This window comes from Cyprinus carpio, chromosome B18, assembly GCF_018340385.1.
Source record: "Cyprinus carpio isolate SPL01 chromosome B18, ASM1834038v1, whole genome shotgun sequence".
Taxonomy (NCBI): Eukaryota; Metazoa; Chordata; class Actinopteri; order Cypriniformes; family Cyprinidae; genus Cyprinus; species Cyprinus carpio.
The window spans coordinates 10,452,890-10,581,614 of NC_056614.1; the positions used below are offsets into that span (position 1 = coordinate 10,452,890).

Below are 128,725 nucleotides of genomic sequence, written 5' to 3' on the forward strand. Positions count from 1 at the left end.
ATATAGTATGTCGGAGGTGCCAACGGTCTGGCCATTTTGCCCGAGAGTGTGATGGAGAACGTGTTCTCCCTCACGCTCCAGCAGTGGGTACATCTTCGACTGGGTCTAGGCAGTTTCGATCTTCACAGCCGTCGGAAACCTAATCCCCACCGGGCTGCGGAGTCACAGCGCGGATGGGGAGTCATTTGACTCAATGTTGTAAACCGTCTAAATTCTGTCTCTCGTTTGGTGTCCTCCTGTCCTTATCTTAATGTGCTCATCGGTGGTGTTCAAGTGCCATGTTTAGTGGATACCGGTTCCATGGTGTCCACGATCACCGAGAGTTGCTTTTTCACCAGTATTTTGAACCATGGGGGCAGGAGCGTCTTAGGTCGTGTCAATGGTTGCAACTTACCGCTGCGAATGGTCTTGCGATTCCTTATATCGGGTATATGGAGCTCGATGTCGAACTTTGTGGTAAAGTAGTACCGGAGTGTGGAGTGCTGGTTGTCCGAGATCCTCCTGGTGGCGCCGGTGGACATGTCCCGGGTGTTTTGGGGATGAATGTCCTTGGCCGGTGCTACCAGGAACTTTTTGGACAACATGGTACATCCCTTTTTGACTTACCGGTGGTGTCACAGGCCCCTAGCTCCGTCACAAAGGCATTACAACATTGTAGTAAGGTTAGTGTCCAGACCTCTGTTGATCGTGTTGGGGGGGTTAGGGTGCGGGGGCGGGGGCGTGTGTCACATTCCAGGTGGTACCATGAAGCTGGTAGCGGCAACCTGCTCAGAACATTATGCTTCCGGTCCCGTGCTGTTTGAGCCTCCAGATTCAGGCTTACCTGCTGGTTTTTGGCCTCCCCCGCACTGGTTCAAGTGACCCGGGGCACGGTGTATATCCCGGTTGTGAATGTGGGTACCACTGAGGTGATTCTTTACCCCAGGACGTCTTTAGGCACATTGAGTGGTGTCTTTGTCATTAGTTTGCCAGAAGGGATTACTGAAGTAAGGTCCTTAACTGCTACTGTAGGCTCCCATAGTTCCTTGGTCCCCTCTACTGTGGAGGACCAGATTGATGCCATAGATTTGTCAGTTTTGGCTGGGGAAGAGCAAAGCCGGGTCCGGGCTTTGCTTCACAAGTACAAATTTGTGTTTTCAGCCCATGAGGGTGATCTGGGGTGCACTAACCTCTTGTCCCATGATATTCCGCTTCTGGACGATACCCCTGTCAGGCAACGGTACAGGCGTATACCACCTTCGGAATATGAGGTAGTAAAGTCCCACATTAATCAACTTCTTGAGGCACAGGTTATCAGGGAAAGCTGCAGCCCCTATGCGTCTCCCATTGTTTTAGTTAAGAAAAAAGACGGTAGTCTACGAATGTGCGTAGACTATCGTCAACTTAATTCTAAAACTAGGAAGGATGCCTTCCCTTTGCCCCGTATTGAGGAGTCCCTTGATGCCCTGACTGTGTGCCCGCTGTTTCTCCACTATGGATTTAGCCAGCGGGTACAATCAGGTACCTGTCACTGAAGTTGACCGGCCTAAGACTGCTTTCTGTACCCCATTTGGCCTATTCGAGTGGAACAGGATGCCATTTGGTCTCTGTAACGCTCCCAGTACCTTCCAACGTCTGATGGAGAGGTTGTTTGGTGACCAACAATGCCAATCTTTGCTCTTGTATCTAGATGACATTGTGGTGTTCTCTTCCTCGGTGGCTCAACATCTGGAGCGTCTGGAAGTGGTCTTGGGTCGGTTAGGGGCTGAAGGACTAAAATCCAAGTTAGGAAAGTGTGCCTTCTTTCAACGTGAGGTAAAGTATTTAGGGCATGTGGTGTCGTCTCAAGGTGTGTCCACAGACCCAAGTAAAATTGAAGTGGTAGCTCAGTGGCGCACTCCTACAAGTCTGTCCGAGTTGCGTTCGTTCCTGGGTTTTGCCAGTTATTACCGCCGTTTTGTGGAGGGGTTTGCCAGGTTGGCGGCCCCTCTGCATAAATTGGTGGCCGAACTGGCAGGGGGCAAGACAAAAAGAAACGTAGAGAGGTGAGTTCTAACGGTGCCTGGGGTGAGAATTGTCAGGATAGTTTTGAAGCCTTAAAGAGGAAACTCACCTCTGCCCCTGTGCTTGCCTACGCAGATTTTACTTTGCCATTTATTCTGGAGGTTGACGCTAGTTTCAGTGGTCTTGGGGCAGTTCTTTCCCAAGAACAGGGAGGAACCGTGCGGCCAATTGCATATGCCAGCCGCAGTCTTAGGCCCACTGAGCGCAATATGAACAACTATAGCTCTATGAAATTAGAGTTTTTGGCGCTCAAGTGGGCCATGGCTGAAAAGTTCCGTGAATATTTGTTGGGGCACAAATGTGTTGTTTTCACCGACAACAATCCCCTTAGCCATCTATCATCGGCAAAGCCTTGGGGCGACTGAACAGCGTTGGGCAGCACAACTTGCAGCTTTTGATTTTGAGGTGAGGTATCGATCAGGCAGATGTAATAGAAACGCAGATGCTCTGTCGAGGCAGCACCCACTCGACTCTAGCATGTTAGGGGACTTGCTTCCAAGCACTGCAGTTCCTCGTGCTGTACAGCAGGGGGCTGGTACGCAGGTAGCTGTTCAAGCCACTCAAGCGGTGATCACAGCCCTGCCCAGTTATACCACTGCAGAATTGAGCTCTTTGCAACAGGCAGACCCTGTGATTAATGAAATTTTGCCCTTTTGGAAACGAAAGGTGTTCCCTAGAGCGGAAGAACGCAAACGGTTGTCTAGGCTGGGATTGATCCTGCTTCGTCAGTGGGATCGGTTCATTGAGAGAGAGGGTGTATTGTATCGACGAGTGTTCCGCTCTGATGGGGGTGAGGAGTGTTTTCAATTGATTTTACCCACTACCTTAAAATCTGAGGTTTTGAGGCAGCTTCATCAGGAGCATGGGCACCAGGGGAATGAGCGTACCACTGAGTTGGTACAGCAGCGGTGCTACTGGCCTGGAATGTCCTCAGAAGTGGCACGATGGTGCCAGGAGTGTGAAAGGTGCCAAGTTGCTAAGCATGGGGGTCCCACTGCCCGTAGTTTTTATGGGCCATTTGTTGGCATCAAGACCTAACGAGATCGTAGCCATTGACTTTACTGTGCTTGAACCCTCTCGTTCAGGAGTTGAAAATGTCATCGTGATGACTGATGTCTTCACGAAGTACACCATGGCTATTCCCACACGGGACCAACGGGCGGAGACTGTGGCCCGGGTTCTTGTGGCCGAGTGGTTTTACAAGTTTGGGGTCCCTGGTCGGATTCATTCCGATCAGGGCCGTAACTTTGAATCCTCTCTCATCCAGCAGCTCTGTCAGTTGTACAAGGTCGAGAAGTCTCGCACTACTCCTTACCATCCGGCTGGTAATGGCCAATGCGAGCGCTTCAATAGGACGTTGCATAATCTCCTCCGTACATTGCCTGTTTCTCGGAAGAGGGACTGGGTGTCTTGCCTTCCACAAGTACTTTTCTGTTATAACACCACCCCGCATCAGACCACTGGTGAGTCTCCATACTTCCTAATGTTTGGGCAAGAACCACGGCTCCCAGTTGACTTTTTGTTGGGCAGAGTCCAGGAGGTGGGGGTAGGTAATGTTCATGAGTGGGTTGTGGAACATCAAACTAGGCTCCATGTGGCCTTTGAAGGGGTACGTGATCGGCTAAGGGTGGCCGCGGAGAGACGTAAAACACATCATGATCAGAATGTGCGGTGTGTGTCACTTGAGGAGGGCCAGTTGGTTTACCTCCGTGAGTGTGGCATGAGAGGTCGCCATAAGATCCAAGACTTGTGGAGCCCAGTTGTGTATAAAGTAGTGAAGGCACCTGTTGAAGGGGGTTCAGTATATACAATTGCACCGGTTGATGAGTTGGGTAAGGTAAGGCATGTTCATCGCTCTTTGTTGAAGGCTAAGATTTTAGGGGACCGTCCAGTTTCGAGCCCTCAGGATAGGCCTTTGGTGGAGGGGGCGCTGCCTTTAGAGGATGAGCCAGACGAGGGCGATTTGCTACTGTTTGTCCCTGAAACCCCCCAGGCTCAGAGTCCGGCTGTTAGTAATTTAGTCCCTGCAGCTGTCCAAGCTCCCTTGGATATCTTGGACCCTTGCCCCCCTGTGACGGTACCTGGGATACCAGTAGCCCAAGGACAACACCGTTCTGGAGAAATGGGTCTCGCTCCGGGATCTGTTACTGTGTCTGTAGGCCCACCAGGCACTGAGGTAATGGCTTTGCGGAGATCAACGAGACCCAGAGCAGGCCAGCACTCCAATGTCCATCACCTGCCACGGTCAGTGGAGGTGCCTGGTGAGGCTGTGCCCCTAGGTGGGTCTGTCTCTAGTGGGATCTCTGTCATTTACAGGCCTTGGAATTGATAAGTAGGGTTGCCGTATTCTATCGTCGGGGCGACGATACAAAAAAGTAGGGGTAGATTGTGGCAGATTAGTCAGATCCTCCCTGTAGTGATGTCATGTTATTGGTAGCCTATCTTCCCGCAGGGAGGTGTGTATAAATGGCTGTTTGGTGCGGGCCGGATGTGCGTCATCTGTTCTGTGCCTGCGCTCTTCCTGTTTACCGGCATTCAACAGAGGTCTGTGGTTAAAACACAGCCGTTTGGGCATTTTAACACCGCTTGTGTCATTTTGTGGGGCTTTGCGTACACTGGAGAGTCTATTGTAAACAACCGTTACGTGCGGTCTGGCTCGTTACACTGCCTAGTCCCAGGTACGTAAGATTTAGTATATTGCCAGAGGTTTTAGGTGATGTGGTGTGGGGGTCAGCTATGTTTATCTTTACCGCAGCATTCCCGTGTGTTTACCGTTTGAGTGGGGACATCCAATATATGCTGTTTGGCATCTACTTCATTTCTATCCCGTGGATACTGACGTCAGCTCTGCTTTCTGGTGTGGCAAACGGCTGCGTTATTTGGTATGTGTGTTTATATTTCCGATTGCTGTTCATAAACTATAACTAGTTTACTAATCGTCTTCTTATCTGTTAGGGGCTAAGACTGTGCGTGCTGCATTTCCCTACTACATATAGAAGCACTCTGCTGTTTTGTTCCTGCTGGATTTGCTTTCGTTTCTTTTCTGTATATTTTTGTTGTGTGTGTTTTCATCATTTTGTCCTGGGTGATTTAGCGCGGCCCGATTTTGGAGTTGTTGGTTAAAACCTGCTCCTACTGTGACTGTATTTTAAAGATCTTTTCCTCGTACGTTGGGAAATAACGAGTTCAAGGGCCGCGCTCATTCAGATATTTATTTCTTCATTTTCCCTTTGTGGTGTTTCTCATTTTGGACCGGTTCAGAATGCTGAGATTTTCTCTTGGACATTGTTGTCTTTAAATTTATTTTCCTTTTCCTTTTGTGGTATTATCTAGCTGTTTAAGCTAGAATTTATTTCTTTTCTTTATGTTGGAAGGGTTTCTTTTGCTCCCCTGCATTTAATAAGAAGGGTTTCTTTTGCTCCCCTGCATTTAATAAGTTTTTATTGATTAATTTCTATTGATTTGATTTATTCTGTTTTGTATTACAATTGCAGGAGCTGTGTGTCCGACGGCAGTGAGGCTTTCCTTCACCGTGTGCTGTGTTATGCTGTGTGAGCACCACTGATAAAATCACGGGTATTGGAGTGAGTGTGTGTGTGTGTGTGTGTGCACTTAGTGTGATTCTCCTCTTTTGCTCCCTCTCTTAGCCCATTTGATGCCAATAGGCTACAGCTCCGAAGTAAATGTGAATCCTTATTGTGGATTGTGATTTCCAGCTTAGTAATTGGCTGGGTGACTATTATTCCTGCATTTTAAACTTTTGTACTAATAAACAAACTCTATTTTGCCTACCCACGTCTCTTTCTCATTTTATTCAGTGGAATGAACCTGGGTTCCTTATAACATTTTAAGTGAACTGTGATTCCCTGGTATAGTCCCAGGGTGGCGTAGTCTATTGTATATCTCTTGAGTGTTGAATATTGCTGCAAAAAGACCACTTTGCCACACTATCTTTAAAACATTAGGTATCCAGACATGGGCATTTCTGTCCCATTTGCAGATGTGGATAATTTATAAAGAGACCATGGGAGTTGGTTCAGTGAAGAGCTGTTGCATACAAATGGGAATAAACCCATCTACACTCTTGAATGAGGCAATTTTCTGTAAATAAATCTTTAATGAGAACACTGGATAGATGAAAATATTTTGTAGCATTATGCCTCAGCTATTTTGCTGCTTGAAAACACAAGGCTAAAACAAATAATCTGCTATTCTGAATACATAACACATATATAAACACACACATACACACAGACAATTGACATTTAAAAATAACAATAAATCATATCTACAGTGAATTATTAGATATTAGAGTTATTAGAGCTACATGAGCCTCCACGAATGGCCTTTGCATTTAATTTTCACATTTTTAAATAGTAGATTCACATATTGATACAGCAGAGCTCAAATGAAACACAGCGTAATCATGCCTTCATTTTACTGGGATCCACTGAATCGTCCATGAATGGTCCATTTGAGAGCTGAATATATGCTAGTATTAAATGCAAGCGAGTGGCCAGGGTCATGTTTCTGATTGCAGAAGCAGTGCGCTGAAAATTCCTAAGTGGCTCAAAAATGAGCACATTTGCACACAAATTAACACCTAAAATAGGCTCATGCATCACGCTCACATCTACATTTGTGGACAGAATCTCTTTCGCTTTTTCTCAGCAGTCATGTCGGGAATGCATATTAAGCAGAACGTAAGTTCAGGGCTTTAGTACAATGAAAAAGATGTAGAAATAACCACATACAGAATACAGCTATCAGCATTTACATATTCATACAAACTAAGATTGCAACTAAAGGAATATTCTGGGCCTAATTCAAGTAATCAACAGCATTTGTGGCATGGTGAATAATACTTTTTCACTTTTTTCTAGTTTTCTTTAAAGGGGATGTCTAATGCTATCTCACACGTTCTGACTTAGTTACAGTGCTAAAGAGTTGTATTCTCATGCTAAACATGACCAAAGTCTCAGAAAACAAGTTGGACTGTGCCAAAGACACTCCATTAGGGTTTGTATAAGTTTCAGAAAGGTTTTTTTTTTTTTTTTTTTTTTTTTTCTCGAGTATGGCCCTGTATGACATCATAAAGGTCAGGATGCGATTCTGGATCAGATATATATGGCTGGATCTGATTTTTAGCCATATTTAAGTCCATTAAGTTTTTATTACTGTTTTGTTTATGTTGATGTCACAGCTTACAGATGACTGCTACAAATGCTTTGCGTGCCTGTGACTCTTTAACTCCGCCCATGGCACGCCCCCAGGATCTCAACTGCTTGACTGAGAAGCGGTACATCTATATCTGTCTTTTGTAAATCTGACAAAAATAAAGACTCTTCAGAGATATGAAGGATACAATAATACTCTATAGGTACACAAGATCAACATGAGATTGGCAGAAACTGTCCGCTTTGAAAAAACAAAAATGTAAACTAAAAGGTTTTAGGTATTGTTTTCTTTACAGTGAAATTTACACAAAATAGGTTTGTCTGTGTTTTTAATGACACTGTTTAATTTTTGGTTGATTATTTTAACATTTACATTTTGACATTCACATCTTTTTTTAAAAAAAAAATTTAAGTCTCTCTATAATCCAAATGTCTGCTTAAAAAAAAAAGAAAAGAAAAAAAGAATAGGAGGGACAAAATCAACATTTTGCCACAGGTGCAAGTTAACTTGCGCTGAACACAGAACATTCCTTTAAACAGTCACACACATTAGACAACACAGTGAGGGAATACACCTTGACTGTTTTATGCAGAGCAACATAATAAAAAAAATTGTGATGTACACATTTGGAATGTTTTATTTTAGTATGGTATATGGTTTCTGCCTGAGCTAGAATACTTTAATGGATTTATTTTCGTTTTTTTCCTCGCACACACGCCCTCGCAATCCTGTTTGTTGTCTATCTCACCACAAACGCACATACCCGTGACAGTATTTATCCTTCTCTATTCAACTCTCCTTTCAAGCTTTTCTGTCTATGCACTTACCATTGCATTCAATAAATGACAGAATATCTGAGAAGCGAGTTAAGTCCATTCTCCTTCTTTGTACCCAGTAACCTTCATTTCAGCATATACATAACTTTCATCCACTCAAGGGCTTCAGTTCTATTCTCCAGAGCTTCATTCAAACTAAGACATTCTCCACTTCTAACCATCTGAGAGTAACCATTACTGTCGTAACCCCCTGATCTATAATTCCTGAGGCTTGAAATCAAGGGAACAAACCAACTCTTTGTCTCATCTTGAGATTTGCTGCATCTCTGATCACATTTTATTTGCATGTTAGCATATAAATCACTTCCCTTTTCTAAACCTCCAGCTCTTCCTTATGGCATGCTAACCTTGAATTTTAATTCTAAAGTCATTTACTACATCTCATCCTGCATCCAGCCTATTTTTATCCCACAATGGCTTACTAAAGCAAACAGTTTAGCAGACAAATGCCTCTCGTGATTTCTTAGATTTTCACATTGCGACATCTTATCTCGCTGCTAACTCTAAATGTGCTTGGATGATAATATTTTTAAGTCTGGGTGCTTTAATCTACCATGACCTTGCAACTCTATGAGCCTTCATCACAATATTTCATCCTATACTTCTTCCTAGGGATTTCTCAGCCCATTGGCCTATCCTGGTGTTTCTGGTTTTCAGTTTTCAGTTGCCCTGATCACCTGCCTGCCTCCTATAGGCTTCATTAAGCAGCTGTATCTCTTCCTGGTAACCTCCAGCCTCCTGGTGCTGTCTTCGGCTGTTCTGTCTGTGTGCTTCCACTGTATCTGGAATGTGGATGTTAATGTTGTCTGCATCCGGGTTACTTGTGGGGATCAGCAGCGAGTATGAGGCCGTTTCACCTAGGTCACACGAGACAAAGCGGTTCTCACGACGAGAGTAGCGTAGTGAAGGTGAGCGTGCGTGTGTGGATGACTGGCTGATATTGGAGACAATAGACACGCTGTCCATGGCCTCCTCATTGTCGCAGATCTCCAGAACCTCCAGATGTATTTTTACGTTGGTGTCTGCAACTCCACACCCTACTCCAACTCCACCACCCCCAGTGCTAGAGTTATGCTCTTCAGCGCTAGGTTCGTGACCCACCGATTTGGAGCGGTACACCTCAACTTTCTTGGCATTGTTGGGGGAGATCTTGAGGCCATCGCTGCTGACTTCATAGGTGGAGAGGGACAGTGTTTTGCCGGTGGGGGCATGGAGGGAAACGGTGCCCTGGAAGGCACATAATGGAATCGCCAACCCAGCCGTTGATCTCTGTTTGGAAATGAAAAGACAAGAGAGACATGCTGTCAAGTCAAGTGTCACACAGTATGATACACAAACAAACAAAATGGAAACTTAAAGGGGTGGTTGATTGCGATTTCACTTTTTCATGGTAGTTAGTGTGTAATGTTGCTGTTGGTGCATGAGCAGTATCTGCAAAGTTGCGGCGTTGAAAGTTCAGTGCAAACAGAGATTCTATTAAAATTCTGGCAGTTTCATGCCTACAAAAACGACTCGTATGGGACTACAACGAGTTGCTTCCCAGGTCCATTACGTCACAAACCCATAAATTTACATCAACCCCGCCCCCAGGAAAATGCAAAAAAGGGGGCGAGGCCATGTTCTGTGGCTTTGTAGAAATGGAAGAGTTATAGTGGAGAGTTGTAGCCATGCCATCGAAACGGTATTATTTTCACCCAGCTATCAGGTATTCTGTTTTGGCCTTCCTACGGATGCTGTAGTTAGTGAAAAATGGTTAAAATTTATGTTAAATTATGTTCCTGACATTTACAATACTAATTTAGCTGTCTGTGCTGCACACTTTACGGAAGACAGCTTCCAAAATCTACACAAGTTCAATGCTGGATTCACAGAGGCTATTACTGAATTATGGAGCAGTTCCCACTTTAAAACAGAGGCAGCTGTTGTTGGGCCCCAACCTGTAAGTATGTTTTAATATTTGCAAATGTATTTTCTATGTATACCTTATAACGTAATTTTTTGGTTTTTATCAAGAACGTAAACAAATGGCAACACTGTTTGGCTTTAGTAACCAGTTAGTTAAATGCTATTTTGTGTGTCTAAAACAAACGTGTACAAACATCAACAAAATTATATGTAAATCACACCAGCAAACTTCCGCTAGTGTTATCAGTGTACAGTATGGTTTGCTTACAGGTTGTATGTAGTGTTTACCCACATACTTTTTACTGTTATACATATAAAATGTATATTTAGCTATAAATTATCAGTAATTACACATTGTCATTTGTTACAGTCAACATTTCAGCAAGGTCCAAGTACCCAAGAGTTCCCCAGTAAATCTGTAGGTGTTGAAGTTGGATGTCAGTCAGACCCTATGAAGTCAGAAAGTGTTGCCATGGAGATATCGCCAAATATGCAATCAGTGGCCACAGACATTTCTACAGGCACACTGAGGGATTTCCACGTAAGGAGCAGAGGTATGAAGTACACACTCTAAGTGTTTATGTATTACTTTGTAAAATTCATTTTTAGAACATGATATTTAATTGTAAGCGACTGTGCTAGATGCTGTGTATTGAAAATTGCAAACATGAAAATTGTCTCCATGTACACTTCATTTGTAATAGCATGTCAGGTGGTTTACCATATTTTTGGTTTTGGAACTTATAGGCATTCAGGCAACAGTTTCTAGTCAAGATGTTTGTACTAAAACAACTGTCATGTTGCAAGATGTGCATCTGTCTTCGACACCAATAAAGGGCTCAATGTTCAGACCCAGCAAGAGTCCTCGCCTGGTATTGGAGGAGGAGGAGGAAAAGGATGACACTGAATCAGAAGTACAAGTGGAACCACATGACTCAACATATAACCCCGAGTCTACTGCCACTGAGGAATCTGAATTGTCGTAAGTTATAAATACAACAGTTTTATATAAGTTATAAATTTCACTTTTTTTAAATTAATTACTGTTCAATGAACATATGAAAATCAGACAATTTTATATTTGTTTATATTTAGGAAAGATCCCCAGACTAACTCAGGTGAAGAAAAAAAAATACAGAGAGTTATAAGAGAGTTATTGAAAGTAACTGGGGGTCCTGTCCGATTTGTAATACAATCAAGCAGGCAAATGCGGACTTTTGTGGCATTCACTTAGCTCTGTGAGAAGTGTCAAGTACCACAGACGGTGGCAGAGCCAGCCCATAGTAGGGAGTACAGCAGTTGGTAACCTGTTACTGTCTGCTGCAACATATTTTATCGGCGAATCCTTTGTTCAACTGCAGAATGTGTTAACCATATTATAAGTAAATTTATAGGAAAATAACTGTGTTCTTTCAGTTTGTATGTAAATTTATGTTTCTGTATTTATTCGTTCATAAATTTTCAAGGCCACGAACCTCCAGATGATGAAATATAGCACTTTCAGGAAACATGCCAGGAATTTCATTGAGCCTAGCATCATACACAAGTGGAACAGAGATCAACTACATATTATTTCACAGCTGCAACAGCAGGGAAATGTTCCATTAGCTGGAGATATGCGCACTGACACACCAGGTATGCTTACAACAATAATAATATTTAGGCTGTTTTTGACAGTATTGTAGTTTTCATAAAATATTGTATTACTGGTATCATTTACGGTCTACTTTCGATTGTGTGCCAAAGGACACTCAGCCAAATTTGGTAGCTGCACTTTGATGCATGTGGAAACCAACAAAATTCTGGATCTTTAACTAATTCAGGTGAGTAACTCCTAGATATCCACAAAAATTGTTACTCTTTCTGCAATCTGTTACTGTTAGCGCTTCCATATTTTAAATCTGCTATTCCCAAAATAGAGCAACGATGTGGGAGGCAGTTACCACATGGAAAAGAAGGGATGTGTTGCCTGGATAAACTGGAGTCAAATGGTTTAGCTGTTGACTACATAATCACCGATAGACATCCACAGATTCAAAAGTATTTGAGGGAACGCAGTATCACTCAGTTCTATGACGTGTGGAACTTTGAGAAAGGTACATATTCTTATTTGTATTGAATTAATTATAAACATGATTACAGGCTTGTAAATGTACATTTCGCTAGTGATTTGGTTATGTAAAAGTAATGCTTATACAACTGACGTATGTGTTTGTATAGGGTTGTCAAAGAAACTAGACAAACTTTCACAGAGAAAACACTGCAAAGTGCTGAAGACATGGTTGTGCAGCATCACATATACTAGAGTGCGACTTCCTATGTGTCTGGGCCAGAAAAGGTGGCAAAGGTGGCAAAGTAGACCTCACTGCTGAACCACATTCAAAATGTGCATTGTCATGAAAAACCCCTGTTCCCTAAGTTGTGAACACCCCGTCAGAGTTTCCAGGGAACAAAAGAAATGGTACCAACCAAGTATGACATATAGAGGTACATATCTTCATAGTTTCATGTCTGTGCCACTACAGGATCAGTGTAACTCCACAAGTTAAGAAAGGTGCTATACAACAAGAGAGTACTGAAGGACGAAAAAAAACCTCAGACCTTTAAGAGCCGTGCTTGCATAGGTTCTGCTTGATTCTCTTCATTGCTGCTATCTGGATCTGATTCTGGCTTAAACTGATACGGCAATATTGACACCATTATATACTTTCCACCGGAGCACATGCAACTATTGCCCGTAATGGTAATGGGCGTGAAATTTCCGAAAAACATGCAGTACCCGGTTTAGCAAATCACAACACACCTGGCCAACTAACCAATCTGAGCCTACTGCCTATTTCTGAGGGAGTGGCTTCATAGAATCAGAAAGTCAGCCGTTCTCTCAAATAACAATGGAGAAAGCGGCTTACAATATAGGTGAAATATATGAAAAATAAGGCATTTTTTTAACAAATGAAACACAAAGACATGTTATACTGCACCCCATAAACACAATTAAGCAAAGAAAAAAGGCAGTCTACCACCCCTTTAAGTTTAAAGGGTTAGTTCACCCAAAAATGAAAAGTAGCCCATGTTTTACTCACCCTCAAGGCATCCTAGGTGTATATGACTTTCTTCTTTCAGACGAATCCAATCGTTGTTATATAATAAATTGTCCTTGCTCTTCCAAGCTTTATAATGGCATAGGCGGGTGTTTTTGTTCAACCATCCAAAATAAGTCAAATAAAGTGCATTCCATCCATATTAGATGTGCCTCACATGGCTCCGGGGGAATAAAGGCTTCCTGTAGCAAATCGATGCATTTTTGTAAAAAATAAAATAAAATCCATATTTAAAAGGATTTTAAAGAGTTTTGTGTAACTTCTGTTAACTGTCGTACATGCATTCATGAAAGACTGCCTTTCCGGCGTATGCACAGGATGTAAGCGTAGCGCTTGTGGAGTGAGTGTTGTGAAAACCAACATTTCTTTACAGGAGCAAAGGAAGCAAAGTTTTACTCCTCTTGGCTTATGTCAAAATCCTCCAACATTTTTCTTTACAAATCCTCGTTTTGTACATCTAATTCATGACCGGCTTTTTGTTTTGCTGTCTCTCCACTGCACTTCCACATTTGTCACTAATCACGGGCGCTTGCCCTATGCCTACGTCCTACATCATCTGCCGGAATAGCTTCTATGTATGACAGTTCGCAGAAGTCACAGTTAGGAGCTGTGTCAGGTCATATGGTATTTTAAAGTGTCCTGATATTGTGATGGAGTCCCCTACAATCAGAATCAGAATCAGCTTTATTCGCCAGGTGTGCGCAAACACACAAGGAATTTGTTGTGTTTTTTTTTAAAGGTGCTTCTGGTACATACATACATACATACATACATACATACACATCTGACATGAAAACAAAAAATAAAAATAAATTTAACAAGACTTAGCAATAAATAATGTGAAAGAATCTGGAACAGTAGATTGATTTATGTACAGATTTGTAAATTTTTACTCTATATAGAATTGTATAAATAATAGAGATTTGCATATGTATTTACATAATACTTGAGAAGGCAATAATTAAAGATGTAGAATGATTTACGGAAATTAATTACAGAACACAGGTAATGAATCATATGTTAGCTGTTTAAGCTGGAGATGGCATGTCTAGATCAGGGGTTCCCAAACTTTTAAGCCCGCGACCCCCATGATAAATGCGCTGCTGCCCCGCGAAACCCCCCCCCCCCCACCTCAAACAACCCCTTTTTTTGGAGCCTCCAAACACCTTTAACTTTAGCAATCAGCGGGATACGTTGTGTTGCTGCGCGTGATGTACGTACGTAACTTGATTGTGATTGACGCTGACGTAATCTCGTAATGTCTGGGACAAAATTACAAATTGAATTAAAAAAAAATATATATATATACATATTATATTTTTTTATTTGTATCAGACTTTCTGCAAACACCATTTAACAAGTATTGAATTAACCCTTTCACACGTAAATTTAAAATATTCTGGCTGACCCCCCAGCGTGAGTTTTTCAAGGCGATCGTTATTTAGATGTGTCACTTTATGGTTTCCATGGTGACGCGTCATTGCTTGTCACGTGACACACCGCAGAAACAACTGAGCTGAATGAATGATGATCTGCTTTTATGTAATTTTTCCTTTTTTATTCAAAATATTCACAAATTTGTTAGATATGGCATGAAATAGCTGATATTCCGATTGTCAAATATATGCAAGTGGAAGTGTTTTGTTGTTTAAACACCTTTATAACGATCGCTTTAGTTGAGCTGTATGCGCGATGGGCGCCGCCATCTTAGTTTGTGCCGCAGACGCAGTTCAGAGAATCGGATCTGTTGGATTTACAACACGTGAATTCATCCACTTCTCCCGAAATACATAAAAGTAAGTGGATGGTGAACTGGGAGAATAATAGAGTAAACTTTAAAGTTACTTACACAATGTGTATCTGATATGCATAAAAACGTGTCTAATTATAATGGAAAGGATTATTATTGCCTCGTCCTTTGACATCAGTGTGTATTTTACAAACTCATAAATGTATTGTTTTTTTTTAGTACTTATATGTCTGAAACCTAAAATAAACATTATGTGGTTGAAAACACTGAAAAGTTCTGATGACAGCTCTGAGCGCGCCTGTCTCTGGCTCAGCGCCAGCCAACGTGTGAGAGCACATTTGAATTTCACGTCATGCACTGACCGGTGTGATCGTACACTCCAGAGACCAGCCTAGACTGATCACACCGGTGTGATCGTACGTGCGAAAGGGTTAAATTAATTGCAACAAAAATATATAGGGCCTATATATTTTTTCCACTTTTTTTATAGAAATCATCTCGTGACCCCTGCGCCGGGGTCCCGCGACCCCCACTTTGGGAACCACTGGTCTAGATGTTCTAGTGCACAGCGATCTGTAGCATCTGCCTGAGGGGAGAAGTGCAAACAGGTTGTGTCCGGGGTGAGAGGGGTCTTTGATGATGTTACCTGCCTGTTTCTTCACTCTGGAGTTGTACAAGTCCTGAAGACTGGGCAGGTGCACACCAATGATCCTTTCTGCTGTCCTAACAGTCCGTTGCAGTCTTCTTAAATCTGATTTGTTGGCTGACCCAAACCAGACAGTTATAGAAGAGCAGAGAACATACTTAGTAATAGCAGAGTAAAACTGTGTCATCTGTGCCTGTGGCAGGTTGAACTTTTTCAGCTGACGAAGGAAGAACAACCTCTGCTGGGCCTTTTTCACAATGGAGTCAATCTGAATGTCCCATTTCAGGTCCTGAGAGATGGTGGTGCCCAGGAACCTGAATGACTCCACTGCAGACACAGTGCTGTCCATGATGGTGAGTGGGGGGAGTGCAGGGGGGTTTCTCCTGAAGTCCACAATCATCTCCACAGTTTTGAGCGTGTTGAGCTCCAGGTTGTTGTGACTGCACCAGACAGCCAGCTGCTCAACCTCTTGTCTGTAAGCAGACTCTTCCTGAATGAGGCCGATGACTGTGGTGTCGTCTGCAAACTTCAAGAGCTTGACAGGGGGGTCTTTAAAGGTGCAGTCATTTGTGTAGAGGGAGAAGAGCAGTGGGGAGAGAATGCAGCCCTGAGGAGCTCCGGTGCTGATGGTGCGGGTGTTGGATGATTTTTCCCAGCCTCACTAGCTGCTGCCTGTCTGTCAGAAGGCTGGTGATCCACTGACAGATGGAGGTGGGTACAGAGAGCTGTGTGAGTTATTCTTAAGGGTGTCTGGGATGATGGTGTTGAAAGCGGAGCTGAAGTCCACAAACAAGATCCTTGCATAAGTCCCTGGTTTGTCCAGATGTTGAAGGATGTAGTGCAATCCCATATTGACTGCATCAACCACAGACCTGTTTGCTCTGTAAGCCTACTCTGCTAACCTGTTTGCTCTACCTTTCATAAGCCTACTCTGCTCTGATTGGTCAGCTGGCCAAGCCTGTTGTGATTGGCACAGAGAGGAGTCCTTGAGCCATTTAGCCAGCGCTACCATTGAAAAAGCACCTTTACATAAAACAGTAATATAGTGCTCCAATCCATTCTTATAATAATGACATAAAATACAAAAACACGTATGCAAGCAAATCGTGCCAACAGCTTAAGTTTAGCTGTTAAATTGTGAACACTTGGTGGATACGTTAGCCGAGTGCTAACGTGACTAACTGATGAAACAATACAGTTTGTAAACCAAAATATATCTACTGTAATGTTGGAAGAACGACAGACAAAAGACGCTGTCTGAACTTTTAATCAGATTGCAGAACAGTTGTATCATGGGAGCACCAGCATAACTTGCTCGTCTCTCCCGCATTAACCCTATAACTGCCAGTGCAGCACAATAAAAAGCAATTTCACAATGATTATAATGTATGTGTGCTACACTACATTCTTTAATTAATAAACAAAGTAATTAGAACAACATCAGTATACAATAATCAACACATTCTTAGGAAATAGTGGGTTCACAGCGAATTATCGGAACTACTTCAGTAAGACGGTAATATTGTGCTTTACCTGGAAACCTAAAGCTGCACTAGGTATACTTTACATATTAGCACAAAAACTTTTTTTGAGCACTCAATTGAAAATGTACACACCGTATCAATTGTACTTATAGTTTGTGGTTTGGAGAGCTTGTTAATCCAAATTAAGAAGATTAGACGCCAACGAAGATAAAAGCCAAGTTTAGAGAATCAGTCCTTGGTAAAATGACATACACAACAAAAGGTTTGAATTGTATTTCTGTGGTATCCTTGAACACAGCGTCTTCTTAAACATGATGCAAACACACTAACTAGCGGAAGTGTTTGTAGGCAGGCCGGTATTATGCAAATGTGTTCCCCTGTGACGTTTACCGGCAAAAGATTCGAAAATATGACGATTCATAACCGACTCTCTCTTTTGAGATGACAATATCTTTATTTATCATGCACTTTTTTGATTAACAACTTTGCAGATTGTTTTCATTTAAGGATAGCTACATTATAAACTGCAAAAGAGATATTTTTCAAAAACCCATATGACCTGCTCTTTAATATGGATGGATGTTCTTTATTTGACTGTTTTTGGACTGTTGAACAAAATCACCCGCCAATGCCATTATAAAGCTTGGAAGAGCAATTAAACTTTTTAACTCCAATTGGAAGTCATATATACCTAGGATGCCTTAAGGGTGAGTAAAACATGGACTAATTTTCATTTTTGGATGAACTAAGTCTTTAAATGCTGCTTTCAAATGTAAAATAATGAAAATACTGAAGAAAAATAAAAATCAAAGAAATGTCAAAGTTAGGCCTACAGCTTACAGAAAGAGTCATCAATTTAATGATAAAAATCATGATTGCATGATTGTCACAGATACATTTGGTTGGTCCAATTGAGTAGCACCTTTAAAAAATAATTTTCATCTACCCACCCACCAAACTTGTGACTTTTCCAATGGAAGACATGTCAAAACTGCTTATTTTTCTATACAATGGAAATGGTGATCACTGGTTCATGTACTGTTAGAATTATGGTTGATTTATTAAAATGATATCAACCCAGATATCCTTTTTCAGGCTTCCTTCGAAAAATCAGTGCATTACACCCTGCTTATAATATTACTAAAACATTTCTAGTGCAGATACAGTATGTGCAAACAAATATCTGAACTGTGCCAGCTATGTAACTACCAACTATATTATTATTATAAACTCTTTCATCATTAAATGAGCTTGTAGTTTATCTGAGTAAATGGCAACATTTTATTAATGTCATCTAGTGCAATGATGTTTAATGATTATGAAATTTAGCCTAACAGGATGATACTATGCTGGACATGGAGACTTATTTTTAAAAAAAATCATAATACAATACAATAAATTTTGAAAGTCCAAAACTCTAAATTACACACAAAGTCAATGACATTTAAACAGCAGTCCAATAAATGTGATTCTTTTCGCCAGGCGTTTTCTGTGATTTAATGAGCCCTGTGTATATATCAGGCATGTTGAGAACAAAAGCTCTGGTCAAATTATGACAAACACCCATGGCTCCATTGTGCCATCTTTCTCCCGTCAGCATCTTAATTCATATACAGTAATGCCACACTACAGAGAAATTCAGTTTAGTGGCATTGTTATTATCAATATCATTGATATGCTCCTTTCATGATAAAGAGACACAGTCGGCATGGAGCATGCACGCAATAGATTTAAATGCCACGCTTGATTGAGGACTGTGAATAATTGAAGCATTTTGATCTGATGTCATCTGACCATTCAGCACAGCAGTCATAGAAAAGGATCTTTTCCTACCTTCTTTCATTCCTTCTCACTAAATTATAGAAAGGGTGAGGAATGAGATGTCAGCATGATGTGTGCCTCCAGCAAGCTTTGCCCAAAACACGGCATATCATTCAAATGCTCATCAGAGGTTGTAGAGACCATGTGACTGTGGAAAGGGTATAAGCTGCATGTGAGTTCACCCACCGGATGAGTTAGAGGCACTGGGGCGATGAAGGATAAAAACCGTCTCAGAGTCAAAGCAGGAAAGCAGACAGAGAAAATGGCAAATGCAAACAAGACCCAGGCTTTTTAAGATGTTTATGTGTGCGAGTGGCCTAGTTTCCCTTAATGCTTGGAAAAATGCTGGAAAAACCAAAGAATTTGTGGGACCTGAAGGATTTTTCTGAAGAACTGCAGACTGTTCAGGACAAACAAGGGACTCATGAACAACTATCACTGAAAAAAAAAAAAAAAAAACACAGATGTGTGTATTTTTGGTGTAAAAAACAGTGTTTTAGAAAATGTGTACTATTATTTTCTTTTGTGGACTATACGTAAACATCTTTTATTTGAAATCTTATTCAGGGCTGCGTTTCCCAAAACCTTCATAACCCTAAGTGATAGTGACAGTGACATGACATGCAGCCAAGTATGGTGACCCATACTTGGAATTCGTGCTCTGCTTTTAACCCATCCAAAGTTCACACACACAGCAGTGAACACACACACACCATGAACACACACCCAGAGCAGTGGGTAGCCATTTATGCTGCGGCGCCCGGGGAGCAGTTGGGGGTTCGGTGCCTTGCTCAAGGGCACCTCAGTCGTGGTTTTGATGGTGGAGAGAGCGCTGTACATTCACTCCCCCCACCTACAATTCCTGCCGGGCCGAGACTCGAACTTGCAACCCTTGGATTGCAAGTCCAACACTCTAACCATTAGGCCACGACTTCCCCAGCCTAGTTTTAGAAACTAAGAAGTTTCTAAAAACGATCGTACAACTGATCTTAATATTATGGTCTGTTTCCCAAAAGCATTGTAACTTAAGTAGCACTTGAAAATCATTGTAGATCTACAAGTGCTCTGGAGTAATCGTAAAGCCATAAGTGCACTGTAAGACGACATATTTAACTTTATTCAAGTGCTTTATTCATGTGATTATAGTTAAATTTGAATTATAAATGAAATAACTAAAAAGGGCAGAAAAAAAAATACAAATACACATCTAAATTAAATGACTGAACAAAAAACGAATAAAAGAAGTAATGTAGGAAACATGCTTCAAAGACTGGGAAAAATAGGTAAAACTAAAAAAAAAACAACAACAACAAAAAACTGTCAATGACTTACTGACGTGCAGCCATCTTGGGCCTGGAAATAAAGTCTCTACAAATAATCTTATATTATATTATATTATATTATATTATATTATATTATATTATATTATATTATATTATATTAAAGTGAAAGAGAAGTGAATGTCGTGACATTTTGCCAAGTATGCTAACCCATACTCGGAATTGGTGCTCTGCATTTAACCCATCCAAGTGCACACACACAGCAGTGACAAGTGAACACACTGTGAACACACATCCGGAGCAGTGGGCAGCTATATCCAGCACCCGGGGAGCAACTGGGGGTTCAGTGCCTTGCTCAAGGGCACTTCAGCTATGGGTATTGAGGGTGGAAGAGAGCGCTGTTCACTCACTCCCCACCCACCTACAACTCCTGCCATCACCGAGACTCGGGTTACAAGTCCAAATCTCTAACCATTAGGCCACAGCCTATAATATTATATTATATTATATTATATTATTCGAGCTGTCTGGAATGCAGCATTAAGTTAACATTTCAATAAACGAGCGTGTAGCCTACTACAATTACGAGCCATTCTGTAAGGTGACATTTTAGCACAAACGGATAGCGACTCCTAAGTAGCACTTAAAGCACGGCTACGTGCAACTGTGTTAAGTGCATTTTTGGGAAATGCACGTGAAACATTCGTAAAATTACTCGTAGAAAATGCTCTTAAACGCTAAGATCAATCGTTATCGGTACTAAATAAACAGTAATAAACAAAAAAACTTAAGACTGCTGCAGAAAGATCAGCTTTATGCATTTAAATGGGTCATATAATTAAACTAATTTATCAGATCTTTTAAAATAAATGAGTTCTGTACTATGAAAATTAGTAATTTCCCCATTACAAAAATACCATCTACAGAAAGACCATCTAAGCCGACCACATTTGCCCATCAACAATAATTGTGTACTGTTTACTGAATGAAAGGACAGTCCAAACTATACTCAAACCTGCTCTTATAATTTGTTTACAGTATATTAAATCAAGATCACAAAAAAGATGGATGGATATAGATAGACAGATGCACTATATGGACAACAATATTGGGACACATTTTAAATACACTGACATAAATACAGGGTTGGTCCTAATATAACAACCTCCCTCCTCCTGGGAAAGAATTTCTCTAGATTTTGTAGTGGTTCTGTGGAAATGTTTTACTATTCAACCAGTAGAGCATTTGTGAGGTCAGGCACTGATGTTGGACAAGAAGGCCTAGCTCGCTATTATAATTTACTATTGTGCTAATAAAGTTGATTATCTGAACATGCTCCTCCCGAACTTTGCTAATAAAACATAATTTGATGGCGTTGAGGTCAGGGCTCAAGTTCTTCCACACCAAACCCATCCAACCATGTCTTTATGGACCTGGATTTGTGTGCTGGGACACAGTCATGCTGAAATAGGAAAGGGCCATCTCCACAGAACACGTTCCCACTGCTCCAGTGTCGGCATGCTTTACACCAGGGTTCTCCAACAGGTCACTTGCAATCTACCAGTATCTCATGGCCAAGACGTACTCATGCCCAACCCCCACCAATGCAAAACAATTATTTGTTTTGACATATCGGCCGTGAAGTTATTTTAATGATCTTGTTTAGTATTTTATTTATCATTATACTTGTATTCGATCTCAATTTGTAAACCCATGTTTGCTCAGCATTAAGCAAAGTTAGTAAGAGTCCCATGGAGGCACAACACATTTTTAATGTTTTTATTTCAATGTTTATGCAAACAAAACGTGCATAGTGCTGCTACTTTTGTTGGTTTTTGACATAAAACTGATTTTAGTGTGTTTATCAGTACTTTTTGAACATTTCTAGTGTATTATACCATGTTATACCATGTATAACAGTTTGGACTGATACATTATTTAAGAGATTTAAGTATTCTATAACATAGGTAGCCCTTGTCCACTTTCATTCTGAAAAAGTAGCTCCTGAATGAAAAAAAGATTGGAGTACCCTGCTTTACACCAATCCATCCAATGCTTGGCATTGTACTTGATGTGAGACTTTAAAAGAAGTTTAAAATAAAGAGGAAGTTTATAATACAACACAACCAAGAAACAGATGAAATCATGTTTCAGCTTATTGCATAGCTAAATTTATAGCTGATGTAATACAAGTTATATGGATTATTATTAGCCTACAATTGTGAATCATGATGAAAAATGCATTTAGGTGAAAGAAAAAAAAATTAAATAAGAGTGTGCCTGCAAGCTGCCTTCAAGGCTAATACATATCAAAATGATGTTAGTGGAGGAAGAAAGTCAGATCAACGCCAGTCCTCATATTCCACTATTCACAATCTATAAACCTTTAATACATAGGCATACAACAAAGTAGCATCAGTTATTAATTAATTGAATGCATGAGGTAATTTATTGTCAATTAAACTCTTCATCCTCCATTAACACGCAACATGAATAATCCTATGACTTACAGCACAGTCCAGCTCCTGCTGAGCAGTGTGTATCTAAGCTTTATGATTTACCCATGTAAACATTAAAGGGGTCATAGGATGTCCATTTTCCACAAGTTGATATGATTCTTTAGGGTCTTTTCAGAGCATGTACTTTTGTGGCATTTTCCTTTAAATGTTAATGAGCTCTGCTGACCCCGCCCCTCTCTTTCGAGCTGCTCTCTGAGAGACTGTTTACTTTAGCCGTATTCATTGTGAAATTTGCTAAATTGCACATTATTAGGAAAGGCGATTTGGAAAGATTCGTTAAAAAAAACCTTCCACTCACATCTTCTGTAGGTGAAGCTGGATCACGAATGAGTTGCGTAAACATAGATGCATTTATGTAGATCGGGGATGCATTCCCTTCAAAAACAAACAATCCACTGCGTCTTCAGCAGCTCAGATGTCGGGAGTAAGTGACGACTGCCATGTTCATTATTACATCCATTATGACAGAACACCTCAATCGTTTAGGAGTCATTCTTGTCTACATCTGCGGGGGTGAAACAATGGCCAACTGATGACAGCTCATTCAGGGCGGGTCTAAGGTAAGACGCCAGTCCAGTCTGTGCTGAAAACGCTACTGTCGATCAAACTATCGTGGGAGGGGTCTGTTTTTGTAATGTCACACAGACAGGCATCTGAGATCGTCTCGATTCGAGAAAGGGGCAAAGATTTGAGCAAATAAACCACTGGGTGGATTTTTATCATTTTATTATTTGGTTGTGTACACACACTGCCAACACACATTTCAGTTCAAACTACTTGTAAAAGTACAAAACACACTGTGAATGTGCTTCTAATTCATTAGCCGCTATAGGTAAATAACTACTGTAGAATAATAGTGGTTGTGTCCAGTATTAGGTTAAAAATAAGGTGGATAAAATGCATTGACAAAATAGATTAAGGGCAAATAAATCATTTCATGCAAACCTTCCTGTAACACATATGACTCACATATTTAACGGTAAGCACATAATATAGTAAGCAATAAAATTGAATTGTATTTAGAGCAAAGCTGAGAAAACTGGATATTATTATATCTTAAAAGTATTATGCAATATTATTTAGAAAAGTATTCATAGTTTTTAAAAAACTTAAATAGCATCTTTATAAAAAGCTCAAATTATCTGATATTTTCAAGAGACTTTTTATGGGGGTCTGCAGTGATATACAAAATATGATATAATTTCCTGTTACTGTAGCTTACTTTTTACCACAACAACAAAATGAAGTAACTCCCCTTTAAATCCCTTATGTCTGTTAAATGGGTGTGATCTTACCTGTCTGGGTGTCCTTTCTGATTTACTCCTGCACCACTCCCAGTCAGTCAGCTCGATTTTATGACACTCCTCGTGGGACAGCCTCCTCTCAGGACCATCGAATACAGATGAGTTGTCGAGGTGAAGATCCTCACGATCGCAGGTAGAAACATGAGGTGAGGCACTACACGGTCCGTCCCTTTCTGTGGAGCTCTGAGGCTGGCTGTCTGCTCTCTCTTCAAGCAGCAGCTCGCTGTGGAGGGAGCTGTCCTCCGCTGCTGTGGTGCTGAACTTACCGATCTGACCACTGTCCAGCACTGCCACTCTGCTCTCAGAGAAATCGCAGCTGTATAAACTGTTAAAAGTGGGTTTCTCGATGGAAGGTGACTTGATGTGGGAGATCTTGTAAATGCCATAGTCTTGCTGGAATGAGAGGTTGAATTCAAATCTCCTTTTCTTTGCTGCAAAGAACACATAAATGATAATGTGGAAAGCTATTTTAATTTTATTTCTAACACACACATAAATAAGATATATTTATGAAAGACATATACCAAAATATACAATTTATACAACATTTTAAATGGATTAAAATAAACCACCAGGTTCTTTCTATAAACCTATATAAAAATCCATAAAAACAAAATTGCCTTCATCAGGCTGATGGTGTTCTTTATCAGTGTACCAACCGTTGGAAACCTCGGATCCTAAGCCTTGATGGCAGTTGATGAAGCAGCCGCACGGCAGATGGATCCAGCGCTCCGAAAGCACAAACACAGGGGTGACCGCCGCAGAGAGCAAGGTCAGGAAAAAACAGAGAGTCTCCAAGGACGAGCTGTGCATATGAACAGCATGACTCACCAGGATTTGGGTCTGCAAGGGCAACAGTGAAAAAAATAGGTGAATCACCAATCATTTCAGGATGTTTAAACACACCAAATAATTATAAAAAAAGAAAAATTGAATTAAAAGAAACATTTACAATGACAGGTTATATTGAAAGGTCAGTCTATATCATTGCCTTCAGGCATTCCCTGACGTTGAACAGAAAATATATCTATGAATACAGTTAAAGACAACATTTTAGACAGGTGCAAAGCAAATAGGGCACTTTATGTGGTTTCTCAGATTCCCAAACTAGTACACCTTATGAAAACCACAAGGTTCTCTTTCAAAAAGGCCAGTTCTCTGAGGAACTTATATCATGGAGCTCCTGCTTGAAGTCTAAAAGCTGTCAACAGTTTCCCCAGTCACCCACTGTAAGGGGACAGCAAAGGCTTTAAGGCACTTGAAATATTAAGTTGCTTGACTACACAATAGGATGAATTATGGTGTGATAGTTTTTGGAGCAGTAACTGATATGGGATTGGACCAATTTTTAAATACATTCTCCACTTTTTCAAACAATAATCAACAATCATTAGACTACAACATTAATCCATAACATGCATTATGAATATAGTGAAAAACAAAATATTGCAAACTTAACAATATTGGATCAGCAATGGTTATTGATCTTTCTATAGTCTGAGGAACCTCAAAATGAGGCCTCAAGTAGCCTACCTTTTCATTTTGACAGTGTAACAATAATTAATAGTTCAGTGTAACAAATAAATGATTTTTCAAATGAAAAGTAATCGCTTTTATAGATCTCACCATCATTGGCATCCACAGAACCATTCGCGCCATTGCCAGAATCATCGAGAAGCGCTTCTGAGAGAAAAACACAGTGGAATATCGTGCACTATGAGCTTCATCTTTCTGGAAGTGACCGGTTGCTGGAGAGTATGAGAAAGAATACTTCTCCGTTTTGTTCCTTAAACTGTCAGTGTTTGAGTTGAATTCATTGTAGGTTCCCAAACTTTTATCCAAGCTATCCCGTGACAGAGAGGGGATCTCACACAGCGGAACCGACCCGGCAATTTCAAAATAGCTCGGGTAAAATGTTCTCAGGGCCTCCGTGGAGCACATAAGCTGGTAGATGAGAGGAATCGAGCAAACTACCATCCCGCAGAAACACAGTGAGTAAACGGCGAACAGCAGTAGCACGTACAGGCTGTCGTTCTCTGGGAGACAGCCGAGAGATGCGGGGGCGAAGCGACCCCAGCCACACACGGGCAGGACGCTGAACGCGAGACTCACCGTCCACACCACCACCACAGCCACAAACACCCCGAGAGGTCGGTTAGCTGTCTGATACACTCCAAAGCGTTTTGTCACGTAAAAAGTGTAGGCAACTATGAGACAGGCTTTCATATTGCTTGACAACCCTTGAAAAACGTAAAGGAGACCGGACAGAGTGCACATTGCGCCCGACCGGTTCGCATCTCCGCTCCTCCATTGCAAGATCATGAAGAGCGTGAGCGGCACGACGCTGATCAGGTCGTCTATGGATAAAGAAGCCACTATCAGACAGAGGGAAGACTTGCTTCTCATCCTGAGCAGCGACATAAGCGAGTACAAACCTCCCAAGCAAGTGACAGTGGCGATGGCGAAGGATAAACCAAAGAGAAGCTGCCAGTTGCCCTCGACCGCGTCCTCGTCCTCATATTGGTTGGTTTTGTTGGACAAAGGTGAGGCATGTGTCGCCGACATTTTCCTTCGGTCTAACTTTCACGACTTCACTTGTCTCATTTCCTCTCAGAGGATCTGGTGATCAGACCGAGTGCATGGAAGTTTCCTCCAGCTACAGCATTCCACGAAGTGCTTGTAGTTCCCCATCCGTTTTTCTTTACGCACTTGTGTTCAACAAACGTAGTGCATAATATAACCATTTTAAATTCAACCTGCTAATTGCACGACGGTGGCACTGTGGTTTCTTCTGCGTGCATGTGTGGATAGATGTGTCGCGCGCGCGCTTAGGTTGAGCGTGACTCGTGCAGCACATTTCTTCAGTATGAATGAGCTCTCAGATGGGAGACGTTAGTAGAGGGGTGGAGCCACCTTCCTTCATCTGTCACTGCTGGACGAGGAACGTGCGCTCTGTGTAAAATACTAACACTGTAGCTTAGGCTACATTAGGTACCAATATAAATTATCATATGATCTCTGGGCAAGTCCTTTTATTGTTTTGCATGGCCTTGCTTTTTGCATCCAAATTTATTTGCATCTAAAATTAGATCTATTTGTTTTGAATGTCAAAATGTATAAAATGTAATTTAGACTTAATGTGGTTAAATATAATAGAATGTTTTACCATAGTAAGGTATATGAACAGCATTTAAATAGTTTTTTTTTTCTGTTAAATCAACTATTTTTCAGTGTAAATTGTGATTTAAATTACTGTTATTTCCAAATTAGCTATCACAACATTTCTAACTTGCTAACAGAATTCAATTTCTGTGATTCTGAGAGTATTCAAGCCAAATAAATCAAATAGGATACAGTTTGGTGTGTCTAATAAGTTGCACTCTTAGAATGTTCTTTAAAGAAAAAATGCTGACATTGATCCACAATGTCTCTATGCACTCTATATATGCACTGTGGGTCAAACATCACTCTTTTGCTGTATTTTGTTTACATAAAGGTAGCTATGCATTAGCTGTGTGATTTAGGGTTCAGTAGTTCAGAACAATTATGACATATTTCATTAGTATAATAATAAATATGCAGCTACTTGAACACAGCATTAAATACAAATATATATAAAAAACATGGGATCTAAAAAAAGAAAACAGTGATGTAATGTCTGTCAAGCTCACAGAATTCAAGATAAACAGTGTACAATATTAGTTAATTAGTGAGACAACTCTCAAAACATGCACTTGCCCATATGTTCTTCAAAAACACTCATATTTGTTCAAAATGTTTTTATATAAAACTTTGTCTGAGTCAAACAGATATCATAAACTTAACTTTGATCATCCTTCACCTTCAATATACAAGTTCAGACGTCCACTTGTATTTGACCTTGAAGCAAATAATCATCATATTTTCAAAACAAACTCTTCTATCCACCCTTAATCAATTTAAGGGGGCAGTGAGAGAACTATGCATAATACATTCCTTCCTCAAGCTGAATTTAGCCACTGAATGTTTTATTTCATCTGCAATTAATGTAATATAATAACTGAAGCAAATGCCAGTTTGCATATGTGCAACTATATGTACTGTAACATGGTTAAAGTCAGTCTCATGACCTCTTCAGGCAGACTGCAGACACAGCCGGAGTAAAGGGCAGAATTGATCAGCGGCTTCACTTAGAAAGCTTGCACACATTGATTGGATTGATTTTTTTTTATTATTCTGCATGAGATGGTATACCAGGGTGTGATCGTCATTTAACCTTAGCCAACACAATGAGGAAAAATAATGTTTCTCTAAATGGCCAATATTGTTTATTATTATACAGAACAAGGAAGAGAGAGAGAGAGAGATTTAATCAATTAGATGTTGTCATGAAATATCTACAGTAGTTCATTATTATTGAATATTCCTTACAATTCAATCAAAACAGACATCAGATTGACATGTAATGTGTTTGGTCAGGTTATGTATTCAAGGGTGAACAGCGTTGTGTGTGTAAGCATGGCCTTGTCCTCTGTTACTGACATGCTCAAGGCTTAAGCTTGAGTAATGTGTTTTTTCACCATTCAAGTAAGAAATAACTTTGATAATTTCATATTATTTGGAAGTTTACTTTTATTCATTTAATATGATTTGAAACATTGATATGTTGTTTTGATTGTTTTATGATATTTTTCACCGTTCCTGCTAGAATTTTAAAAAGCTGTTGCTTTTATTTTGTTGTATGCCTGCCTGGAGATGTTTTATTCCAGTAAACATTTGACTGCACCAATTCTTCTCCCGGAGGAGGGCCGGGTGGAGAATCTTTTGTTTTGTTTTGTTATTGTTCCACCGCTGGCTGCAGCAGTACCCAAAACCTCAATAAAAGAGCAGTTTCCTCAGTCTCTGGATCTCAATAGGAAGACAGTTGTGAACTGTGCATCACAGGGTCACTTCCCTCCTCCTCTTTTGCCAGTGGGCAGCAGTGGGTCGCCCAAGAGCACCCCTACTGCCCATTCGTGGAACCATGTAAGGGTTGTAGCACTCAAGTCACCGCTCCATGTTGTCACATGCTGGGCTGTCACAAGCTTCAAGCCGGGTTCCTGCATTTATCCCGCACAAGGAGGAATCAGGTGAATGTTACACTTCACACCCAGACTCCACCCACTGCTGTCACAGGCCAGGCCGTCACTGTGTTCCACCACGCTGCCCCACCGAAGGTACATCGGTGGCCCCATTGGTTCCTCTGGCACAGTCCCTCGGAGCTTGGTTAGCGCTGCCCAGTCCATCTTGGTGGCTCCTGCTGACCATCAGACTCGGCTATGTGATTCAGTTCGCCTGGCGTACCCCCAAGTTCAGGGGTACCCAGTTCACTTCACTCAAGACTATCGATGCCCCTGTCTTGCATGCAGAAATTGCAGTCCTGCTGGCGAAGGACGCGATAGAGCCGGTCCCTTCAGCCGATATGAGGTCTGGGTTTTACAGACCTTACTTCATTGTGCCCAAGAAAGGCAGTGGGTTTTGACCGATCTTGGATCTTCGAGTTTTGAACCGTGCACTTCATAAACTTCCGTTCAAGATGTTGATGCAGAAATGCATTTTTGAGTGCATCCGTCCCCAAGAATGTTTTGCAGCATTCGACCTGAAGGACACATACTTTCATGTCTCAATCCTCCCGCAGCACAGCCCATTTCTGCGCTTCACATGGCTCCATGGCCAAGTCCCGAAGTGGGCGTGGAGACAAGGTACTCAACTGGTTCAGATTACACCAGCCTGCCGCAGAACCTTCAGCCCATGGTCAGAGCCCTCATTCCTTTGGGCAGGAGTGCCCCTGAAACAGGTATCCAGGCATGCTGTGGTATTCACGGATGCCTCGGCCACCAGCTGGGGGGCATGTACAGTCGTGGCCAAAAGTTTTGAGAATTACATAAATATTGGAAATTGGAAAAGTTGCTGCTTAAGTTTTTATAATAGCAATTTGCATATACTCCAGAATGTTATGAAGAGTGATCAGATGAATTGCATAGTCCTTCTTTGCCATGAAAATGAACTTAATCCCAAAAAAACCTTTCCACTGCATTTCATTGCTGTCATTAAAAGGACTTGCTGAGATCATTTCAGTAATCATCTTGTTAACTCAGGTGAGAATGTTGACGAGCACAAGGCTGGATATCATTATGTCAGGCTGATTGGGTTAGAATGGCAGACTTGACATGTTAAAAGGAGGGTGATGCTTGAAATCATTGTTCTTCCATTGTTAACCATGGTGACCTGCAAAGAAACGCATGCAGCCATTATTGCGTTGCATAAAAATGGCTTCACAGGCAAGGATATTGTGGCTACTAAGATTGCACCTAAATCAACAATTTATAGGTTCATCAAGAACTTCAAGGAAAGAGGTTCAATTCTTGTAAAGAAGGCTTCAGGGCGTCCAAGAAAGTCCAGCAAGCGCCAGGATCGTCTCCTAAAGAGGATTCAGCTGCGGGATCGGGGTGCCACCAGTGCAGAGCTTGCTCAGGAATGGCAGCAGGCAGGTGTGAGCGCATCTGCACGCACAGTGAGGCGAAGACTTTTGGAAGATGGCCTGGTGTCAAGAAGGGCAGCAAAGAAGCCACTTCTCTCCAAAAAAAAAACATCAGGGACAGATTGATCTTCTGCAGAAAGTATAGTGAATGGACTGCTGAGGACTGGGGCAAAGTCATATTCTCAGATGAAGCCCCTTTCCAATTGTTTTGGGCATCTGGAAAAAGGCTTGTCCGGAGAAGAAAAGGTGAGTGCTACCATCAGTCCTGTGTCATGCCAACAGTAAAGCATCCTGACACATTCATGTGTGGGGTTGCTTCTCATCCAAGGGAGTGGGCTCACTCACAATTCTGCCCAAAAACACAGCAATGAATAAAGAATGGTACCAAAACACCCTCCAACAGCAACTTCTTCCAACAATCCAACAACAGTTTGGTGAAGAACAATGCATTTTCCAGCACGATGGAGCATCGTGCCATAAGGCAAAAGTGATAACTAAGTGGCTCGGCGACCAGAATGTTGAAATTTTGGGTCCATGGCCTGGAAACTCCCCAGATCTTAATCCTATTGAGAACTTGTGGTCAATTGTAAAGAGGCGGGTGGACAAACAAAAACCCACTAATTCTGACAAACTCCAAGAAGTTATTATGAAAGAATGGGTTGCTATCAGTGAGGATTTGGCCCAGAAGTTGATTGAGAGCATGCCCAGTCGAATTGCAGACGTCCTGAAAAAGAAGGGCCAACACTGCAAATACTGACTCTTTGCATAAATGTCATGTAATTGTCGATAAAAGCCTTTGAAACGTATGAAGTGCTTGTAATTATATTTCAGTACATCACAGAAACAACTGAAACAAAGATCTAAAAGCAGTTTAGCAGCAAACTTTTTGAAAACTAATATTTATGTAATTCTCAAAACTTTTGGCCACGACAATAGACACGCAATGTTAGGGGTCTGGAAGGGTCCCCAACTGCATTGCCATATCAATTGCCTCAAGTTACTGGGAGTACACCTTGCCCTGAGCCACCTCAGAGGGTGTCTTCGGGGCAGGGACATTCTGGTCCACACAGACAACATTGATACTGTTGCGTATATCATCATCAACAACAACAACAACAACAAAAAATGTTTAACATCACCACAGCGTCAGCTTCATTTTTTCTGCTTCGCTTTGTGCTTTTATAAAATCCTGTTGGCTGGAATCTAAGGAGACTATAGTTCTTATACTTGTCCATTTGGAAAATTAATTTGTCTGAGAATATATTCGATTCATTTACATGTAATTGAATTTGAATTTTTATAATTTCCTTTAGAGTGATTTTCTGGTAAGGTTAAGTCTGTGGGGGGAGGTAAACAGGGCACAGCTCTTTCCCTGCCATAGAAACACCACCTAACACACAGACATGATTCACACCTACTGTCCCTGTGGCTGGGATACATTCTGAAGGTTCCATGCAGTGTGTATGAATCAAGAGATCCTGAAGATTGTAAATATTGAGTGATAGATCTATTCATATAAAAATTTGCATTAAAGTTAACTAAAGAAGTAGATTTTTTTTATGTAAAATGAAGGATTGTGTTTGTAAGCCTCTTTTTCAGCAAATCAATCCCAACATGCAGGAACATTCCCTGCCATGTTAACCATAACAAATCTGGTAATGATTATGTCAGATAAAAACTAGGCCAACATGAAACATCAGTGTGTATGTGGGTATTTAAAAGTGATAAGTTTTACTCCTTTCAGGTTGCTGTAAAACAATTCTCTCTTCTTTTGAACATCATTGTGAACAAAGAAGTCTAAATTAGACATAAGGCACATCAGCGTCTCTCTTTGCAGACTGTGTGTGAGGGTGCCAGTGTGCATCTGCTTAAAGAACATCTCTACTTACTTCTACAGCTTAAATGACAGCGTAATAAAGGTCCTGCAATTTTCTGCTCACAGACGAGCACTTCTTTCTCTGATGGAGAAATCATACCTCTGACTCTATCTAGCTATCACTCTCTCATGGTTTCATGTTTCTTTTATATATTCAGCAACCGTACTTACAGCTGACACTGCTCCACTGAATATGTGAAGGTGTCTGAAACACTTAAGAATCATATAATTTCATCTTTCTCTCTGCCTATGTTGTCATGGACAAGGCTCTGAAAAAAAAGAGACTTGGGAGATACAGCATCAGAAAAATAGTACCTTTATACACTCATCATCTTTATGCCATTTCTCTACTTTCTCTCTACTTGCACCTGACACACACAGACTCAACATAACTCAAGAAGCAGATTTGAGTGTGCTGCCTGGCTGTATCTGGAGTCACTTAATCAAATTCTGGATCACAGTTGGTGGGTCAGCCAAAGGAACGTGAGTGAGAGGAAGCCGGTTGATGAGCACCATGCCCTCGGTCTTCTTAATCCCTCTGGTGCTCAAATTCAATTTGAGATGCCGGGTCAAAAAGCATATTGTGGTCTCCTGTTGCTCTGCCCGACCCCCCCCCCAATGGTCAGGCACAGCAGTGCATATGAGTTGGGGCCTAGAGGGATAGCTAAGTTTAAAAAGCAGTCCGCTAGGTTGCTTGGCATGCTAGCAACAACATATGACGTTCCACACGATGCAGAGAGTGGGAGAGGTAGTCCGTTTGGCTCATAAAGGCTTGTAGAGGGCAGTCCTCTGCATGAAATATTCACCATCCCAGCAGTCTTTCGCACGCAGATGTCTTGCAGACCACATACACATATATTTCTGCCAAAACAGATGGTTTTGGATCACAAAGAGCCTCTGCCGTGTGCAACTGTGACACTGTAGTGAACAACAGCAGAATTATGTGATGCTTGATAAGCAACATCCAGTAAGATGAACCTGCAGATCATTTATTGAAGTATATAGGCAAAGAAAAAATAAACAGATATTAATTTTTTAGTGGGCAATGTCAAGTTTTACAGAAAGTAGTGACTGTGGAAAATGTGAACGGAAGAAGGAAGAAAATGAAAGGAAGCACCTAGAGATGGTACTAAACAATACTGACCGTAGAAGCCAAACCACACTAAAGGTTCAAGTGACCACATGTTCATGGACACAGACTTGCATTTGCTGTTACAGTTTAAGGCCTGCCAGTGTGATAACAGTGCGTCACTGCTAGCACAGCATGATGAACTGGGACTTTAACATCAGCCTACGTGTGAATTTGTGTGAATGTGTGCTATAAAAAGACCAGTCAGCTATAAATAAGATGGGTTGCGTCTAATATATGCATGTAGTAAGTAATTTCCAGTGTATGCAGCATATGAGATTATGACAATTTTAGAATACTTTTGTTGTTTTGTTTTCATGCTCAGTTTTATGTATTTGTACAATACAATATGAAACTATAATTTATGTGCAAAACATACATTTATCTAGCTATAGATCACAGAACAGCATCCATATATGTGTTGTGTTAATGTTCACATGTAAGGACCTGTATGTTCAAATGACATGATGAATTTTAATTAAAAAAAAATCTCACTTTTAGGAGCCATCCATAAGAGACCTTGAATAGATTAAGGATCTACTATACCAAATAAATATTTGTGAGTTTTATGTTTCTTACAAAGAAGATACAATTTTGGGTTTACTAAGATTATGTATCTATTTATTCAGCAAGAAGGCATTACATTGATAAAAAAAAAAAAAAAAAAAGACAGTAAAGATTTATAATGTTACAAAATATTTTTAATTTCATTTTTAAATGCTGTTCTTTTGAATTTTCTATTCATCAACAAATTCTGAATAGAATGTATTATGGTTTCCACAAATTATTATGCAGCACAACTGTTTTCAACAGTGATAACAATAAATGCTTCTTGAGCACCAAATCAGCATAAAAGCATAAAACACTTCTAAAATCTAGTCTTTAGCTAAAATTGGCTGCAAAAATTTCAGCTTTGCCTTGAAAGGAATGAATTTCATTTTAAAATAAGTTAAAATGGAAAACTGTTTTTGATATTACTGTTTTTTAACTTTTTGATCAAATGATTGCAGCCTTGTTGAGCATATAATACTTATTTCAAAAACATTAAAAAACACTGACTCCAAACTTTTGAATGATATTGTAGACATCTCTCTTCCTTTCTCTTGTTTTTTTAAGGGTGTGAGTATCATAAGAATCTTACCTCATGTAAGGTCAGTCACACTCATGATCACTGTATGATTATCGTCCCAAGGCACCTCTGTCTTAATCTATCCTTTTACCTTCCATAATGCCATCTTCTCTTTCTTTTCTTGCACGTCATGTTTTCATTTTTCACAATATGTAACTAAAATATCGGTGTAGTTTAACATGCTGTATATTAGAGTATGTTCAAACAAATCCTTTACTATCTCTCTGACCATGTCTCTCTGAAGCACTGTGTTTTGAACAGGCGCACACATAAAAGACTAAGGGGCACATTCTAACTGGCCTTTAGAGGTAAATGACATGATGGTTAAAACATTATTTTGTTAACAGCAGTGACAGTTTTCAGTGATTAGAAACCCTCACCACATGCTCACCTTGTCTTATCTGTATAATTTTTGTGTGTATGTGTACTCTGAAACTCTAAATTATATGTGATATAAGATATAACACCCTGCCTAACACCAATGACTTGTTTCTATGGATACAGTGAAGTCACTGAACGCAAACATGGGAGTGTTTGATTGTGGGAAATGGGTGATATCTCATTCATTTAATAAGAAAAGTGAATGAATATGCCATCTGGCACAGCCTTATCTAGCTTATCCATATCATACTTTTGAAGTCAAAGCATCGACATAAAACCATACTGAAGCATGGATGTCTGCGATGGCGTAACCTTTCACAGCCTACATTTAAAAACAAGAGTGGTCCACTTGCAACCTGTCCTACTCTTGTTGTTTTTGGAACACTGTCAGTTACCATGGAAACTATCAATTTTATCTAACACTTCAAGGCCGGCGATAGAAACTGCTAATGAATTTGACCGATTTGTCAGCGGTCAGGGCTTAAAAACCCAAGCCTTGTGAAATGTTGTCTTGAGGCACTAAACTTTCCATGTTCTTCACCCTAATTATAAAATCAGACAGACTGCATGTTATTCACTAGCCAAATTCTGCTTTGCAATGACCAGAAATAATTGCATTTCAAAATCTATTAAAATAATAAACAGCAATAATATTAATAATATACTGCAATAATATTTCCCAATATTGATCAAACAAATGCACGCTTGTTGAGTATAAGAGACGTTTTTCAAAATCATATAATTTATACATACAGGTGCATCTCAATAAATTAGAATGTCAAGGAAAAGTTCATTTATTTCAGTAATTCAACTCGAATTGTGAAAATTGTGTATTAAATAAATTCAATGCACACAGACTGAAGTGGTTGAAGTCTTTGGTTCTTTTAATTGTGATGATTTTGGCTCACATTTAACAAAAACTCACCAATTCAAATTAGAATATGTTGACATGTCAGCTAGACACGTCTGCAAAGGTTTCCTGAGCCTTCAAAATGGTCTCTCAGTTTGGTTCACTAGGCTACACAATCATGGGGAAAAGACTGCTGATCTGACAGTTGTCCAGAAGACAATCATTGCCACCCTTCACAAGGAGGGTAAGACACAAACATTCATTGCCAAAGAAGCTGGCTGTTCACAGAGTGCTGTATCCAAGTATGTTAACAGAAAGTTGAGTGGAAGGAAAAAGTGTGGAAGAAAAAGATGCACAACCAACCGAGAGAACCCCAGCATTATGAGGATTGTCAAGCAAAATCAGTTCAAGAATTTGAGTGAACTTCACAAGGAATGGACTGAGGCTGGGGTCAAGGCATCAAGAGCCACCACACACAGACGTTTCAAGGAATTAGGCTACAGTTGTTGTATACCTCTTGTTAAGCCACTCCTGAACCACAGACAACATCAGAGGCGTCTTACCTGGGCTAAGGAGAAGAAGAACTGGACTGTTGCCCAGTGGTCCAAAGTCCTCTTTTCAGATGAGAGCAAGTTTTGTATTTCATTTGGAAACCAAGGTCCTAGAGTCTGGAGGAAGGGTGGAGAAGCTCATAGCCCAAGTTGCTTGAAGTCCAGTGTTAACTTTCCACAGTCTGTGATGATTTGGGCTGCAATGTGATCAGCTGGTGTTGGTCCATTATGTTTTTTGAAAACCAAAGTCATTGCACCTGTTTACCAAGACATTTTGGAGCACTTCATGCTTCCTTCTGCTAACCAGCTTTTTGTAGATGCTGAATTCATTTTCTAGTAGGATTTGGCACCTGCCCACACTGCCAAAAGCACCAAAAGTTGGTTAAATGACCATGGTGTTGGTGTGCTTGACTGGCCAGCAAACTCACCAGACCTGAACCCCATAGAGAAGTCAGAAGGGGAATGAGAAACAAGAGACCAAGAAATGCAGATGAGCTGAAGGCCACTGTCAAAGAAACCTAGGCTTCCATACCACTTCAGCAGTGCCACAAACTGATCACCTCCATGCCATGCCGAATTGAGGCAGTAATTAAAGCAAAAGGAGCCCCTACCAAGTATTGAGTACATGTACAGTAAATGAACATTTTCCAGTAGGCCAACAATTCACTAAAAATGTTTTTTTTATTATTATTTTATTTTATTTTTTATTGGTCTTATGAAGTATTCTAATTTGTTGAACGGGTTGTCAACACATCTCACCACTGTATGGCCAAATGAGATAACCAGACTTGGCATCTCCATGTGGTCCTGTCGTTATTGCAACTTGGCTTCTCTAAAATGTAAAAAAAAAAAGAAAAAAGAAGCTCTTTGCTGTTGCACTGTACACATACTTCAAAATTCTGTTTTTTTTTTTTTTCTTTCATATGTGCTCCTTATTATCATTTGGTTCTTTGCTGTCCTTTTGGAGTTTCCAAGTGTTCTTTTTTTGGAAAGACATCTAAATTTATCTTGAAAAAAGCTTGCAGAAAATATAGATTTTTGAGAATCGCCCTTCAATCTTTTGGTTTACTTTGCTGGATGTAGCAAATGATGACAAAATAAACACTAGAAACTGTCACAATACACTGGAGCACGAGAATGAGGAAACGTGGAGATTTCACAAAACGAGGCTTTAATGATCCAATAGGGAGACACAGCAGACAAGGACGTTCACAGCAAGTAAACCTGACAGAGGAGAAATGTACAGACAAGAACTTATAAACACAGGACAATTACCAAACACAGGTGCACAGAATGACTAATTAACTAAACGTGGACAGGAACATGAACAAATAAGGGAACACAGCAACAGAAACAAGGGCAAAACATAACAAGACAGGTCCGTGATCCTGACAGAAACAAGATAAATGGTCTATGCTTAATTTTATGAAGTGTGCGATTAATTGCGATTAATCACAGAAAAAGGATGTGATTAATTAGATTAAAAATTTTAATAGATCGACAGCCCTTATATATATATATATACACACATACATTTTTTTTATGTTCTGATTTTTTTTTTTTTTTTTTTTTTTGATAGTTCTGTTGAAATAGCTATGCCCCTGTTCAGTACTTTCCTTGACAGTCAGTCTCATTCACACTGACACCCTTGTGGTTGCTCTGTTATTAGACAGAAAAACACACATCTTCCGGTCCAGATCCAGATATTGACACTTCTCTCAATCATTCACTGATGTCAAAGATGCCAGCAGGATCAGACCCCACATCTCTTATTGCGGGGCAATAATTTCACGTAATTTTATAATAAAAGTAACCCAATAATAATAATAATAGGCCTACTAATAAGAGGAATGTAACAGGCCTACATTAATTGGAAATGCTAAATTCTCTTAATATTGCCAGTTTTTGCCAATGTGTCTGGCTATCGTCGACACATGATACGACGCATCTTAGCATGGGGAGGTTATCGCTATGCCACTGTGTGGAAATAGTTGTATAAATTGTCGGCACTTTATCTATTGTAAAAATTGGTTAGAACTTACCATGTTTTCCAGCCAGTTGGCATTGAGAGTGACTGACACTTGATGGTCAGAAAAAATTACTAAATAGATATGTGTAAATAAAATAAAAATAAATAAAATAAAACAATGAAAAAAAACCTACTTTCTTTTCTATATGCATTCATATTGTATTAATTTGTAAATGTCATATTTGGCAGTTGGCATAAGAAGTTATATTACTAATAACAGTGGCATATGAGTTTAATACCACAGAAAAAAAAAGGTGATTTTTTTTTTTTTTTTTTTTTTGCCTTTTCGAAGCTGCTGTAGCCTATATAAAACACAAGGTGGCTGAATTTGCTTGCTATTTAGATAGCTGAAGCTTATAGACGTTCATTACTTTCACCCAATTTAATTCGTTTTTTTAGCACGTCGTCTGAACTGTTAAGTACCTCCTTAGCACCTCCAACAAAAAAATCCTGGAGCTGCCACTGTGCAGAGATGCTGAGGCTGGTACCCAGTTGGTCATGTAAGCCCATATTTGATATTACATGTTATTATGCCCTATATTTGTCACCGCTTTAATAGGCCATGTCTTATCCTCTCGCTGCGCTGCAACAACTGTAACTGCAACCGGAGAACTGATTTTCGGCTGTCCCAGACAATAGATTGGCATTGTGAAACAATTGTGGCGCTTTCTGTGATCGTGGCTCCTAATCAATGGTCCTGTATCGTACAGTGAGAGAGGTTCGTGACCAAAGATAGCCTACAATACAGCATGATCATCGCACATTGTGTTTGCTGGTACAATCCACGTTTACTGACCAATGCGACATGAAATCAACGCGACATGGCACTAAAACATAAAACTGCTTACCTCAAGCTCTTATCCCTTGCTCTTTCGTCGTTTCCACTTTTTTCAGCGCACAAAAAAAAATACATGCTCTTTTTGTTTACCACTAGCACATGCTGATGACTTTTTATTCTTTTATAGCAAGGTGTGTCGTAGTGTACGAGTTAACTGGTATCCTCATCGGACAGGCTACACACATGTCGTAGCCAAGTTTATTAGATCCATATCGCACAGTGTGACATGCAATGCTCTTATAGGATTGCTAAAATCACGCAGTGTATTCTGTGCTTTACAGGAGTGCAAAATGAATCTGCTCCCGCCTGATTGTAAAGTGAAACATGATTGGTTATAGCGAAAACGTACTATGATTGGACAGTGAAGTGAGGCTGTTATCTGATTGGTTTTAATAGACGGTGGGTGGAGTCCATGCATTTGTGGATTGTCAGCGTCTTGATGCTACAAATGCTTCAAAATACACAAATACACAAAAAGTGATCTTCAAATGCGAATGATCTACAAAGGACGCGATTCACAAATGAATGCCAGGTAAAGTTTTGTTTGTGACATTTGTTTTTGTGAATTTAAATAATGTTTGTGAAGCTCTAAGATTTATTTGTGGATCTCATTCTATTTATTTGTCAATATGTTTTTCTTAATCTCTTTACATTTATTTGTGGATCATAATCTATTCATTTGGAATTATGCAACAATTCTACCCCCATAAGCACATGCCATGGCTAAATTTAGTGCTAATTAGAGAGCAATTCCAAACACACACACACACACACACACACACGTACTAAGTAAACATCTGTGATATATGAAACTGATGGGGACATTTTCATAATGACACATGGACCCCAGTCGATTACAGCAGCAACAAACCCACATAATAATTCTATTTCAATTGTCTATCCACTCAAATCAGGATAATGTATTCCTGTAGCCATATCACTAAATGGAATCAATTAGCATGATAAAAATGAATAATTTGAGTAATTATCAAGAAAGAACCTACAACAACAAACATAAAGGAATAGTTCAGAATGTCAGACACCTCCAAGAGAATCTGTATTTCAAGTACCAAAAGAACGGACCGATTAAGTACAAATTGTACGTGGCCTGGATCATGCGTGCACATGCTCACTCCCACATCTTTCACACCCATCCATCTGGACACTTCAAAGCTCAGATCACTGTAAAAACAACCCAGATCTGAGGGATTAAACATCAGCCATTACAAGAAGGTGAAAAGGTGGAGAAGAGAGTGGCAGACGGATGATTTGATGCAGGTAAAGGGATCTCATTCAGAGTTAATAAAAAGACCATCTGTTGGAGAGGTCTGGTGAGGTGTGTGTGTGTGTGTGTGTGTTTGAGATAGTACATGTGTGCTAGTCTTTAATAAGCAGTCTGGAAAGAATTAATTAGTCGACACCTGCACATTTGGGAGTTGTGCTTTGATCTCCTGACAACCACAATCATCTGAGCATATGAGGAAGTGTACACATACATATCCTGGGAGTATTGTGTTACATAAACACTTTGCACCTAAGGCCATTGCTGTAGGGCTAGCAGTAATAAGTCGCATTTTTAAGATGCTAACATTCTAAACAACTTATAGTGCATTAAATGTGTATATTTATTTATGTAATATATTTTATGGGAACTGAACTCACAACACCTGTGTCACTACAGTCTTGTGCTACTGACTGAGCTACAGGAAAGCAATAATAGATACTAGATACAATATATTTATTCAATAGTACTTCTTGAGAGAACTGCTGATTTGGAACATTTTTTAAATTATTTCAATGGCATGTAAAAATTCTTCAGTCTATTTTTTAAGTTAATTTCATGTGTTGAAATGTATATATTGCAAAATAGTAAATTCCATTCCATTTTGTTCACTAGAGGGCAGTAGTTTTGCATGGTTTATATAATGGCTAATCAATTACGCTTCATTTATACTGAGAAATATGGAGTTCAGGTTCAAACTCAATTAAAATAATTGCTTAATGCAGCAATAAAAACAACAATGACTGAAATGATGAAGTTGTTTAAAAGTGATTGTGCTCTTAGAAACAAATAAATAAATAAATCCACACACCCACAGTCACTTTCTGGCAGTAAGTCAGAGGAATGGTCAGCTCCATGTGGGCCTGTGGTTTCCTTGCTTGTGGGAAATCCTGCCTGTCTGGAAAACAGTGCTAGTGCCAGAAATGAACAGTTTCTAAATAAATCAGTAATATAATCAGTTTAAACAGAAATAAATAATTTGAATCTGACTTGTAGTCCTCTGATAATTCAGACCATGTGCACTCTTATAAATGCTTCTTTTATGAAGAGGCCTGATGAGGTTTTAATGCAAAAATTACATGAGAGTTAGTTCCCAGAAAAGTATTTCTAAGCAGCATATCTTTCACATGTACTATCCATAGATAGCTAAAGTGAAAATATAATCTAAAGAAAAATATGATTTGCCGGATAAGCTTCACATTTTTCTGTTATTATGAAAGCTATATAAAAAATGTACAACTGGAGAGTGAGAGAGAGAGAGAGAGAGAGAGAGAGCTCAAACCAGCAGGCTTACATTTTTGTCACTGTGTGCAGGTAAAGTGTTAACATACTACTACCACCACTACTACTACTACTATGATTACTTTTACTAACGATAAAGAATTGTACCGTGTATACAAGACTGAATGAATTGATATATACAAATATAATTTATTTGGTTAGTTATATACAGTCAAACCAAAATTTATTCAGACACCTTCAAAATTTCTCACATTATATCACAGTTTATTCGCTATAGCCTCCTGAGACCTGGGAATTATTATTATTATTATTATTATTATTATTATTCATGTCATTACATTGCTTAGAGCATAATTTTTATTTTTTTGTGAAAAATTATATTTCATTCATAAGTTGACACAGAGACTCTGTTAAAAAATAAATAAATAAAATGAAACATAAAAAGACATTAATGAACATGCATAAGCAAAAACAATTTATTTATTTTTTAATCACAAATTCACATTTTTAGGTTTCAGGATTTTTTTTTTTCTTTTAAGGTGATTCTCAAGTATAACAGAATGATTTGATATACCATTTTTCTTTATGCAAAATGTGTGTAAAATAGCCATAAATGGGGTTTCTCATTACATATATACAATATATCCAAAAATTGTATCTAATTTGCATATAAATGTGTTTTTAGGGCAACATCTAATGAAAAAAGAAATGTAATAACGGGAATAATAATTGACAAGATTTTCATAATAATATCTAATATTTTATAGGAATACTGAAATATAATTTCTTTCCCTATTCATATGTTGTGTCTTCCAAATGCATAATAAACATGCTTTTAGTCCCGGTGTCCTCATATGAGGACATGTATGAAATCAACATCCTGTTTTGGTTCACTTTAACTCTCCATAAAGAACAAAAGTAACAGACATGACGATGTGCTTGTGCAGGCGTACGAATGTGTGTTTTGCTGCACGAGTATATCTGTGTAATCAATCCTTTCATGCCATCTCTGATATCTATCCGTGGATTGTCGGCCAAATCAGCACTTCATTATAAGTGCAGATATCTGTGAGTGGCAGTGTCAGAGCAGGAATGCAGAGAGATAGCTTTCATCAGCTACTGCCTACTTAACATGCCTGCCGTGAAGACAGATCACCCACTAATGTGGCTTGGGTCCCTGGGACACACCAACACTGATAAAAACACACCAAAATATTCCATCAAAACAAACTGCAGACTCACCTCCTGTCACATTAGCAGCGAAATGCATATGTAAGGGAAGTGAATTACAGGTGTCATTGATGGGTGGGTGGAAAACAAAGTCTTATTATGCTGGAGAACTTTATAATAGATTATGTAAAATGTTGGGGATGTGTGGGATGTTTGTTTTCTGTGTTGTCCATATTGCTCTGAGGAAAACAGCAATACTGAAACAGATGGAACACATATGTTATCATGGACACAGCAAGCTTCAATTCTATTCTGTTCTATTCTATTCTATTCTATTCTATTCTAAATAAATAAATAAATAAATAAATAAATAAAAGTGCCTTTTTAATAGGTTGTACATCTTTGTATTTATATGGGGAGTAGGCAACTCTTTGAATTGCATCTATACCATCTGTTGAGCTAGAGCTCCTTGCTTGGTTCCTTGCTGCTTGTGGCAGCATAAAATATTGAGACATATAGATATTAAGAATTACATTTTTAATTCTCAATGTCCATACAGTGATAGATCAATAAAATTCTTAAACTCCGACAAAGCAAAAAACAAAAACAAAACAACAACAACAAAAAAACATCCACAGCATGTGTAAAGGTGAGAGAAACAACAACAAAACACTACACTAAAGTTTCGCTTTAGGGACAAAGTATCTGAGACACTTTGAGACAAAGAGAAAGACTGCAAGATTGCGTTTGGCTAAACTGAGCCGAGCTCTATCACTATCATGTTTTATATGCATAGTTTTCTTAACATATGCCAACCCTTTAATCCACTGGATTCGTGTGACCCTAAGCTCACTCCGCCTCATACAGTACATATCATAAAACCCTGCTGTGTTTGTATGCTAAAAATAACTTGTCTCTTCATCACAGAGTAGTGTGGCTAGGGGGTAGTAGACCAAGACAAAGGTAAATTCTAACAGTCTAATTATAGTCTCCTGCTGGAATGGATGTGTATTTGTCTCTATGTGTGTAAAAGCAACAATGCAGATGTAAATACTGAGGAAATTGCAAATAAAATGTTTACCCGGTCCCCTAGGCCTCTAGACTACAGACTAGCCAGACAGGGTTAGTTTAGTTTAGATGGATGATGGCCTGGATAATGCCTACATAGTCACTGGTATATCTACCAACAAAGCAATAAGAAACGCTTACACATAATTACATTTATTTTTTTACATAGAGTCTATAGCTTCCATTTTTTAAGAATCAACATATAAAAACAGAAATATACAGTAGGTAGAGTCAGCCAAGCAATTTTTATCTAACTGTTTTTTTTTTTTTTGAAGCAGTGTTAAATAGGACTGTTATGCTTAATAGTTGCCATTGCGTTGACATAAATCTGGCAACACACCATAAGAAGAGGTCAGTTCTATAAACAGAATATATGCCATGAAGTTCACATTCATTAAAGCTTAACAACTTTCTGTGAATGCTCTGACAGTTGCATGTTCTGCTTATAAATGATTAGAATAATATTTTATTGCTCATTAGCGTAATAGTTTTTGGGAGTGGTTCACTCTCATCCGACTTTTATTGTGTTATGAAGCACTTAATACTAATTCAGCCCTGCAATAAAAACATAGAATGTGTTTCTAAATGTAAAAAATAAATAAATAAAAAAACAAAATTATATATATATATATATATATATATATATATATATATATATATATATATATATATATATATATATATATATATTTTTTTTTTTTTTTTTTTTTAATCAGCATCCAGAACAACATCGCACACCACTATTACTGTACATACAGTACATTTACACACACACACACACACACACACACACACACACACACACACACACACACACACACACTGCTTTGAATCAGACATATGGTAACATCAGTTATTCATTAAACACTTTAGAGAGGAAATTTACTGAGAGCGTTTGTAAAATGTGGCGTTCACAAATATATCTTTATCTATATACTGTTTGAGCTATTATATAGAGGATAAGATATGACTGCCACACTCCATTATCATTTTTCTTTTTTTTATCTGTTCCATAGATGGCAAAACAAATCTCAATGAATAAATGACTATGCACTTCTTCGTTTTGTCATTTTATCTGAAAATCAACAATTTTAAGATTTGGCCAGTAGAAAGAGTTTTGAGAGTAAGGTGACCAGATTTCTGAAATTCAGTGATCAAAATATCACTAAAAAAAAAAAAAAAAACTGGGACAATATATATATATATATATTCATTTTTAATTGTTGTGGATTCCATATATTAATATAATAATTAATAATTACAGTGATGTTTGAGGATCAAACTTACCCTAGTTTTTTTTATAGCATACAATTCACGAAATTTAACACAATAGAAAAAATGGTAAAAACTGCAAATAGCAAACATATCAAAACAGTATTAGACTATATGGCTTTACAAAAGCACATTAAAAATAAAACAAATATGAGAACACAGGCTATGATAAATAAAACTGTATTTAACAAATGTGTTTAATATTTTCTAACTTTATTTATAATTTTCACAAACTGAGTACTGCTATTACAACTTTTCAAATTTTTTGTTTATGCTTTTGAAAATAGATCTTTTATATCTCTAATCAGGCTTATTATTTTGAATTTTAGGCGCATTTTGACCACAAATGTTGTGCAAGTATAATTGATTAGGTATTTATTTGTATTATTCACTATATAGTGATAATTGAAGATAATAGCGCTTTACACTCAAAAAAAAAAAAAAAAAAAAAAATATATATATATATATATAGATATATATATATATATATATATATATATATATATATTAAGATGTGTTTTAGATAATTTATTTTAGCTACATTTAAATAAATAAAATGTTGAAAGTTAGTCAAATAAATTTGATTATTTAAATGTAGCTAAAATAAATTGATTGTAACCACTTACCTCATTTTTTTTTTTTTTTTTTTTGTACATTCAGTGAATAATTTTTTTAGTGTACTTGTCCAAGATCTTTATGGCTAAAGTAGTGGTACGCAACCAAGTAATCAGTAGCTTGACACCAAAAAACAGGACTGTCCCCAGAAAACATGGACGTCTGATCACTCTATTTAAGAGTAATTTTGCCTCTCTGGAATATAGTGATCTGTGACATTATGTTAAGTATGCTGTAGTTTTTTGTGTCTATTTGCACATTGTGGTTTTATTTTATTTACCTATTTTATTTATTTATTTTGCCCTTTTTTGGAGTGTCTATTTACACTTGACAGAGGCTATTTACACTAACTCTGCCCACCAACGTGTGATTGGGCTATTCAATATTACAAAAGATAGCGTGAGCTCCAGTGGCATTGACGGTAAAACGCATAGCGCAGTCTTTTTGACGTGATTGACCCGGGTTCGAACGCACCTTTTGCCAAACTTTTTCCCCCTCTCTTTTCAAATCATTAAATCACATCAGAAAGGCAAAAATAGAGAGGGCTTTGTAAGGTGGCATCCATTTTATAATTTGAATTATAATTCAGGTTCTCAACAGAACACCAAAACGTTTGAAGTAGCAGTTGCCTTTTACTAAAATGGTTATATCTCTTGATTGCAATTTGATATTTTCACCAAACATTGTACACGTGTAGAAGCTCAGTCCGAGGTCACAGTAAAAAAATAAATAAATAAAAAGTAGCTTTTGGCCACTTGGTGGAACTGTAATAAGAAAAAATACATAAAAACTATTACATCTACACACCAGTTAGTCTGATTGACTTGAAAATTGGCATGCACTGTCCTTGTCCAAGTTTCCATGATTGTAAAGCGATTGTCCATTTGGTGGCGATATAACAGGGAAAAAAAACAAAACATGAAAATGGCTATAATTACACAATCGTTAGTCCGACTGACTTGAACATTGGCATGCAGTTTCTTGGTCGAAGGCGCCATGAATGTCTATGAGGACCTTCGCGTCTCTCAAAAACATGGCTGCCATTGGCCTATGAAATTTGAGAACCTGTTAGACCAGATTAACAGAGGCCAAACAAAACGAAACTTGGTGGGCCTATTTGACTCTTGCCTCTAGCGGTCTGTGTGAAGTATGAAGGAAATCAGTCACCGGGTGGCACTACGTATCACACATAAACAATATTCACAGCATATGTTGAATCTCCTCATTCTCTGCAACTTTGCCTTAAGGTCCTAGGTATTTCACTAAACCTCAAAACCACTGCAGTACAATTCTCTAGATTTTTTATTCTAACATTTACAATAGAGTTTCTGGACTTTATAATTTTTATAGTAGTAACAGGATCATCAAGAAAATGGCCATCTGCAAAAGTACTTAAAAGCCTATACATTTTCAATGCTTTCATGTCGGCCTAGACCCTAACACCATAGATGGCATAAAGGTCTTAATACGCTTGAACCCTGATAAACACTTTAATTTGAATTATATTTATAATATACCCTCAAAAGGTTATGATTGCATACTGTTTCATAATGTAGGCTACTACAATACAGAGGTGCAGATAATTGACACTATTTGCATTAAGTAGTAGGCTATTAATAGCAGAAAATCCTGCTGTTTTAACATAGTGTAAACAGCATATCGCTAAAAATACTGCTATTTTTACTTAATGCAAATAGCTGCTGCCTTTTATAAATTGTAATATGATAATTATTCAGTAATTCCATGACATCTTGATGACATTTCAGACATAGATTTATTCAAAGCTGCACGCTAATTGAGTGAAATCATTTGATCTGAATTGTTGCTATTATGAAATATCTTCATTTAAAATAAAGGCAATTCAATTTAAATATATTCATACACTGTAAGATGGCCTCTTTGAATCACTGTATTAGGGCCTTTCGCACCGCTTTAGTTCTAGAACTAAATGTATAGTACTTAAGTACTGGGGCAATTTTGCGCGAACTGTTTCCCAGTACCATTTAAAGGGTTGCATTCACAGCCAGACTGTGTAATAGGACGTGATGTTAGCTGGTCGACAGCGATGTCATTTGTGCATGGCTTTCAACAACGTTAACAAAGAAGAACAACGTTAACAACAGGAGGATGGAGGACGCTGTGATCGGAGCTGTGCTTTTGTTGTGTCTCGAGGGTTTCACAATAATGAACGCAGAATGTCGACGTATACGTAAAGTGATTGAAAGAACGGAAAGGAAGACCACATCTCCAACGTCAACTGGCAGTGCTACATTTGCTACAAGTGGCTGCACTTCAGCGTCCGTATATTTATCGCTGTTCGTCATACTTGTGAAATAAGATGACACAATGTTTACAGTATGTTACACAGCATTTTAAATAATGGTGGGTGAGGGCGTTTTCGAACACGTGTGGGTAGTCATGGGTAGTACCAGTAGTGCTGGTTAGACCCTGCTCCAGGGTAGGAGCTAATTTGGTTCTCGAACAAGGCAGTCCGTTACCCAAAAGTGGGTAGTTCCACAATTAGTTCTGGTACTTTGGAAAGGTTCCTGGGGTGCGAAAGGCCCTATTTTGTGCTATGAGAACTAAATTAGTGAATATTTTATTTTCCCCAGAGCAAAAAATTCTTCACTGAAACTATTTTAAAGGAAATAAAGTCATGTCTATTCCTGTAAATCAGTGGTCAAATCCATGTAATTGTGGTTTTCAGTTGAAAGATTGAGATGCTGTAAGGGACACAACATTTATTTGGTGCTTGCATGAATCTTAGTAAATGCCAATAGTAATTTCAGGGGAATGGAAAAATGCTGAGAAATTATGGGCTTATGCCATCACACTAATACCAAACAGACCATCTATTGTAGATAAAGACACATGAAGCAAGGGGATGACCTGATCACAGAACTCCCTAGCAAGGCCTGCAATCTCAGAGAAACTGAAAGTTTTATTGTGTACAAAACAGATGGATATATATCAGAAAAGAAAACAAGGAGCAGATAAAGTTAATGCAAAATGTGGATGTGGTGAAAGAGAAAAGGAAATAAAGTACAGAAAAATAAATAAATCTGATGATGGCGTAAGGGAAATTATTGGCTGAGTCTTAACAGAGGGGGGTCTTCTCACTGAACTACCAACTGGTATGCAGTCTTTTGTACTCCCTTTGGACAGTCAGCTAACAAACCACATAAGAGTGGTCCTCATTACTCCCAATAAATGCATTACACCACTACAATATTTTAGATCTCAAGTAACCTCTTGAGTCACCAAAGACATCCTATCCTGGTGTGCGTCATTATATTAAGTGCACCGGGCTCTCAGTGATAGTGGAAGAAAAGCTGGTTCACGATACAACTGATTGCACAATACAACAGAGTGACTGCATATGGTAATATGAACTGTACTGCAGATTGTTTTCCAAAATCCCTTTGTCAATATAAAAATGTGGACACAGCAATTCTATCTGGTCTAACTGATTTAGAGTGAAACATAAAAAAAAACAATTAGAATACAAAGGACTTGGAAAATAACTTAAATGAAAACTCGTAACCATTTCAGAATTCATGTTTTAGGGGATCGCTCCTGTAACAAATGATGTTGAAACATATTTAATTTTACATAGACCTAAAACATGTTTAAAATGACTGTGACATAGTCTGCTGCATAGAGAGTAGTGCTTGGTGTCAAATTGCCCTAAAGTTTCACTACCGTGTTAAACTTGTGGCATGTCACTGACCTCACAGGTTTGTGTTCTATTGACCTTCTGCTGTTAAATAAGGAAACAGCAGGGTCTGGAATAACGCAAGCAGTCTTTTCCGACACGCGGAAACACAAAGAAATCCAAAGCACTTATTAATTAGCTATTTTACAATACTTATAGCCTGATCAAGCATGTTATATGTTTTATATGTCACACAGCTGTAATTATAAAACTTTTCCACATTTTCTATATTAAAATAAACAATAATCTGATCATTTACCTACTTTATGCAATGCTATTTATCTCCCATCTGGCTATGGGAGAAGCTGGTCTGAAATTCAAATTATTAATTGCAAATATAAATCAAATTACAAAAGAAATCACGTTTTTCAGATAGTTATAGGTGTAATGGATATTACTCTAAGTTCAGCCAGAAGTGAGACATTAAGGGTAAAACAAGAAAAACAAGGGTTTTTCGCCGGAACCCCTTAATGTCTTAGTATAACTCTCACAGTAAGGAAAACCCTACAGATTCAAGAAAAAGTGCAGAAGTGCCTGCAATTTACGTGCCTAAATGGAGCGCAGAGTTACGCGCTGATCCTTTTCTGGTGCAAGATCAGCGCACAGTTGCGCGCTCCACTCCGCGCTGGCATTGCTGCCAGCCTCAGTCACTCCTAAACACCGCCTTTCGTGGGAGGCAACATTAGACACCGGCTGAACTTAAGTACTTCGCCGTTGTCTCACATCGTTCGTTTCGCTGAATTATTCCTAAGGCGTTTTCCAGGTGTTTTCATATGCGCACCAATAATAACTGTGAGACACAAGGACACCCCGTTATCGCGACGTTAACAGGTAGCCAAGGGAACTGACAGCATTGAATGATTTGTTATTGATACCCTGGGAACCCAGAATACTCTTAAAAGTCATCGATTTGGAAGGAGGATATCTTTCTCGCGGATTTGATGGATCTTTGATCGGTTGGTAATGCCCATTTATATCATCGATCGCAAATTTCCAGAGACACCTGGTGAGTCTGTTACGCATGCTGCACATGGCTTAGAAACATGGTGTGCTGACCAAGATTTCATTTAGGCACTGGTTGGGAAATGCTAAAAGTTTTTTATTTAATAACATTTGTATGTCCTTATTAGTGTATATTAAGATACACACTGCAAAGTATGGGCTTCCTACTTAATGCGTTTCAGTATTTATCTGCCTTTAAATAGCATCTCGGATAAAATAAAACAAAAAAAAAAAGATATCTAAAATTAGATGCGTAATTAACTCAGAACTGCTGATGTCCATGTTCCTTGGGAATTTAACGACATTTTTAAAAAAGGCTAAGTGTTTTATTTTCTTGCAAATATTCACATCTTTGTTTGTTACAAATAAAAGTAGTAAAAAAAAGTAGTAAAACGGTGCTGTTTATACAGTACAAACTACCTTCTACTGTAACACAGCCTACAGGAAACTACTGACAATCAAAACAGCAAATTAAATTGAAAAAATATATATTTGTCTTCATTTTGTGCAGTCTTTAGAAGAATATTGAAAGTGTTAAAAATCTTCATCTGATCGCCCATATTTCTAGTTTTATATAAATATTAAATACACATAGAAATAAGATTATATTAAGTTATGGTCATGTATGATGGTGATTTCGTACATGTAACTAATTTCTAATTCAATACAATGAAGGCTTTACAACTCGCCACATGCTCCAACACTCTCTGGTCTTGAACGGTTCCCTACAGCTGAATTATCATGGACTGAAATATAAATTAAAATGCATCAGTCATGTATTGCATATTTGGAAGCCTTTTAAGACACAAATGTGTTATCTGCTCAGGTTGTCCTATAAATGTTCTATAGTGACACTCTGTGTGTGAGGACATAGAGATGAAGAAAAGTACATAACAGGACCTGGAAGCTACAACAGTGGTGACACCTTCTCACTGAACACATGATAAACCATGTGGTCATGAGTGTTTTATCTCAGATCCGCACAACATACTCAACCAATCTACTGTTGCTGATAGACTTTTATGAACAGTTTTTCCAAAACATCAAAGAAACGTCTAATCTCCATGACTGGAACATCTGCACTAATATCAGTTGTTTTGACACAAGATTGTTCTTTATCTTAAGTTTTGAGATATGTGAAATGAACTCTGAATGCAATGTTCCTGTTGCTAAGTGACATTGCTCTCTGTGATGTTCCTCTTAAAATGAAACATGAAGTCCTCATCATTTCATTATAGTTTATAAAGCCCTAGAAAACAAGATATTATAGTTCTGCTAAGGTGTTTAAGAGATGTTTCCGGGTACAGCAGACAAACTGACAGGTGTTAAAAGAGGCCTGGCAAACTCAGTCCAGCTTTGGGCATCTTGCTGCTTACAACTAAACATAAAAAAATATGTGGTTGTAATATATATATTTAAGATATTATAAATATTTAATAAATAGCTTTTGTGTTTAAAGTAAATGTGTTTCTAAGCATTTTAACTGTCTATGGACGTTATGCAAAGTATCAGATATTTTTAAAAAGAAGTATACATTAATATTGTACCTATTATGCATTGTTTTCCATACAATTTAAATTTAACTTTAACAAACAACTCAAAAGTTTTTTATATATATATATATATATATATATATATATATATATATATATATTTTACATTAAATTACCAAATAAATATTCAGAGAGAACTAAGTGGAAACAATGTGACTGTGTGTCACTTTCTTCTTTAACCAATAATTTCTATAAAATTTACACAAATTATGATATAGGGCAGATTATTCTATCGAGACTTATTTTGACATGGTTCCTTGAACTGTTACTATGTTATAACCTCACTTTTTTTTTCATATAACTAGCTCCATATGTATGGTTTTCTGACATTTTCCTGGGTAGTTCATGTTACAGCAATAAAAGAGCACAAACACTTGTAAAGACGAGCTAAAATGGCATGTTTGTTTCAGCAAATGCATTTTCATCTCATATATGCTTTTGTTAACATGATCGGTTAGGTTTAGGGTATGGGTTTAGTGTATGTGGTACACAATTTTCAAACACAAGAGAGCATCAGCCTTTTATTGTCAAATAAAAGACAAAAAAGTCTGTGGATACTGCTATTGTTTCTATAAAGTATTTAAAGCCTAGCAGAAACATTGGGGCTGAGTTTAACACCATCAAAAGTTTAGATGCCTGATCAGAGTCATTAAAGATGGAGGTGTAAACAGTGTGGTTTAGTTACAGAACAGATGTATTCTCTATGAGCTGAACAAACACAACATTTCCAAGAGCTGTTATGGATAGATTTAGATGGAGAAGTCATCTGGAGGGTATGAGGATGTGTCTGTCTTAACAGACATGCTTAGAGGATTCACCATTGCCAGAAGTCAAGCAGACAGCAGATATTATAACCAAGTCTGTGATTCACTGTGGCAGTCCCAACAAGAAATCAAACAGAAGCTCTTATAGTAAAATCCGCACTGAAGCACTAAATTTGCATTATGGGTGACCCTCACAGTTACGCTCCGACCTAGAATCTTTGAAGCAAGTGCGAGGCAACTTTCTCTTAAGCATTAGATTGCTAATTAGATTCTAAAGTCTCTGCCACCCTTAGGGTACTTGTCACTGTGAAATATCTATGGAATTTGAACTAATTTACTAATTACTAAGATGCTGCAATCTTTATTTCTGAAAAACATGGAAAAAGCACACTTTAGCTGAAGATGGTTGATAATTACTAGTGGCTTATTAAAATTAGAAGAAACCCTTAAATCGTCTGTGTTTCCTGCCAAAACAGAAGCTTGGTTTGTAATTGTTTTGAACAGTGATGAAGATCTTATTGTTCCACAACTGTCAACGTACGTATGCCTACTTTTAAAGTTGGGGTAAACAACAATAATCAAAGACCTCATGACTTATCCTGTTGTTTCTGATTTACTGGATAAAGATTAAGATTATGCCTGGGAAAATATTTTAGAACTTGGCATAACTAGAAAAACGTATAGTGTAAGATGTCTCCCAGGGCAAGTTGACACCCTCCTAAATATTTTGTAATTTGTAATATTTTTTTTTTTTATTTTTTTTTTTTTTTTTTTTTATGTTTGTTTATGTATTTATTTATTTAATCTGCATATCAACATTTGTGAGATTTAGTCAGTTGAAACAGGTTTGAGGTTAAGTGTTATTATTATTAGTAGTAGTATTATATTTGTTTTGTGCATGTGTTTGTGTGTCTCTGGTCCATTTTGTGTGTTTTCATTTTGAAGTAAAAAGATAAACTTAGACCTATGAGGAAAGAAGGTGGAATAACATGCAACAGTGAAATTAAACCAAGTCAAGGAACTGAACAAACTGAAGGCCAGATATGAATAATAATGATAGTTAAAACAAGGCACCACTGGGACTAATCAGTTAACTCTGGAAACAAACTCTGTGTAAATATGGAAGCAAACTAGAAATGAGAACAAAGGAAACCAAGAGGAAACTGGAAACTTTCCTACATTGCTACAGGTTATTATTCAATATTCCATGAATTAGCTGTACATTTTAAACATCTTCGCTCTTCATTAAAACCTATAGGCTGATTGAGTGTAATCATTCACTTTGCATTCATAGTGATCCAAAATATTATCAGTTAAATATGTAAATATTCATGTGCCTATATGTAAGTCATAGTCAACATTTACCTTTATCTGTTTTACTGTGATTCTGAGCTCTTTAAATATTTTAAATTTTGTGCTATATAATTATTTCCATCAACAACACACAGGCTTATGCATCATCATCATCCTGCACATGCTTACATCTAAAAATTTTACAATTTAAGGAGGGCATCATCCACATTTTACCCTATTCATTATAATAAAAACCTATTGATTTATGAGATTTTATTAATTCACATGATTTTTACAGATCGAGAACTTTTAAAATGAGGCCCCCTCATATTCTGCATGTCATCATTTACTCACTATCATGTTGTTGCAATACTTTCCTCTGTGTAACACAAATTATATATTGAAGAAAGTTTTTATTCATTGTGCATTTTGTTTTGGACTCCACAGTGACGTTCAGTGTATGAAAAACAAAAAAACAAAACAATAAAATTAATTTTTTTTTTTTTCAAAATATTTTCAAATAAATAAGTACGTAAGTAAGAAGGTAAGTAAGTAAATACAAAAATACAATACATACATAAATAGTCTGTCCCTGAAACTCATGCCATTGGCTGAGTCAGTTTTGCTGTAATGGGCTGGTTTGCTTCAGGGATTTATTAAAGTCACTGCATATTCAGAACATACTGTATTTTAACACATCCTTTCTCCAAACCCCTTATCTTTTAGTGTAGTGTGTATCCTGAGGCCTGTCCCAATATCTCAGTCCACAGGGAGGGTACAGGATGGTATTTTAACATTAAAATTACAAATATATCCTTTACACAGGGTGGTTAACTGCCATAACTTTCTAGAGTAAAAACATGATTATTTTTCTTAAGTTTGGTTTGTGAACACACCAGCACACTGTGCTGGAAGAGATTAGGTTGAAAGGTCTTCCTGTTCCCTACTCCTTCAGGGAGATGCAGTACCCCCGCTAAGGCTGGTTGGTTCCCTGCTGATCCACATACGTCAGACGACATCCGATCCGGGGGTCCTGGGACTCTCCATGCATGTCAGGATTATGCCTGGTGCGGCAAGTGACGCATCTGTCACTATCTCTTGCACACTCCCTCCCCTTTTACAATAATCTAAATCAAATCCCTGTCTGAGTGTCCTAGATGGATTTGGAAAGTCAAAGCTGATGAAGACGCCCTTGGTTCTGATTTGCTCCAGACCTGTCGTAGTCACGAGCAGATAAACAAGGAGAAACTGTTCTGCCCTGAGCTCTGATCATGGCCACAGTGGGGAGTCAAAGGACATGCATACGCTGTTACATAGCCACTTAGGGTAATATCACAGACCAGGGCTGGGAGAGATACACAGCTTTGTTCATTGCTGTAGATGTACCTTATCTAAACAGAATTTAGTAAAGATATTGCCCACAAGATAAAAGTACAAAATGTTTTGCTGCTGGCAACATACTACTGAGCTTCACTGATTATTATATTCCACCATATGCAATGTATAGTATATTATACACTGCCAGTTCAAGGTTTGGGGTCTTTTTTTTTAAAGATATAAATGCCTTTAATCAGCATGAATGCATTAAATTGATGTGTGACAGTGACAGTAAGTATGTTTATAATGTTAGGGATCATAGAACCCTGAAAATTTGTATCAAATTTGTATTTGTATCAAAAATATTAAGCAATAAAACTGCTTTCAGAATTGTTTATAAAAAGAAAAGTTCTTGAGCAGCAAAACATCAACAAAAGGAAAAATATCCATTCTGCTATTTTTAGCTACACTGAATATCATTTTAAAGTTAAAAAATGACCACAGTTTATTTTAACTACAGATCTCTGACACAATCTCATAAACTCCCTGCAGTTTTTAAGAGAACCCCCTGTTGAAAAACCCTACTCTATGCAAAATAAATAAATAAATAAATAAAAAAATAAAAAAAGATGAAGCTAGTATTTTTTTTTTTTTTTTTTAAAAAAAAGAACAACAACAACAGCAGCAAAGAAAACGATGTTGGGTATTATATCAGGAGATATATGTTTTTCTTTTTTAGAATTTTGAGGAAACAGTTATAAAGGCTGGATATCTACATGAAGACACATAAAACTACAATTTAGTGGAAAGCCCTGGAGCAGTTCTGTGGCCAGTAAAGCCTCTCAATTATCCAGCTCAGAGTACAACACTGTCTATTTCTTTAATGGCCTATTATCAGCACATATGGAGGAATCTACAGTCTGACAGCATAAACTAATCATTCTAAGCCATGGTCATGTTCTATACAATGATGTGCAAAATTTAGCTTTACAGAAATACTAAATACTTTACCTCTATATTTTACAGTGATTTATAAGCGTTCTATTGTTACTAGGTTGTGTCTAGTATTTAGTCTCTTAAAGGGGATATAGTTCACCAAAAAATGTAGTAAGTATCCTCGCCCTCATGTCACCCCACACCTCTATGACTTTCTTTCTTCAAGATATTTTGAATAATGTTTGAACTATTATTGACCATACAATAACAATCAGTGAGGTTCAGCACTGAAGAAAAAAAAAAAAATCCGCTCAAACAAAATCTATTAAGTTTATGAATGTTTTATGGTGCCTGTGGTAATTTTGTGTTTTTTAATTTTTTATTGTTATTTTTTTCACAGCAAACTGCTGTGTTCCATGGCAAACAAAATAAATATTACATAAATAATGTTATTCATTTTAAGATTTTAAAGTGTTGTGTTCTTTAAAATTATGTAATTCTTTGAAACAAGCTAGCTCCAGAAGTCACACAAATCCGAATTAAATGTTAGTATTTCAAATTGAGTAAATGAGCTAACTGCTTTTAATTAAATGCAACTTTAAAAATAATCTTACTGATTATAAATACAATAGAATCAATTCCAATTAAGTACATGAAATGAATAGTCACTGAATAAATAGGATTTGTTGTACATCTGTAAACAAAATAGATTTAGATGCTGTCAATAGTATTGTATGTTTTAGTGTCTATACAAATGTAAGTAAATGTATGTGTGGTAGAACCACATTTAATGTAAAATACATATGAATACACTCAAGGTCACATTGGCTGCAGGTATTTTAGGAGAAGATTTAGAGTTGTCAAGCAGTGTTATATTCATGATAGGGTTGTCTGCACCTGCAAATGCTTACACATGAAAGAAGAACCATTTTATCAGAGTATGTGTTACGAGTGTGATCAAGTGTGTGATTAAAAGTGTGCCTGACTCCAGCTTACAGTTTTACCAGTTGTTTATTATTCATGTTTAAGTATAATTAACTGCAGTGCAGTTATAAAACCAGCCTCTGTCTAAAATAGTTACACCAGTCACACGTTTTCCTCTAAAAGTCCACAAGATTAACCGGCCGGATCTAACCCATGCAGATGTTGTGATGTGACTGAGATAAGAGCCACTGCCCCCTAGAAATACAATTTAGCCAGACTATTTTGCCAAATTATCCCTGACATTTTCCTTCCTGTATCCCCCCACCCCACACACACACAAAAAAGGCACCCTGTTGCTAAAGAGACTTTACTTAAATACAACAGAAATTAAAAGAGACAAGATTGTGTGAATGTGCCGCAGTGTAAATGAGAGTCTGGGTTTGTGTGTATTTGGCCTGAAATGCTGTGTTGTGTATTTGTGTATGTGTGTGAGAGAGTGTCAGCCTCCTTCAAAGGATGACTTTAAGACTTTTCCCCAGGTCGGGGTCCTGTCATATCAGCCAGAACACAGCAGGAGCTGCCCATCTGCAGAGTCAGGTCTCTGCCTCAGCTTGTAACCCAGTGTGTAACAGTGTGAGCACTTCAAAATGTGTGACTAGAGCAGAGGTGGAAAGTAACTAATTACAAATACTTTTGTTTCAGTACTTGAGTACATTTTTTAATTTTTTCTACTTTCTTGAGTATAATTAAATTCTGGTGCTTTTACTTTTAGTTGAGTAGAATATATATATGTATGTATATGTTTATATATATATATATATATATATATATATATATACATATATATATATACATACATATATATATACACACATACATATATATACACATACATACATATATATATATATATATATATAATAGAATAAGTGTTTGTTGTGCATCAAAATAGATCATGCATTTGTATCAATGATCATCATTGAGGTACAGTGCAACACATGGTCAAAGAAGAGATGACAGAACAACATCAGTGTAGGCTGCAAAATGTTTATTAGGCCAACGATATGGTGGTGGATGTTATTTCATTCATTGCCAGAGGATGACAGTTTTAAAACTTAAAGGGGTCATGACATGGTTTTTTTTATTTTATTATTATGGTCCCCTAGGTGCAATTATAGTATTACTATAGTTTTTTTTTAAAAAAAACTTTTAAAATGTAGTGAATTATGACATTTTCCCACCCTGTTTCTCATCCTTTGATTCAAACAGTCTGTTTTTGGGTTGTTTCCCCTTTAAGAGTTCAGTGTTAACGCCCACTGTTATGATTGGCTAACGACAGTGCCTATGGATCAATTATTAACACCCCCAGCCAGAACATTTGCGATTGAGCGTAACTGTTTATTAGCGGGTGATGCATTCGAAGCGATGGCTCTTGCAATGATAAAACCTTATATGTTTGAGCACATCTGCGTGGCATTGTAATTTTCCTGTACACAGACCCACTCGCTGTCCGTCGACTGAACACTTGTGAGGCGCGCGGCGCGACAACGATACGAAATGAGCGTAGTTGTCTTGTGCTGGAGGCAGTCATATGCAAATGGTTGGAACGTCACTTCGCACCGTGACGTCACTTCTTACCATGGATCCAGAATGAGCTGTATTTAGAGCTTGATTAAATAAATGGCTCGTTTATAATGGGGAGGACGTCTTAAGATATGAAACTTGCTGGATGTTTTAATGGTACAAAGACCTCTTATATTCCAAAAGATCAAGGCAAATTTGGTTTCTCATTTCATGACCCCTTTAAAAGGTGATAGAAGAGCATAGCAATAAAGAATTTAAATGGTAGTTGGTGCCCATGTATCTACGCTATTGCAAATAAGTGTATATGTATTCATCTAGGTGTTCTGGGATTTTTGGTTTCACATTGTTGACTTGATTGCAAATGATTGCACAGATACTATTTAAACTGAACTAAGCTGCATGATGACATTGCTGAATTCAATGATGAACTGCCTTTAACTGTCATTTTGCATTATTGACACACTGTTTTCCTAATTAATGTTGTTCTGTTGCTTTGACACAATCTGTTTTGTTTAAAGTGCTATATAAAAAAAGGTGACTTGACTTGACTGTGCAAGTAGAATTTTAAACCTTGTGATAATCTTCATTTTGTAGTTTACACATCGAACTAAAAACAATGTATTCAGCTAGCTGAGGTTTTCTGTACTTTATCCCAGTATTATATAAAGAATGCAACCATTCAGTCAGTGACGGCTGCACAAAAATTTGTTTGAACAAAAATGTGCACTGCAAACTAATAAAACCATTATAAACTATATGAAATGATGAACAAGTGTAGTTTAGGCTTAAGTTTGTGCAATGCTGAAAATATATTTACCTTTTTTGAAATCTTCCATTAAATCTGCTGAGATACAAGGAGCGTGAACTAAAATAATCTGTTATATACGCATGTCCGGGAAACTCATGAATATTCATGTACTCTGCCCTTTGAAACTGAAAATCTCAGAAACTGAAAATCTCATAACACCAGATGATTTATTCACATCCAAAACGAGATGTGAACATTACGGAGTGCTCAACATTCTCATGCAGTACATGTTTCATTCATACACGAAGCTGGAGGGCGCTTTCGCCCAGAAAATCCAAAACGGCTTCGTAAAAGTAATATCTAATAACTTATGACATGCAGGAAATCCCTAATGGATTGGAATGGATGAAGGTATCCTGCTATCACTGTAGCTAAAAAAATAATTTCCAGATAATAATCATCACAATTTCACCATCCAGTTAGGAACATCAACCATAACTCCTTCAAAAACAGATTGATTGATGATTGATGATCAGCTGACTTTCTTAGACCACATTGGTAAAACTGTCCTGCAGATTTGCTTTATTCAACATCAAGAAGATCAGGCCCTTTCTTTCGGAACATGCTTCACAACTCCTTGATCAAGCTCTTGTTCTGAACCTTTATGATTAATCCAGAACGTGGCAGCAAGATTAATTTTTAACGAGCCGAAAAGAATGCACGTCACACCTCTGTTTATCAATTTGCACTGGCTACCTATAGCTGCCGAATATTCAAGGCATTGGTGTTTGCCTACAAAACCACCACTGGCTCTGCTCCCCTTTACCTAAATTCATTACTGCCCTCTAGAAGTTTGCATTCTGCAAGTGAATGCCACTTTATTGTGCCATCCCAGAGGCACAAAATCACTTTCACAGACTTTTAAATGAACTGTTCCCTCCTCGTGGAATGACCTGCCCAATTCAATCTGAGCAGCTGAGTCCTTAGTAGGGTGGCCATATGCGCCGTTCATACGGGACACATCCTGACCAGGAATTAATATTGCCAAAAACATCCAAAGCAGTTTGACCAATAACATGCAGGTATTGTACAGTACATAATCGACCAATTGTGGGGCTGCGCGTGAGAAGGTGAGATCTACAGGGAGCGATCAAAGCGATGCAAATATGCACACGTGTTTGTTCATTCGTTTGACTTGAAGCGTTGCTGCGTACCGATAAAGAAAAAGACACCAAAGTAGATTAGGTGCAAGAGGGATTCGAAAGCATAAGGAGCCGTGTGCTCTGCTCTCTATAGCTCTCATGAATGCCACACAATGATCGACCTGCACAGTGCCAACAGCCTAAACCTAGATATTTAGGCAATATTAAAATACTGGCCAGGATGTGTGCCGTATGAACAACGCATACGGCCATCCTAGTGCTTAGCCATCTTCAAGAATTGGAATTGACCCTTTAACTCTAGCACTCCCAATTCTAATTCTATTATTTATAATAAATGAATAAATAAATAAATAAATAGACTTGCACTCTATTTACTTTATTTACTTGTTTTCTTTAAAAAAAAATCACTAGCTTCTCTAATCTTTTTTGTATTCTATCTGTTTTCTTTTTATTTATTATACAATTAACAAAATTAAAAAAAGGCCTCTAACACTAGCTTGTTCTATTCTTTTTCTATTCTATCTGTTTTCTTTTTATTATACAGTATGATTTTAAAAAAAAAAACTTGCTACGTGTACTGCATTAGGCTAACTGAGACTTATTATAGCACTTGTATATCATTGCTCTTTTTTTGATTTTGTTTGCTTCTTTTTTCCTCATTTGTAAGTCACTTTGGATAAAAGCGTCTGCTAAATGTCTAAATGTAAATGTAATAAATATAGTATATGAATAATGCAGTGCTAATTGACATAACATTTATTACAGTATAGAAACTATTCTGCCTTATTATGTGTTTGTATAAAAGCAATCCTAAAATTGTTATTTGGGAAATACAGAAAATAAAAATAAATAAAATAAAATTATATATATATATATATATATATATATATATATATATATATATATATATATATATATATATATATATATATATATATATATATATATATATATATATATATATATATATATAATAGAATACAAATTATTGGTTATCGTCCAGCAGTGTATTTGATTTCTTAGCCAATTAAAAGACATAAGAAAAAATAAAAGCCTGTCAATTAGACAAAAGTCAAAAGTTTTTTTTTTTTTTTTTTTCTGTCCCCCTCATTTCTAAAATGATGGCTACGCCCCTATGTGTGCAGGACAGAAACAGAGCACTAGTCTGCTTGTGCTTGAATGGTTTAAAGTCATATTAAAATGTACACATAGGGATTGATAAGAGGAATCAAAATTTTAATTTTATAACAAGTACACAATTCCTGACCTTTGGATTCCCAAGCCTAGTATGGGTTGACATGTTAAATAAAATGCTCTTTTTTTGTGTTTCCTACTGAAAATATGCCTGGAGTCCACCTTTGTTTTTAACAAACTACACTTTCAATGTGATTTCTATAGGCTGTTTCTTCTGCTTCACACACATCCTTGTGTAAGTGTTCTTTAGCCTGTTGATTTTCATTCATAGTATTCAGCTAACAATGAAATAGTTTTCAATATGATGATATCTAAGATTTTTTATTTATTTATTTATTTATTTATTCATTATTTTTACCTTACTGGACTCGAAATTAGGAATTGACAAGAATCGGTATAATTAAAATTCAAATGATGCCCAACCTTACTCACACCCCACATTATTTTTTTACTGGCACCTTTCTATTCACACTGTTTTAAACCCTTTCTTTTCTTTTAAACCTTCACTTCTTTGCTATCGCCGTTCTTAGAAACAACCACATAATCTTATATGTGAATGCACTTTTCAAAATAAGTTATAAAACAGTTGCTCCTGGCAACAGGAATAGGTAGTATGTTTGCTTAACATAGCGTCAAACAACGATTTATGATACTAATATCATTTTTTGCTTAAAAATCACTATATATGCATTTGTATCACTGATGCATTTGTCCATATAAGGAATTTCCTGGGTCTCCCTTGTGAAACAGACATTACAATACATGAGTGTTAGATGTAACCCTGCTCCATAATGCTCACATTGTCTAATTTTGGGTAAAAATAGAAAAAAAAAACCAAAATTAAAATAAATAAATAAATAATAATAATAATAATAATAATAAAGTACTTTGTAACGCAGTAACTTGAGTAGTTTTTTTTTTTTTTTAGCAAACTACTTTTTACTCTTACTTAAGTCATATTATTTTTCAGTACTTGTACTCAAGTAAATTATTCCTTAAGTAGCAATGATTTTACTTAAGTACAATTTCTTAGTACTCTTTCCACCACTGGACTAGGGTCAGTGAGTATCTGTGAATCAAGAGTGTGTGTTTGGGTGGCGTAGAGGGATCAATAATTAATTGCCTGTTGAAAAAAAATAAAAAAAAATAAAAAATACCGCTCGAAGTGTGGACTGTGCATGTCTGAAATCTGTAAAAACAGGTAAGTTCTGTGACCAAGGACAAACGGTATTTGTTTAGAGAGACCATGCTCAAAGAAACTCACAGTAAAATCACCTTTGCTTGAATTCCACTAAATCTGAATCTCTTCAACTCTTTTTAGGTGAGTTTCTACAGGCTGCCCCAGTGGGACAGCAGACCATGGCTGACAACAACACTCAGAAAAAAAAGCCCCACTGGACGTCACTAGAGATCGGTCTTCTGACAATTGTTTCTCTGCTGTTTGTAATTATTGTGGCCCTCATCGTCCTCTTCATCACACAGAGTGGCAAAGGTGAGTGCATGAGATTCTTTTCATCATTGTCTGACTGGCAGTGCTGCTTTTCAGCTGCCTTTTCCATTGTGGTCAGTTCAAAAATTATTGGAAAAGCTTTTGTTTTAATTTTTTTTTTTTTTTTTTTACCTTTTTGTCCATGCAAACACAAGGAAGAATGATATTTATATATACCAAAACAACAATACAGATAAATAATCAGCAATATTTACCTACACACAAAGCATATTACACAGGGAGTTATAACACAAATTATTAATTATAGCACTAATTATTAATGACAGATATTCTTTTCCCAAAGGAAACATTCATACAACAAAACTGTATCACAAAGATGATACACAGAAAAAAAAAAGTGTGTTGGATTTACATTAATAAAATTAGTGTAAAGCACATTATAAAAATTTTCACAAATTTTGCTAATTTTATATTGCCAACAAAATCACAGTGAGTAGGTATGTATTGTAAATATTTAATACATTGCCATACCTCACTAAGAATGTTTTGTTTTAACCAGACGACTGTTGGTAAGTGAAAACATATTTAGATTCTCTGGTTATTTTCCCAGGGCAGTATTGAATCAAGCTGGTACATACTGGTGTTCCCTAAAATAATATCTACTCCGTAATATGGTTGGTTACCCATGTAAGCCCCTTTCCCTCATTAGGCCTCTGAGCAGCAGATGGTGCTTAAAGGGACTCACTGCAGCTTGCCTTTCACACCCTGATCATCTGCCATTAATGTGTTGGATAAATGTTTAAACAGCAAAGGCAGATAGAATGCTGAAATACAGAGATGATCTCCACATGCTCTTCCTCTTAGCCACGGGGGTCTGGATAGGAGGGCAGGGCGGTAGGGACTAAGGTCAGAGAGTGGATCCCTTTTGAATCTTAGTTCAGTGAGAGATTCTTATAAATAATACTGTATGTCAATGGATACAGTAGATCTAAAATGTATAGAGAGCATTTTCTGTGGAGATGTAACTCAACCCACCACAGAGAAATAATTTTTAAATAACAGTTTGATTTATTATTTAATAAATTATTAATAGTGTTCATTTGCTCCTGACCTCTGATGCCTTGTGATTCTTTTTCCTTTGTAGATGGAGTCTGCATAACAGCTGACTGCACACAGTCAGGTAAAGATATTTCACAACATAGTGCAAATAATTAATCATGTAATGTCTGAAAGTCAACTGATAGCCTTCCTTGCACACATATTAAAGATTTTTTACATTACATTTTTTTTTGCATTGTCATAAAGCTCATACATTAAAAAATATTCTCTGGCATTGTAGCATCCCGTCTCATTGAGAACATGGATCCCACAGTGAATCCCTGTGACAACTTCTACCAGTATGCCTGTGGTGGCTGGCTAAAGAAGAACATCATACCTGAGACCAGTTCACGTTACAGTACCTTTGACATTCTCAGAGATGAACTGGAGGTGGTACTCAAAGGTAGAATGACACTACTATGGGCTGTAGGGCTAGTTATCAGCAACTAAAAAGATGCATGCATTTAATCCAAAGGCAATAAGACTAATAAAAAAAAAGAAAAAAAGCCATACACGCCAGGCCACGTCTCCCACTAAGTTCATGACACAATATTGTAATGTGGCTTTGTTGTTAGACCTGCTTCCTGTATCCTACCTACATAGACAGTTGTTTACTAAGGTAGCAGACTAACCAATTTAGAATGCTCTACATAGGCAGCAACTCATGGGGTGAAGTGAAATTGATTTCTGTAGAGTTTGACATTAACATGTACTTTAATGATCACAAAAATACGGAGCTCCAGACATGACATACTGGGAAATACTGGGATATTTTGTTTTCCTCCTGTGTGCCATGTGTGGGGCTCCGCACGCACACACACACGTTTGTTTTTGTTAATTGTGGGGACATTCCATAGGCATAATGGTTTTTATACTTTACAAACTGTATGTGCTATTGCCCTACACCAACCCTACACCTAACCCTACCCCTTACAGGAAACTTTGTGCATTTTTACTTTTTCAAAAAACTCATTTTGTATGGTTTAGAAGCGTTTTGAAAAATGGGGACATGGGTTATGTCCTCATAAGTCACCCTCTCCTTGTAATACCTGTGTCATACCCATGTCATTATACAAAGTTGTGTCCTGATATGTCACAAAAACATGCACACACACACAAAACAGCACACACACATATTTTAATATTGATTCCAGTCTATTTATTTATACAGTATCTTATAGAATAAATTAATATATAAAATATATGTTTTCAATTTAATTACACACTATATTTCAGTATGAGTTTAGATAGAGCCGCTTGGCAAAAAAAAAAAGAAAAAAAAAGCTGCAACTAAAAACAGGTAGAATCCACTGAATCTACAATGTAGTTGTGTCTGATGTGAGCTATTTTAAGCTCAGTGAGACTCTGCCTTAGGCTCTGACGTTGAAATTTATAGCTGTAAAGCTAAAATGCCTCTTGTTTCTTTTAACACAGTAGTGCAACCTGTCTGACAAATACAATTTCATCTGTAAATGCTGACAGCACTGTAGTGTGTCTTGAGGGATGGAGAGAGCACTGATGTTATACTGCAGGGTTGTACAGGATGTAGACTGATGATGTGGGAATGGCTCTGGGGTGATCGGAGGATTCAGTTTGAGGGCCCTCAGCTCCGGGAGCCATGAGACCTCAGCTGTCTGACCAAGAACAAAGAGCTTATTAACCCCAGCATGGGCACTGATTTACAGGGACAATTTCAGATCAGCCCCTTGAGGTCAAGAGATGTTTTGGGGGGGTGTAGATGAGGAAGCATGTGTGCTAATTATCATGCTCCAGGAGGTGGAAGGAGGAAGGTTTAACATGATAAACGCAGGAGGTTTGACTGGAGAGGTTAGGGGCTGTAGGGAGCTGTGCACAGACAGAGGATTGTGGATGTTTTGTGGAGTTCAATTTAAGAGGTATTTGTGTACAGATTGGGGGCTGTAGGGAGCTGTGCACAGACAGAGGATTGTGGATGTTTTGTAGTGCTTGTCAAAACATGTTCGCTCAGTGCTTTTTTTTTTTTTTTTACAACCCCTCTCTCTGTGCCACCTTTTAAAAATTAATGATCTATTACAATCAGCCTTTTCTTCATGAGCTTTTAATTCAGAGTGGTAATGAGTTTTTTGATTTACAGCAAAATCAACAAGGACGTGCTTCATTTTTCATTTATTATCGCCTTGATGAGAATTTCTATGACTTTTCTCAGCTTATTTTACGTTTAATTAATTGAAAATCGTTGCTAATCAATGAACAAACACTGAGGGTGAAATAAAAATAACCATCAATGAGTAGTGAGGATTGTGTCTTCCACAGAGAAATCTAAATCCCCTCATTAGCATTTTTCAGTGTGCTGAGCTTTTGAGGGATGAAAGGAAATGCTGATTGGAAAATAAGAGTCTATTTAGAGATTTGATTAGACTTTTATGCAAATGCAGTGTTGATGAAATTAGTGTTCAGGGCCTATTCTTCAGTTTCCCAACCTCACTTTTGTATTTCAGCTGTTGGGACTTTGAGAGATGGGTTTAATTTGTGGAATAAATGCTTATGGGACCATGGTCACTACGGGACACAGTCCATTCTTATATTTACATTAGCATTCAGCCATAATGGTTTTTAGTAGTTCAGAGTCAAATGATTACATTTAGTCTTCGCCAATTGTAAATATGTTGTCACATACATGATTATACAACTTCTATTTGCATAAAAGCATAAGGAGCAACACACACTTTCACTTGCTGCATAGCTATTGTGTGTATAGTAAGTTGTGCCATAAAAGCCTCTACAAACTTATGTTGAAAACACTTTAAAGGGTACCTATTATGCAAAATTCACTTTTACATGTTGTTTGAACATAAATGTGTGCTGGCAGTGTGTGTACACAACCACCTTATAATGATAAAATCTTTTAATCTCTATAAATCACGAGCAGTGTCTCAGAGCTTACTGATCTCAGATTCAGTAAAGTGTGACATCACACTTTACCTGCCCCACCCACAATAGCTGATCGACACAGCCGTATTAGATTAGATTAGATTAGATTAGATTAGATTAGATTCAACTTTATTGTCATTATGCACAGTACAAGTACAGAGCTAATGAAATGCAGTTAGCATCTAACCAGAAGTGCAAGAATATAGTGTTTTATATACATAAAAGTGCAGAGTAAGTGAAGCTATGATTTACACAATGTACAGTGGGGTTGCTATATACAGTATTGAGCAGAGTATATACAGAATATAAATAGGAATGCAGTGTAGGATTGTATGTACATTATGAACAGAGCAATGTAGGATTATATATACACATTATGAACAGCAGCAATGTGAGAACAGTGGTAATAAATACAGTTGGATGAATGTGCAAAAGTATTGTTAAAATGAATTCTATTTAAAATAACAGTAGTGCAATTAATAATTTATAGAATAGTTTACAGTGCGATAACTAGAACAGTGTGCAATCTGTGCAAAATATGAGTAGTGCAAATACATATATGTAAAGTACTTTGACCAGTGCAGTAATAAAGTAGGTGCAGGTTAGATTGGTGGTGTGGCGTTCAGAAGGGTCACGGCCTCGGGGAAGAAGCTCTTCCTGAGCCTGTTAGTTCGAGAGCGTAGGCTCCTGTAACGTCTGCCGGATGGAAGGAGAGTGAAAAGTCCATGGTTAGGGTGAGAGGCATCCTTGATGATGTTTCTTGCCCTGCTCAGACAGCGCTTTTGATAGATGTTCTCAATGGAAGTTAACTGGGTGCCGGTGATCCGTTGAGCAGTTTTCACCACTCGCTGGAGTGCTTTGTGGTCAGATGCGGAGCAATTGCTGTACCATACTGAGATGCAGTTTGTGAGTATACTCTCAATGGTACAGCGGTAGAATTCCACAAGGATCCTGGGACTCAGGTGAACTTTCTTAAGGCTCCGTAAGAAGTAAAGGTGCTGCTGTGCCTTTTTGACCAGGGTGGAGGTGTTTAGGGACCAGGTGAGGTCATCAGAGATGTGGATGCCAGTGGAATTGAAACTTGACACACGATTGTGTAATTTTTCGTTGATGTAGATGGGTGTGTGTGCATGACTCCTAGTCCGCTTGAAGTCCACAATGATCTCCTTTGTCTTCTGGGTGTTTAGTTCTAGATTGTTGGTGGCACACCACACAGCCAGGTGCTGCACCTCATCCCTGTAGGCTGACTCATCATCATCTTTGATCAGACCTACCACCGTGGTGTCATCTGCAAATTTGATTATGGTGTTGGAGCCATAAACAGGAACGCAGTCATGGGTGAAAAGGGAGTACAGGAGAGGGCTCAGTACGCAGCCCTGTGGCACGCCGGTGTTCAGGGTGATGATGGAGGAGGAGAGGTTATCTAATTTAACAGACTGAGGTCTGTTAGTCAAAAATCAGCCTTTCAAAGCACTTGGCAATGATGGGGGTGAGTGCAACAGGACGGAAGTCGTTAGGGACCGAGGCAGAGGAGTGCTTCGGTACTGGTACGATGGTGGAGGTTTTGAAGATAGTGGGGACAGTTGTTTGGGCCAGGGACAGATTGAAAATGTCTGTGAAGACCTCAGCCAGTTGCTCCGCACAAGCTTTAAGCACACGACCAGGTATTCCGTCAGGTCCAGCTGCCTTCCATGCATTCACCTTACGCAGAGTGGAGTAAACAGCTGAGGTGGAGAGTGTGAGGGGCAGTTCACTGGGTTGATGCTCAGCTTTGAGTGAGATTGCCTTATTATTTTTATCAAAACGAGCATAAAAGTGATTGAGCTCGTCAGGGAGGGAGGCAGAGCTGGAGGGGGGCACAGTGTTAGGTGGTTTGTAATCTGTGATGGATTGTATGCCTTGCCACATACGCCGGGGGTCTGAAGAATTGAAGTGTTCTTCAATCATCTGTTTATGTGCGAGTTTGGCCTGGCAGATACCCTTCCTCAGGATGGCTCTGGCTGAGCTTTAAGCCTCCCGGTCTCCAGACCTGAAGGCTGCATCTCTTGCTTTGAGCAGAAGGCGAACCTCTCTGTTCATCCAGGGCTTCTGATTGGGGAAAATTTTAATTTTTTTTGTGTGTGGTCACTCTGCCCACACATCTGTTGATGTGCTCCAAGACAGAGTTGGTGTAAGTGTCAATGTTAATCTGAGAGTCTGTGGTGGCCTGGGCAGCAAACTCACTCCAGTCTGTGTGCTGGAATTGATGTTGAAGAGTGGAGTCAGCACCTTCCAGCCAGATTTTAACAGTTCTTATTGTAGGTTTCACACATTTGATGACTGGGGTGTACTTGGGGAGCAGGAACAAAGAGAGGTGGTCAGACTGACCCAGGTGGGGGAGGGGTGTGACTTTGTAGGCATCAGTCACATTAGTATAAACGTGGTCCAATGTTTTATGTCCCCTTGTAGTGCAGGAGACATTCTGATGAAATTTAAGGAGAACAGATCTTAAAGTGCAGTGATTGAAGTCCCCAGGAACAATAAAGGCTCCATCCGTGTGCAGGGTTTGTAATTTGCTAATAGCAGCACAAAGTTCTTTCATAGCCACGTTAGCATTAGCGTCCGGAGGTACATAAACTGCAGCACCAACAATGCAAGTAAACTCACGTGGTAGATATGGCCTGCACTTGATAATCAGGAACTCCAGATCAGCAGAGCAGTAGGTATCAACAATGACAGAGTCTATGCACCATGATTTGTTTACATAAATGCATACTCCACCACCCTTGTTTTTACCAGAGGTTGCTGCTACTCTGTCAGCCCTGAAGAAAGAGCGTCCATCCATATGCACCACGCTGTTTGGGACATCGTTGCAGAGCCATGTTTCAGTGAAAAACATAACATTACAGTCCATAAGCCATTTCTGTGTGAGGGTCCAGATCTTTAGTTCATCCATCTTGTTCATCAGAGACCGTACATTGGCAAGGAAGATGCTGGGCAGAGCTGGTCGATGTGGATTTAGCCTTAGCTTAGCACGCAGCCCACCACGCTTTCCCTGTCTTTGTTTACGGTCTCGACGCCTACGCTGAGCACTGCCGGTCGGTGCGAATGATCCGCTTGTCCGCGGTGATCTCAGTAGCTCCGGCGGGAGTTCGCTGAAGTCGAAAGGATGGTCTAAAACTACCTTGGAACACCGTTTGTTGATGTCCAAAAGTGACTGTTTACTATAGCTGTAGTTCGCATAACTGAATTGCGCGAACACAAATGAAATAACCAGGTAAAGTAACACTATTATCCGAAATCTGGTAAGACGCTGAGCCTCGCGATGTGTTCGCGCCGCCATCTTGGTCTCAAGTAAGACCACCCGTAATTAGCCGTTTATCTTCACGCCAGAGCATTTAAAAGCAGCATTAATGTAAGAAATGTCTTCTTATTAGAGCTATAGAAGTTGTTCAGTCCAGAGTAGTGAGTGATTTTCTGCTTTTATTTTATTGCTTGGGTCATATTAACATTGTAGACCCAAACAGCAGTAAGTATAGGTACTATATTATGCTGCTGTCACTTAATACACCGATCTAATATAGACATTTTATTTATTTCCCAGCTGTTTAACTTTAGAGACATAACCGACTGTGTTTTTGTAACTAAAGCGTGTTTTTAACATAAACTTGTGCGTAAAAAAAAAAACCTTTTTGTACTCAAATGTGTGTGACAGCTGCTCTCTGTTTTTGTGCTTCAGATGTATGCGTCCAGAAAAACGTATATCAGAAATTTAAACTGATTTGGCTTTAAAACGTTTGATTTCAGCACGATATACATGATAATCAAAACCAAACAGATGTTTTTTGGCAGAGATCTGAGATACGAGCTAAAATTGCACAGCCCTGTTCTGGGAAAGAGGGTGGGGCGCAGCAGCTCATTTGCATTTAAAGAGAAATGGACTAAAATGGCCTGTTTCTGCTTCCACTCAAAATAGGCATTTTCAAAATTATATAATAAATGATCTGTGGGGTATAATAGGTGCCCTTTTTTATTGTATTTATTTATGTTATGAGTGTTTTTATTGAATAATATTAAGATGCTTTTTTTTTATTTATTCGTGATGTAAGGTAGGGGTCTTGATCAGCCTGAAGGGGTTTATTCTGTGAGAAAAACCAGCTGGATGTACATTATCCCGCTTATTACACAGCTACTTGTTTTAAAACCTTACCAGTTTGATAGTTCTCTTATAATCCATTACAGCGTGCAAAACAATCGTAGCAAAATGGCAGCAGCTGGGTTTGTATGAAACGAGAGCGAGTCCACGATACCAGGATGACATAATTGAACAATTGTACACCATTTTGAATCCAGTTTTAATATTTTATTAGCTAAACAAATGCAAAGCTTCCACCAAGAAAAAAAAAATAGTTCAAGCAAGAGTACCGCGCCGACTGCTGTTACCCGGATGAGCCTGTGTGATTAGCTTTTACAGGTGGTTATCCAGGTATAAAATACCTCAGAATGTCACAACTGACCAATCAGAATCAAGTATTCCACAGAGCCGAGTCTGTTGTCTCAATAATGAAAGCACTGAACCTTCACATTAGTTAAATCTGATGGGGCCACAGAGAAACATGTTCCATTTCACTCTTGGTGCAGACTTTGATCACTTCTATTTAATATGACTTTAATTTAATGATCCTCATGCTTGGCACCAAAAAGTAAGCTTATATTAAACCTTCCACTAAGAACATACACAAAAGAATATGTTGAATTTAATTCGACTCCATTTTATTCTACACAACCTATTAGCTGTTTATCTAAGCAGCTTTTGGCATAAATAACCACTGTCTTCCATCTTCAGCACCAAGCTTCACATACTTGTGGCATTAATTCAGTACCTTATTACAGTAAATGTGGCTATTTACCCTGGATGATGTTCAAATGATTTATCTGGCCAGGGGGTATTTTCTGTCCCTGGTTGAGAAGCATGTTTTTTGCTCAGGTGTGAGGAGTTGCAAAACACCATATAAACTTCAGTATGTGAGTCAGCAGAACCGCCAGAAATAGACAGAGTTACAGTTTAATCCAAAACTTATAGAGAGCATTTTTAACTGGCTTATAGGAAGATAAAGAAAGAGGAAATGGAAAGAAAAAGATGAATCATGCATGAAAAGAAAACAGAGGATCCTGTAATCAGGGATATTTTGCCATCACAGAAAATGGAAGATAAATTTACTACATTATGAATCTTAATGTCTAAATCTTAACATGTCTCTAGCAGACTTAGCCCTCTGTGATAGGCTGAGAGAGGCATAATCCAGATCAAGCTGACAGAAAATGGGTTATAAATACGAGAAGCTTTCTGAACAGGGCCAGCAGAATACTCATGAATATACATGCAGGAGATGCTCGAGGGAAGGGCTGTTTCCTGCCGGGACAGAGTGGGCTTTGTCAAGAGATGTGGGTCAGATAAGTCTACTAATCTCAATATCAAAAAGTAACTTTCAGTGGAGCTGTATACAAGCTTTTGTGGTCATTCCATTAAGAGAGAGAGAGGGAGAGAGAGAGAGAGAAAAAACACCCAACAGTAGGTTGGCTTTGATATAGATACATCTGTTTTCATTTATTTCCACTTCAATGGGTGTGTTTGGAAATTCAGTGCTGTTTTAGGATTTTTTTTTACATTTATAATTTGTGTTCCACAAATTATGGCTTGCAAAAACAAAGAATATAAAAACATTTTATTGCTGGTTAAAGTACTGTTTGGTCTAACTAATGACTAAATCTGTGGTGTATTTAGTCAGTAGTCTGGAAAATTTACTAAATAGTTGTGAGAGAATTCCACAAGATAGGGAGTTGACTCTAAATATTAAAATATAAAATATAAAATATCCCTATAACTGAATCAGATGCTGAAAAAAGTAGTTGGCACAATATAGACACTATAGCTCTATAGGCTGGTCAATGATACAACTCTTTCAAGGCTTTCTGAAACAAGCATTTCGTCTGTAAATTAGCTCTACATATGAAGAGTTTGCTTCCAAAATGCTATAAATCCATTAATGAATGAAGCAAGCATTGACAGGGATGCTGGAAGTACATACGTAACCTGGAGACGTTCCCCTTCAGGAACTCGAGCTGCATCGGAAAACGCTATGGGAACGAGAATGCCCACGCTGCCAGACTTGCAAATCCCTGCCTAGTGTGGAAGAGGACAACTAAGGTGAGAGAAAAGGGAGCCAGGAGTGGCTAAATTAGGCGGGGCCCACCGTCCCGAAGGCCAGCTTCTGGAGGAGTGAGCCTTGACCCCCAAAGGAGAGGGGAGATCAGAGGACTCAAGGCTATGGAATAGCATCCTGATCCACCACTTAGCATAAGCTTCTCTGGCCGGAGGCCTCGGCCTTAGCGCACCGTGGAGGAAATGTGTAACTAGGGGTTGTCTTCCCACTGAATGGCCACAGAGAGGGGCGTGGTAGGCCGCAATGGCCACCAGGTAGACCTTCAGGGTGGAGTGGGTTAACCATATGGATAATTGGGCCTGCAGGAACTCCAGGACTGTACCAACCAGGCAGTCAACTGGGTCGAGCTGGCGGTCTCTGCACCAAGAAATGAAAAGTTTGAATGAAAAGAACCGGAACCATGAGCAATTTCTAAGTTTCGGTTCCGAAAATGGTTCTGGTGCAACACGTGACCAAGCGCTGTGAGCAGCCTTGCGCTGGTGTTCTGATGATTCGGCATTTCCCTTTGATAACTGTGCACGTCGTTTTGTCTGACTGTACATGTACCGGCAGCGCGCAGCACCTGCTGACACTAAATTACATTATATTTGTCCCATATTGTCATTAATATACATATTGACTTCAACTTGGACCACTAAATAAATAGACAATAGACTGCTATTGTTATGTAAGTATGAGGGTTAAATTATTTAGTGTACAGGTCATTTCAAGAGTGATAAACAAAGTGATAGAAAATATTTTTTTTCATGCAATTTAAATGTTAAAAAATGTGGAAACCACTCATTGCATTACACCATCTCCTGACTGCATTATTATTTGTAAAATAGGGGCTTTATGGAGTGTGTGTATACATGGTTATACTGTAATGATAACAGTTTATATTTCATTAATTTAGGGAAATGAACAAGTGTCTTAGCCCTCAAGGTACTATTTGGCCGACCAGCTTATTCCTGCTTGAAAAGCAAAATGTTATTGATAGTGTAAAAAACATCAACTTTGAAGCACATGCTGATTGATGGACTAGCATTACTCAACATTACTTACTGCCTTCCAGCAACACTACATTCACTGAAGGTAAAATAGTAAAAAACATAATAATAGTTAATTTAAACCGGAACCGGAAAATTTCTAACGATTCCCAACCCTAGTCCCCACCCAACATATAGCATGGGCAGGGAGGAACACAGTCTGAACACTGCCTGCTCGCCCAAATAATTCTTTTGACTGAAGCTTGACTTAATGGACCTTATAAGTGGACAAACAACACTAAATAAGACTCACAAACAGATAGCGACTGACACACACACAGAGCGCTTGCTGAATGACAAAAAGCTGATGCCATTTCCACCTCACATGCTTTTATAGCTTCCTGGTCGCTACATCAGCCACTTATGACGTCTCGCCCTTCCATTGGACTGATTATACATGTGATTCAGAGCGTGGTCTCTCTGAAGGCGTTCCCATAGCGTTTCCCGACGCAGCTCGAGTTCCTTTTTTTTTTTTTTTTTTCAAAAATGCAATAAATCCATTGAATCATTGAAACTATTGAAAATACACAACATGGTTAATCCACATATGACAGCCTCTGAAATTCGACAATACTAATCTTATATACAAGCACTGGACTAAAAATACATTCAGTCATTCATTGCTCCCAAAATGAATTCAAAGGGTCATCTTGTTAATGCTATAAATTAATTACAGCAATAATAAAAAATAAAAAAAATAATCATGAACAACAATGTCACATTAGACCACAGAAATTTCCCTTACATTCAATTTCCAAAAGTGCATTCATCTTTGCCATGTTACATTCATTTAGTTCACTAGTGCTATACGCTGTATTAACAAAAACATAAATGGCATTAATAAAAACACTTACACTGACAAGCTACACAATATCGCGTTCATAATCTAATGCGACTCATCTGCGATTATGAATGGATATTGCACAGCTTGTCAGTGATCTACAGCTCTGTGTATCCATCTGAACACACGTGATGGAGATTTACTATTAATCACAGAACCAGCTTTACTAACGAGATGCGCATGAAAATCACATGCGATTTATTGTGCAGTCTTAAGTTTGTTTGTTGATCACAAAGTACAAAGTAAATGAGGAAAACAAAGATGCCGGGTGTATTCAAAGTGCCGCAATTAGAGTGCGTGGAATGGTGAACTGTGATTGGTTGAGCGGATATTTCGCATTCTGCAGAGAAAGGACAGTGGCAGTTGGAAAGAAAGGGAGAAACATGACAGAAAAACTCTTTAAAAATTAAAAATTTACTTTACAGTACCGACCAGATATAATACTGATTTTGGCGGAAACTCAGTTTTAAAAAAAAATGCCATTTAAAATGGGGTTCATGTTTTGGAACCAAACTCTTCATATAATGTAAAAGAAAAAAAGTAAGTCATCTGCACATGTCAGATGGATGGAGAAAAAGAGTGACTAAGATGAAGTGACAGAGTTTTGAAGCTGTAGGGGTTCGTGCCACATGGCCCCCAGGCGGTCTCTAATCCAATCACTCACACATGATCTGTGCCCTTTCACAGGAAACACTGGGACACAAGCACTAATTAAAACAAAATCTAAACACAAGTACTGCAAACAGGATATACGAGATTCAAAGCAACAGCTGGGCCATTTACTGAAGGAGAGGTAGACAGGAGCAAAGTAGTCACAAAAGCATGATGTATGAGGATTTCGTTTGGGAGTATGTTTAGCTACTCTCTATGATGGTGATTCACAACTGACATTTGAGATCCATTTCCAACACATTCTGTTATACTGTCCAACAAATGCAATGAAACTTTATATTATTGTACTATAGGAGTGCTGGAGAGAGAAGAGAGTAGAAGCAGTAGCTCACTGACCAAAGCCAAAGTTCTCTACAGGTCCTGCACTAATGAGAGTGAGTATTGATTGAATGAAGAAGGTTTAAAGGGATAATTCACCCAAAAATGAAAATTCTGTCATTAATTACTAGGGGTGGGAGAAAAAAATAAATTCTCTGATGCATCGTGATTCTCTCTTCAACGATTCTGAAATATTCTGTAAACTTTCGGGCACTTAAAAAACACTTATTTTAAATAAGTAATTGTTTTAAAAAATGGCCTGCTGTGCTTATACTGTATAATAAAAAAAGGTTAATTTTGCACAAAATAAATTTGATATAAAATTTATATAAAAATGTAGCCATGTGCAGTAATATTGAAAACTGAGAATGCGACGCATCATGATATTGAGTTGTAATTGAATTGAATAGTGAAACCAGTGAAGATTCATACCCCTATTTTTAGGCAATAATGACATACAGAGATTCCAGCTATAAACAAAAAGCATATAACTACAATTTTGTATTTGCACAGCAGAATATTTAATTGAGGAAAAAATGTAGATCAAGAATCGTTTTGGAATTGGATCGTGACTCCCAGAATCGGAATCGGATCGGATCGGATCGTGAAGTGCCTGAAGATTCCCACCCCTAATAGATGTACAGGATGTATGACAAGATTGTGATGCATCGATGCAAGTCCTTATTTTTGTTTTCTTTGCTTATACAAAAAGTACTTTCGCAGCTTTGTAAAGTTACGGTTGAACCCCTGATGTCACATGAATAGATCTCCCTGCTACATTTCTTGACTTTGACGTCCAAAAACCTGGATGATTTTTGGGTGAACTATCCCTTTAATAGTATATCTTCATAAATTGTCAGAAAGATTCTGTTATGACTCTGTCCATGGAAGATGTCTTTATCAAATCAATATGCAGTTCTTCAAATGAGCTGCCAGATATGAGATTCATAAGAGATTCTCAATAAAAAAATTCAAATTTCAACAACTTCAGTATTCAATGAATGCTTAAATAATGTTGCATTACTTCAATATTTTCCTGATAGGTGTCATTGAACAGAGAGGTGGGACGCCTCTGTTTACAGTGCTGCAAGATGTCTTTGAGTGGCCTATAGCAACAGATGATTGGGACACCAACTACGGTAGGAGAAGATTTCTCAGTAGGTTTTTATACATGTGCCCAGTTACCTCATAGGTACTTTATATCCCAATTTCTCATCTCCTGTACAGGAATGAATTGGAGAGCAGAAGATGCCATAGCCAAACTGAATGAGAAATATGGAAAGCAAGTCCTAATTAGCTTTTTTATTGGTACAGATGACAGAGACTCCAATGCGCACATCATTCATGTAGGTGTGCGCAACAACAGACTACATCTTTTCTCTTTTGCATACAAAGACAAATGCATATTTGCTTTAGTTGAAAACACTTTTAAGTTGCAAAATCACATAATTGCTTTAAACAGACAGTATCCTTGTTTATTGCTTTGTGAGGTTTTTAATTGGAGTAAATGATACAGTTTTATTGGGGTGGCACTACATGTGCATGCGTTGAGTTTTCTATTAAGAATTAAAGGCTGACTGTCTCTTGGTTTTATTCTCTGTGCCAGTTTGACCAGCCAAGTCTTGGCCTCTCCTCAAGAGACTACTATGTGTGCACGGGACCATATGAGGAGGTAAGAATAGCCTGTTAAAAAGGAACAGGTGGATTTTGTCAAACTTATCCGTGTGCTTTTATCTCCTTTTTTCCCCTTCACCTCTCTTCTCCCTGCTAAAAAGATGAGCTTAGACTATAATGAATTTTCATGTTGGTTCAGGCTAGTCTAACCAATCGACAAGAAGGGTTTCTAGTTGTCTGTCTTTTTTTACAACATTTTCTTTCTCACATTATTTATCCAGTAAAAAGTTCTTATTCATGAAATTGACAAAATTTAGGAGTTACAGATAAAACAACCCACCTTGGATTTGCCAAGACCACACAAGCTAGAAGTGAAAGATAAGCGCAGTCCATCTCCTAAAAGATCCAACAGACTACTCAATAAAAATAAGCTAATCAATTTGCATATACTTTCTTTTGAAACATCACACTTGGACTGGAGTGTTCAGACTCAGTGGACACAAACTGTTAGTTATCATCAACTGATCATTATTCAGGTGAGCAGTGTTGGGGGTAACGAGTTAAAAAGTAACGGATTACAGTAACTATATTATTTTTTTGGGTAACGAAGTAAAGTAACGCATTACACTAATAATATTAGTAACTACACTACTAGACTATCCTGCATTACACAAGCTGTGTTTGCCTGTGTGTAAAGTTCTGGGCCGGGTTTCCCGATAACGATTGATCTTTGCGCTTAAGAACGTTTTCTACGAGTAATTTTACGATCGTTCGTTATTGTTTCACGTGCGTTTCTCAACAATGCCCGTAAAGCAATCGCACGTAGCTGTGCTTTAAGTACTACTTAGGAGTCGCTATCCATTGGTCAAGTGCTGAAATGTCACCTAAGAATGGCACTTAATTGTAGTAAACTATAGTTTATTGACGTTAACCTAATGCTGCGTTCCAGACAGACAACTTGGATATAATAACTATAATACAATACAATATTATGGGCCCTATCATACACCCGGCGCGATGCAAGGCACAGGGCAAGTGTTTGCTAGTTTCAGTCCGGCGCCGTTCACATTTTCCCGTCCAGCGCTACGTCGTTTAATTAGCAAATGCATTTGCGCCCATTTGTGCGCCCATGGGCATGCTGGTCTAAAAAAGAGGTGTGTTTGCTATTGCTATTTTAAGGAGCTGAAAATAGACTGCACCATAGAACAACTCAAACCTGGTCTAAGTCTGGCGCAATGTCTTTTCTTTATATTTAAAGAGTGTGTTAGTATAGGCGGGTCCACAACGCGCGTACACGCTGCTTATTAAAAACAGGGATTCACAGCAGCACACAAACATGGCAAATATTAAAAATTAAAGAATTGCAATGCATAATTTTGTATAATTAAATATAAAAATGCCAACATGTCATAATGGATAGTCATCGCATGTATCAGAATTAGGCTATCTATTTGCTCGAGCACGAGCAGCTCCGTTTCATCTCGGAGACGCGTTCCGTCTTTGCGCTTGCCAAATTTCGCCGTGTAAATAGCAAATCCGTTATGGCAAGAGCGCAACTGGCTCTTAAAGGGAATTGAAGATGAGACTCTGATTGGTTTATTGCACGTTACGCCCCAAAAACACCCATTACTAATTAAGAGAATTATGGCACGAGCGAAACTGGCTCTTAAAGGGAATGGAACCAAACGTTTTTTTTTTCGTTGTTAAAATAGCAAAAGTGGATTTGGACACGCCCTGAGTGCACCTGCGCCGTGTGCTTTACACTTTGCGTTTAGATCGTTAAAATAGGGCCCTATATTATATTATATTATATTATATTATATTATATTATATTATATTATATTATATTATATTATATTATATTATTTTATACTTTACATAATAATATATAATGTACTTTTTATACAGTAGAGAGAGATAAATTATTTCCAGGTCTAATACATACATAGCTGGTTTTCGTGCACTTCAGCAAGTCATTGACATACTTGCATGCATCAAAATAAGGCTATTTTAAGAAAAACAATTAATAGACATGCTAAAACACAGACTTTGGTAACAATAAAACATATGGTGAAGAAAAAATAAAACATTTCATAGGGCCCTAAACTTAATTTTTGTTAAACTTTTAATAAATTGTTGTGAAAATGTATAAGTGTTATGATTTAAATTAATTAGACATGCTTTTTGATTAATACAATTAAACCATTGAACCATTAAAAAGGAGTTGAGAAAAAATAAAACAGAAAAAATGGAATCCAGAAAAATTAAAACGGAAAAACGGAATTTGGAAAAAAATAAAACGGATTTCATAGGGCCCTAAAAAAGTAAAGTAATAAGTAGTGAAGTTACTTTTCAAATGCAGTAACTAGTAAAGTAATATTATTACAATTTACAGAAGTAACTAGTAACTAGTAACTAATTACATTTTTTAAGTAACTACCCCAACACTGCAGGTGAGACATACAGTATAAGTCCTATCTGCCTTTATTATGTTACAGGCCTGGCTAATTTAATACAAAAATGCAATAAAGAAAGCTAGAAAGGGACAAACAGATAAAAAAAAAAATAATTATTTGGACAAAAACTTTTTTTTGGGGGAGAGGAGAGTGTGAGGGGAGAGGGGATTAGCTTGAATAATTTCTGACAGAGTGCCCAAATACTTAAACGACAGGGAAGCCAGAATCTGGCTGCTATGAATGAAGAAAATATGCATGCCAACAGGTACTGAATTTAGCACTTATGTGTTTTCAATTTGTGTTTTTCTCAGGCCTGTGTGACATATGAGAACTTCATGACTGACTTGGCAAAGCTTATCCGAACAGACCGGGGTCTGAAGGTCAATGACACTAATATCAGGCAAGAAGTTGCCCGGGTGATGATGATGGAAAAGGAAATTGCTAATGTAAGCATGGAAAACTTCTATCATTAAAACAATAACCACTCTGATGAAATCTACTGGTTTCTTATAAGACCTGAGACACATTAGCAATCAACTCCTTTCAACCTATTGGAAAGGTTAATAGTAACTGCAGCATTTCAATGTCACCAGATGTTCAGTAATGCATGTTGGAACTCTTTTTCTGTTTTAGTGAATATTAAGGTATGTTGTGCAATTTACGGTAACACTTTATAATAAGTAATAAAGTACTTACAAATCATTACTGTAGTCAATACATCCATAGACTCTATACAAATATATAATCATTATGCGCTTTTACCTTTACTTTTACAAACACAAACACACACACACACACACACACACACACACACACACACACACACACACACACACACACACACACACATACATATATACGTAAACCAAATACAGGTGCTGGTCATATAATTAGAATATCATCAAAAAGTTGGATTTAATTCACTAATTCCATTCAAAAAGTGAAACTTGTATATTATATTCCTTCATTACACACAGACTGATATATTTAAAATGTTTATTTCTTTTAATTTTAAAGATTATAACTGACAACTAAGGAAAATCCCAAATTCAGTATCTCAGAAAAATTAGGAATATTACTTAAGACCAATACAAAGAAAGGATTTTTAGAAATCTTGACCAACTGAAAAGTATGAACATGAAAAGTATGAGCATGTACAGCCCTCAGTACTTAGTTGGGGCTCCTTTTGCCTGAATTACTGCAGCAATGCGGGGTGGCATGGAGTCGATCAGTCTGTGGCACTGCTCAGGTGAGAGCCCAGGTTGCTCTGATAGTGGCCTTCAGCTCTTCTGCATTCTTGGGTCTGGCATATCGCATCTTCCTCTTCACAATACCCCATAGATTTTCCATGGGGTTAAGGTCAGGCGAGTTTGCTGGACAATTAAGAACAGGGATACCATGGTCCTTAAACCAGGTACTGGTAGCTTTGGCACTGTGTGCAGGTGCCAAGTCCTGTTGGAAAATGAAATCTGCATCTCCATAAAGTTGGTCAGCAGCAGGAAGCATGAAGTGCTCTAAAACTTCCTGGTATACGGCTGCATTGACGTTGGACCTCAGAAAACACAGTGGACCAACACCAGCAGATGACATGGCACCCCAAACCATCACTGACTGTGTAAACTTTACACTGGACCTCAAGCAATGTGGATTATGTGCCTCTCCTCTCTTCCTCCAGACTCTGGGACCCTGATTTCCAAAGGAAATGGAAAATTTACTTTCATCAGAGACCATAACTTTGGACCACTCAGCAGCTGTCCAGTCCTTTTTGTCTGTTGTTCAAGAGTGGCTTGACACAAGGAATGCGACAGCTGAAACCCATCTCTTGCATATGTCTGTGCGTAGTGGTTCTTGAAGCACTGACTCCAGCTGCAGTCCACTCTTTGTGAATCTCCCCCACATTTTTGAATGGGTTTTGTTTCACAATCCTCTCCAGGGTGCGGTTATCCCTATTGCTTGTACACTTATTTTCTACCACATCTTTTCCTTCCCTTCGCCTTTCTATTAATGTACTTGGACACAGAGATCTGTGAACAGCCAGCCTCTTTTGCAATGACCTTTTGTGTCTTGCCCTCCTTGTGCAAGGTGTCAATGGTCATCTTTTGGACAACTGTCAAGTCAGCAGACTTCCCCGTGATTGTGCCTACAGAACTAGACTGAGAGACCATTTGAAGGCCTTTGCAGGTGTTTTGAGTTAATTAGCTGATTAGAGTGTGGCACCAGGTGTCTTCAATATTGAACCTTTTCACAATATTCCAATTTTCTGAGACACTGAATTTGGGATTTTCCTTAGTTGTCAGTTATAATCATCAAAATTAAAAGAAATAAACATTTGAAATAAATCAGTCTGTGTGTAATGAATGAATATAATATATAAGTTTCACTTTTTGAATGGAATTAGTGAAATAAATCAACTTTTTGATGATATTCTAATTATATGACCAGCACCTGTACAGTTAATGCTATGTCAGTTAGCACTGCATTATTCAGATCCTTTATTTGTTACGTAGAGAGCACTTGAAAAACAGATAAACCACATATTTTCACAATTGTGCATGTATTGTCTTTGCATTTTTTTTTATTCAGCTTTATAGGGGATTGCTGGATGCCTTTGTCCATGTTAGGATTTCCTGGTACATCATAAGTTATTACTTCCATTTTGGACTTTCTGTGCAAGAGCGCCCTCCAGCTTTCAGTATGAATAAAACATACACTGCATGAGAGTGTTTAGCGCTCTGTAATGTTGATGTCCATTTCAAGGAAAGTCTGATTACTCAGCAGCCATATTAATTTTTTTTTTTATCGTGTGTCTTAACACGTTGCTTTTGTCTGCCATGTTTTCCTGTTGTCCCACCTCTTTGTTTCCCTTGGTCATACCCTCTTGTTTAGCCCTTGTCTTGTCCTCATTTCCTTAATTGTGCTCAACTACCCCTCGTGTACTTTCTTCCCTTATATTGTGCTGTTCTCCCTATTGTGCTTGTGGGTTCCTCTTGTGCCATAGAGTTTCTGACTCACTGCTCTATATTCCAGTCTTGTCCTGTTATTTGCTGATTGTGTATCCTTGCTTCAGTTTTTGCTCTTGTTTTCCCTTTTGTTTTTGATCCTTCAGTAATCTTGCTTATTTATTTGTAATATTTTTAGTTGTTCTTGTTTCTAGTCTTGTATTGCTTGGATTTATACTTTAGTTATTTAATAGACACCTTTACTTTTGGTTTTGATTGTTTAGTTTTTTTCTCTATTTTCTAATGTTATTTTTTCCCTTTTATTACATGTTGTTTCTCCTTGTTTTGTGCTGAGTAGTGTTGTTGAGTGGTCTTGAGTGGTGTTCATTTTGAAGGTGGGACTTATCCACCATATTGCGAGTTGAAGTTTCTCTCATTCATAAGTATCAGAGTGAACTGTCTTCATATTGCTATAGTCTTTGGTAATGTTCACATCTCCCCATTATAGACTAAGTTAACCAGATGTGCCACTTCCCAGGGACACGTTCTGCACAGGATGCGCTAAGCTGATAGATCGTTATGACATCAAAGTACCACGAGAGCTATAGAAAGCAGAACAAATGGCTCCATACTTTTCGAATCGTTCTCGCGGTACTTTAATATCATACAACGATCAATCAGCGCAAGATCAAGTGGCACGTTTGGTCACCTTAGCATCTTTTCTCTTTGAATTTAAATATAGATTCATTCACACTGGCCCCTGAAAACCTCTATGCGAACACACTTGCCTGAGAAAGTGCTCTACATTTACAGTTAATTTAGGTTTGATTTACATTTTTTTTTAAATATTTATTGCTACCTTAATATTTAATTGTATGCACATGTATTATTTTTAACATTTATATTTGCATTGTTCACTATATGGCCTAAGGTATGTGGGTATCCTTTTCTGATTAAGGGGATTTCATGCTTAATTTATTTTTTAGTTAATCTGGAAAATTCTTGGAAGTTACTTTAAACTTTATAGTATATTCATTGGCCAAGAAACAGTATGTTTCTTTGTTTAAACCATATAAGTTTGTGCTCCACACTGAAACTGTTTGCTAGAGTGGCTGCACAGCTAAACTTTGATAAATATCTCTGCCATGTTTTCCCCAATGTTCTTGGTGATGTTTTTACCTTTTATGATAGTGAGGTCATTCTTGTTTAGTTTACACAGTATGGATTACAGGCCTGAGTATTGGAGCTCGAGTCAGACCCACACTGCTTTCGAGACCTTTCTCTTGAAAATAAATGCTCATAAATCTGCATTTGTGCATTTGGGGTTTGGTTAAGAGGAATGTGCACAGCAAAGTTATGTTCTAAATATTCTAGAGGCAATGGCATTTTAAACAGTTAAAAAATAATATTACAGTATTGGGGACTGGGCTGCTGTACGTATAAAGTGAAAAGACTGAAATAACTGGACAAAAAGCTGTTAAATCTCCTTCTCACATCCTATGAAATGTTGTCACCCTTTTTGCAGTTTCATGCTCTCCTTGTCTTCACAGGCAACAGACACACCTGAGGACAGAAACAACCCGGTTCTACTTTACAACAAGATGCCTCTGGAGATCCTGAATAACAACTTCACTCTGGAGTTTGATTCCAGGGTAATAATACTAAAAATAAATAAATAAAAAAGCTTTAACTCCCATGCAGTGAACAGTATTATTATTTTATCCTAATAAAAACTACAATTAAACAATTCTTCATTCATTTCAGGTGTTCAACTGGACACTCTTCACTAATAAGATCATGGACACAGTTGGCATTCCCATTACAGACAGTGAGGAGGTTATTGTGTATGCCCCAAACTATTTTAAGAGGCTGAACCCTGTCCTTGCCAAGTACACAAAGAGGTAATTTCACATGCAATCTTCTGTCTAGTGCTTTAGAATGTGTTATCAATGTTGCTATAGAACACTACTTCTCATATTATTTTTCTAGTGTACAATTGCATATGGTGCTCACATTTTCTGTATACATACTGTATATGGCCTACTACCTTTAGAAAATGTGTAGAATACACTGCGTGAGATGCTGTATCCAATAATGAACTGTCCTTGGATAGGTTAAATGTACTATGTAATAATAAATGTAACTCAATTCCGAGTATGGGTTACTATACTTGGCAAATGTCACAACTTTCACTTTTCACTTTCACTACATTTTTTTTTTTTATGTGGGACCAAATCTTTTTCATTACTTTACTGAAGTTTAATTAATTTTCTTATGTGTAAACAAGCAGTTGTTTATCATTATACAAAATGTATATAATGCACAAATAGGAAAAAAAGACTGTTGTCATTACTGACATTAAAGAATAGCTTTTACTAACAGAGTATCCATAGCCCTATACTGAAAAATATAAAATAACACCCAATCCCTATATTTACAAAGCTTTCGGCATCCCCTAATCTAAAGTGTAAACTATCCATCACTTGTAAATGTGTTACATATCGCTTGTAGACCTTTCTTACCTGTTACAAATTATTTGTATATGTACACACGTCATTTATAACACTTTCTGCATCCCCTAATCTAAAGTGTAAACAATTCATCACTTGTAAATGTGTTACATATCATTTGTAAACCTTTCTTACCTGTTACAAATTATTTGTATATGTACACAAGTCATTTATAACACTTTCTGCATCCCCTAATCTAAAGTGTAAACTGTCCATCACTTGTAAATGTGTTACATATCATTTGCAGATCTTTATAAATTATGTACAAACTGCAGTTGGTAAATTTACTATGTATTTGTCATATGCAAAGGTTCTGGTATACCTTTCAGTTACAGGATATACAAATCTATATAAATCCCTTATATGATATTTAAATTATAATTTTTTTATGCAAATATATTTTACTATTATATAGATATATTTGAGCCTCTAACTCACTCCTTACACACAACTTTTTAGCCACTTCACAAAAATAAAAAAAGCAATATAGATATATTGACAGTGACTATCTTAGTTATTATACTGTTGTATAAAAAAGATCATTTTAAGCTACCTACTCCACCCTATAATCTTAAACATAACCATTTTGACAATAAACAAAGTGTAACAGGCAGATAAATGTACGTTAGTCACAATAATTTATTTAAAACATTACAAAAAGCAGTATAAATAACAGATAAAACTACGCGTGTGCTACATTACCAGTGTTCTGACAGCAAAACAATTTTGTGTGAGTTACAGAATGAAATTAAAGTGTTTAATCGCTGCGAACATTTTCCTGATCTGCATCTCCATCCTTCAAAGCCTCGCGCTGCATCACACTCAACAGAAATTGGCATGTCGCAAACAATCTATGGTGGTCGCAAATCACAAGTGACAGCCAATAAGGAGCGAGGTTTGACGTCACTGCCGCAAACCAGTGTCGTTGTGTAGAAGCGCCAATTCTGAAAGTTTTAACAGATGAGACGGCAGCTATGTACTGTTATTAATATATAATGATTATATTACGGAAAACAAATCTTTTTCTCTCACAGTGGTATCGTACGACTTCTGAAGGCTTAGAATAAAATGCACAAAATAATGGACTACGTTTATGGTGTGTTTTCATGTTATGGTGAGCAGCTGTCCCATGGGAAACAAAATAAAAAATAAACAATTAAGTGCTGATTAAATGGTGGCGGAGTGTTAATTGATTTATTTAAAAAAATAAGTTCAAGCTTGGGTAAAGTGATGGAATGAGATGGATCATGTAACAGGAAGATCTGCAAATGATATGTAAAACATTTACAAGTGATGGATAGTTTACACTTTAGATTAGGGGATGCAGAAAGTGTTATAAATGACTTGTATACATATACAAATAATTTGTAACAGGTAAGAAAGGTCTACAGGTGATATGTAACACATTTACAAGTGATGAATAGTTTACACTTTAGATTAGGGGATGCAGAAAGCTTTGTAAATGATTTATTCATGCGTTTACACATCATCTGTCACAGTTGTTGAACACTTTGTAGTGTGTACTAAGTACTGACTGGTGAGGATATAGACAGCTGTCTTCTGTGACACACATGGAGTCTTTAACTCTGTGCACCTGATGTGAGCTTCAGTGGAAGGTAAAAGCGGTTGAGAGGGTTCACTTTATCACTAGATCCACACACTCCACACAGAGCACAAGTCTGTGCTGATGAGTGAAAGCATTTAACACAACCCACTGGAATCATCTGACTAAGGCATTTATAAATGTTTATCCACTTCAAAACAAATGCATTACTCTTCTTAAAAATAGTGCTTTGGCATACCTGCATGTTTGTGCTTTTGAACACAGACCAGCTAACAAATTCGCCAATAAATCATATACTGATCATTTACTAATGGTTTATTCATCATTTGTTCATGATTAACAATTGTTTTTTGAGATAATTATACAAAACAATTTTGACATAAATACTTCAATGATTTATAAGTGATAAATAATGTATCAACTAATAACTTATAAACCGTCTACTAATGATCAGTTTGATTTATTTCATGATTTGAACTTTTTTTAAGATAACTTACAACACATTTGTAAATCTCATTAATCATTTATGAACATACTGTATAGTCATGTTTTGTAAATGATTCATTCATCATTAACTAATAACTTATAAGTAACTTATAACTGAATTAATAAAACATTACTAAAATGTTAAGTTATTAATTATTAATCATTTATGAATGTATAGTCATGTTTTGTAAATGATTAGTTCATCATTAACTAATAATTTATAAATAACTTATAACAGAACGTTATTATAAAGTGTTACCCACCACACAACTCAATAGCAAAGGGAACACCACAGTAGGGCTGTCAAAAAAAAAAAAATTTGAATTTCAAATATTCGTCGAATTTAAAATAAAAATCCACATTTTGCATTAAGGTGGCAGTCTTTATCAGTGGCGGCACGAGATGCGATGATGATGTAAGTGTCATTGCATTTTAATGTTTTGTTAATCTATCCAGTTGAAGCCACTAGATTGTAGCATTGTTAATTACAAATACTGCGTGAAAAGAGAACATCAATGTGGAGAATATCCTGTTTACGTCAAAACTAAAACCAAGCTGTTCACACAGAATGCATATTTTGCACATTATCTAGAGGGACATCTATCACCGTTGCACTCGTGTCTCACATAAAAGAGCCACATGTTTAGAAAGCCATGTAAAATTAATGTAGGTTCAACTTTGAAAAAACATACCTCAAGACTTTATGGCGGGTTTTTTCCCCATCCCACTGCAACTCGTTTTTCTAAATGAAAAATGTACAAACCTGATTCCAAAAAAGTTTGGACACTGTACAAATTGTGAGTAAAAAAGGAATGGAATAATTTACAAATCTCATAAACTTATATTTTATTCACAATGGAATATAGATAACATATCAAATGTTGAAAGTGAGACATTTTGAAATGTCATGCCAAATATTGGCTCATTTTGGATTTCATGAGAGCTACACATTCCAAAAAAGTTGGGACAGGTAGCAATAAAAGGCCGGAAAAGTCAAATGTACATATAAGGAACAGCTGGAGGACCATTTTGCAACTTATTAGGTCAATTGGCAACATGATTGGGTATAAAAAGAGCCTCTCAGAGTGGCAATGTCTCTTAGAAGTCAAGATGGGCAGAGGATCACCAATTCCCCCAATGCTGCGGCGAAAAATAGTGGAGCAATATCAGAAAGGAGTTTCTCAGAGAAAGATTGCAAAGAGTTTGAAGTTATCATCATCTACAGTGCATAAAATCATCCAAAGATTCAGAGAATCTGGAACAATCTCTGTGCGTAAGGGTCAAGGCCGGAAAACCATACTGGATTCCCGTGATCTTCGGCCCTTAAACGGCCCTGCATCACATACAGGAATGCTACTGTAATGGAAATCACAACATGGGCTCAGGAATACTTCCAGAAAACATTGTCGGTGAACACAATCCACCGTGCCATTCTCCGTTGCCAGCTAAAACTCTGTAGGTCAAAAAAGAAGCCATATCTAAACATGATCCAGAAGCGAAGGCGTTTTCTCTGGGGCCAAGGCTCATTTAAAATGGACTGTGGCAAAGTGGAAAACTGTTCTGTGGTCAGACGAATCAAAATTTGAAGTTCTTTTTGGAAAACTGGGACACCATGTCATCCGGACTAAAGAGGACAAGGACAACCCAAGTTGTTTTCAGCGCTCAGTTCAGAAGCCTGCATCTCTGATGGTATGGGGTTGCATGAGTGTGTGTGGCATGGGCAGCTTACACATCTGGAAAGGCACCATCAATGTTGAAAGGTATATCCAAGTTCTAGAACAACATATGCTCCCATCCAGACGTCGTCTCTTTCAGGGAAGGCCTTGCATTTTCCAACATGACAATGCCAGACCACATACTGCATCAATTACAACATCATGGCTGCGTAGAAGAAGGATCCGGGTACTGAAATGGCCAGCCTGCAGTCCAGATCTTTCACCCATAGAAAACATTTGGCGCATCATAAAGAGGAAGATGCGACAAAGAAGACCTAAGACAGTCGAGCAACTAGAAGACTGTATTAGACAAGAATGGGACAACATTCCTATTCGTAAACTTGAGCAACTTGTCTCCTCAGTCCCCAGACGTTTGCAGACTGTTATAAAAAGCAGAGGGGATGCCACACTGTGGTAAACATGGCCTTGTCCCAACTTTTTTGAGATGTGTTGATGCCATGAAATTTTAAATCAACTTATTTTTCCCTTAAAATAATAAATTTTCTCAGTTTAAACATTTGATATGTCATCTATGTTGTATTCTGGATAAAATATTGAAATTTGTAACTTGCACATCATTGCATTCTGTTTTTATTCACAATTTGCACAGTGTCCCAACGTTTTTGGAATCGGGTTTGTACTCTGTGTGATTGGCTTTCGGCCCTTTGTATTAAACTATGCATACATGCTGTTTTGTTCATAGTTGTTTAAGCAACTTAATTATAAACTTTATTTTAAACATTATGCACTTTTTTCACAGATAGTCATTTTATCTTATGCTTTGAATAAACGTGCATTAGTAATATTTTGCTCGATGCGCCCTCTTGTGGCCTCAGGAGAAAAGCCAAAAGCTCTTCTTCACCCTAACTGAAATTATGCATTTAAAATTTGAATATAATTAAGTATAAAATTCGAATTTAGTTTTTCAGCCATTTTGACAGGTATATGAAAGGTTTAAATAAGACTGGTTCCACCTGCACTAAGCAGGTTTTAATCACCGACACCCAGTCTTGATTGGCACCTGAGTCTAATTTACCTTTTCCTTTTTTTTTTTTTTTTTTTTTTTATCTACTGAGTCTACTTACTTTTTCAGTGTGACTGATATGTTTTTAAGCTGAATTTCAATTTAAATTGTGAAAAATTCTACAAAATATAAATTTAATGTGCAATTTGTTAGGGTGTATCAATTTAATTAATATGCAATGTTTCAAAAAGGGTCAAATGTTTGCTTGTCAAAGTATGCCAGAAAAGCTATTTCCATAGGATGTACTTATTTTTTCCACATGACTGTACATACAGTATAACTCTTGATTGATTGTATGTGCAGGGACGTTCAGAACTACATGGTGTGGCGTTTCATTATGAATCTGGTGGTTGGTTTGAGCAAGACATACAGGGAGACCAGGAAAGCATTCAGGAAGGTAAAAAGCAAAAAAAAATAATAATAATAAAATAAAAAAATAAAATGAAAAATTCAAACTGTGAATTAACAGGCATAATTTTATACACATTTATAATCTTGCTACCACCCCTCTCAGGCTATCTATGGGACCACCTCTGAACCAGCAGTTTGGAGACAGTGTGCCATCTATGTGAACAACAACATGGAGAATGCTGTGGGGAGACTGTATGTGGAGGAAGCCTTTCCAGGAGATAGCAAAGACATGGTGAGCTGTATGTGTGCAGTATATGCCTGTATGGGTCCTATAATGGCTCTTGAAAATGTGCTTGTGTATGTTTGTACATACTCTTGAGTCCTGTGTGGGATGATTTGAAGTGTATCCATTTTCTCATATGCATGAAAGAACAGCTAAGCATTGCACCAGTACCACCTGTCATAAAACACACTGACATCTGACACTCCATTAATCACTGGACTCACCTGGCCTCAAGCCCACCACATGCACATGGCAGCACCCTGCACAGTTTCTTCAAATACAGCCTATGGGAATAAGAAAAAAAGAAAAAGAAAATCACACTCACTAACTTGATTTAAGTCTTTCTATAATTTTTGTTTTTCTGCAGAAATTGTTGAATATAATTTTTACATGAATATTATTTTGAAAATTCCTTAGATTCTAAAATTATGTGTGTTTTATGTCTGTTTAACAGTTTTTGTGGAAATTACATTTTAAACACTAGAATAAAATGGCTTACTGCTTTGTTACAATATTTGTAACCGAAACACGCATTTGTAACCTAAATAACAGTAAATATTTACAACTTGACTAGAAATGATAATCAGTATAAATATTCTGCTCACAATTGATATTTTTGCCTCATCTTTTGCACATTTAATCTTAATGGCTCTTAAGTGACTTCTCCTTGGTAAAAAAGTACACTAAATGTAATTTGATAAAAATTACAACTATGGGACAGTGTAGTTTTTGAAAAATTTATAGAAATGTTCGACAAAAAGAAAAAAATCTGAAAAATTAAGCTTTGGTGACCCATAATATAATAATCTTCAAGTCATCCATACAAGGCCCACCCATAAATCTTTCCTCACATCAATGTCGTGCCAGTGGGTTTGAGGTCACCAGGATAATGTTACAGATATTCACACAGAGTCATATGTCAATAATTAGCCTTATCCAGCACTGTCTATCTGTCAGAGAACAACATGCAGTGGACTATCAGTGGTCTCTCAGTCTGCCAGTTTTATAAATGAGAGAACAAGATATCTTGTAAGTTCCAGTTAAAACAAATCCATCATGCAGAGTGTGAACATGCTTTACAGACAGTTGATTATTTTTCCAATTTTCCATAACTTTATCATTGTCAAACATAAACAGAATAGATACAGTTTTGGTATTTATGTACAGGTCATTGGTTTTAGATGGATGATAAAGAACACAAAACCATTTAGATTTTTTTTTTTTTTTTTTTTTTTTTGAGAACATTTGTTAGGACATTTTTGGTTTTCCCCCCTGATAGACAAGACTTTCTACTAATGTTTGTGGTGGATCTTGGCCTGCATACTAGCCATGTCTAAACCACACTCAAACTTGGTCTTGTACAAAATTCCTTGAAAGCCTACATGTTTAAAGTAAACATGGAAAAGTAATTTAATCCATTTGCAAATTTTCATTGTATCACAAACATCTTGTAGTAGCTAATTTATATTAGACTTGCATCCAAAGGATGAACAGTATGAGCAGAACCTACTAAACAATTCCCAACCAGAATGTGTATGGAATTTCTGTGGAGAAATGGTGTCTGATGATGTCCTTCTCTGCGATTTTCTCAGATGGATGAGATGATCACTAACATCACAGATGTATTTGTGAGTAATCTGGACGATCTAGCTTGGATGGATGCTGAAACTAAGAAGGCTGCAGGGGAGAAGGTGAGGCTTATTTTTTAATTCTATATTTCAAATTAAAGGTTAATGATACTGCACAATCACTGCTGATCAAAAATGCCAGATATGACTAAAAGCATCTTTGAAAGCTCATTCCATACAAATCTTTTCTTGACTAAAGAAATAAAGAGTTTGCTTATAACTGACTTTTTGCTGTACCAAAAGACACATTAATAATACTATTTCTTTACTTTTCTTCATTACAGGCACGAGCAATCAGAGAAAGAATTGGTTTTTCAGAAAATATCATGAACAACACATACCTAGACCAGGAATACCAAGATGTGAGTGCTTACAAGATGAAGGGTGAATTTAAAAGATCATGTTAATTGAAATAATTGAAAATTAATCTTCCATTTTCCTATTAGTTAAGCTATAGAGCAGAAGAATACTTTGAGAACATTCTAAAGAACTTGGAGTTTGGTCAGAAGAAACGCCTAAAGAAACTGAAAATCAAAGTGAACAAAGAAGAGTAAGAACTTACAAGATATATGATTGTATAACTGTGCTCTAAATAGTCTTTCCATTTTTCCAGTTTAGTAACTGTCATAAAACCCTAATGAATAAAGAGCTCTAATTAAATGTTAAAGCGATATGCATCTTTAATTCAGTGGATCACAGGAGCTGCTGTTGTCAATGCATTCTACTCATCTAGCAGAAACCAAATAGGTATTTGAATCACATTTACACAATGTAGCAGTGACTAAAAATAAATAAATAAATAATCTGCTTTGTCTAACCATGAAGAATTCATTTGAGTTATCTGCTTTCTTTTAGTATTTCCTGCAGGTATTCTTCAGCCACCATTCTTTGGTAAAGGTCAGCCCTGGTCTCTGAACTATGGCGGTATTGGGATGGTCATTGGGCATGAGATCACTCACGGCTTTGATGACAATGGTATCAGACTCCAAACAGATCTCCCTTACATATTTTGTCATGTAACAGTGTTGCAAGGTTACATTTTCCACATTTCTTTCCTTGTTCAGGACGTAATTTTGATAAAGATGGTGACCTCAAAGACTGGTGGACTCCATCTTCAACTCAGAAATTCCATGAGCTTTCCAAATGTATTGTGGACCAGTATGGAAGCTACTCTTGGGATTTGGCGAATGGACAAAATGTATTCAATGACTGTCTAATATTTTTAAAATTAAAATTATTTTACATTATCTATAATTTTTTATTACAAATATGATAGTTATGTAGTACATGATGTCTAGTCAAATAAAGCTTACCATCTTAAACCGTTTAGAAGTTATTGTTTAACAGAAAATAATAGTTCTATCTACCCTACTGTGCTAGGTTTTTTACCATTTGTGACTTTTATGTCATTGGTTACTTGTAGCTATCTGTGAGTTTTTGACAGCAGTAATTTGGACATTATTAGTTACACAAATAGTTTTCCTGGAGCTAGAATAAACTGTGATGTGTTTTTTTTTTTTTTTTTTTTTTTTTTTGAGATGTAGAAAGACATCTAAATTACTGTCTCATTTTCCATCCCCTTTCTTCTTTTTTCTCTCTTCTGTCCTTTGTGTGAACAGTTAAATGGGAATAATACCCTTGGGGAGAACATTGCTGACAACGGGGGCATTCGCCAGTCTTATCAAGTAAAGAGAGAGCAACTTAGCCTTCACTGCAGCTCTTTTGACATCCCTTTTTACTGCTATAAGAATTGGTTTAGTTTAAAATGCTTTCTCACATCCAAAAGGGGACAAAATTTCAATTATTTTGAAACGTGATCATAATTCAAGACTTTGCAGTCTAAAGGAATTAGTTTGAAGGTAAAAAAACAACAACAACAACAACAACATGAGGATAGATGCTGAGCAGAGAGGGCAGCTCAGTTTGTTCCACTGTGGATGGATTTCTGTCAGATGTGATGACAGAGGGAATCAGCTTAATAGTTTGGATTCTTAGAAAAGCCAAAAGGGGGAGAAAATTGCTCATGGACTACAGTTCAATGTGCTTAATACTAGGCCTCACTGAACCATCAAATACAGTCAACAGTATATAATATATAATCCTAAATCTGTCACTTAGGAAAGCCTTCAGAAGGCATTTGACTGTGAGATAAAACTTCATGTCTGATGTTAATTATTATTTAGAAATTTGAGAGACAAGAGTTTGTTTTCAGTAACTGCTTCCCAAGATTCATCAGAACCCCTGTGCTTACTTTTTTAGGCCTACCAGAACTATGTGAAAAAACATGGGAAAGAGGCTCCACTTCCTGGAATTGACCTCAATCACGAGCAACTCTTTTTCCTTAACTTTGCACAGGTGAAACACTTAATTAGAGAACTTGCAGGAATATTCAAGGTTCAGTACCTCTGAAGTTAAGATCAACTGACAGCACTTGTGGCATAATGTTGATGACCACAAAAAATATTTTAATGTTGAATGCAAGTTATATTAAATTTTACAACTTCATTGTCATGACAACACATTGTCAAGGCCAGATTTACTAACAGCTTGCACCACCTCAAAAACCCTCTTTGGACTTGAATCACTCATACTATGTTGTCCTGTTTGTTAAATCTGGCCCATAATGCCAATAAACCCTTAGACTTAAATATATAAACATTTAGACAAATGCGTTATAATTAAGCTTACCTTCTACTGAACTCCTGCATATGACCAGTCTGATGAATATAAATAGGAATGTTTTAATTAAGCTTTTTGTAACTGCTGTATTTTTTTTATTTATTTATTTTTTTACAAGTTTGGTGTGGAACACATAGACCAGAGCATGCTGTCAACTCCATCAAAACTGATGTCCACAGTCCAGGGAAATTTAGGTATGTTAACCTTCTTTCACTGACTGTCATGCACTTCTGTTTTATGCCTTTCAGACTCATGTCAGAATGTGTTGGTTATCACTACTTTGCCATTTTTCTTTGTACAGAGTTCTTGGGTCATTACAAAACTTTCCAGAGTTCGCCAAAGCCTTCCAGTGCCAGAAAAACACCAACATGGTGCCTGAGAAGATTTGCAGAGTGTGGTGATTACTTGAGGAACAGAAGATGAGAGTTATATTGAGGGCCTGTGGTCCGTATACCCTCTCACCTCTCTGCTGACTCTTAGACCAATGTGGCAGATGCTGATAAATGTCCTCATCTGTGTAAGCTATGGCCACTATGCTCAACTCCACCAGTGCACTTGAGCCATATATAGAGAGGGGGAGCTGTCTCAAAACACTTCTACAAGCATCAGCCATTTTATTTGAATACAGTTTGTGAGATGATTACTCAGTTCATGGCTCTTACTGTTTTATACACAAGTCTGAAGAATAAAGCAAAAAACAAAAATAATTCTAAAGTAAAGTTTATGTAGAGATACTGTCAAAAATTATCACAATGTTAATCAAATAAAACTGTGAATTGGAGATATTAGTAGCATTATGTATATATATATTTAATGCATTACTAGTATACATTGCTTTTACTGGTCAACTTGATTAGATTCAGTAAGTAACTACCCAAACATGCCCAAGAATATTATGTATAGTACCATGGGAGTTAATAGATATTTAAGTGAATTCCAAGAAAATTGTTAAACTATGTATTCATTTATCTCATTAGCAAATAATCTCATTTGTACACAGCACATTGTAATAAAAAAAAAAAAAATGTAGATTCATTTGTAATTTGTGTCATTGGATTTATTTTCCTTAGAATATTTGCTTATAATCATAAAAGTTTAACTGGGACAGTATATATTTACTGTAAATCAGACACTGAATGTTTGATTTGAAAATCCCAAACATGACAAGACAGACAGATGTATTAAAATGCATCTTTTTTATTTCTTCTTTCATTGTGCTGTCCTTGATATTTGTATAAATGGGTGTGCATGTGACAAATAATGTCATTCTGTCAAGCGTCACTGAATTAAAGCCTTAAAATGTTTTTAATTCGGTTTTCAACATCTGTCAATGTTTTCATATGATGTGGAGGACTAAATTAATCATACTGAGACTAATTCATGCAGACAGTGTTTATGCCAAAGATTTTTTACACATATCCTTACGCTTTGCTTTAAAAAATAACAACAACAATAATAATAATAATAATCTATATACTTTATAATTGTTTCTGAAATGCTGGTCCCAACATGTCTATTACATCTTAACTAGCAATGAAACAAACTGCCAAATTAATGTTTTTTTTTTTTTTTGCATTTTTGAAAATGTAGAAGCTTCAATTTGTGATATTGTTAGTTATCAGGCATAGTAATTTTAAATGTATTTTACATTAGCATTACAAATTATATTCATTTTCGTGGGCATTGGGATGCTGTGCTTAAAAACAAGAAGCTTAAAGGAATTTTGCCTAACAGCTCCTCTGTGCTGTGTTAACAAAAACATCAAAATGCAAAAAGTTTTTTTTCTTTACATTTTTGTTCTGTTCTGTCCATTTGATGCCAGGGGTCTATCTTCTCAGCATTGTTTGCTATTTTACATCTTTTCACACTGTTTTCCCATCTTTGATAAAACACTGTTCACCAAAATCCATCTCAACCACTTCACAGACAAATATACCTCAGATGCCTGTATTTAGATACTTTGTAATAAGCATATTCAGAAGAGAATTTTGTTTTATGAATAAATTGTTAATGTAAAAAATTCTTTGTTGTGCATTTTGTTTTCTCAAGGTCTCTTGCTTCTTTGATGAGAAGTGTTGAACAAGGAACAAAAACAGGCCTCAAAAACCTCTGTGGCATTTTCTTTGGCAGGCAAACAAGCCCTGGGAGAGTGTAATCCAGAATATCAGCAGCCCAGTGAAAAGAAACACTGTTATTTTTTCATTTGTAATGCCTTGATACAGCACTGAGACAGATTTGGTTTGGGTTCTTGCTCCCCTTATGGGGCCTTGCAAAAGTAGGAGTGTACAGCCTTTTGCAGTGCATGCTCACAAATCTTCTGACCCTTGTAAAGCTTGACAATATGGAGTTGCTGCTCTTCACATATTAGTCCTGTAGGTCCTGTCCACCATCTTTACTGCCTCTTTGCAGATGAGTTAAATATACCTCACGCTGCCACCCACCTGATTAAAAACTGATTTGTTGGCTGACTGGTGACTGGTTATAGTGAGGGCTGAAACTTGAACTGCAGGTCTACCATACCCTCTTCACTCCCTGCTGCATATCACTCTTCAACTTGTAGTGTGTTTAATGTTTGATATTAACATACAATGTATTCATCTATTAATTTATTTTTATTATAAGGACATTCCATTGACTTTCAATGTTTTTATAGCCAGTGGCATTTTAAAACTTGACAACATACATACTGTATACAATCACAAACACTAAAAAATTTATTTGGCTATTTATTATTATTGTTTTATTTATTTATTTAATTTATTTATATATTTTTTTGTATTTCAGTTTAAAATGAAAATTCAAACTTACTTTGAGTTGAGTGAATTTGTTCAGTTTCCAGTCTTGAAACAGAATAAGTTTGCTGTCTTGTTTTGATCTGTTTTTCAATTTGGTATGGTTAAATAGTTTACTCCACTATTTGTAATTTTACCATCTTGTGATTGCAAGGGCATCAACATAACCACCTAATATTCTAATACATGTCCAAAAAGTTTCATAACATCATTTAGAATTAAACAAATGCTTATGCACTGCCTTTTTTTTTGCCCGTACCATGAAGGTTTGCATGTAAATGTGCAGGCCTAATATTGATTCCTCACTAACTCCACCACAGAAGATCATTTAGTGACCGTAACACTAAGCTCCTCTTGTTGAGAAAACTATATACTTATTTTAACTATGATTTTAACCTTAATACCTGCCAGTTTTTTTTCTTTTTTTCTTTTCTTTTATGAGATTAATCTAAAGAAATAATCTAATCTAAAATAGAGTCTTATAGTTTAATGCCAAGCAAAGCTGAGTACAACACTTTTTTTGCATGCACAGACATTACAGGTTTCTCTTGCTTTTTAACCCCTGCACTGTGGTTACAAGTCATTATAGGTTCAAGCTCATTTAAATTTGATGTACAGTGTAATTTCATTACTATTTAGAGAGGCAAAGGGAAGTTGCTTTGTCATGTCACCAGATATGTGTTGTCTGAAGTTCCCACTCTGAAGTTGAACAAAGCAGGGTGAGATTTAAAATAATAATGTTCACTTTTTTGTTTTCATTGTATCTGAATTCATGTGAAACAATATTGTGAAAACATACTACTTGTGCCCCCAACTGAGACTTTGAGGCCATGGGAGAGAATTTGTGAATGGCAATGAAGAAACACAACTGACAGGTAACATAATGACAACATGAACAACATGGATTTATATAATATCAGGGCTTGACATGAACTTTTTTGCTCATCAGCCACTGTGGCTTGTGGTTTTCCAAAATTACTAGCCACTCAGCATTTTCACTGACCATAATTTTGTTGCTGGGTATTTTTGATGTATGTGTTTTTATTTATTTAATTGTTTATAAAATTTACTTAAACTGATTTCCAGGTTATTTTTGCTTATATGAAATGCAGTCTTTTTGCTAACATTTTACTAATAATTACAGTTAATATAATGAGACACTATAGGAATGTTACCAATCAAATGAAATAAGAATCAACAAAACAGATCTCTCCACTTCAGAATAAATTACAACTGCATTAATAATGTTATGCTTTAAATTACAATTTTAAATTAAAAGTTTTTTTTTTTAAATTGTAATATACAAATATGAACTACTTTTAAATATGAAAGTAGGCCTAAACCACCAACAGGCGTATTGAGTAAGTCACAGAATGAATGACTGTCTTTATGAATGGGTTATTGAATCATTGATTTGTTTGATACACTGAATCATTTGGTAATGAAACACCACGTGTGTTGCTCAGACATGCGCGACTAATTCTGTGATCTTTGTTTGGAACTATTTTTGTTAAATCAAGCACAGTCAGCATTGACTGTGTCTAAAATTTAAAGGTAACATATTATGAAAATCTGACTATTCCAGTTTTTAAGCACTATAATCAGGTCCCCAGTGCATCTACCAACCGAGGAAACGTGCAAAAGATTAACCCAGTAACTTTGTTTTGGTAAGCCTTTTTCTGCAAGCATCTGAGAAAATGAATACGTCAGATTTCGCTCCCTTGGTGACGTGGCAAAGGGATCTCATTATAATGTTTGTATTATACCTTAATCCCCTTAATCTGTAAATTTACACCCAGGGCGCCGTCATTGTGTTTTCGCAAGTGACAACAGTGTACCAGTTCTAATGCCATGGCAAAACATGCTAACTGCTCTGTCTTTGGCTGCACAGAACACTATTTACAGTCCCAGCCTCAGAGGAGACAAGAGAGCAGTGTATTTAGTGACTTATATAAACTTATAATAAACATGCGATTTATTTTCTCAGCGGTTTACCTTCACAGACATAACCGACTGTTTTTGTAACTCGTGTGTTTTTAACGTAACCTTGTGTGAATGAGAATTTAGTCTAGTACTGACATGCTGTGACAGCCGCTTTCTGTCCATGTGCTTCGGATGTGTGCTCTCAGAAAACCGCATATCAGAAGTTTAAACTAATATGGTTTAAAACGCATGATTTTAGTGCAATAAACATGATAATCAGAACCAGAATAAAAATAGATGTTTTTAGCAGGTCTGAGCAGTAATGACAGCTCTAGTCTGTAAAAGGGGGTGGGGAGCAGCAGCTCATTTGCTCATTTTGATTTCTTCACGAAATTCTTTCACTCACAGACAGGCTACATGACACCGTGTCTACACTGTACATGACACGACAAGATACAATAAAACTTATTATGCTGTCAACACTGGATGTGGTGTGACAAATTTTCGACAGTAAACTGGTGCCGCATTTATTTATATTTTAGCTAATGCGTCCGGTGTAGACAACGTTGTGAGCCTCAACTGCACAACCTCGTCACTGTCAGTGTCTACTATAAATAGCCGTTTGCACCAAATGTAATGAAATCAGTATCATTCTCGCTGAAATTTTGGTGATTCCCTAATTAGATGTTTTAATCACTTGTGTTATCTGGTCAGGCAAGTAAAATTCTCTTTGACTTGCTCCTTCATTAATGCCTACAAGCATTAATCGAAATCTGTTACTGTATGTAAAATGCAACCCGCAGAGTGGCTAGTGGGAGTGGCCGTGTTCCCCGGCATAGCTGAAATCCACCCGCATTTGGTGGGTTGGTGGGTGTTAATGTCAAGCCCTGTATACTATATTATATTAGGGTGACCAGACAGGGGCAGGACGGTTTTTGGTGTCCTGTCCCCAAAAGGAGCTGTCCCCGGAAATGTCCCCATTTTACAGTAACCGCAATACATACACAGTTTAATTGTTTAAGGAACCAATATTTAATCTGAATGTGAAACCATTTGGCCCATGTATTTAAAGGAGTGACCAACAAATTCAAATCATTAAGCTTTTTTTAAATTAACAAAATGTATTGAAGTTGCATATGCTACAATAGCCATTGTCAGTCCTGTTCAGTAAAAAAAAAAAAAAAAAAATTGTGGCCAAACATTTTGAAATGTCTCTGTGTCTGGAGATAAACATTCTGGTCTGTGAAAAGGAGCCAGTATTTTAGCAACAAACAAACCACAAGATTGTGTGCCATAAATTACAAAGAAGACAAATGACTCTACTACATGGATTGCCATTTATAAGCAACAACATATACAACAGCCACTCTATTATCTTAAAGTCATTAATAATATAATATAATATAATATAATACAATATAATATAATATAATATAATATAATATAATATAATATAATATAATATAATATATCGCTCCACTGTTTAATTTCTAATTTCTGTTTTATGTTTACTACTCTGGTTTACTCAGTAGTACTTAATTTAGTAATGCTAATATTATTGACTGTTTTGTGTGATAAATTTTGCTTTGTGCTTTTTGCTTGTGTTTTATTTATAAACCTTATTTATGTATTAAATGTAAATGCTGGATACACAACACAGGATGATGCAACGACATCTTGTGGCGGTATAAGGTGTTGCAGATAATTATAGAATTCTATAAATGTGCACTTGACTAAATTAATGCATGGCAAACTTTTAATCTAACATCAAATGTGCAATGTTGTCGGCAACGAGATATACCGTGGATCAAAACTCTCCAATTTTAATAGTCTCCACATTTTTATGACTTTTTTGTGTCTTTAAATTATGTAATATGAGGAAAGTGCAATTCAAACGTCAGGGTCAACAACTTATGTTTTAAATAAAAAAATACAGGATCAGATTTACATTAATTTCATCAACTGGCAAATGTAAAATATGTGCTTGCACAACACAACTAGACAATTGAGACACTAACTTGGCAGCTGGGCACCAAATCAGAGCCAGCTAGGATATTCAAATATCAGTCTGTGTTAAGTTCATTGTAAAATATTCATGTCTCATAAATAGTAATGGATGTAGGTTTCTCTTATGCAGAAACGTGGCTGTTTCACTCATAAACATTACAAAAAGGAAAAAGAAAAGAAAAGATGATTGCAACTTCGGTTCCATGCTGTTCTTTCTGCAAGGATTGTAAAATGACAACATATTATTACCAAGTAAACAAATTTTAACTTATGCTGGACTGCAGAATAGGAGAAATCATTCACATTGTTGGAAGCCCTTACTTTCAGATGCAACTACTTTAAAAAAAAAAAAAAAAAAAAACTTGTTTCATATACATAACCATGCATTAATATTAATAGAGTCCTTGATGTAACATTTGTAACCAGGCTTTCAGAACGGAACTCAAAACTCAGATGTTTACAGAACAAAATGTTCAAATAACCCACTGGTCCCACGTGTCACCATAGCAACAGCATCCCTCTCAACACCCGATGTTCAGTATGTGTCTCTGGACCTCTGCACTCCCCCAAGCACTTTCATGATCACTTAAGTTCAACAGCACTCAATAAGACAGCCAGACAGAAGAAGAAGAGAGAGAACATTGTTTTTTCAGAGTGACGGGTTGCTTTTGCGTTTGTGTGTTAATCTTGCTTACCATTAACTGTTACAAAACAGCCATATTTATGTCATCATATTGTTATAGAGGCACTTTGTTCTTTAACAGCTGAAGGATGTTATGCAACCCCATCATCTTTTTAAATGTCAATTGGAAATAAATTGTCATGTGTTGTGAAGTCTTTTAAACATATTTATAATAGAAAACATTTAAATGGAACATCTATTTTTTATTGCAGACCTAATATTTTAATTATTTAATTAACATTAATTTTAGGAATTTTATTAGATAGTTGCTTCATTTTGAAGTGCCTGTATAATCGCCAATGCTAAAGTGCCCTTTTGGTCCTATGGAGGTGCCCCAGACCCATTTCTACCAAGAGGGGATGAGCAGCCCCTCCCCTAACCCCCCAGTTGCTGCCAGAACAATGAGAAAATACATTTTAAATGTACTGAATTGCAACTTTGTTATAAATGTGCACTTACATATATATTTACCTTTTTTTCAATAACACTGGTGGGGAAAGAGTTAAAAATATGATAGACACATTTCAATTACAATGATGTTAAAGTCTATTTTAGTTATTATAAATGTGTTTTGCAAGACACTAAACCCAGTTCTCTACATTAGACACAGAATTCTAACATGATGTCACTTCTTTGCCATTGTGCGCTCCTCATATGGGAGTCACATTCATGGTCTTCACGTTCAAAAGTGACCGGACTTTTTTTCTTCAGTAAAATCAATCTAATATATATATTTTTTCTTTTTTATTTTGAGATAATTTTTTGGTACTAATTAATATTTATGCAATAATTATGATATGTTTTTCCCATTAAAAATAGTGCAACATTTTTTATTTTTCTAATTTTTAAAAATTATTTTTCAATTAATGCAGTATTTCAGATAAAAATAGAGACTAGGCCTTTAAAATCCAATTTTTGAAGGCAGAATAGCACCTCCTGGTGAGAGAGAGAGAAAAAAAAAATATTACTACATTCAAACCTGAACACAGAAAACATAAAACATAAAAATTCTATAAAAATGCAACAAAAATTAACAGGAATGCTTTATCAGAGCTTAATCCTTCTGGGTCTAATCTGATTTAACCTCTTATTTCAGTCTTCTGACTCATTTTGGCTATATTATAAGCCACACCAATTCATTTGAGTATGTATTATTCTGTATGTGTGTGTAAGTGAGTGTGTGTGAGTGGATGTATCCGTTTTACACTCTTGATGTTTTAGAGTGTAACCCTTTCCTTACTGTCCACTTTTTTACTGCATTGTAGTTGAATTATTGATTTTATTTTACATAGTTGCAGTGTTAAAGTCACACCAGTTCAAAACAACTCTGGTCCGCACCACAGGGAGTTCTGTTTAGTCTACAAAGTAAACATAAAGGCAAAATGCAATTTTTTTTTAAACTAGTTCTTTATTAACGAACAAGCCACTTTATATCATAGAAGGTTCACTTTTGAAATAAATGATGAAGGCAAAACATAGGCATTTCTATCATAAGAAGACAGAAGATAAGCTGCTTATCAAATGGTCTGTATTACTTCAAGTCCAGTACATGTCAGTGAATGTAAGTCATTAAATGTCAGTGAAGTTGAGTCAGTATACCTTCAACTTTGCAGCACAGTACAGCAGTGCTTGAATCTACAGAACATTCAGCACATGAAAAATTCCAGGATATGTGGATCAGTTGTATCCAGTTGCAAACAGTAAACGTTCCAAGAATGAATACTTTCTTTCTTTTTTGGTCTGATACAGGGAATGGTGGATTGTGTGTATGATGACCACCAGAATGTGTACTTTATCACTGTAACGGTTAAACAAATCAAGTGCAAAATATATGCAAATATGTATACTATATGATACAAATGTTGTATTATTTGACCAGCCTTAAAGTTTTACTACATTTTGTTCCTGAAATCCACACTTTTTTTTTTTTGGAATTAGGATAATCAAAGGTATCTCAATTCAGCTAAAAAGGTTTAAATAAAGGATACCTAAGGGTTTCTCCAGATCAAAACCAAGACTGAATTACATGATTTAATCCAATTTCAGCAATTTATAGTAAATTCTATCAGATTTGCAATTTTTATATATATATATATTTTATATATAATGTAGCTGATATTAAAACAACATTACAGACATTTTTCATTGATGTCAATTTTATTCTAACATCATTTTAATCAGTTTGATGATCGATCAGTACTAAAATTATGTTAATTATTGTCAGAAATTATTTTGCTTAATATATGGGTGTAGGAGAGCACGATGGTCACAAGAGGGCGCACTTCCAACAACAACAACAAAAAAACTTTCCTGCCCTGCTCCCAAGCCACTTTGCGCCCTAGGCAACTGCCTATGTGAGCTATGCTATGGGCCGGCCCTGGCTAAACAATTAGGCTACTTATTATGTAAAGAAGGCTTTGTTCTTCTCTGTTGTCTGAATATCTGCTAACACCATCCCTCACATATGCTAATTTTTTTGGGGGAAAACACCACGGCACACTCACGCTGAACGGCAAAACCTACATATTTTTCAACAGACAAGTTAAATTGAGTCACCAAATACATTTTGTAGGTTTAGTTGTCTCATTTAGTTTGCTGATGAGAAGGCTGTGATGTCAAGTTGCAATGCTAGAACTGATATGTTGTGTGCGCGCAGGAGGCGCAAGTGCGAACACTTTGGATTCCTTATATCAGCGGAAAAATGTGATATCCATCAGATAAGAGCAAGATGTCATTCAAAACTGTCTATTTTTTACTGGGGTACCTTCAAAATGACAAAATAAAGAAAATTACAAAATAAAGAAAACAAACAAAATGCGCTTGCCGTCTTGGTCTATGTGAAGCACTTCCTAAAATGAAGAAAAACTCTGTGATACTGTCTACAATTGTCAGACATGATAAATATATTTAGCTATATAAACCTTGAAGTGCCCGCTTTTAAGTGTTTACACTTTGCTTATTTGACATTTAATGCATTGTGTAAGTCACTTTGAAATAAAAATCATAGTACATTTCAGAAGATAAAAAACGTGAGTTGCAGTCCAAAAAATACGGTAGCCTATAGCAAATTATTTTGCGAACCCCCTGGCTTTGCTTCACGGACCACCAAAGGTCCGCAGACCTCAGTTTGAAAACCCCTGGGTGCAGATTTATGTTTCTGCTGGTCAGTGCCCACTGTCCACACTGCATAACGTGCAATTGTAATATCTAAAGAGAGAGAGAGCATCCAATTTTTTGACATAAAACTGGACACACCGGCGCCGCTCTCTCTCACTCATATAGTGAGGGAAATCCACCTGTGATCCGAGCGGAGAGGTTAGGCTACTCACTGACTCAATAGCTGTTGTAACAAATTAGCTCAAAGTGAGATGTACATAATTAATCATAATGGGTTATTATTAACTACATTTATCTTCAGGAATTACTTGTAGCATTATATCATTAATAGTACAATAAAATGATTTGTTCGTCCGCAGGGTGGACAGTGTTTATCGTTTATTGACTCTAAGTAAAATTATTTCTCTGACCACGAAAAATAATTTTACTACTAATACATTGCTCCCAGAGCATGTAACGAAACCGGTACGTTAAAGTGACCTCGTCCTGTGAGCAGCAAACACAGACAACCAAGTGTGAATACATATGGATGTTTATTAAACTACACTACAGGGGAACATGCAACATCTGACTAGACATACACACATTAAACATACATGCCAACGCAAGGAAGGCATGGATAGAGAGAGAGCAAGAAAGAGAGCGCACTGCAGAGAGAGAGAGAGAGCGAGCGAGCGCTCATGCGCAAGAGAGTGGAGAGTCATGGCAGTATTTACTCATAAACTAAATCACAACCTGTTAAGAACCATCAAAAAATCTCATCAACTTAATGAAAAGGGGTCAAAGCCTAGAAGCGCATCTAAATAGTTAACAAGCGGTTACTTGCATTGGTTCTGTAGTTGCTGAGTAAAGTGTCCCGGTGCATGTATAATGCGTAGATTCCTGTTGAATCCTGTTAGGATTCAAACCTTCATCATTTCATCCATGGGTCAACTGCTCCGAAGTGAATCAACAAAGTTGCTGAAAACTGCCAGAAGATCGGACTCCCCGGAAGGGGAGTCGCGAGGTGTCCAAGGTGATGGGTGTCTCCAGAGAACCGCAAGTTAGGAGAAAAGAGTTACGCCTTTTGGGTGTGGAAGAGGTTTTATCTGCTTTCTCAGTAACACCCCTTTTGGTTGGATTGACCAATAACAAGGCATATAGTTTCAGCGGGAAAGTGTTTCTTTGTCTCAATGACACCTGATTTGCATATTTTATGAATGGAGTGATGAACTGGTTATCTGGCAACCCAAACTATGGTACAAATAGTATGATTCATTTTAGGCTCACATAGTGTACGTAATTGTTAGGGGAATAAAAAGCAGATCATTTTGATACCAAGGACAACATATGTCGAAGATCTTAAAGAAGAGATCCACTCATATATGTGAGTATAAGCATTGAGAGTCTAACTAATACAAATCAAGAATGGTAACTAGGCTACTACCATAGTGAAACATACAAACAATACATGCATATACCAGATACATTTGTAACTGATTAATTATAGTCTAAATGAATAAAATGTGTGTGTGTGTGTGTGTGTGTGTGAGAGTTGGCTGCTCAGCCGGGCCCATTAGGTGTCTGGCATCGAGGGCTATCTAGTTATCTCGGAATGTGTTTGAAGTTGGATGGGGAGATCTTAAAGAAGGTCTGCTCAGTATCTTCCAGATAATGGGGGCAAACCTTGCCATTAAGCACTCATATAAATGTATACTATGGGGCTAGATTCTGTAATTTATATCCAAATGTCAAAAGGCTAAAGGAATCCCTACAACATAAAGCCCAAACGATCGTACATGATCTTAAGCAGATGCTACACTGTGTACCAAACTGAAGACCGTATTCCAAGGCCGATTGCAACACTGCGGCACAACAAAGGCTGACGTAATTCAAAAGTGACGTCAAATGCGCCTTCGGTTTCCCAGGAAAATTAAGTGTACATCTGATGGACACTTTGCACCCTACCATATCTCAGAATCACTTGCGCACAGATGACGACACTGTTTATATTCAAAGAACATTGCGGTTAGAGTTCTGAGGGGGAATTCACATTGAAATGAAAGTATTGTGTTAATTTACTCAATTACCTAGTGAAAGTGTTAAAAGCCAGGGTTTTTTATTTTATTTTTTACACAAAGCCCACAAACAATTAGGCAACCAATATATAAGGCAATGGTCTTTACCTATTTTTGTAGTGCTGTCATGCAAGATATGTCTACAAATGTTTTAACCAAACTTTAGTACTTCAGTATTTTGTATGCATGTCTTGCGGTGTCATATTTTCTAATGTTAAGATTGCAATGCAAACCTGTCTTTATAAATGTTTCCATTTTCTCTTGTTTTATTACTATTCTGGAGAAAATGGGCCTGCTGGGGAAAGACTTATACAATACAAAGCTGAAATTCATTGTGCTGTTGTTGTTAACAGGCATGGTTTATTTGCTCTGCCTTAGGATTGCAAGTGTCCTGGGACAGGTGAGGGAGTAAGTGGAAGCTGGTGGAGCTGCTCAGGGAGGACATCAAATTCCAGAGAGAGACAGAGGAGAAAAGAGCACAGGAGAACAAGGAGAGAATGAAGGGACTGTTTTCTCTTTTTGAGAGAATGCTTAACAAATACATTATTTATTAGCCATTCTCTATTAGGCAAGAGAAAGCAGTGGAAAAAATGGGTACATGTAACGCCATGCCAGCAAAGGGAGCCCTCGCCTGAGTTCTGACTGGTACCACTCCCTCTGCTGCTTCTGTGATCATTTCCTGTTTGGCAGCCATTTAAGCATGGTCAGGCCAAAGAGGCCTTTGGGAAGTATTGCCAGTATCACTGCCTTACTGAGTGTTTCCACTGGCTTGTTTTGATTGGTACGTGTATGATTTATCGCCAGTTTCTCTGGATTTTGTCTTTTGGATTTCCCTCGTACTTGTTTGCTGGTTGGACTGATTACTGTGATTTTGACTTCTTGGCCTATGACCACGACTCAGATTTCTGCCCCACATTTTGGATTGTTGAACTGTTTGCTCATTAAACTTCTGCAAATGGGTTTTAACACAGCCTCTGCCTCAACCTCATTACAGAATACTTGCCTCCATTGAATCCAGAGGAAGTTTCCCAGCTTCACGTATCTTTCGCTTATCAAAGCAAAATGCTCAAGGGTTACCAAGAACAGCTCAACAAGCTTCAGTTTGCAAACAAGCATCTGACCCAATACATTCGACTGCTTCCTTCTCCTAGACCACAGACAAATTTGAAAAATTTGATGGTTCAGCTGAGCAATGCTTTATTCCTCAAGTGGAGATTTTTATTTATTTTTTGCTAGCCAGGAACAACAGTTTTACTCAGATGAAAAGAAATGTGCTTTTCTGATGTCACTGCTTTCTGGTAAAGCAATCGATTGAGCTGCAGCAGTCTGGGAGACAGACCCTTTGTTGCGTACCTCCTATGATTACTTTGTCAAACAGTTACGAGAGGTGTTTGAGAATCCTGCTGCGGGAAATGATATATCTACACAATTGCTTCATTTGTCTCAAGGCAACTGCACCACTGCAGATTATGCTATCGAGTTTAGAATGCTTGCTGCTCAAAGTGGCTGGAATGACATCTCTAAAGGCTGTGTTCCAACAAAGCTTGAACATCAATCTACAGACTGAACTGGCTTGCAAGGGTGAGAACTGTTCATTTACTGAATATATAACTCTTGCTATTAAGATCGATATCCTCATGATGAATGCTCCCAAAAGGAAAACTGTCCAATCATCACAGGTTCCTACCACACACCAGCTCTGCCATGTTCCTCTACCCATGTCAATGCCTAGCCAGGACCCCATGCAACTGGATTTCTCAAGACTTACTGAAGAGGAGAGAACTCGATGACGTCAACTCAATCTGTGCTACTGCTGTGGTGAAACAGGCCACCACAGCATAGGATGCCCATACAAAGCCCTGAGGAACACCAAAATTACTACCCGGATGAGTGTTGAACAATTTTCTCTTCTTCCAACCAAATCAATGACTTTTCCTATTCGGCTAGCTACTGAAAGTACTTTCATCGATTTAACAGCACTGATCGACTCTGGAGCTGCCCTATATCTCATCCACAAGGACATCATTAACAAATTTAACATTTACACTCAACCCTGTGTGCCACCCATCAAGATCAGTGCTGTTAACAATACACCCATAGGAGATGGCATCAACCAGCAAACACAAACACTTCAACTCCATATTGGACTATTCCATCAAAAGCCCATTGACTCTCCCAGATATGAAATTATCCTTGGCTACCCCTGGTTATCTGTTCACGACCCAATCTTTTCCTGGAATTATGGTGAGGTAACCCATTGGTCTAAATTCTACCAAACGCACTGCACACAATCCGTTATAATCAAGCCCTGTTTGACAACAAGCATAGAAAGCCCAAACACTAATCAAACTACTAAGATTCCCTCCTGTTATGAGGAGTTCAGTTAAATTTTTAGTAAAATCAAGGCCACCCAGTTACCACCTCATCGACCATGGGAATGTGATATTGACTTGTTACCCAATGCCATGCCTCCTAAGAGTAAAGTCTACCCTCTGTCTGGCAACGAGACTCAAGCCATGGAAGAGTACATAGAAGAAGCTATGAACTATGGATTTATCCGTCCCTCCACTTCATCAGCTGCCACAGAATTTTTCTTTGTGGAAAAGAAAGAAGGAGGCTTATGGCCATGCATTGACTAAAGAGGTTTAAATAATGTGACCGTCAAGTTCTGCTACCCCCTTCCACTGGTTCCTTCAGCACTAGAATAACTACGTGAGGCCAAAATCTATACAAAGCTCGACCTCAGAAGTGCATACAACCTGATCAGGATTCGTGATAGTGATGAATGGAAGACTGCCTTACTCACCACTAGGGGGCACTATGAGTACTAAGTCATGCCGTATGGACTTGCTAATGCTCCAGCAGTCTTCCAATCTTTTATCAATGAAATTTTTAGAGATCTGCTGAAACACTTTGTAGTGGCATACATTGATGACATCTTAATTTACTTTTATTTTAAGTCTGAAACTGAACACTTCCAGCATGTCAAGACAGTACTCTCCCGCCTGCTGGATAATCAGCTATATGTCAAGGCAAAAAAATGTGAGTTTCATATCAAGTAAATTTCCTTCCTTGGGTAGAACATCAGTCATCAAGGTGTTGAGATGGATGACTCCAAGGTCAGAGCAGTCACAGACTGGCCTCAACTCACTACAGTAAAAGAACTTCAGAGATTTCTCAGCTTTGCAAACTTCTACAGACGCTTCATTCGTAACTACAGTCGGATTGCATCCCCCCTAACGTCACTGCTAAAAGGCAGCTAGATTTCTGAAGGGGTGCAAAAAATTTGATCATGTTACACCATTCTGAGATCCCTGCAATGGCTGACTGTTCAGCATAGAATTGAGTTTTAAATTATTCTATTTGTCTACAAATCATTGAAAAATTTAGCTCCACCTTATCTAACAAACCTACTTCATCCCTACTTCTCCAAAAGACGATTACGATTCGAGGAAAAACTTCTTCTCCAGATTCCTCACACTCGTCTAAAGATGAGAGGAAATGGAGCGTTCGAAGTGGCTGGTCCTACTCTCTGGAATAACTTACTATCTCATATAAGAATGGCCACCACTCTACCTGTGTTTAAATCTTGTCTAAAAACTCATCTTTTTACTTTGGCATTTAATAATTGATTTCGTTATATGATGTTTTATTAACAAGGTTTGGGAGGAGCACGATTAGATAATCAGTCAGTCTGGCCCAGCTGGAGCTCGTCAGCTAATCACCTTAACAAGCACAATATGGGTGTATATATTCAACATTCAAGATTTTTAATCATCACATACACGATTATATAGAACCACCTTCCTCAAATCTTGCCCTGGAGGTCCAATGCGCTGCAGAGTTTAGCTCCAACCCTGATCAAAGTCACCTGCCTATGATTTTCTAATGATCCCAAATACATTGATTGGCATTGATTAGCATGCTCATGTTTGATTAGGGTTAGAGCTAAACTCTGCAGGAAAGTGGATCTCGAGGTCCAGATTTGAGGATCCCTGATATAGAGCATATATAACCAGCAGTGAAATGTGAGTCAGGTCCACTCCTTGGACAGTGCAATTATTAAAGAATACAACACAGATGAAAATATAAATAAATATAGGTATGAAAGAATGAAATAAAAGTAAACAATGAAAATATAAGAATAAAATATAAAAAAGATGTATACTGTAGAATTAAATATAGAATAGAAAATAATGTGCATGAAAGTATACTGTAGTCTTAAATATTTAGATCCACAGGAATGTGCAAGAGGCAAATGTGCAAACAGGTTGACTCTGTCAGTATGTAAATATGATGTAGAGAATGATGAATATCTTACTGATTAAGTGGATATTAAGTGGAGACATGTAGATGTTTAGAGGCTGATTTTGAGTTTAGGAGCCTGATGGCCTGGGGGAAGAAACTCCTCCTAAGTCTCTCGGTTTTTGCCATCAGGCTACGGAAGCGCTTACCAGATGGCAGCAAAGTGAAAAGATGGTTACTGGGGTTACTGGTACTGAGGTAGATGTCCCGCAGAGAGGGGAGAGCAGACCCTGAGATGCGCTCTGCTAAGCGCACAACTCTCTGCAGGGCTTTGCAGTCTTGACTGGAGCTGTTCCCCTACCACACTGAGATACACTGAGTCAATACATTTCTATGGCCCCTGAATAGAAAGTTTTCAGGATTGCTGGCAAAACCCTGAATTTCCTCAGCTGTCGCAGATGGTACAGTCTTTGTCTGGCTTTATTAACCTGTGTTTGGATGTGTGTAGTCCAAGTCAGGTCCTCCGAGATGTTTACACCAAGGTACTTGAAGCTGCTCACCCTCTCCACAGGGGTCCCGCTGACCATAAGAGGAGTATAGGGCCGCTGCTGTCTCTTCCTGAAGTCAACAATCAGCTCTTTAGTTTTGCTCACATTCAGAGAGAGACAATTGTCCTGGCACCATGATGTTAGTTTCTCTACCTCATCCAAGTATGCAGTCTCATTATTGTTGTGAATGAGGCCAAGAACCACAGTATCATCAGCAAATTTGATAATAGATGTGGAGCTGTGGGAAGACACGCAGTCATGTGTGTAGAGAGCGTAGAGCAGGGGACTCAGGACACAGCCCTGTGGGGCTCCTACGTTCAGGGTGATGGAGCTGGAGATGAACTGGCCTACTTTCACCACTTGAGGTCTGCTGGTGAGGAAGTCTTGAATCCAGTTGCAGAGTGAAGAATTCAGGCCGAGGTCTATGAGTTTAGAAGCTAGCTTTATGGGGACTATAGTATTGAAAGCTGAGCTATAGTCAATAAATAGCAGCCTTATATAGTTCCCGTTATTGCTGTCAATGTGTGTGAAAGAAGAGTGCAGGATGTGAGAGATGGCATCATCAGTGGATCTGTTGGGGCGATAAGCAAACTGAAGAGGGTCCAAAGTATGCAGGATGGAGGAGCAAATGTACTTTTTAACCAGTCCCTCAAAGACCTTCATGACTATTGATGTGAGGGCAACTGGACGATAGTCATTCAGACAAAAGGGTTTATTGTTCTTAGGCACAGGGATGATGACAGATTTTTTAAAGGAGATGGGAACCACAGAGACTATGCAAGAGACTCATTAAAGATGGATGTAAACAAACCAGCGAGTTGATCAGACAGGACCTCAGAACACGGCCAGAAATCCCATCAGGTCCGGCTGCTTTCCTGATGTTCACTCACTTTAGAGCCCTCCGAATCTCGTCCTCAGACACGGTGATTACATGATTATCACTGCTCTGACTGCTGCTTCCTGACGCGCTGATCGGCAGACTCGCGCTGCTTAGATTGTTTTCAAAGCGGCCGTAGAAAGAGTTTAGCTTGTCAGCCAGGGACGGATCTGCTCTCACCTCTGCAGCTATGCTCTAATCATTCCCTGTATCTGTGTTTGGCGGCTCTTACTGCGCGTCGGAGAGCATAGCACGATGCTCAGAGGTGGGTAGAGTACCCAAAAACTGTACTCAAGTAAAAGTAAAAGTACTAGTCTGAATAGTTACTTGAGTAAGAGTAAAAAAGTATTGGATAAAAAAATTACTCAAGCAGTTAGATACTAGTTACTTTGGCTCATATACTGAATATCTATAGTGTATTTTTATTTGGATATATAGATAAAATGTATCTAATGTGTGTGTGTGTGTGTGTGTGTGTGTGTGTATATATATATATATATTTTTATATATATATATATATATCAGCCTTTTATATATTTTTATGTGTATATTTATATTTCAGAATTATTTTGGGTATGATGATCTACTATCAGTGATGTTCTCTTTAGCTTTCAATGCATCAAATAATCCTAGACAAAATGTCACAGGTTCCCAAAAATATTAAGCAGCAAAACTGTTTCCAGCACTGGTAATAAATCAATATATTAGAATTATTTTTTGAGGGATCATGACTCTGAAAACTGGAGTAACAGCTGATGAAAATTCTGATTTGCATCACTGAAATAAATTATATTTTAAAGTATGTATTATATATGTATAAATAACCTCTGACATGGAGAAGAGTGAAAACTCCTCACACAACAGCTAAGTTACTGAACATTTGAACATAACGAACCAAATGCACATTGACGGATCGTCTTCTGTCTGTTCTGCAAAATGTAAACAAAAGTATATTTCTGCAAGCGTAAATATTTTGGAAATATCAATATTAACTCTGTCTAGGCAAAGGCATTCCTCCTGGAACAGAGCTAACGTGGGTTTGGAGGGTATTTATTTCATACTCTGTGACAGTTTATTTAATGTAAACATAATATTTTATTTAATGTATAAGCAGGGGAGTCATGCACTCATTATTTCTGAGAAGGCACAAGTGTGGGGGGGTCGTCATGTGACACACAGGAGCTACAACACCATATTGGCAAATTATTATTAAGCTTGATATTATTATTATTATTATTATATCTCGATTCTCACCTTCATAGATTATGTTAGATAATATGCGATAGTCAAAGTAGCCTAATAATGTAATCTATTAAATATGCATAAAAACCTGTCTGTTTACTTAAGTAACAGATATGGGTGTCATGCCATAACATATTTTTATATTTCATATCTTTATATTAAATGTGAATATAACATTGAAAGTTAATGTGATATAAAAACGTTGTAAGTTCCTGGGGTCACACCATTTCTTGTTAATCATGAAACACTCTCCTCCAGTTTTGGATTTACTGGCCTCGGCTGTTCTGTCCATCCGTAAAACAGAGAAGTTATCAGACGGCATTACAGCAGTGTCCGGGACCAAGGTTGTGAGCCATGTTTCAGACAAACAAAGGATATTACAGCCCCTAATGTCCCGTTGGAAGCTTATCCAGGCTCTAAGATCGTCCATCTTATTCTCCAGAATCTGGACATTGGCGAGCAGAATGCTTGGTAGAGGAGGACTGTGAGCTCTTTTCCTCAGTCTGTTGCGAATCCCAGCTCGTTTCACGCGGTGTTTCTTGATCCATCGCCTTGGGTGGTTATTTAGGTGGCCATTGTTTATCTCAGCGTTCCGGAGAATCTCAGATGGTCACGATGGATTGGACAATAAAGTGTCCTGAAACAGGTCAGTGAAGCGGTGTCCAATGTCCAAAAGTGTTTTTTTGTTGTAAATAATCAGTGCAGATATTACAGTATGTGTGTTAAAAGACAAAGCTAAAGTAAGTATAAAGTAAATAAAAACACAATCTAAGCAGAACGACCTGGATGGCGTCCGAACTCGGGGGTCCGAAATCTTGGATACCCATATTGGGGTTCTCTGGGCTCGGGCTCTATACTGAGCTCGGAGCCCTCCCTCTGGAAAGCACGCCAAATATGCTACTAATTGCTCAATTATATTATATGTTAGTGCGAACTCGTGAAAGTCATGTTTTGTGTATTTGACATTATGCTATTAATATTTTACTTATTGTATTTGTGCTATTGACAGTGTATAGCACTTTGGTCTTCTTTTAGCTGTTTGTAAATGTGTTTTTGTTTTATTTATTGTATTTGTGATATGAATGTCTTTAGGGAGTTTGGTTGGGATTTATTTGTTGTAAGTGGAGCAGGTCGGATTCAGCGTGAACTAAAATGGCAGCACCCATTACCCGCTATAATAATAATAATAATAATAATAATAATAATAATAATAATAATACATTTATTTTATATAGCGCCTTTAAAAGTTGCTTTCTCAAGGCGATGTACATGAAAGTTTACATAAAGGCAAATACAACAATATAAGACAATATACTATAAATTAAAAAATAAAAAAATTCACAAAACAGCACAATAAAAACTAATCAAATAAAAGCATTCCTGAAAAAAAATGTTTTATGAAAAGTTTTTAAAACAGCTAAAGAATTATCATCCCTAATGTCAATTGGGAGAGAATTCTACAGTTTTGGAGCATACGTTGAAAAGGCCCTGTAACCCCTGGATCGCAACCGTGTTTTGGGAACAACTAAGAGACTGTGCTGAGTAGATCATAAATTGCGAACTGGCGTATAAGGTGTTAAAAGATCTGCCAGATACTGTGGAGAGAGACCATGCAGAGCCCTGTATGTAAGCGTTAGAATTTTAAAATCTATACGGTATTTAACAGGGAGCCAGTGTAACATCTTCAAAACAGGAGTTAAATGGTCACCAGCCCTAATGCATGAGAAAACAAAATAATTAATTAATTTTTCAGCAACAGAAAAGGGCAACATAGGCCAAATACATACAATATTTCTAAGATGAAAAAAGGAGGTCTTTACTGTGTTCTGTACAAAAGGCTCGAATGACAGGGTGTCATCAAAGATAAAACCAAGATTTTTTAGTTTACTATTTAGCTCTAGGGCAACACCATCAACAGATAGATCTATAGAAGCAGCATTTTACAGTTGGTGGGGAGAGCCAAGAAGCATAACTTCAGTTTTAGAGCTATTCAGACATAGAACATTTTTATTCATCCACAACTTAATCTCAGAAATACAGCTGGAAAGATGAAGGACATCCACAAATTGACCAAGTTGAGAATCTTTATAGATCTGAGTATTATCAGCATAGAAGTGGTAGTTGAGGTTAAGGGTTCATAATAGCTGACCAAGAGGATAAATACAAATGATAAAAAGCAGGGGACCAAAAACTGAGCCCTGTGGGACACCAGTACAAACAGGATCCACATCAGATCTGAAACCATCCATAAAAACAAATTGACTGTGACCCATAAAATATGACCTAAACCAATCTAGGGCAGTCCCAGATACACCAAAGACAGTTTCCACTCGATTAAATAAAAGCATGTGGTCAACATTGTCGAAGGCTGAACTAAGATAGAGTAAGATGAAAATCAAGAGTGGCAGAATCAGAAGCTAACAGTAAGTCATTAACAACTTTAACCAAGGCTGTTTCAGTGCTATTCAGACTATTGACCGTTAAATGGCTGTGTAATTGAGACGAAACAACACCCTCTAAAATTCTAGCAATAAATGGAAGGTAGAAATTGGACGAAAGTTACTGAGATTATTCAAATCACTATTTTGCTTTTTTAATATGGGAGTGACAGCAGCAGTTTTAAGTGTGGTTGGCACAACACCAGTGGCCAAAGAGTGATTTATTATTGTGAGAAGAACAGGGCACAAGTAGCCAAAACAGGATTTGAATAAACTAGAAGGCAGGGGATCAAGTATGCAAGAAGAAGCTTTCATATGAGATACCTGTGCACAAAGAGACTCAGAGGTGACTAAGGAAAAATTAGAGAAGGGAGTACCGGAAAAACATGGTAGATTAACTATAGAAATATGAGGCCTAAAGAACTAGGGATATATTTGAGAATGTTATCAATTTTTAATCTAAAGAATTTAAGAAAATCATTACATGTCTGAACTGATGCAGTTAAAGTATTCACACCATCTACTTTCAAAAGACTGTTAATAATGTGAAAAAGCTGCCTAGGGTTATTATGATTATTATCAATAATCTGAGACAAATATGAAGACATTGCAGTGTCAATTTCTGCTTTATATTGGCCAAAACAGGTTTTCCTAGTCTGATAGAAAACTGACAAACCAGAACCACGCCATTTACACTCCAATTTGTGACATTCCACTTTCTTTGAACACAAATTGTCATTATACCAGGGAGCTGTATGTACGAAAGTGACATTGCATGTTTTAATAGGTGCAAACATGTCCAAATTGATAGCAAGAGCATTATTAAGTAAAATAATTTTATGCTCAGAAAGGACAGAAGACAAATCATCCAGGCATGCATTGATCGAATTAGCAAAAGTCGCAGGGTCAGCTGATTGCCATTTACGGAAAGAGACAATGCGTGCAACAGGCCTTACATAATATGGTACCTCCAGATTGAAAAGAATGGCTGAATGATCAGAGAGTCCAACATCTACAGTAGGGAGATTTGACAAAAAAACATAATTTGCCATAACTAAATCTAGTGTATGACCTTTAGAATGTGTCGGAACATACACAAATTGTGTAAAGTTAAAACAGTCCAGCAGAGATAAAAAGTCCTTGGCCAGAGCACAATCTTTCTGATCAACATGTATATTAAAAATCACCAAGAATCAGAATTCTCTCAAATTTAACGTACAACACTGACAGTAAATCAGCAAAATCTGACAAATTCTGCATTTGATTTTGGAGGTCTATAGATTGTAGCAATAGCAGCAGAACGAGTAGCAGTTAAACTGTGTACAAGGCTTTCAAAAGAGGAACAACTGAGGACATAATTTGCATTGCAGGTTATAAACCACAATAATACCTCCACCTCTGTGAGAAGGCCGCGGGAAGTCAAAGTCCAAAACCTGCTGAAGTGAGTTGGTTAAAAAGCAGGCCGTCATCCTATTTGTGCAAAGACTTTTAAGAAGGGATGTATGTTTGCTTCAAGTGATAGTCCAGGTAAGTTAAATTATAGTATCTTGCTGTATGTGTCGTTTTCTTTACGTTTTCTGACTAAAAGCAACCAAAAAGCCATTTTAAAGTGGTTAAGCAAATAATAACAATAACTAGATAGTAAAGTTTGTAGACAAACTTTAAGTTGGCTTTGAAAACAATACATTATATCAGAAGAACAGACATAAAAAACAGATCATTGGGGTACCTGGATTGGCTTCAAAGGTGGTGGCTAGGGTACTTAAAGGTGCCATAGAATGGAAAACTGGCTAGAGTACTTAAAGGTGCCATAGAATGGAAAACTGTATTTACCTTGGCATAGCTGATTAATAACAGTTCTGTACATGGAAATGACATGCCATGAGCCTCAAACACCAGTTTCCTCCTTATGTAAATGCAAAAGACCATTGAAAAATAGGTGAATCAGGTCATAACACAGACTGTAACGTTACAGTCGGGATCACTAATAGTTACACCCCCAAAATTTGCATATACCCACCCGTGTTCTATGTCAGCCGCCAGCTGAACCTGCACAGCCGAATCATCAGAAGTTCTGCAGGTATTGTGAAGAAACATGCGAGGATAATAGCAAGAATGCAGATCATGGAAATAAATGTTATGTTCCAGGCTGTGCGGGGATGGGTTGGTGCCTGTATTCAGAAAGGCACAGAAATAAAAAATAACATGCATTCTAATAAAATAACGCGAACCACTAAAGCTGCTTGTTAGCGGTAGCCTGTTACATTACAGTACATAAGATTTCACTTACCACATAAACAGAGTAAGGAGAGATGACTGAGGGTGATGGCGAATGATTTACAGATCCTGAGCACCACACTGACAAACATCTGATCTTGTAAAATGTGTGGTAAGTACTGCCGCTGTAGTTTACAAAGAGCATGTGCTATCGCAAATCTTGAAAGTGAAAGTAATGATGCATTTTATATACAGTACAATTACCCAATGATATTACTGCAAGAGATAGTATTGAAATATATATTTTCCCTGTTTCCTTACTGCTGTGTGAGCTACTGAAATGAGCCATGCTGTGAAACAGCCAATCAGAGCAGAGCTCAACATTGAGCTGCACTGTGAAAGGCACCCTACAAAGGCAAAAGACCTTAAAGGGTTAGTTCAGCCAAAAATGAAAATTATGTCATTAATGACTCACCCTCATGTCGTTCCAAACCCGTAAGACCTCCGTTCATCTTCAGAACACAGTTTAAGATATTTTAGATTTAGTCTGAGAGCTTTCAGTCCCTCCATTGAAAATGTATGTACGTAATACTGTCCATGTCCAGAAAATTTGTAAGAGAATGTGAAAGTGCCCTTTTGTGTCGTAAGTGGGTGAGTTAGGATTTTTTGAGGTATTGAATATGCATTTTGTTAAAAAATTATCAAAGTTTACGACTTTATTCAGCATTGTCTTCTCTTCCGGGTCTGTTGTGAGCTCGTTCACGACAGCACCTACAGCCGGTTGCATTGAGTTTGGCGCTGGATTGTACATATGTGAGAGGGTTATTATCGCTGAAGACTATGAATGTAGGTGGATAGTATAAGTAGTCTCTAAATTTCTCAGTTTCTGACCACTTGAGGTCGAGAAACTCTAATTTACCCGAATGGAAGTGGTAATTTCATTCAGCAGCTATGAGGGTCCGAGATCCGTACGCTATTACATGGAGCTTACCATCCTGCTTTTGGTACATTACTGCCCCCAGATCTTGGTTTGAGGCATCCATATGAAGAATAAAGGGCAGCGAAAAGTCTGGGAATCTGAGGATAGGTGGTTCGACCTCATGATTGATCAATTTTTCCAAGATCTCTTGGTGCTCATCCTTCCAAACTATTGGCTAGTTTGAAAGCACTCCTCTATTCTTCACTGTACTCTGTTTGGAATTTCGGCAAGTGTTTTTCACTCCCAGGGTGCCCTTGAGTAAATCATACAGTGGTCCAGCAAACTTTGAAAAATCCTTAATATATTGTCAGTAGTAACTTAAGAGGCCCATCACAGTTCGCAGTTGCCCAACGGCACTTGGTCTCTTTTCCTTCCAAGCTCGTACAGCCTCCGTGTCAGCTGGATCCACTTTCCTACCTTCAGCCTACACAATTCTTCAGAGATAGCGGATTTCCCTATAAAACATCCCACATTGGCTTGGCTTCAATTTTATTCCATACTATCTAAGCTGCTGCAGTACCTCCTGCACATAGTGGTTATGGTCTTCAAAGGACTTGCTGTAGACTAAGATGTCATCAAGGTATGGCACACACATCCGGTCTCTCAAGCTCTCCAATCATTCCTCCATACACATTTGGAAGGCAGCTGGAGCATTCATCAAGCCAAAAGGAATTTGTATCCACTCATATAACCCCCACAGGGTTACAAATGCAGTCATGGGCCTTTTCTCCTTCACCATAAAGCCTTGATGATATGCTTTGCCTTGATCTGACAGTGAAAATCACAAATTCCCACCCAGGTTGTCAAGGATATCTTGGACTCTGGGAATTGGCTGACGATTAGAGGATGGGTCTTCTTATTAATTATACACGCAACCTGCAAAGTGGTATGCTTGGGAATTAATACCTTTTCACTGGGAGTCCTCACCACATAATCATGTGACATTTCTGCCTTTACAAGTTCTATAAATGCTTGAATGTGACTTAACAAATGTCAGGAGAACCATATTCACTATTCTCTTTAACTGTTCCACACATGCTGGATCTGCACTTTCACATGTACTGCTTGTCACTATGAACTCAATAGCATTGTAACCAATGAAGGGATGGGAGAGATGTTTCCCCTTTGTTACCAGCATGGGTATGACAGAATCTATGCAGTCACCATTTTCTCCTGGCAACCAAAATGTGACTTCTGTCCACCCAAAGTAATGGATATCTTGTCTGTTTGGTGCTATTATGAGAAGTGTGTCAGGTGCGTTGATTATTTCCAAAAGTTACCTTAAATTAAATTAAATTAAATTTATGCATTTAAATTCCGGTCGAAAGTTACCTTAACCTCACATCAGGTAATATTTATTTTTTCCACCACTCATCAATGATACAAACTTGAGATCCCGTATTCCACAATGCTGTTGTTTTAACTCCATGGATATAACAGTCAATGAGACACTGTTTTCACACTAAAGCAGCCACAGTCAGTGATTTGTTTAAATTTTTTTCTAATTTTGGCACTTAATTTCTTTCTTGTGTTTTGTCCCAGTGGCGAGCCTGACATAACTTGGAGCAATATAGAGCTTTGTGGCAGGATGTGCATACTCTTAAATTATGGCCACCACCCTTCTTCCCACATCCCAAGCATTGTTGGTGGGACTAATATTTGGCAGGTTACTTCCTGTCCCGTGTTCCTGTCCCCTGCTCTTCCCAGATATGGGCACTCAAGTTAGTGACTCGGACTCGAGTCACAGACTTGACTCAGACTCGACCTGAAATGACTCCAGACTTGCAGAAGTGCGAGTAATCTGAGGTTGCTCACCCAACCAGGAGAGCTGCAAGTTCTTTCCAACCAAGTAGACATTCTGCTTTACACTGACACTGACCACTCATCCACAACCAACATGAACACATTGGAGGATTTGAGAATTGAAGTAGTGGGGACACTTTACTCACTAAACAGTGATAATTCGATTGCAGTTTGTGATTTTCAAAATATTTTCGGAATGCAGAGAGAGCATGTTTTGTGAAAAAGTTGCTTATTTCTAATTGCACATATTGTAAAGTATATTGAAAGAGATGAGACAGAGGAACTTGAAGACCAGGGTATGTCTTTTCTCCTTTTATTTTAGCACGCAGTGAAAGAACGCACTCTAAATGCTAGTCTCATCTAGTCTAGTCAACTAGTCTAATCTACTAGAATTCACTGCACTCTGTAGGAGTGTTTTGTTTGGTTTTTGGCAAAATTCCCATTATTTAGGCCTAATTAAAACAAGAAACAAATAAATTAAACCTGCACGATTTAGCTAAATCATTGAAAGTCTAAAGAATGGACGGATTAATAAAACGTTCTCATGTTTAAACTCAGTTTGAGTGTATGTTGGTGACTACGAGTTATGTCGAACGACATATGGGGTCTCACTTGGGAGGCCAATCATCTCTGAATTTAAGAGAAAACGCCAATGAAAATTGGCTAGTGGATTTTACATACCTGAGCTCTCCCCGAGCCTACGGGTATAAATAGGCGACAGGTGCATCCACTCATTCAGATTTTTGCTTCGGAGCCGAGTAGTTGATGAGCTATCACTACAAAGCCAGTTCATCTTTGTGTTGGAAAGTCTGTTCCTTGTCGGCGTGACGGCGCATTACAGCGGTGTCCCGGCAGCGGTGATTCCCCTGGGCGCTTCGGCTAAAAGAGCAATTTTTCCTAAAAGAGCAAATCACGGACGATTCGCTTCTTATTCAAGATGCCGTTTCGCCTTGTCCTTCTGGACGTGGTCGTTTCTGTCCACGGTTGACGGTCACGAGCATTGTCTTTAGTCTCTGGGGATCGAACACGCTGAGGCGGCGCTCGTGGATGACTCATGCATCTGTTGTGGGCGTATGAGCATGGCATCGCTGCGATCACGTCTCTCACTCCTCAAGGGGAGTGCAGCAGTGAGAGCTTCTCTGCCGGGCCACGCCCCACGGACCTCTCACTCCTCCCGCAGCGCATGTCCCGTGCGGCTGCCGTTTGATTCTGCTGGGCCGTCTCATGGCGGCCCCCAGCGTGTCTTTCGGTGGGCCGCCTGAGGATCAGATGTCGATTGCTGCATCGGGGGATGGGCTATCGGCCTCTGAGGATGAGGATTCGGCGGGGCTGCCCCCCTCGGGTGTTGCCGCTGCTGCCGAATCTGACTTAGAGTTGTCGGCCATGCTTGCCCGGGCAGCCGTGAGCATCGGGCTGGAGGTGACTACACCGGCCAGCCCTGAGCGATCGCGGCTGGATGATTGGTTTCTCGGCGCGGAGCGCGGCTCACAACCGCCTTCTGCTCCGGTTCCTTTCTTCCCGGAGGTGCATGAAGAGGTGACGAAGTCGTGGACGGCCCCTTTTACGGCCGGAAGCCACTCGTCTCCCTCTTCCATCCTCACCACCCTCAATGGCGGGGCAGCCAGGGGGTAAGTGGACATTCCCCAGGTGGAGAGAGCGGTTGCGGTGCACCTGTGCCCACAAAACGCCGCCACTTGGAGGAATCCTCCGCGTCTCCCGTCCAAGGCCTGTAAGCTGTCGGCGGCTCTGGCTGCCAAGGCTTACAGTGCTGCGGGCCAGGCAGCCTCTGCCCTGCATGCCATGGCTATCCTGCAGGTACATCAAGCCAAGGCGCTAAAAGAAATGCACGAGGGTGGTACCGAGCCGAGGTTGATGCAGGAGCTGCGCACGGTGACTGACTTCGCCTTACGGGCGACGAAAGTCACGGCGAGGTCCCTCGGGAATGCGATGTCCACATTAGTGGTCCAGGAGTGCCATCTCTGGCTAAACCTGGCCGAGATGAGAGACGTCGACAAAGCTCGCTTTCTCGATGCTCCCATCTCCCAGGTGGGCCTGTTTGGCGACACTGTCGAGGACTTTGCCCAGCAGTTCTCGGCAGTGCAAAAGCAGACTGAGGCCATTCAGCACATCTTGCCCCGACGTGATCCTCCGGTTGCCACCATTCCGTCGTGGGCAGTGCCTCAGCCTGCTCGTCGCCGTGGGCGCCCCCCTGCGTCCTCCACACCAGCTCCGCCCCGTGCTGAGAGTTCTTCGAGGCCGGGGCGTCGAGTCCCGGCGCAGGAGAGCGGCGCCCCCCGTGTCACAGCCGGTCGCTAAATCCTCTAAGAAGACGACGAAGCGGCCCTGACATGGGCAATTCGGAGATGTGGGAGACTGCTCTTCAGGAGCTGGCGGAGACAGCGCCACTCCTTCCCCCTGAGGAGGGCCGGGAGGAGAATCCTCAGTTTTTTTTTTCTTTTCTTTCTGTTCCGCCGCTGGTCCGACGGCCGGCGGCACCCATATTTTCAATAAAAGAGCAATTTCCCTTTCCTCCGAGTTGCAAGGCTCGTGGGATGACAATGAGAGCGACGCACTGCCTCCTCAGTCTCACCCACGACGCACCCTTTCGCCAGTGGCGAAGAGGTCGCGGGTCGGAGACGCAACGCCTCTCCACGTGTCTCTGGCCAGTTCCTCCGGGAACGGGGGAGTTTTGCTGTGATGACTCAGAACGCGATGCTTTCTGGGCCATCCAACACAACTCCCCATCGCTGCACCACTGCGGGTATGTCGACTGTCCCTTTGGTGCCACTCGCACAGAGCTTGGAAGTGTGGCTTGTTCTGCCCAACCCGTCCCGCTGGCTCATTCGGACAGTTCGACTCAGCTACGCGATTCAGTTCGCCCGGCGACCTCCCAAGTTCAATGGCGTTCTCGAGACTTCGGTGGCAGCCCAGGATGCCTCTGTCTTGCGCGAGGAGATTGCTGTCCTCCTGGCGAAGGATGCAATCGAGCCGGTCCCTCCAGCCGAGATGAGGAGCGGGTTTTACAGCCCCTACTTCATCATACCCAAGAAAAGCGGTGGCCTTCGACCTATCCTGGATCTGCGAGTCTTGAATCGGGCCCTGCACAAGCTCCCGTTCAAGATGTTGACGCAGAAACGTATTATCAAATGCGTTCAAGCCCAGGATTGGTTTGCAGCGATCGACCTGAAGGACGCATACTTTCATGTCTCGATCCTCCCTCGGCACAGACCGTTTCTGCGGTTTGCATTCGAGGGTCAGGCATGGCAGTACAAGGTCCTCCCCTTCGGGCTCTCCCTGTCCCCCCGTGTCTTTACGAAGGTCGCGGAGGGCGCCCTTGCCCCACTCTGGGAAGTGGGCATCAGGATCCTCAACTATCTCGACGACTGGCTCATTATGGCCCGGTCCCGAGAGGAGTTGTTTCAATCACAGGGACTTCGTGCTCCGGCACCTCAGTCAGTTGGGGCTTCAGGTCAACCGAGAGAAGAGCAAGCTCTCCCCTGCGCAGAGAATCTCTTATCTCGGTATGGAGTTAGACTCGGTGAGTATGACGGCACGTCTCACCAGCGAGCGTCCCCAGTCTCTGAGCAGCTCCTGGTCTGCTTTGGAGGTCAGCAGAAGGGGAAGGCTGTCTCCAAACAGAGGTTGGCCCACTGGATAGTGGATGCCATCGCCTTGGCGTACCATTCCCAAGGCGAGCCGTGCCCCCTGGGGGTGAGGGCCCACTCCACACGGAGTGTGGCCTCCTCCTATGCGCTGGCGCACGGCGCCTCTTTGGCAGACATCTGTCGAGCTGCGGGCTGGGCGACACCTAACACCTTTGCGAGGTTTTACAACCTTTGTGTAGAGCCAGTTTCTTTCCGTGTGTTGGGTAACAGGTAATTGGCGGGAAGGACTGGCTCGGTGTCACGCTTGCTGCGCCATTCCCCCTAACATGGGGATGCGAGCGCCTTTTCTCCCAGGAGAGTTCCCCGGTTGGCGTGCCCTGGTCGAGCATTCTCCAGCACCCTCGGCGGTCAGACTTGGCGGAGCAGTCTGGCGCCAGGCCCAGTACTGGTGTTAGCATGCCCGGAGTTCCGGTCGGCCCCTGTACTGGGCTAGGTGTCCATATGGCTTGATTCCCTACGGGTAATCCCATATGTGTATTCTTCCACGGTAAGGTTTCCCTCTTGGTAAACCCGTGTCTTCCCTTGACAGACCCGCTCTGTCAGTCTCTTCTGGCAGCTGTTCCATCCCTACTCCAAGGTAGGACCTGCCTCAGAGACCCATTCCATATGTAGTACTGCCCCCTGGGCCAGTCCATATCAGTATCTCCACATGTCACCTCCCTATGGGCAGGATGTGGTCTCCGTAGCGACCTTTTTCCTAAGGCTCGCCTCCCCATCGTTCTGCCAAGCTGAAAGAGCAAATAGGAAAGATTTGAAGCAATCTTTCACTGAAGGTTGAAATCCCTTCCAAAAACTTTTTTGTGGGCGGAACAGCAGCATGGCCTTCTCCAGCAGCGATGTACTCACCCTTTTGGTCCCCTTCGGTACCAAGGTCAGTGAATTTGCGCTGGGGCTTTGGGAAGGTCACGACCTTAAGCGTAGCTTTTGTGACACGCTGCGGCTTGTCGACAATTGCAGCGCCACAGGGTTGTGACGGTGTTCAGGTTGTGGCGTTTTCCATAGGACCCAATATGTCGTTCGACATAACTCATAGTGACCGACAGATAGGGAACGTCTCGGTTACGTACGTAACCCTCATTCCCTGATGGAGGGAACGGAGACGTTATGTCCCCATGCCACAACCTTGAACCATTCGCTGTTGCCGGGACACGTTCTCGGCTCCTCAGCGTAAAACCTGAATGAGTGGATGCACCTGTCGCCTATTTATACCCGTAGGCACGGGGAGTGGCTCAGGTATGTAAAATCCACTAGCCAATTTTCATTGGCGTTTTCTCTTAAATTCAGAGATGATTGGCCTCCCAAGTGAGACCCCATATGTCGTTCGACATAACGTCTCCGTTCCCTCCATCAGGGAACGAGGGTTACGTACGTAACCGAGACGTTCTGTCTTATTTTAATTTAAGAGATGATTGGAATGTAAATAAGAGCTTCATTAATTGACAACTTCAGTGATTTTAAAGGGAGCCTTCTTTACTTACTTTCATATAATTTAAGTAAAAAAATAAAATTGCAGCCGCATTTAAATGCAGGTGTGTAAATTTGTCTGCGTGCAAGATTTGCGCGGCGCGAGTCATGCTGAGTGCACGCGCAACATTTATTTTTATTTGTTTTATCTTCATTACAAATCTTGTTTGGTTTTATTTTGGATAATTGCATGTAAAAAATAATTTTACGTTGTAATGCATATGCAAAATGTGAATTATTATTCATATTCAAGTGTTTGTGCAAAAATTATTAATGTGCATGCAGGACAGGGAGGCGCCCTTCTAGATCACTTGAAATTTTCCTGATAATGAATTAACTTAAAATTGTGGTGTCTCACATACATGAGAAATATATCTACAGAAAGCTTGAAATGTCTTTCAAACGAATCAATTCAAAATGAAAGCATTATGTAATCTGTGAAGGTTGTATAATTCACATTTTGCATATGCATTCTAACGTAAATTATTTTTTACATGCAATTATCCAAAATAAAACCAAACAAGAGTTGTAATGAAGATAAAACAAATAAGAATAAATGCTGCGCGTGCACTCAGCATCACTCACGCCGAGCAAATCTTGCAAGCAGACAAATTTACACACCTGCATTTAAATGCGGTTGCAATTTTATTTTTTACTTAAATTATATGAAAGCAAGTAAAGAAAGCTCCCTTTAAAATCACTGAAGTTGTCAATTAATGAAGCTCTTATTTATATCGTGTGTATTTTGTTGATTATAATGAGAGAACTTGAGTTTAAAAATTAGTACTTTTTATTAATCCGTCCATTCTTTAGACTTTCAATGATTTAGCTAAATCGTGCAGGTTTAATTTATTCGTTTCTTGTTTTAATTAGGCCTAAATAATGGGAACGAAATTATACAGTGCCTCA

At 38.3% G+C, this 128,725-nt stretch overlaps 3 protein-coding genes across 3 annotated transcripts; 2 read left to right on the top strand and 1 right to left on the bottom strand.

Moving 5' to 3' along the window:
* Window positions 1-2,905: 2,905 nt before the first annotated feature.
* LOC122140325 lies at window positions 2,906-5,831 on the top strand. The gene is made up of 2 exons (XM_042743388.1): window positions 2,906-4,925; window positions 5,538-5,831. The coding sequence occupies exon 1, from the start codon at window positions 2,906-2,908 to the stop codon at window positions 4,370-4,372; it is 1,467 nt and encodes a 488-aa protein (XP_042599322.1). The 3' UTR covers window positions 4,373-4,925; window positions 5,538-5,831.
* A 309-nt stretch (window positions 5,832-6,140) lies between these two features.
* On the bottom strand, window positions 6,141-26,737 carry LOC109054498 (probable G-protein coupled receptor 149). The gene is made up of 4 exons (XM_019071751.2): window positions 25,494-26,737; window positions 24,527-24,710; window positions 23,859-24,298; window positions 6,141-9,326 (listed from the first exon to the last, which is right to left on the bottom strand). The coding sequence occupies exons 1-4, from the start codon at window positions 26,430-26,432 to the stop codon at window positions 8,718-8,720; spliced, it is 2,172 nt and encodes a 723-aa protein (XP_018927296.1). The 5' UTR covers window positions 26,433-26,737; the 3' UTR covers window positions 6,141-8,717.
* Window positions 26,738-50,104: 23,367 nt separating this feature from the next.
* LOC109102924 (neprilysin-like) lies at window positions 50,105-96,827 on the top strand. Its single transcript, XM_042743794.1, has 23 exons — window positions 50,105-50,519; window positions 63,313-63,483; window positions 64,586-64,621; window positions 64,781-64,942; window positions 76,487-76,567; window positions 77,555-77,650; window positions 77,739-77,857; window positions 78,118-78,183; window positions 80,893-81,027; window positions 85,071-85,172; window positions 85,285-85,421; window positions 91,123-91,216; window positions 91,334-91,462; window positions 93,046-93,144; window positions 93,366-93,443; window positions 93,528-93,630; window positions 93,769-93,828; window positions 93,937-94,056; window positions 94,146-94,279; window positions 94,701-94,766; window positions 95,341-95,436; window positions 95,878-95,954; window positions 96,062-96,827. Exons 1-23 carry the CDS (start codon window positions 50,477-50,479, stop codon window positions 96,159-96,161), a joined length of 2,304 nt encoding a protein of 767 aa, XP_042599728.1. The 5' UTR covers window positions 50,105-50,476; the 3' UTR covers window positions 96,162-96,827.
* The last annotated feature ends 31,898 nt before the right edge of the window (window positions 96,828-128,725 follow it).

What these genes read in the sequence shown, in the direction of transcription:
- LOC122140325 (XM_042743388.1), top strand. Translation starts at nt 2,906, where the DNA reads ATGGGCACCAGGGGAATGAGCGTACCACTGAGTTGGTACAGCAGCGGT.
- LOC109054498 (XM_019071751.2), bottom strand. Translation starts at nt 26,432, where the DNA reads ATGTCGGCGACACATGCCTCACCTTTGTCCAACAAAACCAACCAATAT. An exon ending in TTCTGTGGATGCCAATGATG is followed by an intron (nt 24,711 to 25,493) that starts GTGAGATCTATA and finishes TTGCCCTTGCAG; the next exon opens with ACCCAAATCCTGGTGAGTCA. An exon ending in AGGATCCGAGGTTTCCAACG is followed by an intron (nt 24,299 to 24,526) that starts GTTGGTACACTG and finishes TGTTCTTTGCAG; the next exon opens with CAAAGAAAAGGAGATTTGAA.
- LOC109102924 (XM_042743794.1), top strand. Translation starts at nt 50,477, where the DNA reads ATGCCCATTTATATCATCGATCGCAAATTTCCAGAGACACCTG. An exon ending in ACTGGAGGTGGTACTCAAAG is followed by an intron (nt 64,943 to 76,486) that starts GTAGAATGACAC and finishes ATTGTACTATAG; the next exon opens with GAGTGCTGGAGAGAGAAGAG. An exon ending in TCACGGCTTTGATGACAATG is followed by an intron (nt 94,057 to 94,145) that starts GTATCAGACTCC and finishes TTCCTTGTTCAG; the next exon opens with GACGTAATTTTGATAAAGAT.